The sequence below is a fragment of the Lissotriton vulgaris genome, chromosome 6 (genome assembly GCF_964263255.1).
Source record: "Lissotriton vulgaris chromosome 6, aLisVul1.2, whole genome shotgun sequence".
Classification (NCBI taxonomy): domain Eukaryota; kingdom Metazoa; phylum Chordata; class Amphibia; order Caudata; family Salamandridae; genus Lissotriton; species Lissotriton vulgaris.
In genome coordinates, this window is record NC_141694.1 from 138,909,619 (window position 1) to 139,053,797 (window position 144,179).

At 47.3% G+C, this 144,179-nt stretch overlaps 1 long non-coding RNA gene across 1 annotated transcript; it reads left to right on the plus strand.

The window, feature by feature from the left end:
* The first annotated feature begins 714 nt into the window (after positions 1 to 714).
* Positions 715 to 82,606, plus strand: LOC147706917 (uncharacterized). The gene is made up of 3 exons (XR_015296602.1): positions 715 to 835; positions 79,245 to 79,296; positions 82,499 to 82,606. It is a non-coding gene; the product is annotated as an uncharacterized LOC147706917 (long non-coding RNA).
* Positions 82,607 to 144,179: the final 61,573 nt, after the last annotated feature.

A 144,179-nucleotide genomic window follows, 5' to 3' on the forward strand; every position in this document is an offset into this window, starting at 1 on the left:
AAATTGAGGCCTTAACATAGGTACTGTCTCAGAGGCACAAATCCTTTGTGTTACAGAGACAAGCAGGCCCTTTCACAGAGACAGGCAGGCCCTTTGACCTAGTGAAGTAGTGTGGCTCACTGGTTAGAGGCGGCAGACCCGAGAGCAGAGGACGGCCCGGGACCAGGGTTCGATTCCCGGCGCGGCAGGTTTCTGGACCAGGGTCAGCGGACTCGATAATTCTCTCGCCTCGGTGCCCACTCTGATCAGCGATCACACTCGGCAACTCTGGGCATTAGCTTGCCTCATCTTCACTAACGGCCCCACCGGACCACCGGGGATGCCTGGTCTCACCCTGGAGATACCCATTAAGGGACCATCTCTCAGGGAAGCCAGGAAGGGTTTCGCAGCGGTCGAAGCGCCTTGGGACCCTCCGGGTAAGTAGTGCGCTATATAAATGCCTATACATACATACATACAGATTAGCCCTCATTTCACAATAACGAGCAACAGAGAGGCTGTCCCCTTATCTGATCACTGTGTGCTCTGTGCACAGAAGACGGTCCATCCTAAATACGTAATCTCCATGTCCAACAGTGACTAACCTACGTCACAACAAATTCTTGGAAACAGACCAAGAACACATCTTCCTCTGACCAACATTACGTCAATCCAAGACACCTATCCAGTATAAGTATACCTCCCTTTGCCCAAGTAAACCAGAGGAGACAGAGACTTCCAGGCCGTATCTCTGCCCGAGGCGCTGCAACCTGCGTCATGCCACAGCTCCAGCTGGCAGAGGTCCATCACCCATCTGTGGGTGTCCAGCTCAAGATCAGGATGAAGTCCCACTAAGGTAAAGGGGTTAGACTAACTCCTAGGGGGATTCTTGGCTCTCTAAAGACCTGCACACATGCTAGGTGCACTTAGGTACATCTAGTTAGGCATCATAGGAGTATAGGATTTATCTTAACGCATTCTGTATTTCATGTATTTGTTCATTACTATTGCAAAATGGTATAACTATACAAAGCCTTTTTATTTAACTGCACTGCTGGCCATAATTCTCTGCTACTGTCCAACAGTTGTCGCAGCACATATAACCAGTACTAGAAGAACAATTGTGCAATAAATTTTATTGTAAACACACCCGACTGTTTCTTCTATGTACTTCTCTGAGATGAGTGACTGAATGAAAAGTAGTATATTGTTTCCATGATCCTGTGGGATGTGGGTTTTATATTATGTGGTTGCCAGAAGCTATTCCCTTCTTGTCTTCAAGAAGTTTCTAGTGGCCTCTGAGCTAGCTGGTACACAGTAATTAAGTTTACTATACATGATAGGGGCATACAGACCTCAGTCCTATGCCAAGCCTATCGTGTATATTATTCCAATGCGCAGAACCTATAAGGGATATAGGAACTACACTACAATTGGAATGTCCTGCTGGCTTCTACCAGCCCATAGAAGCCCAGAGCACTCCATTGCGTGCAATGGAGTGCTCAATATGAACAATTGTTACTTACCTGTAAACAGGTGGTTCTCCAGTGTTGGTGTCTTTCATAGATTCACATGCTTGAATATTCCCCGTCGTCGAAGTGGGAGTCCCACGGTACATAAAAATAGCAATAAATGCTAAAATATACATATATGTGAGAACATAACATAAGAAAACTAGAAGTAAATACATAGCTGAACCTCTAAAACAATTCCTCCATAGGAATGCATGGTAGAGAAAGAAAACACTTGTAACATATCATTGTGATTATGTTAGTCCAAACTTCAGCCAATCAGGCGCCAGCACCCTCTAGAACCTTCTCCTCAGAAGCTCAAGCCCTCAGATTTTCGTAGCACCAAGTGACCCATAGTGCATGAGGAGAAGAGAGCCTCTGAGGGGAGGAGGGCGGGTCGCATGTGAATCTATGAAAGACACCAACACTGGAGAACCACATGTTTACAGGTAAGTAACAATTGTTCTTCTCCAGTATTAAGGGTGTCTTTCTTAGATTCACATGCTTGAATAGAATATAGAGCAGTTACCTCCAATAAGATTGCTAAACAGAGCATGGAAATGCAGGAAGACAGTAGTAATACAGTCATGGAAGCTGAAAAAAGCAATCTTTGAAAAATATATATAAAGGAGAAGGGAACAGAGGCTCACCTTATTTGAAAAGATGACAAAGTTCTGCCTGTACCACTGCGGTACCCGCCTCCTTGATGGCGTCCAAGCAGTAATGCTTGGTGAAGGTGTGCCTGCTGGACCATGTCCCTGCACGGCAGATCTGATGTAGTGGCACACCAGCAAACAGGGCGGTGGATGAAGACATAGCTCTCGTAGAATGAGCCCTCACCGAAGACTGCAAAGGCTTGCCAGCCTGTTGATGGCAGAAAGCAATGGCCAAAGAAATCCAACGGGCAATCGTTGGTTTGGTAACTGGGTGCCCCTGACGCAGTCGTCCATAAGCGATGAACAGTTGGTCGGACCTACGGAAGGAGGCAGTTCTGCTAATGTAAAATTTAAGGCATCATTTGATGTCCAAGGAATGTAATCGCTGCTCCGCCGGAGACTTCGGCTCAGCGAAGAAAGTTTTCAAGAACACAGGTTTGTTTAAACGAAAGTCTGTAGGCACCTTGGGTAGGAAAGATGGGTTGGTGCGAAGCACCACACCGTCAGGTTTGAATTAAAGATAAGGCGGTTTGATAGTAAAGGCGTGGAGGTCACTCACACGACGAGATGAGTTCAGAGCAAGAAGAAGAGCAACCTTCCAGGTGAGGAACTTAATGTACGCCCTATGGATGGGCTCAAATGGTGAGTTCATAAGTTGCGACAGAACAACATTGAGATGTCACGGTGGAGGAGGGCACCGAATAGGCGGGAACTTCCACAAACGCCCTTTGAAAAACTGGCGGATAATTCTGGACGAGCAGAGGGAGGAGGAGCCATCCTGCCCGAAGTGAGATATTGCAGCTAGGAAAACTCTCAAGGTAGCATGCGAGAGTCCCGATTGAGCGAGACTCAAGAAGAACGGAAGAAGCTGCTCCGGAGTAGAGTGGATTGGATGGATACTTGCTGCCATGCACCAATGACAAAACCTTTTCCACTTGAGTTTGTAAGTTTTGATGGTAGACGGAGCCCTAGCATGAGCAAGGATCTCTCTGCAGTGAGATATCTAAGTTGGCGAACTCAAGGTGCTCAGGTTCAATGCCGACAATTATAGAGTGGATGGATCCTGATGGCAAACCTGGCCCATGTCCATCGTCAGGAGGTCTGGACGAGGACGAAGAGGAATGGGCTCGCACTGGGACAGAAGGAGCAACTCCGAGAACCACGCCTGTCTGGGCCATCGAGGGACGATCAATAGAATGTGGCAGGGCTGCCTCCGCATCTTCCACAGCACCCGTGGTACTAATGGGATCGGCGGAAAGGCGTAAGCGAATAGATCTCACCAGTCGATCAAAAGGGCATTCCTGCACGATCCGGGGTGGGGATGCCAACTTGCGTAAGACGGGCATTTCCGATTCTCTGGTGTCGCAAAGAGGTCTAGAGGTGGGCGACCCCATCGATGAAACACAAGATCTAGAGTTGGCTGATGCAGCTCCCATTAGTGTGTCGACGATGTGGACCCGCTGAGGGAGTCTGCCAGGATGTTTGAAACGCCCGGCAGGTGTACTGCCGTCAAGGTGATCTGATGACGTAGAGCCCAATCCCAAATCGACTGAGCCAGTCAAGACAAGCGTTGAGACTTGGTCCCTCCCTGCTTGTTCACATAGTGCATGCTGGTGGTATTGTCCGTTTGGATAAGCACTGACTCCCCTTGGATTACAGGAAGGAACGACTTGAGTCCCAGAAAGATCGCCATCAACTCTAGCCTGTTGATATGCCAAGAGCGTTGGGGTGTAGACCATTTGCCCTTGATGGAAAGACCTTGAAGATGAGCACCCCAGCCGCCCAGAGAGGCGTCCGTTTTGAGCGTGAGTTCTGGCGCGTTGACGAGGAAGGATGTTCCAGTCGCCAGGTTGATCGACTGTGCCCACCAGCACAGGCCCTTTCTCATGCGAGCTGTAACAGCCACTTGGTCGTTGAAAGATCCAGAGACCTGACGCCACTGTAGGTCCAGTTTCTCTTGAATGGGACGGGTCCGCAGTCTGCAATGTGGGATCAGTGCAATACAAGATGATGCCATCCCCAGAAATGACTTTAACGTCCGGACAGAAACGGACTGCCTTGATCGAAGGAGAGACACTAGGCGGAGGATTTTCTGTTGTCGTTCGTGGGAAACGAACGCCTTTGAAAGCATAGTGTCCAAGATCGCTCCCAAGAAAGTCCTGGTTTGCGCTGGTGCCAACTGTGACTTGTCGACATTGATGGCCAAGCCGAGGGATTGAAACACTTCCTGACAAAGACGAGTGTCTTGGCTCAGTTGATTACGTGATTGAGACTTGAGGAGGCAATCGTCCAAGTATGGAAAAATTTGGACGCCTCTGAGGCGTAGGTGAGCCACCACAGGGGCCAACACCTTCGTGAACACACGAGGGGCGGAGCGGAGTCCGAAAGGCAATACCTTGAACTGATAATGTGTCTGCCCCACCTTGAAGCGCAGGTACCTGCGATGCTGTCGGAGAATTGGGACATGAAAATATGCATCTTGAAGGTCTATGGTGGTCATAAAATCCCCGCTGGCCAGAAGACGCAGGATCTCCAGTATTGTCAGATTAGCCTGACAGAACCCCTCCTGAAGCGGAAGCCGGGAGGATCGCTTGATATTTTAAAACGTAAATTGAGACAAATTACTGTTTTTATCTTTGCCTTCACATTCTCCTGTGCACTCCCCCTCCTTTCTCACCTGATCAGACTCACCCCGCCAGCCGATCTTAACGCTGCCACGGGACAGAGCGCTCAATCGCCGATAATTCTGCTGGAAAGCCAGGCCACGCCCACCGCCCTGAGGCAACGCCCTTTCAATTGCTACATAAGTCGTGCTCCAGCCCAAAGCTCGCATTAGCCTGACCGAACCCCTCCTGAGGCGGAAGCCGGGAGGATCCCTTGATATTTTAAAACATAAATTGAGACAAATTACTGTTTTTATCTTTGTCTTCACATTCTCCTGTGCACTCCCCCTCCTTTCTCACCTGATCAGACTCACCCCGCCAGCCGATCTTAACGCTGCCACAGGACAGAGCACTCAATCGCCGATAATTTTTGCTGGAAAGCCAGGCCATGCCCACCGCCCTGAGGCAACGTTCCTCCCCTTCCCCATAAAACAATGTGCCTCGGCCGGACGCACAGCGGGGGCGCCGCCTGCGCGCCGAAGGCGCGCCAAAGGTAAGCCCGTCTGCGCCCGTCCGCGCCAGACCGGCGACCGGGGCCAGACATGCTGCCGGTGGACTACCAAAAACATTCTATACCAGAGAAGAGTTACTTAGTTATAACCTGCAGGCAAAAAACCTTCCTCTCTTGACTTTTGGAGGGCCAAAAGAACCCTCCCAAACATGTAACAAGAGCAAAACGACTGAGACCACGGACTCTGATCATGGGAGTAATCCCACAAAACAACTTAAATCCAAGACCTGTCAAAATCACATAGCATGTGGCCTGATAAATGTCAGGTCCCTTGCTAAACACGCGACGCATGTATATGACCTGCTCGTTGACAACTTCTTTGACTGTTTCTTTATTACGGAAACATGGCTTTCCGAAAGTTCCAACCCGGATTTAGCACAAGCACTCCCCCTGGGATACACTATATCCAGATTAGACAGAACAGGAAAAGTAGGAGGGGGAATTGCGATCATCTATAAAGAACATCTAAAATGTACCACGTCACTCACCCCTTAACTAAAGGACGCAGAAAGCCTCTGTTTCAATATTAAAATAAACAATCACACCACCTTTGCAGGAGTACTGGTGTACAGACCCCCTGGCCCCATGGGCCATTTTTTAGACACTCTTGGTGACTCTCTAAGCCCCATGGTGATACGTTATGCCAACTTTACAGTTCTAGGTGACTTCAATCTACACCTAGAAATGGAGAACAGCCCAAATACTAGAAAGTTCAGGGAAATTACTAACTCCCTCGGGCTAAAAATTCATAATAAAGGCCCTACCCACCAAGCCGGGCATACCCTAGACGGGATATGTTCTAATGCTTCCAACATAGTAACATATCCCTGACCCCCCCCCCCCCACACTCTTGTCTGGACTGACCACAAACTGGTGCCCTTTAATATATGCTATGAAAATGGTCCCACAAAAGGGCATGATATCACCACCCCCCTTGTCCGCAACTGGAAAAATCTGCTAGCCAGCCCCAATCTGTTACATTTAGCAGAATCCACTAAACCCACCCTCACAAATGATCCAGATACGGACAATAATCTGTTTAATAAATGGATACTATCAATAGCTAACACGCTAGCACCATGGAAGAAGGGCAAGAACGCAAAACGTAAGTCAGCTCCCTGGTTCACACCCCAATTAAAAACCATGAAAGATAAGTGCAGGAACCTAGAGAAAATATGGAGAAAGTACTACAAAAGAGAAGACCTGAAATCCTTTAGACTAGGATTAAATTCCTACCACCTACAAATAAGGGTGGAAAAAAAGAAGCACCTTATTGAAAGGGCAGATGACAACCAAAAATCTATTTTTACTATAGTCAAATCTTTTACTCACCCAGCTAACCTAGACTCGGAAATACCCCTTCACAAGAACTGTGTGACGACATCGAAGAGTACTTTGAAAACAAAATCAATGAGCTGAAAAACAATTTTTCTGACTGTATAGCCCAAGACCCCCCAGCCCAAAACCCATGTCCAAGAGTAGAACTCAAATGTTTCAAAGAAATTAGCTTAGACGATTCTAAGAAGGCTATCCTTTCATGTAAATCAGGGTCCCCTTTCGATCCTTGCCCGCCAAAGATCCTTCACGCATTAATTGAGATTGTGAACCCGGTCATAAATCAAATTATTAATTGTACTTTTGAAACAGCAAAAATCCCTGATCTTTGGAAAACAGCTGCGGTCAAACCTCTCCAAAAAAGTAAAATAGCGGAAAAATTGGTGAACACTCAGCTAAACGAGTTCTTGGAAAGCTCCAATTGCCTTCACCCCAAGCAATCAGGTTTCAGAGCGGGCATTCAACAGAATCAGCACTGCTCCGCACTGCTCCACACCACAGACACCCTGAAATGGGCTCTAGATCAAGGTAAAGAGGCGGTGCTGATTCTGTTGGATCTCTCCGTGGCCTTTGATACGGTCTCCCACAACATTCTGATAAACAGACTGAAACAAATAGGAATAAACGAGAAGGCCCACGAATGGCTAACCGCATTCCTTAGAAACAGGAACCAGGTTGTCACTCTGGGTAGGTATAAATCCACAGGGAAACAACTGTCCTCAGGGGTCCCACAGGGATCCTCCCTGAGTCCGACCCTTTTTAACGTATACATGTCCCCACTGCTCACTCTGATTGACTCCTTTGACATGGAAGCAATCAGCTATGCAGACGACACCCAATTGATTCTGACCCTGGATAAAAACTCCACCGCGGCAGAAGAAAAATGTCATCACTGCCTCACCTCAGTCATGAAATGGATGGAGTCAAACCATCTCAGGTGTAACAGCTCCAAGACAGAGATTATGTTGTCTGGAAAAGCTAACAACTTTAACCCTACCCTGTGGTGGCCCAGTAATTCAGACCCACCGCCCGCCACAGTGGACACAGCCAAAAACGTAGGTTTTTAATTCAACCCCACGCTTTCCTTTCACAAACAGGCACTCACAGTTGCAGGTACTTGTTTCCAAATCATAAGAATGTTGAGAAAATTCTTTGATCTGCTGCCCCTGCACACTCGAAAAACGGTTGCAGTGGACCTGATTTTATCTCGCCTTGATTATGGCAATGGTCTATATGCAGGAACAAAAAAAATGGTGATAAAACGACTACAGGTGATCCAAAATGCCGCCGCCAGGCTGGTCCTGGGATTCCCTAAACGGTCATCCTTGACTGATGCCCTAAAACCCTCTACTGGCTACCAATTCATAAAAGGATCTTTTTAAGATCCTAACTGTAGGAAGGTGACTACCTGACTATGGTTACCCCAGATTTTTTGCCTTGTGTTTAGCTGGTTTTCGACTTAGTTGGCCTGGTTCCCTGCTAATCAGGGCCCCAGGCTATCTGCTCTCTCTGTAAAATGGATTCCATGTACCCTAGGTGCATAACTAGATTGGCTTGGGTCACCTTATCAGCCCCTGTACAGTGCACTATAGGTGCCCAGAGCATAGGTGCATCCAAGGCCTACCAGGGGCTGAAGCATAGCTTTTGCCACCCCTGGCTGGTTCTTAAATTGACACAACTGGCTGATCCCTCAGCTGGGGCAAGTGGGTGTAATCACCCCTTGCTTAGATATAGTGTACCTATATCTAAACCTATATCTGGACACATATAAACCTGTGAGTCACTCCTATGGAAGGCCTTATCAATCCTGGAGGCAGAGTGCGTGGTTTAATGTGAGATGGAGCTCTGGCATGAGCTGAGCCTGTCTGCAGCTGTCGGGAACAACTCCCTTAGCTGATCCGGAATAATGCCATACCATATACTATTAAGTGCCTTATAATCCTCGCGGTTATATAGCAACTTTGGTTTGGCTTTATCAAAACATGTCGTGTAAGGTGTCATACGAATTGGAATACTACCCCCTCGCCAGTTCTGGCGACGGGGGTAGCATTCCACCCTTCTAGAGGGAGAAGACATGTTACTTTACTGAAACGCAGTTGATTTTAAAAGAGCCTCAGATCCACAAAATGGATGCCACAGACACGGGTCTGGCCTCCTGCTGCTGACCGAAACTCAGCAGATGGTGGCCTGGACAAAGGGTTTCCTGTCGCAGGGCAGTGTTACACCACCCCAGACAGGAGATAGTGGATTGTAGCAGGGAGGTTTGAAAGAAACCAGACACTGCCTGGGGAGCACAAGGCTGCCCCTTGCATAATCCGGCCAAACCGGTTCTGGGGCACACCAGCCCCAGTCCCAGCGCGGCCTGGATCAAAGGAAAGGGGTGTATCCACCCCCTTCCTGGGTCCCACCCATAGGAGGGGACCTAGCAGGTAATCCAGCCCACCAGATTCGAATAAGAGTGGGAGCAGTGCCAATGCAACTCAGATTATCCTGAAGAAACATAAGAAACGAAACTCTGGACCCTTCGACATCCTACTCAACGTAGAAGACTGAAGAATCTCCCTTGTGGTCAAGGAGTGACCACCCTGTGCAAACAGGCACCATCCAGCACCTCGACCCTTGCTTTGTTGCAGTTCCCGCCGGAACTCGAGCAACAGAGATCGATGAGATCAAGCTTTCCTGCCTTCCTCCAGCCCGATCCACAGTCCCTGCAGAGCTGAGACCCGTGGAGGCGACCGGAAGCGTGGGGCACACCATCTTGAAAAGGCCACGAGACGCTGACCGTGCAGTCCACGAGTGACCCTCGAAGCTGTACACCGGGGTTTGAGAAGCCCCAACCCTGAGCTACTGGAGAAGTGTGGCTCACTGGTTAGAGCAGGCAGACCCTGAAGCAGAGGTCAGACCCGGGACCAGGGTTCAATTCCCGACGCGGCAGGGTCTTGAGCTCAAATGTCCACGGACTCGATAATTCTCTCTTCGGTGCCTGACCTTATCATGGGTTCACACTCTGCAACTCTGGGCATTAAGCTTGCTTAATCTCCACAAAGGCCCCCGCGGCGGGATGCCTGGCTTTCACCTTGGGGATGCCCTGTAGGGGCTATCTCACAGGGAAAAGCCAGGATGGGTTCCCAAGGCAAGTGCTTAGAGACACAAAATAAATGTGGGGAGGGTCAAAAAGGGCATATTTAACGACCCAGACCACTCGCGCACTTATTATAACTGTCAACACACGAGGAAGTAGCCTGGTCAGAAGACTGTTAGTGTGCCGCAACTGAACTAGAACCCCAAAACCATTAGTAACACTAGAAGTGATAACCTAGGTCTGGTAAAGAAATTCCCATCAGCCCACCCATTTGGTGGAGTGTCGTCATGTGGGAGATGTCATCAATCCAAATCTCAGACAGTGCACCTAGTCATAGTGCAGAGATGGATTATCATGATGTAAATCCAGACCACTGGGCTTCACTGGTGATGCTAATGGGGTGCAGTGCAAGTGAAAAAATTAAAGTGAAAAAGGTGAAAATAAAATTGACTCCAAGAACCAAAATTAAGTTTAATCAGTATGGTACTAGGGTCAATATTAAAAATGCCAAAATAGTTCGAAATAATAACTATATGTAGGCAAAGTGAGTGGAGGTCGACATGTTTCAGCTAAACTGACTGTTGGTCTAAGCTTTCTTCAGGACCATTGAGAAACTGCGACTGCAAATCAAAACAAAAACTTTGTGACTATTCACGCTATGTATGTTGGATAAATCCTACCAGTTCCTCTGAGCCCAGATGAATACTGGAGGGAATCCAGAACTTTCAGTATCTCCTAAAAAAGAGAGGCATAAGCGTGAATCAGAAGATGTAGTGTATAACAGAGTTAGGGAAACAAGAACAATTACCTAAGCACACAAACAGTGCGGTGGAGACAGTCTCTCCCCGCTGACAGAACAAATGATCAGATCCTGTCTATATTAACGCGTGTATACAATCACGCACATGAGAAAACGCGTAATAACTTACCCAGCATTATGTGGGAGTACGCCTCACCTCAACCGGCACCCACTCGGGAAGAAGGAGGCCCGCTCTAGTTAGGATGGAAATGTGAAAAAAGAACCTCAGAAAAATAGCAGAGGGACTTAAACCCAAATTGTTTACATTCCCAATAGTCTCCTAACAAAACCTAGCTATATAAAGAAAAAAAGACTCAACCTATTGTAAAGCAAATGGCCAAAATTATTCAGGAAAAGGGTTAAACAGAGTCTCTGAATAAAGCCACTACTCAAAGAACTCTTCATGGCGTTAAGATGACTGAAAAGGGACTACCCAGCATCCTGGTCCTTGGTGGCCACCGGGTCCATGGAGTTTTCAACCACACCCGCCATTCACGCCACAAATGAATCCATACACTTCTTTTCCTCAGTGTTTCCCTAACCAGCCTTTTTTAGGGCGTGGCCGGGGCCAGAACAGGGGAAGAAGAAAAGGACCACAAACTGTCCATTGGGAAGCCGATCAGACGTTCCCCAACACCCGGAGCAGGAAAGCAGCTCAAGAGAGCAACAGCTCAGAGGCGACAGGAGTTTAGTTGTCAATCTTAGCTCCCGAATCCTTACTTCAGTTGAACAGTCAGTCTTGGAGAGAGGTCTAGGCCCTTTAATGGTTTTGGGGTTCTAGTTCAGTTGCGGCACACTAACAGTCTTCTGACCAGGCTACTTCCTCGTGTGTTGACAAGTGCTTAGGGACCCCTGGGTGATAAGCGCTATATAAATCCAATATACAATATACAATACAATACTCTTGCACCGAAGCTCACCCCTCCACACTCGACGAGTGCTGCGTGGGGCCCTTCTGCTTGTGTTGGCTCGACGCGTTGGCCCGGTCACTTGCCAGCTGGCTTGTGGCCCCTGTGCCGACGAAAACCTTAAACCGACTTGCTTTTCTGGTTGCTCCAGATTTGCACCAGCTCCTGTGAAAAGGAGCCCCCGCTCTGACCCTCCTGGTCCGAGTGAGAAGCAATCTCCCAGTTCCGCGTGGATTGCTTTTGCCAAGTGTTGTTTGCTCCAATCGTGAAGCCGGCGGCGCTGACGGCGAGAGCCTGCCTGGGACAGATCGTGACCTACTCCTGGACGTCGCAGATGCCCCAGAGCCCACGTGACAGCGGAGAGAAGCTCCTCGACAACCATCTGATTGCGCCCGACATTGCCTGGTTCCGTCCTGGTTCCACCCTGGTCACTGCTGAGTGACCCAGACTCTGTCCCCTCTGCTTTCAGATACTTCTCGACTTCGATCCACCCTTGGATCACACCGGACACTTCTGCTTCCCATCGCCTGCAGCATCTTCAGCTCCAAGCACCAAGAGCCTGCGTGTCAAAACCCGACGCCACTTCGACCCTATCACCCGCTTCCTGTGGGTGAGGTAACATTGCAACGCCGGTGTTCCCACACTGGTCCACACCTCTAGGGTCCGAGTCTTAAGTTTTGTTCCTCTAGTTTCAGCGGAAGTATCTTTAAATTTTCTTTGTGTAACTTTTACGCACCATTGACATTGCATTGGTGCAAGCCGCGACTTTACGTGCTGCACCCGAATCCCGCTGGCTTTTCCCGACTTCAGCATTGCTAGTCCAGACTGCTCCCAGCGATTCCCTAGGCCCTAGGCCTAACCACTGTTCAATTGGTATCTCTTATACCACTTTTTTAATATATGGTTTGAGTGGCCACCCGCCCTCATCCATAAATGTGCAACTTTGTATGTTATACTGTGCTTTTGATTTAATGCTTGTGCCCCTTTGCTCATAAAGAGTACTGGGGATTATTTTAGAAATAAACACATATATTTTTATAATATATACTTGTGTGGTGTCCTTTCATTTGATATTACAGGATTGTATGTGGTAAAACAGCTCGCTTAACACGACCTCTTAAGTTAAGCCTTTAAGGCTGCTTAGTCCATGCTACCCCTAGGATAGCTTGTCTAACAAGGTCGACTTACAACCAGACACCATAAGGGATTGTTTGGACTGATACAAGGTGGTTCCAGAATTGGAAACACCACATATCAGGCCAACTTCTCACATTGGTGCGCAGCGGTGCGGATTTGAGCTTGCTGTTGTTTTACCATTGCAATCTTTTTATCAAATTGAAAGATCACATCAAGTACCTTAGGTACATATAAATCAAAAGCTTAGCATATTAAATTCTACTGAACTTAGTAGTTGTAGATTAAAGGGATTAGCACACCCTGACTACAACTCACTAGAAGGTACAGTAGGAAAACACTTAGTGTAGGTAAGTGCACCACTTACACCTTACTAGCAGCCATGTCTGACACAGGAGGAGCTTCAGGCTCTGCCCCTGTGATAGTTGACCCCATCAAGGCAACTTCCAGATATGACAACCTTAGCCACAAAGACTTGAGTGCCTTGTGCACTGCAAGAGGGCTAAAGAAGGGCAGAGGCCCTACCATTCCTTCCCTGATAGCCATCCTGGAAAAGGATGACTTAGATAAGGTGAGTCAGGCTCCCTTAGAGACAGGAGAGGGAGGGAACTCCCCTGAGAATGAGATTTCTCCAGAAGAAGAAGAAGAGGAGGAGGAAGAAGGCTCAGAGATAGAGGAGCCTGAGAATCAGGATCAGAGGGTGGCCCAGGTACAGGTTGGCAGGCTTAACCAGACCAACTTGGACCTACATGGGGGTGGAGAGGGCCAGCACCTCCCCAGATCCCATAACTTAATTCTCCCAGGCAACAGAAGGAGGAGATCTTCATCAGGAGACTCTCATGTTTCTAGTGTCTCAAGAGAATCTCAAAGGGGAATGACTTCCCCCCAGAGGAAAGAGCATAGGGCCAGGATGAGGGCTGTCCAACTCCAGATAGAGAGGGAAGAGATAGCCTTGGCTCAAACTAAACTTGCTTTAGCAAGAGGAAGAAAATTGTGTGGATTAGATTCCACTGGTGGCAGCAATATTCCTAAAGAGAAACCCAGGTCCCATGATAGTAGAAACCTGACAAAGATTGTGCCCCCCTACAAGGAAGGGGATGACATCCACAAGTGGATAACTAATCTTGAGAGAGCCTGCATGGTACAGCAGGTTCCTGAGGAACACTGGGCTGCAATCGTATGGTTCTCCTTTTCAGAGAAAGGGAGAGATAGGCTCCTCACTGTCAGACATGAGGATGCCAACAATTACAAAGTCCCGAAGAGTGTTCTAATAGATGGGTTTGGCTTAACCACTGAACAATACAGGTTAAAGTTCAGAGACACCCAGAAGACACAGACTCAGGACTGGACTGATTTCGTTGATTGTGCAACTAAGGCTCTGGAGGGTTGGCTAAATGGCAGCAAAGTACATGACTTCACAGGATTGTATAATTTGATTATGAGGGAGCAGATCCTAAGTAATTGTCAGAACCAGCTCTTACACCAGCACCTGGTGGACTCAGATTTGACCTCTCCCCAAGAATTGGGAAAGAGGGCAGATAAATGGGTCAGAACCAGGATTAGGCCTAAGAATCAGGACAGTAACCAGAAGAAGGAGTCTACCAAGCCTCAAGATAAGGGTGGGGATAAAAGTAAGGAAAATACTTCCCCAGGGCCCCAAAACTCCAAGAATGGGGGTGGGTCCCAAGAAACTTCATCATCTCAGAAGAAACCTTATTGTCATACCTGTAAACAGGTTGGGCATTACAAAACAGACAGCTGTTGTCGCAAGAATGGCAATAAAGAGAATATACCTCCAAAGCCAGCTCCAACACCTCCTGTTACTGTCAGCAGTAATCCCCCAGGAAGTGGGAGCACACCCAGGAATCTGGGTGGGTTTACCTTTGGAGCCCAGGTGGACCCTGGCCTATCCAGGTCCCCATCCCCAACTGATCTTGTTTATGAGACTGGCATGGGGGTTGCCAACTTCTCTGATTGCCCAAATACCTTGAGCAAATATAGACAAGAACCCATCATCAATGGTTTGAAAGTTGAAGCCTTTAGAGACACAGGGGCTAGCATCACCATGGTGGCTGACTGTATAGTCTCCTCTAAGCAACTTTTACCAGGTGCCACATACCAGGTAACAAACATTGATGGCATCCAGACAAATCATCCCATGGCAGTAGTAAGTCTCAGCTGGGGAGGTGTCATTGGCCCAAAGAGAGTGGCAGTGTCAGCAAACTTGCCTGTAGACTGTCTACTGGGTAATGATTTAGAAATCTCAGCCTGGGCTGAGGTTGAACAGGAAATCCATTCTAGAATGGTAAACTCCAATGGAAAGGTTAGTGGGGCTGTAATAGCTACAGCCCCAACCCAAGATGTCCTTCCTGAAAAGGTTGGTAGGCTGAGCAACTCTCTGCCCCATCTTTAACAGACGCTCTTCCAAAGCAGAATAGCAAAGCTGTTATGATAACAGCAGAAACCCAAACTGAGTCTCCTCCTGAAAAGGTTGGTGGGGCTGTGATGGCCACAGCCCAAACTCAAACTGATATGTGTGTTGTGAAGCCTGAAATGATGGATCACTCCACCCAAACTGAGAGCATGGAGGAGGAAGAGAAATCTCCCCCTCACCAGACATTAGGACAGGATCAGCCTCCTCAGGGAACTGATCTTACCCCTGATGAGGGAACTGCCCCAGAGGTTGTTAGGCCTGGCCTGACAGAGCCTCTGAGGGCAGTGGACCCTTGTCAGGTGGGTCCCAGTCTGGAGCAGGTAACCTGCCCCTCTCTACCTTGCCTTAGTCAGCCCAGGGCTGCAGAGGACAAGAAGGACAGTGAGACCCAGAGGGCCCCCTGTCAAATAAAGCACCCCCATCAACAGATTAGGGGCACCAAAACTAGTAGCCCTAGTAAGGTGAAAACTTTAAAAACTCCAGAGGGAGCCCCCTTAAAAACAGTTAGGGACCTCCCACAGATGGATTCTGTTGGGCACAGCCAAACCTGGGACCCAAAGGGCCAAAACCTGAACTGTCCCTCCAGCAAGCCAAACAGAGGGACCCAGCCTCCGGCTTTAGGTAGCCAGAGGCTGACCCTGAGAGCACAGTGCAACTCAGTTGAAGAAAGAAAGGCACACATGGTGGAAGATAATTGGAGGAAGCTGAGCCCTAAAGTAGTCGAGCCTCACTTCAATACTCCATATCCAAACCAGCCTTTAACTTTGCATAAACACACCCAAGGTAGTGATTCCCTATGGTGGAGACCCTCTAATACCCCAAGGGTGAGGGACTGCTTAGTGGACCATGAGACAGGGGGTACCCATGCTAGTGCAGGTACTTCCTTATATGGCCACTCAGGCAGTATAGGCTTACCTGGCCAAGGATAGCCTTATCTTCTTTCGTTTGGGGGAGCGGGTCAGAAGAGGTGGGAGAAGGAATTAGGACGAATACTTTCCGACAAAGAGTGGCAGGACATATATTACCGGGCTCACCACACTGCTAGAAACACAGCCAGCAAAGAATCGGCGGTGAAGGTGGCCTATTACTGGCATCTGACATCAGAACGCCTACACCAAGGTAACCCACAGCGAGACCCAACATGTTGGAGGGGGTGCGAACAAAAGGGGACCATGATACACATACTATGGGAATGCGCGGAAGTGCAGGAATACTGGGAGGGAGTACTCAAGGACGTAGATACACATTTCGAGACGGAACTTCCCCGCTTCCCGGCATACACGATCCTCGGCCTTCCCAACAAACTCATGTTCCCACTCAAATCCATCAGGGGGAAACAGATGGGACTGGCACTGGGAGCTGCAACACAACACATCCTCTCTTTATGGGGTACGTCGAGGAAACCCACACACACGGGGTGGCTGCACCGACTATGGTACATAATGGGGATGGAAAGGATTCAAGCATCACTCACACAAACATCTGACACATTCAAGGACATATGGCATCCACTACTCACCCTGCTTACCCAAGAATTCACGGAGCTCACATGCCCTAAATACCTAAGGGTTCTCAGACTCTCGGACGAATTCCACAACAGGACGAGCGAGGAGACACATAAGGCCTAGCCGAGGCCCCCTCAGACTTTGGCTAGATTTGAAACCACCGAGGGGAGGGGGGAGGGGGTGGCTGGGACCGGGAGGGAAGGGTCAGTTGGGGTTAGGGCGGGCCAGGGGAAGGACAAGGATAAAGAGGTTCTAGCTCGCAATGATTATTCGGGTTCCCCGTACACACGCTTACATGGACGCACGACGGCCGTCCCCGGGGCCCGGGACTCTGGGGTATTCGAGCCGCTACAAGAGGGGGATGTAATGTAAGGTCTTATTGAATTGCATACTGTATTGCATTGCTTGGTTGAACCCAATAAAAACAAATTTGATCCAAAAAAGAGAAAGGTACTGAGGCATTAATTGGAAATGCCACAAACGTTCTAAGGCTAAATCATCTGCTTTACACAACAAAGTAGTAAAATAACAAGCATACCTGTATACTGTTAGAAGATGTCTGCCCTTTCCCTTGGAAGAGATCTTATCTCATAGTTTAACAGTCTCTGAAATCTGGACAGTGAATGGGGCTTAGATAGTGTAAACAACTTTGTGTATGATAAGTATCGTAAATGTTTGCAGCCAGGGGAAGAGAAGTATCTGGAAACAGTACATGCTGTGCAGCCTTAATGTAAGAAAAAAAGTTCCACCCACTAAAGCTGATTGGGATGTGTAATTTGGCCTTGGGAACAGATGATAGGAGCCCCTTTAAGATATATTAAAAACAATAGATTTCACAAGCACAGCTCAAGTGCTGTGCAGGCAAAACCAAAAAATATATCATTTTTTTTTTACTTAATATTATTTGGTGGTATAAAACCAGACGCTTAGCATGCTGATCTTTCTTCTAATTCTTTGATCAGTGCACTGGATGTCTAACACTAGATTTATGTAGTTTTAACCATTGGCTTGGCTTTGATTTAATGGCAATCATCCTTCTGTTTCCGCAACTCAGTTGCATGCATTCTAGTTGCAAGTATGTCTTCTGTTTCTTTGGCTATGATTGTGAATGCAGGCTATGCTTGTCCTATTTTAGCAGCTGATGGAGTAGGGGTGCCCACGTAAATATGGTGAGAGTTATAAAGGTTTTTGTACTGGTGTAGTGGCTCGGCATTTGTTTTTTAATCTTTTAAGTTTTTTTGATGTTGAGTTCCATGACTGAATCTGTTGTTGAAGTGATACATATTTGGGTTTGCGAAAGCTGTGTGTAGCTTTGTCTAAACCGTGCACCTTATGGATATATATTCTATTCCGAGGTATAGATATGGAAATGGCCGCGTGAGGGTCTGTAGACCCTTTCTGGCACATTTTGGCTATCCTTGCTTTTTCAATAGTCCTAAATCTGACCTGGGATCAATGAATAAGAAGCAAGGCAATTTTCAGTGAGATGGTTGAAAGCTTTGTCGTCTCTAGAGACTTAATAATAGGTGGTTCTGGGAGCCAAAAGCCCAATTTAAAATAAGGCACACCACTTCACTCTGGTAAAAGGACTGTGAAACTGGATGGTCACTAACAAGCAGATGAGCCAACAAGAGTATCTGTCATTGTGGTAAAATCTTAGTACATGAACATGCATGTAGGTACAGTACAATAGGCCCCAATGGGAATCTTTTTTTAGTGCAGTCAGTTGTATCTTTTAGTACCCAGATACACCCAGTCTGGTCCGCGCCTCCCCAAAACCCAAACGAGAAACTGACATTGCAGATAGTAATTTGTGGTAAAAGTCATTTATTACAAGTGGATGAAGCACACAAAATAAAATTAACATTGGCAATTGCCAAAACACTCACAAGATAACAAAATACAGCAAGCGATCAAGTACATCTATCAAAAAAAGTGATAAACGTGAATGAATCATAACAGACCTAAGATCTAAGGGCTAGAATACAGTTTACATAAAAGATGTCTCCACCATGATGAGGAAATATGAATTTATGATCAATTGTGTCCCCTATCTTAGACCCCAACGGCTCCATGTACGTGCTACAAGTACATGTATGTTCCCTCCACTTCCAGCTATGAAGACGCAAATACATTTGCGTCCAACGTTAACATGTCCTCTTTCAGATCCACCATGAATGGGTCGAATATTCCGTTCCTAAGTATGCCTTGCCACCGTCTTTATATGGTGTACCTTTCACGTTTTTCAGCTCTGGCGAGTTAGGCCCTGAATTCTGCCATCGAGCCTTTTCCTGCCTTCTGCCTCTGAATGCTCCAGCCTGGACCTGCATCTGTATCCATGACCTTTTGTCTTACTCCCTGCACGGCTAACGGTGCCTGGCTCGGCCTGTTGCCTGCCAAGACTGTATTTTGCCTTCAAGTTATCTGCTCCGCTCCTCGAAAAATACATTCCTGTCTGGTAGTTTAGGTAAACATCCTTCCAGCTGCAGAGCAAAGGGCCCGGCCTTTCTGTCTCCGTGCAAGTAATTCATAGCTCCTGTTACCATGGTAGGCCCATGCCCCCTCGCATCTCATGTAGACACGTAGACACTTATACACACACTAGCAGTCAGTATAGAATAGCCTCTGCCCGAGAGACCTTTTCATTCCAGATAATACAGTTCCTTAAACACAAGATATTAGATACGATTTGGGATTAGGTTGTTCTGACATCCCAGACTTCTGTCTCCTCATGTAAGGCTAAATGTCAAGTCTCCTTTACCCTCCAGTTACACGTCAGTTACACGTCATGCTGCTGCGCGCGCATCTCTGCCATGTATTTCTGCTGACACTGCAGGATTCTCCTATGGATCCACCCACCTGTGACATCTCATAATGACGTTTCTAGTACACGCCCTTATGCACGCCTATTGTAACGCCTTTTTCATTACGTATGTGTATTCTTATCTCTCCTCTCAGCTGTTACGCCTTCTGCATCTATTGCTACTGTAATGCATTGTCTATATATATGATAACCTGTCAATAAAGTATTGTCTATCCCTTCCTGAACCTTCGTGGTGACGGAACCCGATTGCCTGGTTCGAACCAATTCCTTTTTAAGGAATAAAACCCCTTTTAAAACCTCAAATACCACGGATTCTGTCTCTTATTTTTGACTGAGTTATTCTTATTGAACTTTACCGCATAAATTAAGTATAGGTAATTTACATTTACCACATAATTGGCGCCGGAATAGGGACCCCTCCCCCACCCCACGCGCCGGAGGTGCGTTGCAGGCCCGGTCCCCTGCCACAGCCGTGACGGACACTAACGCGTACCCGCAGGATTTCCTGTACCTCCCTCAGGCCAACGGAGGTGACTGAGGCTGCGATCGACACCCAGACGAGGCGGTGAGGAGTGCGGAGGATCCCGACCAGAGCCTAGCTGAGAGAGCAAGATCCGAGGTATACAGAGGCCCACCAGGTTCCGAAGTTCCGAAGTACCTATGTCACGAGTCGAGTCGAGTCCAGTCCGGTCCAGTCCAGTCCAGAGTTTCCGAGGTCTTCTGTTCCGTGCTTCCCGGTGAGTACCATTGCTGGGGAAGCATCTAGACGAGCGCATTAATTTGTGCCGGTCAAGACGGGTTTGGGTACACAGACCCGGTCTGCACTGTTTTAGCGGTGTATCTGTACTGTTTAGCAGTATATCCGGTCTGCACTGTTTAGCGGTGTATCTGTACTGTTTAGCAGTATATCCAGTATTATGCAGTTAGCTAGTTTTATTCTAATTATTGTTGTTCGTTTTAAAATGTTTTAATGTGTTTTAAATGTCGTGGTATGAGTGATTGTTCGATTTTCATTACTGTGTTTATTGTATTAACTGTGTTCAAGTCCGAGTAAGAATCAAGTAGCAAGGTTTAAGATGCCGTTATTCTCTAAATTAAGACAGATAAAAACTAGAAAAGGGATACTCGAAGAAGCCGTTCCCATCCCACCTAGGGACACTCCCGGATATTTTATGTACCATAAACATGGCCTAGATGCCGTATTATACCTTGACTTATGGACAGACTACACCAAGGATTTAGAAGAGAATCTGAGATGGCCCGCTACGGGGACATGGGATGCAGATTGCATCATGAGAGTAGAAGAAGGACTATGGAAAAAGAAAGCAAGACAGTCACAGAAAGATGCCATTGAATTATGGCGTAAAGAATCGCATAGACGCACAGAGAAAGCACTCAGAAAAGCAGAGAAAAGTAGAGAGGATTCAGACAAAGCCCGAGAAAATGTATTAGTTGAGGAAGGTATCCGAGTAAAAGCAGAACAAGTAAACAGACAACGAAACACTCTTATGAATGGTATGTATCCTCTCCTGGCCGAGGGTTTACCTAAGGCCACCCCGGAAGTACCAAAAGATCTGCCACCTCCATTACTTCCGACTAAATTGCACCACAAGACCGCAAAGGACATTCTCCTTTCTTCCTATTTAGACGATGTAGCCCCCGAATATGTTAATGTTCCGCCGCCACGCACACCACCTGCTGACGGCGCTCGACCCCGAGATAATCTGCCCCCACCTCTGCAGCAACATACTCCTCCTCCCGTTCCACACCTTCCGCCCGTTCCTCCACTCCTTCCTGCACCTATTCTCCCTACTTTACACCCAACAAATCCTTTTGGACCTGGCACCTCAGGCGGTGCGACAGGGGGTTTTCATACGCCACCACCAGCACATCGAGTGACCTATAGGGATTTAGCGCAACAACGTACACCTCAATCAGCGAATTACAACATACTCAATGAGCCTCTTACAGACTGTAGATACGATCCAGTACCCGGTAAAGACGACAGAATGATGCTCGCATCAGTACGATTAAGACGAGTCGCAAACTATTTAATGATACTCCCAGAGATGATTGATCATCTAGACAGAATATACCACTTTGTCCAAACAGGGAAAGGTCCTGAAAGTATTGGCAACGCCATGGCATACCAGAAAGTCGACACTCAAAAGATGATACTACGCTTTTTCATAAATTGTTTGATTAGAAACCAAGATAGGCCTGGTGTAGACCCGGAAGAAATGAAAGCACTTAACAAATGGGGTCAGAATATAGCAGACGGAAAACATGATAAACAGAGTAGTATAGAAAATATGTACCGAAGGATCCGAAAAGCAGTAGAACAAATACATGAAAGAAGACAGCCTGAAAGAGAAATAGATTCAGACAAGCTTGAATCCTCAGGGGATGAGGATCAACCAGAAACGACAGTAGACTCATTGCAGTTACCAGCTAGAGAAATGATAGCTTATGTAGGTAAGGGTAGCTCCTTTAATAATTGAATGCGTCTGGTACGTCCAGAAAGTAAGAGAATTTTTCAAGCAGCCATGTCAAATCCAAAGACCCCTGAACACTTATTTCAGGCCACTGATAAAATACTTCAAGAACGAATGGGGTACCATGTACTCGATTCTATGGACGAACAAGAATTAGCCAGGTCAGCGGTACAATGGGCTGACAGTTCTGATAAATATAGTGATGACGCGCTAGCGCACACGTTTTTGAATCTTTCACCAGACGAACAGCGTTTAGCTGGTATGTACATGATACAACACCTCCTTATATTGTATAAAAGCCAACACTCCGATCCAGGTCCCCTACCTGATATATTGATAGAACTACTCATGAAGAAATGGAGAGGTCTAGGTACCAATCTAATTAAAGTAATTCTAGAACATCGGCACAGATATAGTGCCTTCCTGTGTCCACAGCTTGATCCAGCTCCCTCCATGGAAAGAAAAATGTATTACATAGACAGACAGAATCCATTACGAGAAGTGCGCCCAGTCAAGAATGATGATTATACTTTTAGACGCGTGTTTGTGTACACGCCCATAACTAAAATAGAACTATTGGAAATGAAGAAATTAGTGCCCAGCCATGACAAAGATCCAGCAGGTTTTCACCGTGAAATAAAAGAGGCAGTTCTGAAACACAATATCTCTACGGGTAAAACCAAAGAGAGACCGCGTCCACCTAGACAGGATCAGATCCAACAACAAGTACCCCAGAATGTACAGCCTATGCAAGCTTCACAACAGACCGTAGCAGTACCACAGCCACAGCCCATTGCCGCAACACAAAACACGACACAACAGATGTACCAGTATGCACAAAATGACTATCCCGATTATCAGCGATACACATGAAACAGCCTAGAGAGGGAGGTTGGCTTGCCTCTTATTGAGTTTCCTGTAGATCAAGAGGGTCCTTATGTACATAGTCAAGTATTAGGGAAAGACAGAAAGTTTTTAATTGATACAGGGGCAAGCAGAACAACTATAAGTCACGACGAGGTTCCAGGGGCACCCCTCTCAGGCTCACAGAATGTTTCCCTTGGATTTTCAGGAAAGCCTATTGTTAACGAAGTATCGCAACCTCTTCCTCTTGCAATTGGTCCATTGACACGGACTACAGATTTATTACTTACAAAATCATGCCCAGAAAACTTGTTAGGTATAAAGACACTGAAAGCTCTAGGAGCTGTAATATGCTGTTCTCCGGAAGGAGTACGACTATTTTTACGAGACTTTAAAGGTCACTATGTATTGAGAGACATGGATCACCGGTTACAGAATGTCCCTGCACATTTATGGGCACAAGGCCCCACTGATGTAGGTTGTATGCACATTACACCATATCGAGTCACACTCAAGGCAGGAGTGGTATTACCACGAATTCGACAATACAAGTTACCCCCAGATGCTGTAGTGGCTTTACTGCAAATCATTGACGAGCTCATTGCACAAGGAGTGGTCGTGGAAACCGACTCCAATGTATGTAATTCCCCTATCATTCCAATTCTTAAACGTACTGATCCAAATGCACCCCCAGTTTATCGATTAGTTGTTGATCTGCGCGAATTGAATAAATGCATTGTACCACAGTATCCCGTGGTTCCAGATATCTCCTCATTATTGACAGCTATTGATTCAGAAGCAATGTTCTTTACTGTAATTGACCTCAAGAACGCCTTCTTTAGCGTCCCAATCGATCTGGAAAGCCAATATTTGTTCGGATTCTGTTTAAATGGACGAAGCTTCAAATTTGCACGCGCACCTCAAGGATTCACAGAAAGCCCCAGCATCTATAGCCAAGCACTGAAAAGACAACTTGACAGTATCCACATGCCTGTTAACACTGCCCTGCTCCAGTATGTCGATGATCTGCTGATCACCGCCCGAAGCGAACCTGAATGTGAACAAGCATCACTGACGGTTTTGCATTTTCTGGCCGACAAGGGGCACAAGGTGTCCCCTTCGAAGCTGCAATTCTGTGTTCAGCAAGTTGTGTACCTCGGGCACTTGCTGTCCAAAGGGGGGAGACAGCTCACACTTGACCGCATCCAGTTAATTGTAAACATGTCACCACCCAAGACACAAAAGGAGGTGCGGGCCTTCATAGGCCTCACTTCGTACTGCAGACAATGGATTCCCCAATATGCATTTCTAGCAAAGCCACTCATTCAGTTGACAACCCAGGAGGTAGCGACATCGACTGTCCTCCCTTGGACTCAGGAACATACACAAGCTTTTGAAGACTTAAAGAAAGCCTTATGTCAAGCACCTGTTTTAGCAACACCATGTTACAGTAAGCCTTTTACACTTTTTGTCACAGAACGCGAAGGTACTGCCTTGTTAGTACTCACTCAGGAACAAGCAGGTTCACACAAACCGTGTGCTTACTTTTCTAGCACATTAGATCCAGTAGCCCAGGCTCTGCCTGCGTGCTTGAAATCAGTTGCAGCGACGGCTTTAGCAATCAGACAAAGCGATTCCATAGTATTAGGACATCAATTGACAGTGCAAGTTCCACATTCCGTGGAAGTTCTTTTAAACCGAACACAGACCCAGCACTTGACTATAGAACGACTGACAGGTTATGAATTGACATTGTTTCAGCCACACATAGAAATCAGACGCTGTAGTACATTAAATCCTGCCACACTTTTGCCATTAAGTGGAACAGACCCATTGGCACATGATTGTATTGAAGTCATTACTATTACGACGAAACCCAGACAAGACTTGACAGACATTCCATTACCAGATCCAGACCTGACACTTTATGTGGATGGTTCATGCATGAGAACAAGTACAGGAGAGTTAGTGGCCGCCTACGCAGTCACGACAGACACCGAAGTTATTGAAACAAATTGTATCGACACCTTGTCAGCTCAAGCAGCAGAGCTCATCGCTCTGACACAAGCCTGTATTCAAGCCAAAAATAAGAGAGTTAACATATACACAGATTCACGTTATGCATTCGGAGTCGTACACGACTTCGGAGTCCTCTGGCGAGAGAGAGGTTATATAACTTCTCACGGTGCTGTCATGACACTGTGATTCCCAAGTCCATGATAAGCTCAGAACACCCTTTCAGGAAACCCACCCCTGTCCCGTGCATCCAGCACTCCTGTACCTGGAAAGGAAAGAAGGGATTAGTAAAGTCAAAGAAACTGTGAAATTAACAATGGTTGTTTAATCTAACTAAGGATCTCATGTGTATAATCGGTTCTGAAACTGTTGTGTGCTTCTTATGTTTGGTGATCGGTTAGAACTGTCTAAATGGTATTCTGTGTAGGCGAAAAGACGCGCTTTTAAATCTGCACGCATCCTTTTGGTGCAAAGGAAAAAAGACGCGCTTTGAAAATCAGCACGCATCTTTTTGGTGCGCAGTAATGATTATGCATGCTCCGTTCTCGGAGCGCTCGCCGGATTTGGGTGTGGCACGCAACTGACATCCGACGTCCTAGGGTGTGGCTAGGTTATAAAAGCCGCGCCCAGATTTCCAGAAGGCGCTTGGTCTTCGGAGCATCCTGGAAGCAGCACCTTCATTGAAGAGCTCGCGTACTTCGCCAAGGCCCACGGACTGAGTCAGCCATCTGTTATCTGTCATCGGATTGCATCGGACAACTCAAAGCTAAGTACATTTCTCATTTCTCGTCAAGGCGCCCATCGCTAGCATCTTCAGGACTTTTTCTTGGACATTTGGTTAAAAGACACTCGATGGGAATTTCTGGTTAACCCTTGTGTACCCTTGTAGAACCAATTCAAAGACTAATTCAGACATGAGTGATTTTTAATGTTTTGAATTGTATAGAAATATTTTACTTTGATGTATAGAAAGTGTTTAAGTCTTCACAGAATTTTCTAAGGTTTCAGCCGGGAAAGCAAAGCTTTAGTAGTGAACTGAAACTGCTAAATCTTACAGGAGAAGTCGTGATTTAATCTACAAGCTGGAAAAGAAGTGAGTAGGATTAATTCAAGGTTATTTTACAGGGAAAGAGTTTTTAAAGAAAAGTGCAAATAAGAGTGTTGTTCCCTCCTTAGAATCTTGAAAACCAGTCTGGGGGCGGACAAGTCAACCACCTTCAACTGCGCAAAACATCCAACCCTTGAACACACATCACGACGACGACTTCCTGGACGCGAAGACCTATCGAGTAGTTCGCAGGTAGGAGACTGCTCACGAAAAGCCTAGAAAGTGAGTTAGAGAAGTGGGATAAGAGGTTAGAAGAAATAGAACATCTGTTAAAGACAACCTTTTGGTATATTTTCAGGTCGACTACTAATCAACAAGTAGCGTCAGATCCGGCCTCTCTCCCTGACTGCTACCCAACATCCTAGTGTATTGATAACAGTCACTGGCTGAAAAGGTAGGGTTTTGGGGGATTGGTTCATAGCGTCTCTGCAAAACCGACCAAGCACCTTACAGGTAAGGCTGGAGCTCGGCTCAGGTAAGAGTGCTTGATCATATCTGACAGAAGACCAAGCCCACGGAGAAGTTTTGCCCAGACGCTATGGATGAATCCCACCAATTCACGTTGCAGGATTTAGCTGCTGTTCTATTAGAAATGAGGACAGAAAACGCAGAATTAAGGAAAGATTTAACAGCAGTTCAGAATAGGTTACAGGCACCGAGTCCTCAGACCTGGACTTTTACTTCAGACAAAAAATCTTTTTTAAAACCACCAACCTTTCAGCCCACTATGCATACGCTGTATAGTGGAGATACTACTTCTGCCACGTCAGGTGGTTCTCAAATTCAGGTGGTTACCCCTGTGTCAGTACCTTTAGCTCCACCCGAGAGGTTTTATGGGGATAGCAACAAATTCACTATCTTTTTAAATCAGTGTCAATTGCATTTTGTAGCTAAACCCACAGCATTTCCCGATGACTCTTCTAAAGTGGCATTTGTCTTGTCATATCTGGGTGGAGATGCAGCCTTATGGTCTGTACCCTATGTAGAAAGGAATGATCCAATGTTAACCGATTTTAGGAGATTCAAAAGGGCAATGAAGAAATTGTTTGCCAAACATGTTTTTGTGCAATCCGCGGATCATGAGTTGCTAAACTTGAGGCAAGGGTCTTCAGACTTACTGCATTATATCTCAATCTTTAACCGGCTGGTTATAGAAGCAGAGTGGCCAGAGGAGAAAAGAGTATCACTATTTTATCGTGGTTTGCGCGATGATTTAAAAGATATGGTAACACAAATTTTAGATCCACCTACAGATTGTGAGGAGTTCATAGATCTGGTTGTAAAATTAAATCACAGAATTTCAGAAAGAAAGGGTGAGAGGGGGAAATCAGATTTCAGGATGATGGTCTTCAAAGAAAAAGGGAATGTAAGAACCGAATCTTCTCCCTCTAAACTCGATCCAGTAGAGCCAATGCAGATAGGCACGATTAGAGGACCTCTCACTAAAGATGAGAGAGAGAAGCGCCGAAAACTGAACCAATGTATGTACTGTGGAAAAACCGGGCATTTTATAAAAGATTGTCCAACACGTCCGGTAAGGCCTAAAACCAAAAATTCTGAGGTTGCTACCATACAACAGTCGGAAAACTAGCTCTCTCGGTAGATACAGAGGTCGATCTATCGAGTTCACCCATCACCTTGGCCTCCTTAACTCCAACTGCTTCTCATTGCCATCTCAGTATGCGTATTCTTCTGCAGTCCCAACTGAATAAAGAACGATCCTGGTCCATAGACGCCTTAATTGATTCCGGGGCGACTGGAAATTTTATTGACACAAAATTGTTTCAGAAGTTAGGCCTAGAACAAATAGTCAAGGACTCACCAGAAATAGTCAGGGCAGTGGACGGAAAGGAACTCACTTCAGGGCTCATACAGTACCATACCGAGATTTTAAAAATGACTTGTGCAGAGAAACACATAGAAGAAATAACTTTCGACATAATTGATGCTCCTCAATTTGGGTTGATTTTGGGGATACCCTGGTTAGTTTTACACAACCCATATATAGATTGGACAAACCGGAGCATTTTATTTAAATCTGATTACTGTCATGCTAAGTGTTTCAAACAATTCCCAGGTTCAGAGTTGTTAATCCAAGGATATGACTTTCCTAAAAAATCCAAAAGTGTTCTAGTACTTGCGGGGGTCCCAGAACAATATCAGGATTTAGTGGATGTTTTTGACAAAAAAAAGGCAGAAACCTTACCTCCGCACAGGGACTTTGATTGTCAGATAGATTTAGTCCCCGGGGCTTCCTTGCCCTGTAGTCGGATTTACGCTTTAACAGAAAAAGAAAATGAACATCTACGCAATTATCTGGATGAATACTTGGCAAATGGGTTTATCCGACATTCTAAGTCTCCAGTCTCTTCTCCTCTCTTCTTTATCCCGAAGAAGGGAGGAGAATTGCGAACCTGCATCGACTATCGTGCCATTAACAATGTTACAGTTAAGAATCGATATCCTTTACCCTTGATTCCGACTTTACTCGATCAAATCAAAGATGCCACCATTTATACTAAACTGGATCTACGAGGAGCATACCATTTGGTGCGAGTTCGAGAGGGCGACGAATGGAAAACGGCCTTTAGAACTAAATTCGGTTTATATGAATACCAGGTGATGCCCTTCGGACTCTGCAATGCTCCAGCAGCATTCCAGTTTTTTATAAATGAAGTCTTGAGAGATTTCTTGGATATTTGTTGTATTGTATACATTGATGACATCCTAATTTACTCAAAAAATCATTCTGAGCATGTAAAGCAAGTACGAGCCATTCTTCAACAGCTTTTACAAAATTCCTTGTTTGTCAAACTTGAAAAAAGTTTGTTCCATGTGACCACAGTAGACTTCTTGGGTTACATTCTTAGTCCGGCTGGAATAGAAATGGACCCAAAAAAGGTTACGGCAATAATCGAATGGCCTAGCCCCTCTTCTGTAAAGCAAATACAGAGTTTTCTAGGTTTTGCGAATTTTTATAGGCGTTTTATTAAGGACTTTTCCCTAAAGGTTACGCCTATCACAAAATTGCTACGCAAGAATACGAAATTTGAATGGACTTCAGAAAGTGAACAAGCTTTTCAGGATTTGAAAGAACAGTTTGTGACAGCCCCAGTTCTAAAACATCCTGACCCTTCTCAGCCATTTATAGTAGAAGCTGATGCTTCACAATTTGCAATTGGAGGGATCCTGTCTCAGAGAAGTACAAAGACTGGGCAGTTACACCCCATTGCTTACTATTCCAGAAAACTAACCCCTCCTGAACAGAACTATGCAATTGCAGACCGAGAACTATTGGCCATAAAAGCTGTATTCAAAGAATGGCGACACTACTTGCTAGGGGCTCGACATCCGGTAACCATATACACAGATCACAGGAACCTACAGACACTTAGATCCGCTAAAGCCTTGACTCCTCGCCAGCTACGTTGGACATTGTTTTTTAATGATTATGATTTCATCATAACTTATCGACCAGGTAAAGAGAATAACAAGGCTGATGCCTTGTCTAGAATAGGTGTAAGTGATGATCTAAACATACAAAAAGAAAAGCTACATCCAATAATTTCTGAGGATAAATTTCTGATTGGTCTTGTCAACTCTGATGTTCTGCCTGACATTGAGAAAGCTTTACAAAGTCACACTAAAGAAGATTGGAATAAGCTTTACCCTTTGTTGCAATGGAAAAATAATATGCTATTTATGAATGACCAAGTGTTTGTTCCCAATGAAATATTACAGGAAAAAGTAATGCAGAATTATCATGATTCAATGTTAACGATTCACCCAGGGGTTACTAAGATGTATCAGCTCATAAAAAGATACTTTTGGTGGCAGAACATGTTAGTGGACATTCAGGGATATGTGCAAACATGCGCAGTTTGTAGCAGGAACAAAGCGGTTCATAAATCCCCATCTGGATTGCTTATGCCTTTGCCAGTTCCTCCCCAGCCTTGGCATACTGTGTCGTTAGATTTCATTGTAGAATTGCCTCGCACCACTTCTGGGTTTACCACCATTCTCACAGTAGTAGATCACTTCTCTAGATATGCTCATTTTATCCCATTAAAGAAACTTCCTACTGCTTGGGAATTAGCACACATTTTTGTTACACATATTGTAAGGTTACATGGAATTCCATCTGTGGTGTTATCTGATAGAGGTTCACAGTTTGTGTCACATTTTTGGCAAGGCCTGGGGAAATCTCTGAAAATGGAAATACGCATGTCATCCAGTTACCATCCGCAAACTGATGGTCTAACTGAACGCACAAATCAGACAGTGGAACAGTTCCTGCGGTGTTTACTAACCACTCATGATCAGGAATGGTCAGATATCATTTGGGCCGCCGAATTCGCTTATAACAATGCAAACCATTCTTCAACCGGTATGTCACCCTTTTTCTGCGCTCATGGTTTCCACCCAAAAGATATGCTAGGCATAGATAGAAAGATCTCTGATACACCAGCAGTCATAGATTTTGTAGATAATCTGGTTTCTATCCAACAAGAAGCTCAACAGCATTTAGTGCATGCAAAAGAAGTTCAAAAGAAATTTGCTGATAAGCATAGGACCAAACAGCCTGAATATTCAGTGGGTGACAGTGTTTGGTTAGCCACAAAGAACCTAAGACTAAAAGATCATAAGACATTCCGTCCTCGATTCATTGGTCCTTTCCAAATAGAAAGAATTGTCAATCCAGTTAGTATGAAGCTGAAACTACCTAGTTCATATCGTATCCATCCAGTCTTTCATGTTTCTTTACTGAAACCTTGTGATCCTGACACTCGAAATCTTGTCCATCCTCCTGCAATTGAGGTAGAGGGTGATTTGGAGTACGAGGTAAAAGCAGTTTTAGACTCCAAAAGGAAAAAAGGCAAATTGTATTACTTGGTGGACTGGAAGGGCTACGGTCCTGAAGAGCGCTCTTGGGAGCCCTTAGAAAACTTAAAAAACTCTCCCAAAATCTTGAAAACATTTCATAATCGATTCCCAAACAAACCAAAGCCAATTCCAATGGTTTTAGGGGGGATTCTACGGGGAGGGTACTGTCATGACACTGTGATTCCCAAGTCCATGATAAGCTCAGAACACCCTTTCAGGAAACCCACCCCTGTCCCGTGCATCCAGCACTCCTGTACCTGGAAAGGAAAGAAGGGATTAGTAAAGTCAAAGAAACTGTGAAATTAACAATGGTTGTTTAATCTAACTAAGGATCTCATGTGTATAATCGGTTCTGAAACTGTTGTGTGCTTCTTATGTTTGGTGATCGGTTAGAACTGTCTAAATGGTATTCTGTGTAGGCGAAAAGACGCGCTTTTAAATCTGCACGCATCCTTTTGGTGCAAAGGAAAAAAGACGCGCTTTGAAAATCAGCACGCATCTTTTTGGTGCGCAGTAATGATTATGCATGCTCCGTTCTCGGAGCGCTCGCCGGATTTGGGTGTGGCACGCAACTGACATCCGACGTCCTAGGGTGTGGCTAGGTTATAAAAGCCGCGCCCAGATTTCCAGAAGGCGCTTGGTCTTCGGAGCATCCTGGAAGCAGCACCTTCATTGAAGAGCTCGCGTACTTCGCCAAGGCCCACGGACTGAGTCAGCCATCTGTTATCTGTCATCGGATTGCATCGGACAACTCAAAGCTAAGTACATTTCTCATTTCTCGTCAAGGCGCCCATCGCTAGCATCTTCAGGACTTTTTCTTGGACATTTGGTTAAAAGACACTCGATGGGAATTTCTGGTTAACCCTTGTGTACCCTTGTAGAACCAATTCAAAGACTAATTCAGACATGAGTGATTTTTAATGTTTTGAATTGTATAGAAATATTTTACTTTGATGTATAGAAAGTGTTTAAGTCTTCACAGAATTTTCTAAGGTTTCAGCCGGGAAAGCAAAGCTTTAGTAGTGAACTGAAACTGCTAAATCTTACAGGAGAAGTCGTGATTTAATCTACAAGCTGGAAAAGAAGTGAGTAGGATTAATTCAAGGTTATTTTACAGGGAAAGAGTTTTTAAAGAAAAGTGCAAATAAGAGTGTTGTTCCCTCCTTAGAATCTTGAAAACCAGTCTGGGGGCGGACAAGTCAACCACCTTCAACTGCGCAAAACATCCAACCCTTGAACACACATCACGACGACGACTTCCTGGACGCGAAGACCTATCGAGTAGTTCGCAGGTAGGAGACTGCTCACGAAAAGCCTAGAAAGTGAGTTAGAGAAGTGGGATAAGAGGTTAGAAGAAATAGAACATCTGTTAAAGACAACCTTTTGGTATATTTTCAGGTCGACTACTAATCAACAAGTAGCGTCAGATCCGGCCTCTCTCCCTGACTGCTACCCAACATCCTAGTGTATTGATAACAGTCACTGGCTGAAAAGGTAGGGTTTTGGGGGATTGGTTCATAGCGTCTCTGCAAAACCGACCAAGCACCTTACAGGTAAGGCTGGAGCTCGGCTCAGGTAAGAGTGCTTGATCATATCTGACAGGTGCCAACATTCAACACGGTCCCCTCATTCAAGCTCTGTTAGATGCAATACATCTGCCTACTGCGATATCCATCATGAAGTGTAAGGCACATACAAAAGTCACCGATATCATTTCCCAGGGTAACGACCTGGCAGACCGAACAGCTAAGCAAACAGCTCAGAATCGGACTCATGCAACTGACTTGACAAAGACAATAGTCCCGACATCGACACACTGCATGACAGTTAGGGATCCCGCCCATGATGTAATTGACATACAGACACATGCTACACCAGATGAAATCAAGAAATGGACTGAACTAGGAGGGATCCAAACAGATCAGGGATGGATGACGAAGGGGAAATCTACATGGTTTCTCCCCGACTCTATGGTTCAAGTCATCATTAACACAATACATAGTCCAGCGCATTTAGGAGAGAAAGCTATGCTAGACAGTATTCAAAACATTTGGTTCAATAAACACTTACGAGCAGCAGCCAAACAAAAAGTGCGTACTTGCATGATTTGTTGTCAGTTCAACCCAGGTAAAAGCATTCCCGTAGAGCAAGGTGGATTTCAACCTCCCGATCACCCTTTTGAAGTCCTCCAGATGGATTATATCCAGATGGAACGTTGTCGAGGATTCAAATATGTCCTCATAGTTGTATGTGCACTTTCCCGATGGACAGAAGCATATCCAGTCCCAGATTACACTGCTCCGACCACTGCCAAGCAGCTGGTTCGTGAATTCTTCCCACGGTATGGTTTGCCCCGTATCGTATACTCAGATAACGGTCAACCGTTCTCATCCGAGCTTGTGAAACACATTACACTCCTGTTAGGCTATCAGTGGAAATTCCACTATGTCCGGCATCCCGAGGCAGCAGGTCTCGTGGAGCGTCATAATCAGACTCTGAAAATTCGACTTTCTAAAATCTGCAGAGAGAAAGGCGTCGACTGGATAGTAGCTTTACCAGTTGCGCTCTTTTACATGAGAATGATAGCGCATTCTCGAACAGGGCTATCCCCGTACGAGGTGGTCTTCGGTAGGCCACCAAATATGTGGGGGACGCCTTTGCCTCGTAAAATCACTGATGTTGATTGTAATATGCTGACAGATTACCTTGCCTCCTTGATGTCTGCACTACAATCTTGTCGTTCACAGGTAGCTGCAGCCTTTCCCGACAACACCGAGGTGAAGCCCCATGAAGTGGTTCCCGGCGATTACGTGTTCATCAGGAATTTCGACCGAAGAAGTCCGCTGGAGCCCCGTTGGCAGACACCAAAATTAGTACTTTTAACAACAAGGACAGCAGTGAAAGTCGAGGGCCGCAAGGGCTGGCTTCACTCAAGTCACATTAAGAAATTTCACGGACTGCCTTCTGATTTGAACTCTCAGCCCTGCCCTCCTCCACAGACTGACTCAAAACTCCCCCTGGTCGAGAAAACTGCTTCCCAGGAATACAAACTAAAGCTAAGGTCTAGCAAGTCAGACAGTTTAATTGTTTAAGTCCTTCCCTAGGTGAATCGGTTAAATTAGTTTCTGACATGTATCCCCTAGACCGAAATAGAGAGAGAGATAGACAGAAACAGCTCAAGAAACGTGCATATTGTAAATCACTTCGTAGTCACTGCATAGTGACATTATTGATTATGTTTTTTCTAAGTCTTCTGATTATTGCTGCAAGTATACTGTTGCACATATATTACCCTATTTTCAAGCGTGCACGTTCTGCTTTCAATGTTACTGCCGAACACTCTTTTAGCGAATTACCTCCGCATGAGTTGTCCTACAGACTTGCGCTGCGCAACAATACATTCATTAGTATGTTACATCACTCCCATCAGACCAACAACGCTACAAATTGTTGGATATGTGGCCGACTCCCTCCCTACCAGAAATACAAGGGAGTTCTGCCCCTCTTTCCGTACCCGTTCACACACAATGGTTCCTGTGGTGCATGGTTTAGTTTGATTAATTCTTTAGATTCAGATACCGTAGTTTACCAGGGCAACTGGGTTTGGGGAAACCTGAACTTAGTTTTGCTTAAAGCCTGCTACCCTAACAAGGAGGGACTTCCCAAAAGGACAGGAACTGATCTAGAAAATGAAGTATATGGATTAGGTAACTTTACACTTAACCTCATGATTCTGAATGTTGAATCCGAAGCTGTACCAGTCTTGCCTGCTATGTCAGTATTACCAGTCAAAGGTGAATTATGTGTTAGAAAGAATGGTTCAGTACATCTGGGTCATAGTAAATGTACTACTGTGATCGAATTCAGTGATCAAGGCAAGTCTACGTTTAGAGCTTCCCGTCATTCCTACTTCATTTGTGGTCATACCGCATATATACGTTTACCTCTAGATTGGGATGGTACCTGTTACATTGCATTCCTTCTGCCACCTGTTTTCCTAGCCCCTCCTGATTATCATAGGAATACCCATCTAGTACACAATAGACCTCAGAGAGATCTCCCGATTGTCGACTACACTGAAACGGCATGGGAGCAATACACAGACTTCAATAAAGGTTTCTTTCCCTACATAGGTGCTGTCTTTAATAGTAAACTGATACGTAAATTAACCAGAACCCTCGAAGCGGTAGTGAATGAAACTACTTCTGCCCTAGGCAACTTAACGGAGGAGCAGTCTGCGATGCGGATTGTTGTTCTCCAAAATCGTCTTGTCATTGACGTCATCCTGGCCGATAGGGGCGGAGCCTGTAGAGTCATCGGATCGAGCTGCTGTGTTTTCATTCCAGAAAACGCGCCATCAGTATATAAAGCCATAACCCGTCTTCATAAGATTGCAAGTCAGATACACCAGAATCCAGGCACCTGGACTTGGTCCGGTTGGTTCTGGAGCGTGTTGTCAGCCTGGGGATGGAAGGTCCTATCCTTCCTAGGTATTGCCCTTCTCATAGTATTCAGTTGCTGCCTATGTCTGCAATGTGGGCCAGCGATTTGCGGCCTGTGTGCCACATCATGTATTCCACATTCAAGTTCTCATTCAAAATCCCGTAAGAAGAAAGAAGAGCAAATGATGTTACGTGAACAGATCGATAGATTCATGAGGATCGATATATCATGAAGGGTCCGTAGGGGACAAGGAGGGAATGAGGAAATATGAATTTATGATCAATTGTGTCCCCTATCTTAGACCCCAACGGCTCCATGTACGTGCTACAAGTACATGTATGTTCCCTCCACTTCCAGCTATGAAGACGCAAATACATTTGCGTCCAACGTTAACATGTCCTCTTTCAGATCCACCATGAATGGGTCGAATATTCCGTTCCTAAGTATGCCTTGCCACCGTCTTTATATGGTGTACCTTTCACGTTTTTCAGCTCTGGCGAGTTAGGCCCTGAATTCTGCCATCGAGCCTTTTCCTGCCTTCTGCCTCTGAATGCTCCAGCCTGGACCTGCATCTGTATCCATGACCTTTTGTCTTACTCCCTGCGCGGCTAACGGTGCCTGGCTCGGCCTGTTGCCTGCCAAGACTGTATTTTGCCTTCAAGTTATCTGCTCCGCTCCTCGAAAAATACATGCCTGTCTGGTAGTTTAGGTAAACATCCTTCCAGCTGCAGAGCAAAGGGCCCGGCCTTTCTGTCTCCGTGCAAGTAATTCATAGCTCCTGTTACCATGGTAGGCCCATGCCCCCTCGCATCTCATGTAGACACGTAGACACTTATACACACACTAGCAGTCAGTATAGAATAGCCTCTGCCTGAGAGACCTTTTCCTTCCAGATAATACAGTTCCTTAAACACAAGATATTAGATACGATTTGGGATTAGGCTGTTCTGACATCCCAGACTTCTGTCTCCTCATGTAAGGCTAAATGTCAAGTCTCCTTTACCCTCCAGTTACACGTCAGTTACACGTCATGCTGCTGCGCGCGCATCTCTGCCATGTATTTCTGCTGACACTGCAGGATTCTCATATGGATCCACCCACCTGTGACATCTCATAATGACGTTTCTAGTACACACCCTTATGCACGCCTATTGTAACGCCTTTTTCATTACGTATGTGTATTCTTATCTCTCCTCTCAGCTGTTACGCCTTCTGCATCTATTGCTACTGTAATGCATTGACTATATATATGATAACCTGTCAATAAAGTATTGTCTATCCCTTCCTGAACCTTCGTGGTGACGGAACCCGATTGCCTGGTTCGAACCAATTCCTTTTTAAGGAATAAAACCCCTTTTAAAACCTCCAATACCACGGATTCTGTCTCTTATTTTTGACTGAGTTATTCTTATTGAACTTTACTGCATAAATTAAGTATAGGTAATTTACATTTACCACAATGAACATGGATACAGCAGGTGTTTTGGCAATCCTTCATACCCATTGACCACACAGGTGGCACCGCCTGCATACGTGAGGGGCAGTCCTGACTCACTGTTCCCTTGTCCACATCCCAGGGTGCCATGGGTGAAAAAGCCGTTTGGGGTGTCTCCAAGCCACCTCCTTCACCTCGCTGAAAAGGCGGAGGCCAGTGGCAGGTCAAATATATACCCTGGCCATCGCAACGGTGGATAGCGGATGTGACGCGCAACCCTTTACTTCCTGTCGCCCCTCACCATATCTCGTGATGCGAGGCAACAGGAAGCAAACGGCGCTGAGGAGGGGGCACCCTACACTGTGATTGGCCGATGCATTGAGAAAGCCAGAAGCGGTCCGACCCACAGTGGTCCCGGATCCTAAGCCCTGCGCCCCTTCAAGGGCTTTGCACTCTGTTTAATCTTTTTGAATAGGCCTCTACGAGAGGAAGTACAGACGTTCATAAAAGTTTCTACGTTTCCTGGGGTTACTTGTAAAAATGACAGGCTTATGAGATAGCTATTGATTCTGATGAGAAATGTAACTTTTTAAGACTTAGGTTCAGTAGTGAAATAAACCCCACCCAGGTGGTAGCCGGGCATGATCGATAGCTGACTAGAGGTGGCTGAGCCACTTAAGGCTTGTACCAGGGCCTGGCTCTGGCTCAGCTCTAGGTCCTCTTGGACACTCAAGCCCAAAACAAGCCGAGCTTTAATATGTCTTCTGGGTGCCACTTGTGCTCTTCTATTATGTGCCAAGAATTAAAAACAAAGCATATACGTTTGGTATTAAAAGGAGAGAAAGAGGTAGCCCTCTAGTGGGTGCATTGCATAATGTGAAACCAGAAAACCTGGGGCCCATCCGGCTTCCCAACCTGACCACATTGTGTGGTCCTTGGCAAATATTTTATTTTACAGACCCTCATTTTTTGTTATCAGATATAAAAGCAACTACAAATGCATAAGTTCAGGGTTTGCACCGTACACAAATATTCTGATGAATTAAGGTGAAACACGAATGATTTTGCATGATGTCTGTTGCATGGTTTGGATGCCGACTATTTTTAGGATTCGGTTCATGCACAGACTTTTAGGGCCTGATTACGACTTTAGTGGCCTGGGAGGGGGCGCCACATCAATACCCTGCTCACACACCACCAAAGTTGACTGTCGCCCGCCCACCAGATTAAATTTAATTTAAAACAGCATTTAGGTGTTCTAGTGCAGATTTGGCTAATTGGTCTCACATAGTAGCCTTATGCCCCAGAATTGTGGCCTTCTGGGAGGGCATCTTTTCTTTGCTTTCACTTCATTTGCACTGCACGATTGTTAATTATGAAAGACTGATTATATTTGGTATTGATCCAGAGCTTAATCTGGCTGAGCCGCTGGCAAAACTGATATATATTATAATAGCGGTTGGTAGATCACTGATTCTCAAGTATTGGAAATCAGATGTTTTACCATCTTTGGATGAATGGTATGAGAAAGGAAGAGAGTAAGGAAATGTGAATTTATATATGCACAAAGGATTGGGGGATTGCGTAAATTTGCAAAAATATGGGGGACGTTTTTTGATTAAATATCTGTGTTTATTTTTGGAGGGGTGGAAAAGAGAAAGGAGAAGGGGAGAAGAGCGAGATGATGCAATATTTCATTATTTGTTCTTCAGCATATCATTGTGTATTTGCTCTGATTTCTTTTTTTGTTGATTAATTGAATTGTCAAGATCTGAATAAAACCATTAAAAAAAAAAGCATTTATTGAGCGCTTAGCTACCCTGAGGCATCCCAGCGCTAGCAGTAAGACCGGGAAGAACTAGATGGTTTATAGTGAGGCATTTTGAAACAACCATGTTTTGAGGAGCTTTCGAAAAGTGAGATGTCCAGACTCTGAACGAAGATGTAAAGGAAGAGTGTTCCAGAGTCTAGCTACAATGTACGTAAAGGACTGGCCTCCACATCTCACCCTTTTAATTTTTAGGGATTACAGCTAAATTTAAATTAGCCGAACTGAAACATTTTGTGGGGTGATAGATAGTGATGAGAGAACCATTGATTATGGGGCCCTTCCCCCATAAGGTCTTGTGAGCTATACACAAAGATTTAAAATGTATTCTTTCCGAGATTGGAAGCCAATGTAAAATCTTCAAGGCTGGATTAGCCGACTGAGTTTTAGGTATGCCAAGCAGCAACCGAGCAGCACAAATCTGAACAGCTTGGAGTTTCCTTATCGTAGAATTAGGGGCTCCCAAATAAACAGAGTTCCCATATTCCAGACGAGGCCTGGACCAAGATTCTTCTTGCCCTCATGGGAAGGAGGGGTAAGACTTTCCGCAGCAGTCTGAGAATGCCATAGCAGGCTCCTGCCACAATCACTGCTTGGTGGTCAAATTTGAAGGACTTGTCCAACCAAACACCTAGGCTTTTGATTTTAGTATTGAGAGTCGGGGCAAGGCCAAGACAAATTGCCAAGCATGATTAAGATCCATATTCAGTGAGCTACCTGAGAGAATTAACTCTGTTTTTCCTCCATTAAGTCTAAGACAGGAGTGATCCATCCATGATGCCACTTTCTCTAAGCACTTTATTATCGAAGGGGCGACCCAATTAAAGTTAAGTGTTACAGACAAAAATGGTCCTGGACGTTGATTCGAAATACAAATTGTTTGTATGAAATGGAAAAGTATTGGTTATTTATACTTTTAATCCTCATGCGATTGAATCCTGCAATGGAAAATTTAAATAATAAACAATAGCCCAAAACATTTGTTGATCCAACAGACCACAAGTGAACCGAAGGTGTGTCTCAAAAAAGAGAGACTCTGGTATTTAATAATCATTTAAAAAAGAAACATCATGGTTCTTCAAAGTACAAATTATACTTCTGAGACAAGGGGTTACTATCAAGTAACGTGCAGTCTATGGATACAGAGCCAAGATGACGGCTCGCGCTTTATGATACTGGAGATACACCATTGACTTTATTGAAAAATTCACCGGAGTTCTCTCCCACCATTACATACTGCGTGGTTTTGAGAAGCACGTTGTGACGGCTTTTTTCAGAAAATTGAGGTGCGGTGCAAATTGAGTTTGCATCAGTGGCACACCAATAAAGGGTGTCCACCCATACTGTTGGGGTTACTTGTTCTTCTGTGTATCTGAGTCTCCCCTCCACCTTCCCGTCCTGATGAAGACCCGTCCATGAGGATACCAGTCACCCTGTTTAATTTTGGGTCAAAACGTCAACAATTATCTCCCCCCGAGCTTGCACCTTGATTTTCCTGACGCCTCCCCTCTGCCCTGAAAACAAGATCACGGATGACTCTTCCACCGTGGCATAGCAAGAAAGAATACAATTTTTTGCGAATGATATACTAAGGGCAGGCTCATTATTTTTGCTAAGGATTCTTCAGACCTTAGTCCTACTAAAGCAAAAGACTTTACTGTGTTCCTATATTCCCCTTCTCAGACCTTGGTCGCCTTACTCACAACAGCACTTACTTTCTCTAAGCAGGCTTCCAGGTCGGATGGAGTATTCTGATGGTGGTTAAGAGCGACCACCAACTGTGAATTGTCAGCGTACGTGACGATTTTGATCCCGTATGGTAAAATAATATCCAAGAGCGGTCTCATGTACACATTAAATAGCGTGGGGCTCAAAGACGAGACCTGGGGCACTCCACAGCTGAGCGATAGGCTCTTGGATACGGAGTCTCCTGCAAATACCTGGAACGTTCTACCATCTAAATAGGACCTGAGCCAGGTTATATCACCACCAAAAACTCTGAAAATACTAAGTCTATTTGAAAGAATATCAAAATTGACAGTATCAAATGCAGAACTTAGATCGAGGAGGATGATAGCTACTGCTCCTACCTGATCCAGAATTCTCTTAGATTCTTCAACTATGGCCCGAAGAGCAGTTTCTGTTCCATGTTGAGGGAGAAAACCAGTCTGTAAGTAGTGCAGGAGGCTGTGAGTTTCTAAAAATTCAGAAAGGATCGTATTACCGTACTTCTCTAAGATCTTGCAGATGCCAGGAAGCAGGGAGATGGGACGGTAATTACCCGGGGCATCAGTATTTAGGCTTAGCTTTTTAAGTAAAGCCTTCACCCTGGCATGCTTCCAAGGGGCTGGAACCAGACCGGAAGAAATAGAGAAGTTTATCACCTTGAATATGACTGGGAACACTACTTCTTTAACTTTGTTTAGGAAATGTGGGGATGCTGGGTCGAGAGGAGAGACAGATTTTATTTGGGAGAAAATGTCAGATAAAGTATCCAAATTCATGGCAGGAAATTCCTATAGTTAATGTTCAATGGGAGGAAGGGACTTATCCATTAATAGAAGATCAATAGGGCATGGGGAACCAGGAAAAGCATTGTAAATATCTTGAATTTTTCCACCGAAGAATTCTGCAAGTTCATTGCAGCAAGCTGACGAGAAAACTTGTTTTGTGTTTGAGGATGGAAGCTCTAGGAGATTCTTCGCTATACGGAATATTTCCCGGGGAGTGTTAGCTGCTGAATTAATTTTTCCTTCATAATAATATGTTTGCGCTTTTTTTAATTCAGTTTGGTAAAGTTGTATAGATGCTATATTTTTGTTTACTCAATTCATTGTAATCTTTCCTCCATTTCCTCTCCAGTCTTTTAAAATTTGTTTTAGTGATCAAAGTTTAGGCAAATACCATGGTGACATTCTCTCTGTCACTTTTTTGTGGCTAAATATAACAGGTCTAAATATAACAGGCTAAATATAACTGTGTCGAGTGAGGACTCTACGTAAGATTGAAACCTCTGGACTGACCTATCTAATTTCAACAAGTTGGTATAACTCAAACCATTTTCTTACAAGGACACATCAAAACTAGGCATATATCAATATATGCGACAGACAGTGTATAGGCTTTGTTTATCATTTATTTACTTTAGTTTGTAGTTCATTTAAAAAATCATTGACTCCAGCCAGCTGGTCCGAAGACGCCGTCAGTGGAAGCAAGCCCTATCTGCATGAGGTTTTGACTGACTTTCGGAATTGTTAAGACTTATAAAAAATAAAAAACACCTCTTTGATATCTAGCAAGAGTTTCTTCTACCTCAAGTGACAGTTCAAACCTACCAGAATTCCTTTAAATTAAATGTATAGAAGAAGAAAATAGATGTGCCTGATATTCCGAAGATACAGGTACCTGTTACAAGGAATTAAAAGCTGCAATTTGGAGTATAGCAGTTAAAAATATTTATCTGGCTTGGACACCTAAATACGAACAGGTGACATAAATATTTACGAACCTTTAATGTAACCTGTAACATTTTAGTTACTTCAGGATAAATAGACTGAAGATACCCCTACCAACGAGAACGATGTATATTTATTGGCCCTGATGAAGGTGGCATAGTTTTATGTTTGCACCGAAATGTACGTTGGCCACTTACAGACAATGGAAAATCCAACTGAGAAGGATCCTCAAAAGAAGGATCACAAATGATATATTAAAAAAAATGTTGGGCCTGATATTTATGTATAACATCTAAATAATATCCCCTGTGGGGACTCGTGTAAATTCAGTTGATTGTCTGATTTTTTATGATCTTTTTGTGTGTTGTATACAAGAAACAGCATGTATGAACGGTATGATTGGTGAGATTGTTTTGGATGAATGAATTAAGCAGCTCTTTTTTAGCTTTACTTGTTTTATATTAGAATGTTTAGGTGGGGGCACTAATTGAAATTTTGTATTGTGTATTGATTGTAAAATTTTCCTTCCTTTTTTTCTAAAATATAGGAATGATTATATTTATGTATTCTGATTTGTGTTAAAAGAAAATCCTTTTAGGAAAAAAAAATGGCTTTTTGAAATGAACTACAAACTAAACGAAATAAATGATAAACAAAGCCTATACACTGTCTGTCGCATATATTGATATAGTTTTGCTGTGTTCTTGTAAGAAAATGGTTTGAGTTATGCCAACTTGTTGAAATTAGATAGGTCAGTCCAGAGGTTTCAATCTTACGTATTTTTCAGGCTTGTTTCCCCCTTCTCTAGACCTAAAAGAAATTAATATTGGGGGTACCCTTAGCTATTATAATCGAGTGAGAACTCTATCCAGTGAGTAATATTTTTCGTGGCTAAGGCAGGGCAGGGGTCTAACTTTGGCTTAGAATTTTCAAGAGCTGTGCTCCAAGCTTCTAAAGAAAGTTTGGACCATGGATGTTAATGGGATCAGTAGGGGTGGGTTGAGGTAGAGACTTCAGGGAGATGGGGATCACAAAATTATCAGACCAAGGCAGAGGATCATCCACCGACAGCTCATTGGTGTTGGAAAAAACAAGGTCTAAAGTATGGCCTTTTTTATGTGTAGGGCCTTTCACCTTTAGTGACAGCTGAATGACTAATAGGTCTTGGGAAAGATTCAAGGCATCTGTATTTTTTGGATCATCAAAATGCAGATTGAAGTCCCCCAAAAGAGTGATATTAGGGGAATAGCTTGCCAAGGTAGCCGTTATTTCAGGAAGAGAATTAAGAAATTGTCCGTAGATACCGGGGCACCGATAGATTAAAACCCCTGAGAAACTATGAGTGTCAGAAAGTAGGACAGAGAAGGATAGACGTTCACAATCAGGAATACGATTAGGCTCAACACGACAACTGAATGAGTTTTTGAAAATGATAGCCATACCTCCACCTTTCCTATTTTCACGGTCTTTCCGCTGGATATTAGATCCGGGGGGAGGGTTTGCACCAGATCAGGTTCAGACTCCTTATGGAGCCAAGTTTCAGTTAAAAATAATACATCCGGTTGTTTGTCCTCTAAACATATGTTAAGTTCAGAGGAGTGTATTGGTAGCGATCTACTGTTCAATAAAAACATTTTATAGGTATACGGTGACTGTGGGTTTGGCAGTATTTTCAGAACAGAACACAGCCTGAAAGAACACTGGGTACACAGGGAGTCGCCATTCGATTGGCACATGGAGTGACGAGAATTATCTTTGCATGAATTTGTTGTAAATGGAAGTCTTTGAGCCAGGTGTATTATCGGGTTACTTTATTCAGGTTGGGTTGCATATCAAGGGCCAGATGTAGGTAATTCCTATTTACCGACTCTTAAATACCGAATTTTACTGATTCAGTATTTAAGAGTCTGTAAATAGGAAGGGGGCAGATGTAGGTAATTCTAATTTTAGAATTACCGAATCTGTATGATTCGGTATTTACCGATTCGGTAAATACCGAATCGGTATTGCCCATTGATTCCTATGGCCCATGAAGCCCATAGGAATCAATGGGAAATACCGATTCGGTATTTACCGAATCGGTAAATACCGAATCCTGCAAGGGTGCAGGGGGTGTCACTTTGACACCCTCTAGCACCCCAAGTACAGGCTTGTGTGACATGTGGCACACATACATGCCCTAAGGGCATGTCTGTGTGTCACATGGCACAGGTGTACATGCACAGATGTGCATGTACACCTGAAATCGGTATTTTACCACCCAATTGGATTGGGTGGTAAAATACCGAATTCTGAAGGCCTGTAGCACTGTAAACAGTGCTACCTACATCTGGGTTTTACCGAATCGGTAAAATTACCAATTCGGTATTTTACAGAATTGGTAAAATTACCGAATCGGTAAATTTACTGATTCTGTAAAATAAGGGCCCCTACATCTCAGAAACCAATTACCGGTCGGTAACGGCCGAAATCGGCTGTTTCCGACCGGTAATTGGGGACCTACATCTGGCCCCAAGTCATTAAGATGTAAATATGAGAAACCCCACCAGGAGTGACCTCCCTGGCACTCAGCCTGCCTGGTGCCAACTGCCAGTTGAGACACAGGCCAAGCCCCCAACATCCCATGATGTCACCAAGCAACATCAACATCAGTGTACACATCAACATCAATGTACACCATACTTTTGAAAATAAAGCATTTATATTGAAAAGAAAATATTAACATTAGATTCTCAGATAATTAGTCCCATCCCCTTCCCTTGGGAAACACAACACAGCACAACCACCTTGAAGACTAATTCTGTTTCTTCTTTGTCACCACACCTGTAACAGGATATGAACCACCCCGTGAACTAAAACCAGAGTACATTCTGCTCCGCCACCAAATATGTAACAGGGTACACACCACCCTGTGAACTAAAAATTGGAGAATTTCCTGCTCCGTCACCACACATGTAACAGGGTACACATCACCCTGTGAACTTAAATTGGAGCATATAGCATCCATCTCACAACCAAACATGTAACAGGGTACACATTACCCTGTGAACTAAAATTGGACCATATAGCTTCCATCTCACAACCAAACATGTAACGGGGTACACATCACCCTGTGAACTAAAATTGGAGCATTCTTCACTCCGTAACAGGGTACACATCACCCCGTGACCCATTACTGGGACACACATAGCCCACAACCAAACATGTAACAGGGTACATCACCCTGTGAACTAAATTGGAGTACCTTTGCTCCATCACCACACATGTAACAGGGTACACATCAACCGGTGAACTAATCTTGGAGCATTTAGCTTCCACACCACACTGCAAAAAAACAGAAAAAACACACCACCCCAGTAACTGAATTTGCGCACTTAGCTTCCATTACTACACACAATCTCATTATTTTAACTGTGGCACACAACTCTACACCAGATATCAACACCCTATAACCTTTGAGCATGAAACAACTCTTAGACTGCAAAAGGTCAGACACCACCACCCCAAAATAAACTGCAATAAGACACTAATAACTACTGATTCACCACTGACCCCCACTGAACCCACACAGACAACGAGACAAACATTACAATGACCAGCAAAAATAATGCAAGAGAAAGTCTCGTGCTCCGGTGATCGGTCTCTCACCCGAGGTTACCAAAGAAGTAGGAATCACTGTTCTCATCATGCCAGTAGGAGTATTATCCCAGGGAACAGTAAAGATGAAAGTGTCTTTTCTCAGTAAACCCCTTGGAATGTCCAATCGATATTTAAGCACAAGCGAACATCCTCCAATGTTCGCGACATCTACCAAAAAAACGGGTTTTTAAAGGGTTACTGTCTGCCAGTACCTTCTGCTGCAACATTACGATCATGTCCCAAAAGCCTTGTACTTCACTCGAAGGATCGTTTCCATGGTGACGATCCAAACAACGACTCCATGCATTAATCCAATGTAATGCGACGTCAGTGCTAAGATGGTGGCACGCATACCACGTCGCACCGGGTGGCTCTAAGCACGCCACTGCTTTAAAACGTGAGGATGCTGCATAGCTAAACACACCACCCCAGTAACTGAATTTGCGCACTTAGCTTCCATTACTACACACAATCTCATTATTTTAACTGTGGCACACAACTCCACACCAGATATCAACACCCTATAACCTTTGAGCATGAAACAACTCTTAGACTGCAAAAGGTCAGACACCACCACCCCAAAATAAACTGCAATAAGACACTAATAACTACTGATTCACCACTGACCCCCACTGAACCCACACAGACAACGAGACAAACATTACAATGACCAGCAAAAATAATGCAAGAGAAAGTCTCGTGCTCCGGTGATCGGTCTCTCACCCGAGGTTACCAAAGAAGTAGGAATCACTGTTCTCATCATGCCAGTAGGAGTATTATCCCAGGGAACAGTAAAGATGAAAGTGTCTTTTCTCAGTAAACCCCTTGGAATGTCCAATCGATATTTAAGCACAAGCGAACATCCTCCAATGTTCGCGACATCTACCAAAAAAACGGGTTTTTAAAGGGTTACTGTCTGCCAGTTCCTTCTGCTGCAACATTACGATCATGTCCCAAAAGCCTTGTACTTCACTCGAAGGATCGTTTCCATGGTGACGATCCAAACAACGACTCCATGCATTAATCCAATGTAATGCGACGTCAGTGCTAAGATGGTGGCACGCATACCACGTCGCACCGGGTGGCTCTAAGCACGCCACTGCTTTAAAACGTGAGGATGCTGCATAGCTAAACTCCCACGACGTCACAAAGGGCAGAGATCGGAAAGGTAGGATTCATGCGTTTCTCGCGCACTTCTTTTAAAAATAAAGACGATTGTTAAGCATTGCGCAGTTAAAATAAAAGTTGTTTCAGTAAACAATCAATAACAACGTATAACACATCACTTGCTCACCGCATGTTCTCGTAAATTAAATGAGCGCAGCTTCTGAAACAAAGGCACTATGGAACAGATTATTTAGGCTGGATGAGGACTCTCCGCATCTCTTCACATAGCCGCTAAGTACTACTAACGGTGCCTTGTTCAAATTAAACTCTCCCCTAGACGCTCGATCTTAACATGCGATTACAGTCTTGAACACCAGTCAAAAATGCTACACGAGCGCTAATTACTGACAGCTTGCTGAATTCACTTACTTGGAGGAAAAACGATGTAGCAATCCAGTAAGCCCTTCCTTTACTGCAGCGTAATTCTCATGCAGATATCCAACAAATCCAAACTGGTTGTGCACAACTGTTAAGTGTTCTTTCCCACAAAGATTGACACAATTCTTTCACATCCATCACTTCTCCAGACGTGTCCTCTTTGATTCTAGTGCACAATAAACTCTGCCAACTTTGCCATAATATTAGAATCAAACACTCCAACACCCTGGGTTTCTAGGCCGTCCGGATTACAAAGGACACTGGTGGGGCTTACCAGGGCGCTACTTTACTCTCTTTTATCTTTGTTGCTGTAGTTTCAATATTAATCTTCAGGTTCTTAAAATACACAGACTCTTCCTAGCGTAGGTTCCTTATTACCTTCTGTTTCCTGCACGCTGTAGGTTCTTTAATCCTTACTCCTTTTCTCTGCACGCTGTAGATTGTTTCCAAGTTGTCCAAACGTCGCCAAATATTTTGTAAATAGAAGTCATTTAGCCAGGTGTATTATCAGGTTACTTTATTCAGGTTGGGTTGCAGATCAAGTCATTAAGATGTCAATATGAGAAACCCCACCAGGAGTGACCTCCCTGTCACTCAGCCTGCCTGGTGCCAACTGCCAGTTGAGACACAGGCCAAGCCCCCAACATTCCATGATGTCACCAAGCATTCTGGCAGTGACACCATGTGAGCCACAGAGAAATCCCAGCCAGGAAAAAGAGACATAGATAAATATAACAGAATTCCTTAACTTTAATAGTTGAGAAGAGGAATAGGCAATTTTACCTGAGGATAAAAAAGCAGAGGTTGTGGCCCCTGGCCCCGGTTGGATGTAGACAGGCGCAGACAGGCTGGCCTTAGGCGCGCCTTTGGCGCACCAGCGGTCCGCTCACTGCGCTCCTCCTCTGCGCGCCAACACTGCCATGCGGCTTTAATGGAGGCCACCTGGATGTTGTGGCACTAAGCTCTGCCCCCTTCACCTGCTCCTCCACACAAATAGAAAAGTTGGTTGAGCCAGGGAGCTGGGTGGGCCAAGCAGCGTAACAGTGTTGTGCAAGTAAGTGTAAGCGCATTTGAAAAGCAACAATTAAAATACTAAAAATGCGAGCTCACGCTGCTTAACGTGGAGTTGTAGGTCTGCCTGTCAGATTATGAGTCATTCAGGGTTCTGGCGTGCGGGTGGCTTGGCAATGCACTTCAAAGGCTCATATGTGAGCCTTTGAACTGCACAGCCGAAGGAGCGCCAAAGCAAGTTCCTGCACTGCATGGGCTTTGCAGTCCATGCCGGGCAGGAACTGGTATGCATGTACACAGGGGGGGAACGCCATGTGCCCCCCTGCAAGGACCCGGGCATAGGGGCACCTAGGTGCCCTGTAGGGCCCTCTTGCTTTCCTGACTGCCACACTTTTCATGGCAGGCTCACACCCATGAAAAGTGTGGAGGGCAGGAAAGTTGTAATATGCTTGGCAGTGCTGCTCCAGCTCACGCACCATCGCCGAGGGATCGCGGATACCCGGTGGTTGTGGCGGTCCGACTGCCTAAGTTGTAATACGTGGTCAGACCACTGGTGTGGCGGTAGCTGCCACCCCACCACAGGTTTGTCGATCCTATGGACTACCAAACTCGTAATTAAGCTCTTAGTCTCCAGCCTTACTCCTGGCTCGTCCATGGCTTGGCTCTCCCTTTTAATTGGTTGGCTCACCCACCTCTATGGTTACATGCGTACTACTGCTAGGGGTGATCTCTTCGTGAAGGATGCTCGTGAGTGCGGAAATAAAATCAAAATAAATGTATAAAGGGGGGCATGGCCTAACTGGCACCTATGGCGGTCGTGCAGAGCGCGAGCTCCGACCAGCCACCGCTTATTCTGTCAAACCATCCTTGCCCTGAGCATCTCTAAGGGCGCTGCCTTCACCCGCGGGGTCGCCTGCTCTGGGGGCACTGTCCGGTGTCTGCGGCGGTGACACTGCGGGCTCCGAGCGACGAGCGGAGCCCTGGAAGAGGAGAGAGGCCTGCTTGGCCGCCGAGCCTAAACGCCTGGGCTTCAATTTTCACGAGGCCCGGGAAGAGTCACCAGCATCGGCGGCCGCCGCGGGACAGCGAGGCAGGCACGGGCGGGACGTGGCTCGCTCGACTGCACACGGAGCCGAGTGCGCCCAGGATCCTGGCTGGAGCGGGGGCAGCGGGACACCGGGAGGTGTGGATGGCGCAAGACGGCCCCTGGGAAAGAAGGAGGAGGCCCCAATTATGAGGCGGCCTAGTGAAGCGGCGGCCATTTTGAGGCACAGTGTCGGCCCCCGAGTGGCCTGGAGAGACTGCTGGGCCCGCGGCGCCCTTACTGACTGGGGCCCCTGGAGTGGGACATTGGCTGAGTGGCCCCCCGTGGATTAGCTGTGCTGGTGGTGGCTGCCGGCGGGATCAGAGACGACCTGCTGACTGGGGTGAGCGGTGGGGCCAGCAGCCCCTGCGGGGGTGTTGGCCATATTCCCCCCTCCTCTCCACTTCTCTCCTTGTTGGACTATAGTGCTGTCCCCCGGTGGCGGGGTTCGGGGTCCGGGCCTGGAGAGGGATCGCGAGGCCCCACGGCCGGTGGGGTCTGGCTTGAGTGAAATAAAAAATTGCACTTATATAGCGCATAACCACCCGGAGGCCTCGCAGCGCTTTAGACTGATTACTGTGTCGGGCTACCGGGTAACTTAGTACGCTTTTGTGAACAAGTAGGTTTTTAGATCTCTCCTAAATGACATTCGGTTGTTATTTTGTCTGAGGGTTAGAGGCAGGGAATTCCATAGCTTTGCCGCTGTGTGAGTGAACGAGCGGCCACCCCAGCGGGCTTTCTTGATTTTTGACGTGGTTGCCAAATGCAATGAAGCCGAGCGAAGGGCTCTGGATGGTGAGTAAGGTAACACTAGGGGGTACAAAACTGCCGGGCCAGTTCGATGGAAAGATTTGTGCAAAATGCACAAGGCCTTAAACTGTGTTCTGGCAGCCACTGGGAGCCAATGGAGTTCTTTTAAGGCATTCCTTGCTGATTGCCAGCGAGGGATGTTGAATAATAATCGGGCGGCACAGTTTTGGGTGACTTGGAGTCTTTTAGTCACTGCTGCCGGAGCTCCTAGATATAAAACGTTTCCATAGTCCAGGCGAGAGAGTATCAGGGCCTGTACCATGACCCTTCTCGCCTGGAATGGAAGTAGAGGGAGCACTTTGCAGAGCATTTTCATTAGCCCCACATATGTGGAGGCAGTTTTGGTGGCTTGGGCTGAGAAATCCAGCGCTCTATCAAGCCAGATTCCTAGACTCTTTATCTGCTCTTTAGGAGGAGGGGGGCACCGAGACATGAAGGCCAGCTAGACGCCAAGGAGGTTGGGGAAGGGTTACCTAGTAACATGATCTCGGTCTTCTCCCCGTTGAGTTTGAGGTGGGAGAATTGCATCCACTTAGCAACAGCCTCTAGACAAGGGCCCAAGGTGTTAGACGAACCCTCATTGTGGTCAAGAGAGACCACCAGTTGGGTATCGTCTGCGTAGGTGACAATCCGCACACCAAAAGGGAGGACTATCTTCTCCAGAGGCTGCATATAGACATTAAAAAGTGGGGGGCTCAAGGAGGAGCCCTGCGGGACCCCACAGCTAAGCAGATGCTTAGATGATGCCACCTCGCCCTCAAACACCTGAAAAAAGCGTTCCTCTAGGAAGGAAGTCAGCCAAGTCAAGGCCACGCCCGACACCCCCATGCCCTTCAAACGATGTAATAGTGTGGCATGGTTAACAGTGTCGAACGCGGCACTGAGATCAAGAAGTATAATGGCTGTTTTTCCTCCCTGGTCCATTATAGCTCTAGCTGCCTCTGTCACTGCCCGAAGGGCAGTTTCGGTACCATGCTGGGGACGAAACCCCGTCTGGGAGACCTGTAAAAGATTGTTGGACTCTAAATAGTCCACTAAGATTTTATTGATGTGTCTCTCCAACAATTTACTCATCCACGGAAACAGCGAGATAGGGCGGAAATTGGACAGATTGTTCTGATCCAAATTCGGCTTTTTCAGCAGGGCCCTTACCATCGCGCACTTCCATGTGGATGGGACAGAGTGATAGAGGTGTTGAGAGCCTCCAGAATGAACGGGCGGATAGTATCAATCACCTTAGCTAAGGTCTGTGGAGGGGCTGGATCGTTTGGAGATCCTGAGGTGACTTTATGGACCAATGTATCTAAAGTACTGGGATCCAGAAGTGGAAAGGTGACTAACGAGCAGGATACAGGCAGGTCAGAGTCCAAAGTAGAGGAGGAAGCCATATCTTCACTACCTGTCGAGAGTAGGGAACAAATGGCCTGAATCTTATGGAAGAAGAAGGTGGCCAGATTTTCACAGCGGGCCTGTGCACCCTCTGATGGCAAGAGCTCAGAAGGAGGAGAGATTAAAGATTTCGCAATTTTAAAAATTTCCCTAGGGAATTTAGCTGCCATATTAATTTTGGTTTCATAAAACTCAGCTTGAGCAAGTTTTATTTCATTCTTGTAGTGCCTTATTGCCACTCTATACTCTAATTTCTTCAGTTGGGAGCGATCTTTCCTCCAGGCTCTCTCTGCTTTACGGCAGACTTGTTTCAACGTCCTGAGGGCCGGAGAATACCAAGGTGCAACTTTAGATCTTTTTATTACTTGCAGAGAGCCCTTCGGGAGAACTTGATCTAGTGTACTGGAAATCCAATTACCAAAATTGAGAGCTGCCGTGTCAGGATTTCTAGTTTTTTGGGGTGGCTGTTCAGAGAGAGCCTGTTCCCACTTAGGAAGCGGAAGAGAGCTCCATTTCCTACCCCAGTGCCTGTCATGAGTTTGTGAGATAGAGGGAGTATTAGTGGACCATATCAGAGGAATTAAAAAATGGTCGGTCCAGGGCAGTGGTAACGGTACTTCCACCGATAAATTGTCTAAATTGCTATAGACATGATCTAAAAGATGACCCTTGTTGTGTGTCGCCTGGAAACCCTTTTGGGACAAGTCGATGGCCTGAAGATTTGAATGAAGATTGTTAGCGGCAACATCAAGGGGATCGTCTAAATGCAAATTTAAGTCACCTAGCAGAGTAAGTAAGTGGGGGCCCACTGGGTTTGCAGCAGGGGCCGGCGTGCCTTGCTCTCCTGACCGGGGGGGGCCCGGTGGCGTGGTCTGGGGCCCTTGTTGCTGGTCTGCCTCCAATCTGCGAATCTGATTCTGAATCTGCGACTCTGAGAATCTGTGCCCAGACGATCTGCGGGCGGTCAAGGTTGGCCTGCGGACTTACCTGTTGCCCTGCCTGACCGTGTACTTACAAGTTGAGACAGGTACTGGGGCGGAAAAGCTGATCACCGGTGTCGCCTGACGCAGCCGTGATGACACGAGACAGCACGGGCGGCGGTCACTCAAAGCAGGGGACCCTTGACAAATTCACGGAGGCGAGTCCGGCGACTGGCGCCATGGGTTCGCAAAATCCGACACCGGACAACGCGGCACTGTTAGCTGCGATAACGCAGTCCAGGGATATGCTGGACGCCAAGATCGGGGAGGTGGGAGCGGACATTATGCTGCTCCGCCAGGACCTGCGGAACGCGGTGGAGAGAATCACTGGTGCGGAGACCCGCATTTCCGAGGTGGAAGATGATGTGACCGCGCTTAAAAAGAAGGTCGCAGCCATGGAAAAAATACAGAAAGGCTTGGCCATGCGGGTGGAGGACGCAGAAGGACAGGCTCGGCGGAACAACCTATGCTTCGTGGGGTTTCGGGAGGGCTGTGAGGGGGACAACATGGAGCACTTTCTGGCCCAGTGGCTGGAGGGCTGGCTTCCCCCTGACACACTCTCTCGATGCTTCGTGGTGGAGCGGGCCCACAGGGCCCTGATGCAGAAGCCCCCTGCTGGAGCACGCCCGAGGCGGATCATCGCCAAGTTCTTGAACTACTCGGATCGGGACCTCATCCTGCGGCAGGCGAGGGTGAAGGCCCCTCTCATGCATGGCAATGCCACTATCCTCATCTTCCCGGACTACACAAGGTGGAGAATTGTGGCTCAATGGTTAGAGCGGCAGACCCTGATGCAGAGCTCTAACCCGGGACCAGGGTTCAATTCCCAGCCTCTGCAGGTGTTGGGCTCAAAATTCCATGGACCTGATAATTCCCGCCTCGGTGCCTATTCTAATCATAGATTAATCTCCACAACGGCCCCCACAACGCTAAGGATGCCTGGCCTTCACCCTGGGGGTGCCCAGGAGTGGACGCCTCACAGGGAAAGCCAGGACGGGTTCCACAGCGGTATTCGTACAAGCGCCTTGAGACACTTGCGGGTGAGTAGTGCACTATACAAGTATCAATTTACAATTTACAAGGTTGGTACAATCCTTCCTTGCAGCCAAGGCCCGCCTTCGGGGTCTCAAGCTTCAATATGCCTTGCTCTACCCAGCGTGGCTGCGAGTTATTTACAAGTCCCGCACGCTGTTCTTCGATTCCCCGGAGGAGGTGTTCCAATGGACGGATGAGACAGTGAAAATTCGAGTCAACGTGTCCCAGGGGGGAGAATCTGATTCCTCCTCGAGCAGAATGGCCCTTGAGGGACTCAGGGGTCAGAAATCTTGCCAAGAGCTTTAAACGATCACTCACCAGTGGCCCTCACGTTTAGCATAGGCCCAGCCAGACAGCCGTTCTGGTGGCGCATGTCGGGTGGCACCTGTCACAGGATGAATACAGGGAGCACATGACCAGAGAAATTGATTTTTACCTGACCTCTAACGACTCCCCGACTACCCTCTGGGAAGTATTAAAACCCACATTGCGGGGGTAGATATCTCCTGGTGTGCTGCGGCTCGTGTGAAGCGGTGGAGGGACTTGGTGTGGCGAGAGGCGGACCTGGAGGTGTTGGAGCGCAGGAGTCGGGAGGAGGGAGGTGGATCTGCTAGGCGACAGTTGGTCTTGGCCCAACAGCAGTATGCCGCGGTCCTGATGGAGGAGGCGCGACAGGCCTGGCTGGCTACTCGTAGTCGGGTGTACCAATGGGGGGGACAAATCTTACAAGATGTTGCACCGCCTGTGTCAGGGCACTCTGCACGCCCAGCCACTGCCCCAGTTATTGGACCCGGCGGGGACGCCTGTTCTAGAGCCCCCGGCAATTGCGGAGAGCTTTGCTGCATATTATGAAGGGCTGTATGCACCTCAGGAATGCTTAACGACCGATGTTGTCCAGCGATTCATAGATGTTCTCCCCCCGCGGTCTGTCTCGGACGAGGTGCTGGAACTCTTAGATAGGCCCCTCACTTACGAAGAGCTGGGCACAGCCCTGGGCGAGCTGAAGGCACCGGGCCCCAACGGCTTCCCTTGAGAATTTTTCCGGCGGTTTCATGTGCAGTTGGGTTCCCGCCTGCGTCCGGTGGTTGAGGAGGCGTGTGAAGGTGGCGTGCTCCCCCCGGATTGGAGACACGCCGAGATGGTGGTCTTTCTGAAGCCGGGTAGACCCCCGGAATGCCATGCGTCCTATGGTCCGATTTCGCTGCTCAATACAGAGGCCAAGGTCCCGGCTAAGGCTCTGGCCAACAGGCTTAAGCCTCACATTGCAGATCTGGTCCATTCGGACCAGGCGGGCTTTATGCCCCGGAGGGCGGAGAGCGACTCGACACAACATTAGGCGTGCCCAAGTAGCAATATCAGCCTGGAGGAGTCTGGGAGAGCAGGCAGCGTTATTTTTTTTTGCAGACATGGACCGTGCCTTTTATTCCCTGAGTTGGATGTATTTGTTTGCCTTGTTACGACGCCTTAATTTGCGCCCACGCCTCTTGGCCAATGTACAGCTGCTGTACACGGACCTCACGGCCTCCGTGCGTGTTGGGGGTGCGGTTTCTAGGTCCTTCTCGGTTCGGCAAGGAACGCGGCAGGGCTGTCCCCCCCTCCCCCTACCTGTTCGCGCTAGCGATGGAGCCCCTGGCGGCGTGGGTCTGCATAGATGCCCAGCTCAAAGGCTTTTGGTGGTCCTCCGGTCTCACTGTCAGGATAGCACTATACGCGGATGACGTGTTGTTTTTCCTTACCGACTTGGATCGGTCGGGCCGCGGCTGCTGCGCATTTTGCAGATATTTGGTGAGTCCTCGGGCCTTTATATGAACGGAGGTAAGTCAACGCTGTGGATACTCGGTGGACAGAGGCGGGTTGGAGATTGGGCGTCAGGCCTGCAGTTGCCGTCGGGTGGGATGAGGTACCTGGGGGTATATTTGTCGTCGGAGGAGGTTGTCTCCCGGGACCACAACATCACCCCGGTTTGGGATTGCATGCGCGAGGACATGAGGGCGTGGTCCCGCATGCTATTGACCATCTATGGGAGGTCAGCTATTTTTAAAATGGTTGCGCTCCCGTGTCTCGTGTATCAATTACAGAATCACCCGCACCCGATTCCGCCCTGCTGGTTTCAACAAGTTAACTCAGCACTAGGTGGGTTTTTATGGGACGGAGGGACGGTGCGGGTGGCGTTACGGATGTGCTTCTTATCTTCTTATACGGGGGTACTTGCCACATCAGATGTACTTTCTTATTATCAAGCGGCCCACCTATTGCTCTTAAATGATTGGTGGTATGGGGACAGGAGTGATCCAGCCTACGCGGTGGAGCGGCACTTTATGGGTTCGGCGTCCGTCCATACATTGTTATACTCGGCGCCGCTTCGGCGGGGTCTTCCATCTGCCACACAAGTGGTTTTCTCTGTTTGGAGGCTTGGTGGAATGTGCTTACTCAAGAAACCCCTCTTTGGCACAATGGTCGCCTGCCCCAATTAGATGCTTTGCTGGGCTTCAGGGGGTGGGATGCGCTAGGAATCTCCTCACTAGGAGACGTGATGTCGGGCTGATCTCTGAAGTCCTTTCAAAACCTACAGGACGAATTCAGGATGCCCCGTTCCCAGTTTTTTCAGTACCTCCACTTTCGACATGCACTGACGCCATATCTGACCGGCCTAGAGCAACTCCCAGAATTCAGTCCGCTGGAAGCCAAGCTGTTTATGGTGGAGTTGCCAGACAAAAAACTTTCCCGTATATATCAGACGCTGGTTCGGCATTGTTCTTCAGATTTGCAGAGACTTCGGGCTGCGTGGGTGGGGGATGTGGGGGACTTAGAAGAAGAAGACTGGGAGGAGGCCTTAGCGAGCCCTAGGGAGGCAGCAATTTCCACGCGCCTGCGACTGATACAATTTAAATACCTGCACCGCACCTATTTCACCAGGGAGCGTCTAAGGAGGGCGGGCATGATAGGCTCCCCTGACTGTCTTCAGTGCGGGTCAGAGGTGAGCACACTCTTACACACTACATGGGGGTGTTCAGCTCTAAATACATTCTGGACGGGGGTTTTCAGATGTTGGCTTGGGAGCTTTCCTGGGACCCGAAACTGGCCTTGCTGCATGTTATGGAGGGGGTAGGGGGTAATCGATATAAACGCCATCTGTTGTTACTTGGTCTGACATTGGCGAAACGAGACATTGCTAAAGCTTGGAAGGCCCCCCAGGCCCCGCCTTTGGCCGCCTGGAAGAACGGCATAGACTTTTGTATGTGATTAGAGCAACCCATTTTTCTGGCCAGGGGGTGCCCCCGCAAGCACTTTAAGATATGGAAGAGGTGGGCCTACTACCGGGGGCTGGACTTGGACCCCCCACCTGAGAGAGCCGCCTTCCCGACAATCTGACCGATGTACCTCTGGTTATGCTCGGGTGGCGATTTGATGGACTTAGCGTGTATTTATTTTAGATATTGTTTATTTTTTATTAATAGGTAATGGCAGCAGCGCAACTTGGGGGCATGGGGGGTGGGAGTTTGTATTTTATAAAAACATCTGACAATGCCATTATTGATTAAATACAGTGTACAGCAGACTCCGGGGTACGGAGCTATGCATTCTTTGTATGTGCAAATTTGTTTAAAATTTTTTTTTTATAAAGCACTTAAATACCAATTGGCGACAAGACGCTGTATACACTATTAATGAGCACAGAGGCTCCTGAAACCAAAATCGTACACTTGCCGTGTACCCATTATGTGGGTTTTTATTCAGTTATGAAAGTATCGATATTGTATAGCAAAGAGGCCTGGTGCAATTGTTTACCCCAATGACAAAGAACAGATATGCTTCATTATTTGTCAGATTTCTGAAATGCACTGTCGAAAGGGACAAATACTTTATAGTGTAAATGTAAATGTATGTATAGGCATTTATATAGCGCACTACTTACCCGGAGGGTCCCAAGGCGCTTCGACCGCTGCGAAACCCTTCCTGGCTTCCCTGAGAGATGGTCCCTTAATGGGTATCTCCAGGGTGAGACCAGGCATCCCCGGCGGTCTGGTGGGGCCGTTAGTGAAGATGAGGCAAGCTAATGCCCAGAGTTGCCGAGTGTGATCGCTGATCAGAGTGGGCACCGAGGCGAGAGAATTATCGAGTCCGCTGACCCTGGTCCAGAAACCTGCCGCGCCGGGAATCGAACCCTGGTCCCGGGCCGTCCTCTGCTCTCGGGTCTGCCGCCTCTAACCAGTGAGCCACACTACTTCATAGTGTCCTCACTGTGGTTGTACATTTAAGGCATAGGAAGTTAATCTCTCTTTATTTTGAGATCATCATTTTATAATTATTTTAATTTTGCTTATAGTTTAAAATCACTTTAAAAAAAAATCCATTTGAAGTGCCCTGGCATTTTTTTGTTTCTCAGAGAAAGTTTTTCTTTATGTGGAGACAACTTAGCTGTGTCCTTTTGTTTTAAGCGTGGCGAGGACTTCTGTGCTGTTAGGAAGAGGAGCTCAACTTTCCCGGAAAGTCTTTGCCACTTTGTGACATTATAGCAATTAGAAAACTGGTTCACCGTCTGGTGACGTCAGAGCAGTGAATTAATGGAATTTAAAATGTTTATAATGAACTGGCCAACATACCGATCTATCTACCTTTTCTCACTCGAATGATTGTGGTGTCTGATATTTAGAAGGGTGAACACATTGAAATAAACATGGAATAAACCATTTTTGGAGGGTACTGCAAATTTTCAATGAGGATGACCCAGTTGAAATGTATGGAGGCATCTTGATTTATTGGATGGGGAATGTCTTTCTAATTAATCGGGGGTCAGACCAGTTCGGGTGAGTTGACCGGGATGGGGTGAACAGAACTCCTTGTTCGAGTCTCAAGCACCATGTGAAATGTACCTTTGGGTTGAACAATATGTTGGACTCTTTAACTTTAAAATGATGTCATAGAGTAGTTGTGCCTTTGTCCAAACCCACTTCCAGCCAGGGGGGTGTGATTTTATGTAGTGGACTAAAAAAATCGAAACGCTTCTAGGAAAGATCAGTTTTGAAACTCTCACGGTGGATAAACGGAAACCTCTACCTTTCAAGGTTGCGCTGCTTTTGCTCGACATCCCTCTGAAGGGAGGGCCTGACAGGTATTGTATTGGTCATCTTAAGTGTCAGATGGGGGCTGTGACGGATGCCTTAAGAAGGGGTGTCTGAGAGTGATCCTGGTCGGTAGGGGGCAGCACACCCTTCCAGGCGCGTTTTGTGAGTTTGGTTTTAAATGTTGGGAACAGCAAGACATGACGGCATTCTCCCCACATCTCTGTAGTTGTACAGTCTGAACCTGGTAATAAACTCTCACCTTAATTAGTAATATGAAAATACATGCTGTACATACTGGCAGCCCCGTGGCCACGCGCTGTGTACAGGGCACTCACCTTCTAGGCGCTATTTTACAATAGTCGTTTTGGGAGGTTAAAAAATGATTTCATTTTCTTCACTCATGACATCCCCTCCTGGTCCAACAGTTTTTACTATTCCCTCAACGTCACCTCCTCCTCCTCTATCCCACATGGGAAAAACTAAAAATTTCCCCCTCTGCTTGCTTCAAAGGTAACCTCACTATCTCACTCTACAACAACGGTACTGTCCTGATCCAAGGCACAGACAACTGCCTCTCGCTCTTTGACTGCCTCTTCCCCTCCTTACTCCCCTCCACTGCAACCGGATTCCGCCATCACTCTCCTTCCAGCTCCACCCATTACTCCCTTTCTCCTCCGCAGACCCCACCTCACTCCAATTGGCGGCTCCCTCGAGGAGCACAGGTCGGCCCCCTTCCCTCCCCCCCCCCTTGTGACCTCCCCTCCTATTCCTCCCCCCTCACAGTATATCCCTTCACACATCATTTCAACCTTACCACAAGCCAATACGCTCCTCGTCCCATCTGCACCATCCCGTTTCTCCAATCTCTTCTCCTCCCCCATCTTCCTTCCCATTACCCCCTTTTTAGCCCACCTCTCCTCCGTCCCTCTCCCCAAGTGTACTTTCCTTATGCTCCCCTCACCCCTTCCATCCCTCCCCCTTACCCCCTCCTCCCCTCGTTATTCACCCCGTCCTCTCCTCAATCCCACCGCATCTCTCTCCTCCCTCCTACTCCGCCAGGAATGCTGCACTACTCCCCTTCCCCGCCCGGTAACCCCCTCCACTTCCCTCCCTCGGGCCCAGCAGAACCACTTCCTCTCTTCAACTCCCCTTTCTCCCAACACCCCTCACTCTGCCTGATGCCCGTTCCCTCGCAGCCACCTCTCCTAGCTGACAGGTCCTCCACAACCACCTCACCTCTTTTCCTCCCAAACCTCCTACATTCTCATGACGCCACACAGGCCTCCCCTCTCATTCTACCCAACCGCCGAGTTCCGCACACCTCTCCCCCTAAATTTGTCCTTAATTCCTCTCCCTCTTGTAACACCAACATAGACAACTCTCCCTTAACCTCCGTTTCACTAACTCCCGCTCTCACCCACTACCCTTCCCCACTTATGAACCCCACACCCAAAATTACCTCCTTTCCTGCCACCTCTCCCTGCCTGCCACCACCCACTCCACCCCCCCTTGTTTCAATAGAGCCACCCAACCTTCCCCAACCCAACCCTCCGTGCTCTGCCCCATTCTCACTGGAAAACACACTAGGCTCTCTTATCACCTCCATCTCCCAGCTTACAGCTGCCATTTCACTGTTATGCTCTAAGATTGTCACCCCTTCTTGCACCGCTACTCCTTCCCAACTTCCCACGAGATGCACCTCGCCCCCTCACCCCAGTACAGCCAAGCTTAACCTATCGTCGGGAAACTCTGTTAACTCACTCAAGCCCTTGAGCGCCACCCCTCCTCAACCGACATACCCTAGCAACCCCACTATCTACGCCATTCCGATCATCACCTCTGTCAGAACAAAGCATCCACCTAAACCCCCCCGAGCACCCCCTCATAAGTACAATATCCCGATCACCCTTCAGAGCCCTAGTGCCCCCGTCACCAAAACAGTCTTGACAGAGCTGCGCTGCATGCTTCACAACTGCAGATCTGCAGTAAAACACAAACTTGAAATCTCCGATACCATCACCCTTCATAATATTGACATGCTCTTCCTCACAGAGACCTGGTTCAAAGATACATCTCACTCTATATTTGATCTCCTATTACCCACAGGCTACTCTTTACTTCGGAATGACAGAACTGACAACACGGGGGAGGTGTTGCAGTCATCTTTAGAAACACCCTCCAACTCAAGGCCTCTCCTAACAGCTCCTCCAAAACCTTTGAATGCCTTTCTCTTGAGCTTCAATTGCAACACCGTTCACCCCTCAGATTCCATGTCATTTACCGCCCGCCTCGTAGTGGCCCTTCGTTTATGGATGAACTCACCGACTTCATCAGCGACCAATACTCGCGAAGTGACAATCAGACCTTCGTGGGTGACTTCAATCTCCACTGGGGAGTACCGTAAGACTCCTCTGCGAACTCACTGGCCACTTTCCTATCTACTAACGATCTTATCCAACACTGCACTGAATCAACCCATTCTAAGGGCGCAATCCTGGACCTTGTTATTTCTAAAGCAGGCATGCTTTCTACCACTACCCCAATTCATGTAGATTGGTCTGACCACCTCCTCATCCCATTCTCTCTTCAACTTTCACACTCTATAACTCATGGCCAACCCAAGAGGGCCATCTCATGGTTCCGGGATGCTAAAAATATTGATGTCGGTCCCCTCTGTGAATCAGCTTTGCTATCCCTTCCAAGGCTCGACCCGAACCTAGATGTTGACGAACTCACCTCTCAAAGCCTCACAGTTCTTGCAGCTGAAATTAATAAAGTCGCTCCACTCAAAAGCAAAAGGTTAAGGCCCACTCCCTCAGCACCTTGGTTCAACAAATCCCTTTATGAGGAAAGGAAGCAGCTAAGATCCCTGGAGAAACAATGGAGGCAAGTGCCCTCCTCCGACAATTTGGCCAAGCTTCGCTCAGCAAGATCAAAGTACCACAAGCACATCTTCCTTGGGAAAGCGACACACTTCAAAACCCTCCTTGACTCCGCCAAAAATAGACCCAAAAAACTATTTGATCTCATCAAAATGCCTAACTGCTCTCCCCCAACCTCCAAGGTGGATGATTCTACAAAGAGAGCAGCGAATTTTGCTATTTTCTTTGATGAAAAAGTGAAATCACTTGTGGATCAGGTCGCTCATCCTACCCCTCCAGAGGAGCGCAAATCCTTAGCCATTTGGCAGAGCTTTGACCCTATATCTGAAGATGCCCTTCTCAAGTGCATACGAGAAACGAAGCCATCCAACCATTCTCTTGACCCTATCCCCAGTGCCTTTGCCATTGACTTCTATACCCATTCCCTCTCCTATTGGACCACTCTGATCAACCTCTCCCTCTGGCAAGGCTCCCTTCCTGCCTCCTTCAAAACTGGGCAGGTCACCCCTCTTCTGAAAAAACCCACTGCTGATGCGAATGACCTCAACAACTTCCGCCCCATCACTAACCTTCCCTTTCTGGCGAAGATCACAGAAAGATGTGTAGCAAAACAACTCTCCTGTCATATCAAGGACAATGACCTTCTAGACCACTGTCAGTCCAGCTTCATCCAAAACTGCAGCACTGAAACAGCCCTACTGCAAGTGGTTGATGACGCGTTGAGGATTCTCGATTCAGGGGGGTCCTGTCTGCTAATTCTCCTTGACCTTTCCGCAGCCTTTGACACTGTCAATCACAACACCCTCCTCAATATTCTTCAACAGAGAATGGGCATGGAGGGCACTGTGCTTAAATGGTTTGCATCCTTCCTTTCTGGCAGATCCCAAATGATCAAAATAGCGAACAGTCTTTTACCTCCTGTGGCGGTAGGTCAAGGTGTTCCCCAAGGCTCGATACTTGCTCCCACACTGTTCAATCTCTATTTAGAACCACTGGGAAATCTCCTAAGTAAATCCGGGATTCACTATCATCTTTATGCTGACGACACTCAACTCTACCTCAAGATTGCCTCTACTCACGATCTTTCCATCCTAAGCTCCACTCTCGACTCCATTCAAAACTGGATGTCAACTCATCAACTGATTCTGAATCCCTCCAAAACAGAATTCCTCCTCTTCTCCTCCTCACTCTCTCCTCCCCCGGTTCAATCATGGATGGATCAGATGAATCTACTAAACAATAAACCCATCATTGTCGACAGCGCCAAATCCCTTGGTGTCATACTAGACAAAAAACTTAATCTAATTCCCCACATCAATTCCATTGCGAAATCAGCTCGATACCAACTGCGCCTTCTTTGGGGAATCCGTCGCTTCTTCGCGGAGCGGGACCTTATAACCCTGGTGCAAGCACTGGTCCTCTCCAGACTCGACTACTGCAATTCTCTTCTTACTGGCCTCCCCAAATCCCACGTGTCCCCACTTAAGTCTGTTTTCCACTCAGCAACTCGTTTCATTTATGGGGCCAAAAGAAGCGATCACATCACACCGATGTTATCTACCCTCCGCTGGCTTCCCTTTGAGGCTAGAGCTATCTACAAGACCGCTTGTATCACCCACAAAGCCCTGCACTCCTCTTCTCCTCGCTACCTGGCGAATAAACTGAAACTCTCTGGAGGTTCTAGACCTTCACGCAATGCGGAGAATCTACTGCTTGAACCTCCCACTTTCAAGAAGAAAAGAACGATGGCCCAATCATTTTCAGGCAACGCAGTGAGAATCTGGAACTCATTGCCGCCTCAGCTCCGGACCACAGCCTCCTCCCAGGCCTTTAAAAGGGACCTCAAAGCTCTCCTCCTCCAGAGACACCTCCAAAAGTAACTCTCTTCTGTCTGAAGGAAGATCTCCCACTACTGATAATTTCTACTTCTCATGTCCATGGAAGTGCCTTCCCAGTGTGTTCTTGCGGTTAGAGTGTTTGCCTTTTATTGCAGTATTATCCATGTACTTGTGTTTGGTACCCTCTTGCAACTTGCACTCACCACTTTGCCCCTGTAACACACGGTTTGCTTCCTCTCATAGGTTTATTACCTTTGATACTTGCACAAGTGCCACTTTTGCCTACGTAATCGTTTGTTCCTGTGCTTGAGTGTGTAACATTTATTGCAGTATTATACCACAAATTATACTCTATTTTCTCTTGTAGCCTGCACACTTGTCACTTTTCCCTCCTGAGCACTTTTTACTACCTCATGTATTTTTGGTAGCCCACATTTTTACTACCTCATGTATTTTGTTTGCTCACAAGTGTCACAATTACCTTGTCTACCTCATGTATTTTTGGTTTCTCACAATTTTTACTACCTCATGTATTCTTGGTTGCTCACAATTATCACTTTACCGTATGTAACGTAACGAATACCTCTGCAATCTGTTGCTCGTGTAACGTTCTCAGTTTGTATCTTTTCTGTTCCTATTGTGAAGCGCTCTGACACCTTCGGGTAAAGTCCGCGCTATATAAAATTGCATAAATAAAATAAATAAATAATAAATAAATAGGCGCTGAGCTGTAAATCGTCTTTAGTGGCTGACAGTGGTATTCAGTATCACGGTTACTGCTGTTCCCTCCCCATCATTTCCACACAGTGTCACTATCCTCTCGTGGCCGAGTCTCCGAGAGTGTCCCGGGCCCTAAGGCAAGCAAGGGAAACGCCCCCTTTTCTTTCCCCCCAAACGTCTTTCTCTTAATGAGCCCTGACCCCGGACTCTAAGGGCAGATTTACAAGCCCCTTGCGCCACTTTTGCGTCACTTTTAACAGTGGCGCAAGAGGCTTGTAAATCTGCCCCTAATTGCCTGCTCGCTGCTCTCTGTGGCCGTCAGTCTGAGTTTGCTCGTGCCTCTCTCTCTCTGTCCTTGAAAGTGGACTCTCTAGTCCTGGTGGACGTGTGAACACAGAGCCCCAGCGAGGCGGCATGAAGCCTGCTGAGGGGTGGGGGCAGCTCGTTAAATAAACTAGGGCTGGCGCAGAGCACGCGAGTCCCGTCCGAGGGCCCCGGGGCCCCGGCAGCGGCTGCACCACTGAGAGCTGCGCTCCTGCCTGGCACGGCGTCTCTGGGACTGACCTGCGGGGTGAGGCAATATGTTTCCCGGTGACACACTGCCATCTAGCCGTTATTGCTGCTCATGACAGCTTGGAGGACACTGAGGATCTGAAAGTACGAGTTTAATTATTTGTAATAAGCGTGAATATGTATAGAATTTTATAGATGGGTAACAGTAAATTATGGGGATGTTTTTTAAGCAAATGATTTTGAGTGACATCTAATAGATCTTGTTGTCCATGATGTGTCCCTGAGAATTTTTTACCCATCTATAAATGTACGTTATGTATGTAAATTGATACTTGTATAGCGCACTACTCACCCGCAAGGGTCTCAAGGCGCTTGTACGAATACCGCTGTGGAACCCATCCTGGCTTTCCCTGTGAGGCGTCCACTCCTGGGCACCCCCAGGGTGGGGGCCAGGCATCCTTAGCGTTGTGGGGGCCGTTGTGGAGATTAAGCAAGCTATTGCCCAGAGTTGCAGAGTGGAACCCATGATTAGAACAGGCACGAGGCGACAATTATCAGGTCAGTGGAATTTTGAGTCCAAGACCTGTCGAGGCGGGGAATTGAACCCTGGTCCCGGGCTAGATCTCTGCATCAGGGTCTGCCGCTCTAATAATTGAGCCACTGTTAGACGGGAAACCTGAGGGTCAGCCGAGCAAGGGGGAGAGGCCACCTGGCAAGGGTCCTCTCCTCAGATCGTACGGACGAGCAACCACCCCCTACAGATGGACGCCACACAAAGATAGGTTCCCGGAGGGGCGGCACTCGTGGAAGGTGGAAGGTGCCTCTCTTGGCCGGGGAACAGGGGTCGAGGTAGTCCGGGATCCGCCATGCGGGAGGAGTGGGGCCACGCCACGAGGCCAGGTCCAACACGCATCCCCCCCAGCTGAAGGCAGGGAGAGTCACCCATCTTCTTGGGTATTCTCCTCGCCGAGGCGGAAGAAGCGGGACAGGCCGTCTGCGTTGGCATGGTCGTTGCCGGGCCGATGCTCCACAGTGAAGTCCATCCCCTGCAGGGAGATGGACCAACGCAACAGCTTCGGTTGTACTCGGAAGTGGGTGCCGAAGAGGTAGTGCCGGAGCTTCTTGAGGGCCCACACTACGGCAAAGGCCTCCCGCTCAATGGTGCTCCAGCGCTGTTCTCAGGCCAGCAGACGTCGGCTAATGAAGGCTACTGGCTGGTCAATTCCCTCTGCATTGATTTGGGAGAGGACTGCTCCGACGCCGTGATTGGAGGCATCGGTCTGTACTATGAATTCCCGGCTGTAGTCAGGGGCTTGGAGCACGGGTGCTGTGCACATTGCTGTCTTGAGGGTCTCAAAGGCGGCCTGACACTCAGGGGTCCAGTGTACCTTCAGTGGGTGTTTCTTCGACATGAGTTCTGTGAGGGGCCCACAATGCTGCCGTAGTCTTTCACGAAGCGTCGGTAATATCCTGTGAGCCCCAGGAAGGATCGGACCTCTGTTTGGGTGACCGGGGGTTCCCAGGCCCGGATGGCGGCGATCTTGGGTTGGAGGGGGGCCACCTGGCCACTTCCCACCTGGTGCCCCAGGTAGGTCACGGACCCTTGGCCGATTTGGCACTTGCTGGCTTTTATTGTTAGTCCTGCCCGTCGGAGGGCGGCCAAGACTTCATGGAGGTGTTGGAGGTGTTTGGCCCAGTGGAGACTGTACACCGCAATATCGTCTAGATAGGCAGCGCTGAACTCCTCGAGCCCCGCCAGTACCTTGTTCACTAGTCTCTGGAACGTGGCGGGGGCGTTTTTCATCCCGAAGGGCATCACCTTGAAGTGGTAGTGGCCATCAGGGGTGGAGAAGGCGGATCGCTCCTGGGCGCCCGGGGTGAGGCCGATCAGCCAGTAGCCCGCAGTTAGGTCGAAGGTGCTCAGGTAGCGGGCGGCCCCCAGGCGGTCGATCAGCTCATCAGCCCGAGGGATGGGGTGAGCGTCTGTTCGGGTGACGGCGTTCAAGCCCCGGTAGTCCACACAAAATCTGAGTTTGGGGGCGACGCCAGGGGCGGCGGCCTTGGGGACCAGCACGACCGGGCTGGCCCATGGACTGTCGGAGGGCTCGATCACTCCCAGAGCCAGCATCTTGGATACTTCTGACTGGATGCAGGCGCGTACCCGATCGGGAACTCGGTAGGCCCGGTGCCGGATAGGTGGGCTATCCCCGGTGTCGACATCGTGGAGGCACCATGGGGTGACCCCGGGGGTGAGAGAGAATAGATCGGCAAATTGCTGTAATAAGTCTTGGCAGCCTTGGCGTTGTGCTGGGGTCAGGGTGGAAGAGAGGTTGACTCCTTCCACGGAGCCGTCTTTTTCGAGGGTCTTCAGGAGGTCGGGTAGGGGCTCGGAGTCCTCTTCAGCCCCACTGTCGGTCGCCATCAGGAGACTAAGTTCTGAGCGAACAAAGTGAGGCTTAAGTCGGTTGGCATGGAGGACCCGGAGGGTGTTCCTGGGGGACTCCATGTCCACCAGGTAGGTGACAGGACCCTTGCGCTCCACCACTTTGAAGGGCCCCGTCCATTTGTCCTGGAGGGCGCATGGTTCGACCGGGGACATGACCCAGACCTGTTGTCCCGGCTCAAACTCAATGGATGAGGAGTTTTGATCATATCATCGTTTCATGTCTTCTTGGCTGGCTTTGAGGTTGGTCTTGGCAAGTTCCCTGAACCGCCGAGTCTGGTTCCGGAGGGTCAGGAGGTACCGGTACACATCAGGAGGAGCATTCTGGGTGGTCACCTCCCACCCTTCTTTGACCAGACTTAGGGGACCCGGGACGGGGTGCCCATACAATAGTTCAAAGGGGCTGAATCCCAGGGACTTCTGTGGGACCTGCCGGTAGGCAAATAGGAAGCAGGGCAGCAACACATCCCATTGGCGTCGTAAGGGCTCCTCCAGGCCCATGATCACACCCTTGAGGGTGCGATTGAAGCGTTCTACCAGTTCGTTCCCTTGCGGGTGGTAGGGGGTCGTGAACTTGTATGTGACCCCGCACTGTTGCCAGAGGGACTTCAAGTATCGGGAGATGAAGTTTGTGCCCCGATCACTGACGACTTCTCGGGGGAAGCCCACCCGGGAGAAGATCCCCATCAGGGCTCGGCCCACCACGGGCGCTGTCACGGTCCGGAGAGGTATGGCCTCGGGATAGCGGGTGGCATGGTCCACCAGGACGAGTATGAACCGGTGACCTTGCGATGTCCGGGGCTCCAGGGGCCCCACAATGTCAATCCCTACCCGCTCAAAGGGAGTGTTGACGACCGGGAAGGGTTGAAGGGGGACTTTTATTTTTCTGCCGCTCTTCCCGCTGGCCTGGCAGGTGGGACAGGCTCGACAGTGGTTGATAACATCGTTCCTCATCTTGGGCCAGTAGAAGTGGGTCACTAGGCGGCTGTAAGTTTTGTCCTGCCCCAGGTGCCCGGCGAGAGGTACATCATGGGCCAGGTTCAGGAGGAAGTCTCTGAATCGGAGGGGGACTACCGGCACCCGGCTGGCTCCTAGCTCGGGAATCTTCTGCTCACTGTATAGAAGCTCATTGTCCCAATAGATCCAGTGAGCCCCCGAGGCATCCCCTGCGCTCTGGGCTGCGGCTTGCTGTCGGATCCCCTCGAGGGAGGGACACGTTTTTTGTTCTTGGCGGAACTGTTCTTGAGTGGGCCCACCTTCTTGGCGCCACTGGGCCAGCTCCGGGAGGTCGTGGAGTGGGTCAGGTTCTTCGTCGTTGGGCCCCGGTGGACCGGGTTCGGGGGTGGTGTCTTCAGTGACTACGGGCGGTGGAGGTTCGGGCCACTCGGGATCTTCAGTGGAGGGGATGGCGCGGGCGGCCATGGATCGGGTCATCGCACAGACCCATTCAGGGAGGCCCAACATCCCCAGGTGCTCCCTCCGCTCAACGGCAGCCCAGGGGGAGCTTTAGAGGTCGTTCCCGAGGAGGCAGTCTACCGGGGCATCGTCTCGGACAGTCACTTTCAGCATGCCCGACACTCCCCCCATTCAAAGGGGACGCGGGCTATCTGGCACAGGCTTTCGGAGTTGTCCGCAGACCTTACTGGGCATAGCACATTGGGCAGGATTTGATCCGGGGTCACCAGATGGCAACGGACGGCTGTTACGCTGGCTCCCGTGTCGCGGAGGGCTTCGGCCCGGTGTCCATTAATGGTGACCCACTGGCTGTACTTCTGCGTATTGGCCGGGATGGGGGCCCGTGGGATCATGTCTCTTTCGCCCAGACATACCAGGGACATGGCTGCGGGTTCCCACTCGGGCTGGTACTGTTCACAGTCTTCGACTTCTTCTTCGCCTTGTTCCTCCCCTAGGGAGACGGCGTTGATCTGGCGGTTTAGCGGACCCAGGGGGTTGGATGGTTGGTTTCTCGGACAGTTGGGGTCATTGGCGTAATGACCGGGCCGCTGGCATTTGTGGCAGGTAACGTTGGAGCGGAATCCCGGCCATGCTGGGGGGCTTCCTCTCCCGGCCAGGGACGGGGGAGTGCTGGTGAGAGGCACCGTGGCGGTGTCCCGGCCCTGGCCTCCTCCTCCTCCTCGCGGACGGTGGGACCCCTGGGAGCCTCGGCCTTGATCTCCCGCCCAGTTCCGGGGGACCCGGGTGCTCTCCCATCGATCTGCTTCAATGGCGAGTTTCCGGGGCTCGGTCAGCTTACTGTCGAGGAGATGCTGCCTTAGTTCGATGAAACAGTTATTGGAGAGGTGTTGCCATATGATGAGATCGAACAATTGTTCGTAGGTGGTGACCTGGCTGCCCTTGATCCACCCTTCTAGGGCTCTGCTAAAAAAGTTCACGTACTCTACCCAGGTAGTACCGGGGATCCTTTTACAGTCTCGGAATCGCTGCCGGTACATCTCAGGGGTGAGCCCATAGCGAGTGAGGAGGGCGGCTTTCATATGCTCGTAGGAGGTCATTTCAGCGTCGGGGAGCTGTAGCAGGGCATCTCTCCCTTCGTTGACGAATCTCCCCCACAACCCGGCCCCCCAGTCTTTTCGCGGAACCCGGTGGGAGGTCATGGCTACCTCGTAGGCCTTAAACCATTGCTGGATGTCGTCGTTCTTGTAGTACTCTCGGACGACATCTTTGGGGATGTGGACCTTGGTGTCCGTAGAGGGAGTGGAGCTCTGGTTCTCGGAGACGCCGAGGTCCTTGTTTTGTTTCTTAATTTCTAATTCCTTCAAACCGCATTCGTGTTCGTACGCGAGCTTCTTCTCCTCCAGCTCCCTCTGTTTTTTTTTCTCTTCCCGTTCTCCCTGTAATCGTAGGTGTTCAAGGGCTATCTTCTTTTCCGCTAGTTTCAGTTCCCCATCTAAGCGGAGTCTAGCCAGTTCCAACTCGTGGAGCCGGCTCCTCTCTCGTTCTCGGGCATCCTCGTGAGAGAGGCCCGTGTTCCTCTCTTCCTCGGGGGTTGCAAGGTTCTCAGTGATCGCAATGTTTTCGTTTTGGGGGGGCGACGCTCCCGTCTCCACCCAAGTTTGCAGGGCCTGCTTGAGGTCGTCTTTGGTGCTTAGTCCTGTGGTAGCGATACCCAAGTCTATGCAGAATTGCTTCAATTCCTTGTGACTGTAATCTTCCAGCCGTTCGATCTGGAATTTCACGGTTGTTCCTGTTTCTTTCGTCGTCATGGTCGCTGTGTGTTTTTCGTTTGTAGTGGGGCGAGCTACTCTCCGTACGATTTGCGTCGGTTCGAATCCCACTGCTGCCACCAATGTTAGACGGGAAACCTGAGGGACGGCCGAGCAAGGGGGAGAGGCCTCCTGGCGAGGGTCCTCTCCTCAGATCGTACGGACGAGCAACCACCCCCCTACAGATGGACGCCACACAAAGATAGGTTCCTAACACTTTTATCGGTATTCTTTGGCAGGTTATCGTAACAATACAGGAGGAACGGGATGCTGGGATCCCTCTAAACTTAGTCTCTGTGGGAAGGGGGTAGCCGGACAGTCTTGGTACCGGTCTGGTACAGGGATGCCTGACGTACAGCTCTCAATCCTCGAGCTGGAGGGTTTCTCTGGTATGGGCCGCGGCAGCGGCAGCAGGACTCCAAGGATGGTTCACGAAGATGAGCCGCGGCAGCGCCAGCAGGGCTCCAAGGATGGTTCACGAAGATGAGCCGCGGCAGCGCCAGCAGGACTCCAAGGATGGTTCACGAAGATGAGCCGCGGCAGCGCCAGCAGGACTCTAAGGATGGTTCACGAAGATGAGCCGCGGCAGCGCAGCAGGACTCCAAGGATGGTTCACGAAGATGAGCCGCGGCAGCGCCAGCAGGACTCCAAGGATGGTTCACGAAGATGAGTTTGTCTCGGTGTCTCTCGACTCCAGGATACAACTGCCTTCCTGCTCTGGAGCTGCCTCAGTTATAGGTCTGGTGCCCTTTGATGTCCGGAGGGTCGGGGGGTCCGGGATGTGCGAGTCCAGACACCCAGCAGGGGGGTGGAGCCAGCGCCCAGGGAGGCTGGGGGCGATCGAAACCAGGCGGATGGGGGTCCATCGAAACTCCTTCTCCCATTGACTCGTCAAGTGGTCTCTTTACCCCCTGGTTGGATCGTGGTGCCTCGATGTCGGGGCTTCGCTGGGTCTGAGGCTGGGGTCGGGCCGAGGCCACGAGGCCTGGCCGTGGAGGGTCCAAGATGGTGGCTGGGCCGGAGACGAGGATCCAGGAAAGGGTCCGGGCCAGCTGAGAGGGTTGGGGAGATGAGGTCCAGTTCCATCAGGGGAGAGCTGGGGGCGGCCCGGAGGGGCGGCACTCGTGGAAGGTGGAAGGTGCCGCTCTTGGCCGGGGAACAGGGGTCGAGGTAGTCCGGGACCCGCCATGCGGGAGGAGTGAATGAATGAATGAATAACTTTATTGTGTGGTTACTTAAAACCATTACATTAAGACCAGAATATAAAATTACAAAAGTTAAAACCAAAAATGTTTCTGCTGGCAAGCATTTATAAAAAGTTCTCAGAGTTCAACATGGCACATGCAATCAGGGACCTGTGAGTGCCACCCAGTGTCCCGCAACAATATTTCTATTCCTTTGCGCCCTTGGCTGCCATCAGCACGCACCGGGTCTGTTGTATGAACTTTCCGAACGCGGCCATCTGTTTTACTATGCTCAAGGAGTATAAATGTTGGATTGCCTCCTTGGCTGTGCGTGTCCCCGCGTCCCTAAGGATGGGCCTGAGGTAGAGGGTGCGGGGTGCACGTAAGGCAGGGCAGCAGAATAGTAAGTGGGCCAATGACTCACGTTTGTAGTTACAGAGTCTGCATTCCTGAGCTCCCGTGCCCGCATTTCCCGGATGGTATAGTTCTTTGAGCGGGAGGGGGTGCAGTCTGTAGGCTAGGATCTTTTGGAGAGCTGGGAGACCCACGGCCTGCATGAGATGGTTTCGGGGGTTGTGCGCAGTGTGTGGCAAGCATAGAGACTCATGGAAGGCTCTTTTTGCGAGAGACTCAAGGTCCAAGGCCCGGGAGCAGGCACGCACTTGCTTTTTTATCGCGTGTTTGATGGTCGTGTAGTTGACAAGGTCTGGATTCCACGACTCGATCGCCAGGTTAAGTTGGATTTTTGCCATTTCAATGGTATCTGACCAGGGGTTCCCGGGTGCCATGAAGATATGTTTCAAGACGGCCTTCAGTGTGTAGTCACGTGCCGCTGTTGTTAAGTAGTAATATTTGCTTAAGGCTGCCATCTCTTCTAGTTTTTGTTGGTTGAGTGAAAATTCCAGGCGAATTAGAGTGTTTCTTGTACATTTTGGTAGATGATACAATCTCTTGTATGCCCCGCAGTGAATTTTTTCCAGTTCCTTGTACAGTTTTCCTGGATATGCCTGTTGTGCGTAATTGAGGGCCGGCATTAACTTGGCCTTGAGGACTCTTTGGATGGCAGTTGATGAGGGGCTGTGTAAGGAGGCTTGTAATTTGCATAGGGCGAAGGTGATGGTCTTCCCTTTGCCCTGAATTTGCTTTAGGTGGGTGCCACACAACCCCGATTCGTGAAAGGAGACCCCCAGGTATGTATACTTCTGAGTGCTGTCCAAGGTCAGGTGGCCAAGGCTCCATTTTGCTCTTGTTTTTTTGGGGTAGTGTCCGAAGATAACTATTTTTGACTTGGTCGGGTTTGCTACCAACCTGTTTTTGTTATTGTATGTTGCCAGGGCGGTAAGTGCCTTTTGAAGCCCTATTTTTGTGTGATCCAGGATTACGAGGTCATCCGCGTATTGCATAAAGTGAATTTTGGTTACACCTATCTTTGGTGTTGCTAAGGCGGCCCCCGACAGGGCTGTCTCCATGTCTGCTGTATATAAATTAAACAGCAGGGGTGCCAACACGCACCCTTGTTTTAAGCCCCGGTTTGTTTCAATCTTGTCTGTTGCAGAGTCACTTGAAAGTTTGATTCTTACCCAGGAGTGGGGCCACGCCACGAGGCCAGGTCCAACAGCCACACTTCTCCACTATGTATGTATGACCTTCAAATTCGTCTGCCTCTGCTTCAGCTGCTTCTCGAAGCAGAGGAGTCATGGGAGAGCCATACATAACTTGGCCTCTTATACCTGACCAAAATGTAAAACATATACGATACCTACCATCCTTAACCATCACCCGGCACCTTCGCTACCTTCCTTCCCCCTCAGCAGCTGTGCTTTGTGTCAAAAGAGACCTGCAGGTTTGCTTTTCATGCTAATGTTATTTCTGAGGTATCGTACTTGTCTTTCTCTTTATTTCTGCTGTCATTCCCCAAGGAAGGAGGATGTGTAGTAAACGACTTCTCTATTATTCCTCACTGTACTGCCCTGTTGGAATGTTCATGACATTTAGAGTGTCAGTCGGTCATCTCAGGCTGAGCTGCTAGGAGCTCGCTCCTGGTGGGTCTGCGCTTCTATCATCTATCGTCTCCTCCTCTCCCATCCTGGAACCAAGTTACAATAAAGGATTACTTTACTATACAACTGGATTCTGTATCCTCCTTTTACCACATTTTGGCGACGATCTTCAGAACCTATGCGTGGAGTAAGTACTAAGGACAACTAAGGAAGGAAGACCCGTACCAAGCAACTAAGGAATCAAAGACTTTAAGGAATTTACTCAAAAGTTTCAAAGCGTCAATTGAAACTTGAAACCCAAAGGAAACGCCCTACTCAGCCCCACCAGTGTCCTGTACCTTTTGGACAGCCTGCAACCTGGGCATTGGTGGTTCCATCACCCAAGACTCTGCTGTCACCTGGAACATTTTCTAAGCAATCCAGCAACATACTTCAACACATGTGGGCTTTGTCCTGGCCCAACAGCAAGTCTTGTGGACAAAGTGTCTACCAGTGTGAACAGTTTTGTGTGTGGAAAGAGACCCCTCAACAGCCTCTGACGCTGCATGTTACTCTGCCTGTGTCTGCCCTGTGTGTGCAAACGGGAGCTTAGTCGAGAGGCATCACAAGTGTTACCGTGGAACCAAGATAGTTGTTTCTTTCCTCTGTAGTCTATCTCAGTTGGAGTACTTTGAGCAGGCTTGGTAATAGGACTTGGAGCCTGCGAGACTCTTTGGAAGAGCCGTTTGCCAGCCTATTCAGATTGTGGCTTTCCGCCTCTCTTATTGCCAGCCGTGGGGGATTTGAGTGGATTCTGTGGCTGGACAGCGTTAATAAGGTAACTTTGTTTTTTATGCATTGCAAGACCACACAGAGTCTCATCGCTGCAAAGCGGTTTGACTTTGGACCTCAGCGAGAGCTGCATTTTTGAAAATATCCCCACGTCTGCTATAGCACGCTTCCTTACCTCCGTCATGGATTCTTCGTGGCATCTCCAGTGATGCTCCGACGTCTACGTATGCTCCCAGCTGCTGACCGACACTCTACTGCACAAACGTGCCGTGAGCCACCCGGCGCGCCGTCTGGAAGCGTGCTGCCATTTTGTGTTATGCCCGGGTCCGCGCTATATGTTAGCCATGTTGCCAGCCATGCTGCCAGCCATGTTTGTTGCTCTTCTTTCACCCTGGCGATCACAGCAACAAAGCTTCTGCAAAGGTGTTACTGTCTGCCTCCCGGTCCGCCCCAGTTTGGCCTGCATGGTCAGTCCCACAGTTCCTTCAGGTGGTAAACGGCCTGAGCAACAAACGAAAGATGAGATACTTCGGTTCAAGAGGGAATGGAGCACCACAACTTTTGACTCTTTTTCAGATGTTGCATCCCATAGTCGGCATGACTCTTCACTTTTATGGTGAAATTCAGCGTCTGCACACTGCAAGTATTCGGCTCTTTTCGAACCTTCACTGCACCACATTTGATGCTTGCCACTGCGTTGAACTGTGTGTAGGGATCCCGGGTGAGAAACTGCTCACCGGTGCTTAACAAGTGCTTTGTGATTATAACGTCTGTACTCATTATGCATGTCCTGTATAGCATGGCGCTTTCATTTTGTGGGGTGCGCTCAGTGTTTAACGTAGTGTCTTGAGCGGACAGTTAGTTCCCCAGTTTTGTTATTTATCTAGTGTGTACCCTATTTAGGGGAGGTTCTGTTGTTTGTGGATAGTCAATGCCCCGTATCAGTTCCCTAGGTGAGCACCCTGCAGTGCACCCTTCTAGGTTTACCCTACTTAGGGGAGGTTGTGTTGTTTGCGGGTAGTCCATGCCCCATATCAATTCCCAGGGTGAGTACCCTGTGGCGTACCCTACTTAGTGGAGTTTGTATAGTTTGTGGGTAGTCAATGTCCCATATCAGTTCCCAGGGTGAGTACCCTGTGGTGTACCGTACTAAGGGGAGGTAGAGTAGTTTTCCATGGTGAGTATCCAGTGGTGGACCCTACTTAGGGGAGGTGGTGTAATTTTTCAGGGTGTGTACCCTGTAGTGTTGCCTACTTAGGGGTGGTTGTGTAGTTTTCCAGGGTGGTTACCCTGTAGTGTACCCTATTTAGGGGAGGTTGTGTTATTTTCCAGGGTGAGCACCCTGTGTTGTTCTCTTGTTTGGGGGAAGGAGGTTTGCCAGTTCCAAGGGTTACTACCTATGGAGTATCCTTCCATCTTGACATTATGCTCCGGTCGAAGTCCACCTGCATGGAACTCGTGGCCAAGGGTTTCACATTCGTAGGACTTCAGGTGAGAAGCTTCTCTCTAGTGTTTAGACCTCTTCCGTTACCCTTGACCGACCTCTATACTAAATGTCAGTGTCAGCATGCCTTCTACCCTAATCAGAGGAACTTTTGTTCTTTTCCAGAGCGCTTATTCTCTGGTGTACCCTTCTTGGGGAGGCTAAACTCCTTATCTTATCAAGAGTGACTTATACTCTTTGGGTCTTGTGGATGTTGATTTTTAGTGCAAAGGGTTTGCCCCTTTGTTCCAATACCCACCTTTGTTTGCCAGGGTCCCTACCCTGTGGTGTACCCACGTATGGAGAGGTGATGGGAGTGACCTCTCTTCTCTTACCTTGTTTTTCTATAGGGGAGGGGGATGGGGCGTGTAGTTATGATATTTGCAATTTTAATGTTTTCAATTATTTTGTATTTTTTTAATGCATTTATGTTTATGACAGTAGTATTTCTGATACCTCATGTACTACACCGTTTGATATTTGCATCTCTATGGTTTGCCTTTCATGCTAATGTTATTTCTGAGGTATCGTACTTGTCTTTCTCTTTATTTCTGCTGTCATTCCCCAAGGAAGGAGGATATGTGGTAAAGTACTCCTCTATTATTCCTCACTGTACTGCCCTGTTGGCATGTTCATGACGTCATGGAGTGCCTGAGTGCCTCTCTGTGTCTAGAGTGTCAGTCGGTCATCTCAGGCTGAGCTGCTGGGAGCTTGCTCCTGGTGGAGCTGCGCTTGTATCATCTATCTTCTCCTACTCTCCTGTCCTGGATCCAAGTTACAATACAGGATTACTTTACTATACAGCTGGACTCTGTATCCTCCTTTGCCACACAGAGCTGCGCTGACCGCCTCTCGGAGAGCCCGGTCACCTGGCCTCAAAGGCTTTTATGATAGAGCAACATTGGGTAACCGGGTTTGTTATCAACTGCTACACTGTCATAGCAGTGAGTGTCGGATTTAGAATCTGGAGTAATCGATAAAGGCTTCCTCTGGAATCCATGCGTAACAGTTCAGTAATTGACTGCAATGATGTGGCAACAGATTCTGTTACACCCTGTTGCTACGTCATAAAGAAATGTTTGGCTGCTCTGTGTGGGCTTCTGAGAGTATGACAGAGCAGTGCTGGAGGGGAGGGGAAGGAAGACTCAGAGGGGTGGGGTGGGTGGCAGGAGGCCAGGTTCTACACTTGTGATAGGGAGGAGAGGCCGTGCTATGTATGGCTCCCCCACTACTTCTTGAATCTTGCTCAGCAGTTGAAAGCAGGGGCTGATGCTTTGGCTGGGCCATACATAACATAAAAGTATAGATGGGTAAAGAGTGAGCACCTGGGATGTTGTTTACTTCCAGATTCCGAGAGACATCATACACCACCTAGTTCCTCTCTTCTCTACTTGATGTCACTCAGAACCCCTTCGGTAAAATTATCCCCTTTGTTCACCGTTACCCTTCTATAATTCTGTATCCTCACAGCCTTCTCCCAACTTTATTTTCCCAGTCTCCTCACCTTGTTCACAGTCCTTTGCGGACACCCGCCCCAACTTGGATTGAACTTCTGTGTTTTTTAAATTTATTATTACCTAGCATAATTCGTTCAGTGTAAGAGCTCCTCACTGGCCTGTCAGTGGCCTCTTCCTATTTTGATATGCACAGAAGTTATTCTTTAAGCAAGACCCGTGAGGAGGGTGTTCGCCTGTGTGATTGCAAGTGTTTTCTGTAATAGAAACGTGATATCCACAACATCATGTGGAGGTGCTTGCCCTACAGTATTGACTACCACAACCATTTGCAATTTAATGGAAGAGCGTGATCTATATATCCTTTGCATTACTGAAATATGGGTTCACCATGATTTTTTTCAGATATGTTAAAGGAAATAATTCCCCCCTAAGTGTTCTGTGTTATTTGCCCCCCAGCTTGAGAGACACATTGGAGGTTTGGCTTTTACTTATGAGAATCACATGAAATGTACTAAAGAGTACGTTAGATGTCATTCGGCCTTGGAGAACATGACCGTGTGAATTCAAACGCACAATTTGATTTTAGGTTTTGTCTCACACAGTACATGTGCTGTCGGCAAATTCTTTTGTAGAGAAAATAAAAGCTTATATCGGGCTTAGATCACGTCCATTACTTACCACTACCTTGTCGCTCTCATTTCCTTGCATCTTATTGGTAACCGCGTTCTGCTTCCTCCTGAGAATTCAGGTGTTGGTCCCTGCCATGAAGCATGGACCAAGTACTGCTTCCTGTCTGCGGGCAATGTCCTTCCACTGGCTGCACACTCCTGCTAGTACTTTTACCATGTCCCCCTTCCCTGTTGCTTGCCCCTGACCCTACTCCTGCTCTGTTGTGTTCCTGCTCCTTGCACCCTCCCTCGCACGTTCCTTATATTGCTTGTCTCCCGACTGCCTTACTTGACTAAGATGTTGGAGAGGCCAGTTTTTCATCAGTAATCGGTCTCATTTCCCGCTAGCCTTTCCAAGTCTTTCTAGCTGTTTTGTTTGCTGTGGCATAAATTAGTTCCCCAAACTGTTATTGTGCATTGAGCAGAAACATTTGTTTACATAGGGAAAAGACTAAATGTTTCTACTCTTTGAAATTTCCAGTGAATCAAGAAAAGCTAAGGCCTTCCACTGCTATAAAGGAAGTGTTTCGCCAGCGATCTACTAGTGAGAGCACTTCATCAGGAGCAAGCAGGATTAGCCCCGAGTTCATAGCAGGCATCTACTAGTTTGGAATAGGAGACAAATAAGTGTGTTAATTAAACCAGACACTGCCAGTCCTCCAATTAGTTACAAAGGGTGGGGAGAAGTTACTCTGCTGTAGCCTTCTTCAGGATGCAACCTCACCTTTTGCTTAGTGGTATTTTCCTTTAATGCTCAGAATTGGTTACGTATCTCGCTAATGGGAAGTGCACCACTGCTGGTGTTGACCCTAACTCGCTGGCAGAGACCAGCCCTCGATGCACAGTTGCAAACTTTTGCAAGTCACACATCTGGGTTTGATGACATGACTAATGCCAGGTTTTGCCGGAGAGTCCTCTGAAGCCCTTCCCGTTACAAGCTCTGCTGATACAGATTTAGTTACTTCATCACTAGGATTTAAGTTGTGGAAATGCACATGCATCATGTAGTGAAGGAGTGACACTTTCTTTACCTGTAATTATTAATTCAGGATGTATGTAATCATTGTAATTACATGTTCTTGTACAGTGCTTCATAATGCACTTCCTTTGTTTCAAAGAATTGTAAATAATAGTTGTTGTTATCACCCACATTAATGATGCTCGGGAGGATAGAAGGGTGAGTTGTCTTTGCCCAGTTTACCGCAGATGTTGCCAGTTATACATCATGGAGCCATCTTGCCGGCTTAGGCAGTTTACCACTCAGCCTTCCATACCTTAATTGAACCACATATAGTAACCACGCTTGCCTTAGGTCTCCTGTGTTCAATAGCTGAAGTTAAGCTTGGGGGATGGAACAGAGGTGGAATGTTGGGAGCATGGTAACAGGATTAGTACTTTTTATTCCTACTATACCTTTTATAATGGCATTAAAAGCAAAATTGTGACTTCTTCCTTGGATTCCTGCCTGGACAGGGGACTGTTTCAAAGAGTGATAAGTGATAATCTGCATCTACCAAATGGCTTAGGGGTCTGTTGTTGGTCCGTGTTCGCCCATGTTTGTGTGTCGGAGCATGTACAACATTTCAATTCAGAAAGCCTCCTTTAATAACGTGGTATGACTAGTACTTTTTAGATAATGATGCCTACAGTTTTGGAAGAACAACTATAGGAAATTTAAGTGAAGAGTAAGTCCATGCTGGCTCCTTTATCTATACAAATAATACAGTATTGCATTAGTGGTGCAAAGCGTCATGTGTTTGCGTGTTGCTGTTGCACATCTTATTCATACTGCTGCTTTAACTATACCCTTGATTCTCAGTTTTGCCATTTACTGACCAATTCTACTTTGCCTCAGATGCTATGTCTTTGAGCTTGCTTGCTTTTGACTGTGTTGCTTGATTATTGCCTTTGGTCCTGCCTCTTGATGTTGCTGGTCTTCCTGTTGAGGTATTTCAGCTTGCTTGCTTCTGACCCTGTTGCTTGATTATTACCTTTGGTCCTGCCTCTTGTTGTTGCTGGGCTTCCTGTTGAGTTCTTTGAGCTTGCTTGCTTTTTACCCTGTCACTTGAGTACTGGCTTTGGTGCTTCCTCTTCTTGTTGCTGGTCTTCCTGTTGAGTTATTTGAGCTTGCTTGCTTTTGACCCTGTCGCTTGAGTACTGACTTTGGTGCTTCCTCTTGTTGTTGCTGGGCTTCCTGTTGAGTTCTTTGAGCTTGCTTGCTTTTGACCCCGTCACTTGAGTACTGGCTTTGGTGCTTCCTCTTGTTGTTGCTGGGCTTCCTGTAGAGTTCTTTGAGCTTGCTTGCTTTTGACCCTGTCACTTGAGTACTGGCTTTGGTCCTGCCTCTTGTTGTTGCTGGGCTTCCTGTTGAGTTCTTTGAGCTTGCTTGCTTTTGACCCTGTCACTTGAGTACTGGCTTTGGTGATTCCTCTCCTTGTTGCTGGGCTTCCTGTAGAGTTCTTTGAGCTTGCTTGCTTTTTACCCTGTCACTTGAGTACTGGCTTTGGTGCTTCCTCTTCTTGTTGCTGGTCTTCCTGTTGAGTTCTTTGAGCTTGCTTGCTTTTGACCCTGTCACTTGAGTACTGGCTTTGGTGCTTCCTCTTCTTGTTGCTGTGCTTCCTGTTGAGTTATTTGAGCTTGCTTGCTTTTGACCCTGTCACTTGAGTACTGGCTTTGGTGCTTCCTCTTCTTGTTGCTGGTCTTCCTGTTGAGTTCTTTGAGCTTGCTTGCTTTTGACCCTGTCACTTGAGTACTGGCTTTGGTGCTTCCTCTTCTTGTTGCTGGTCTTCCTGTTGAGTTATTTGAGCTTGCTTGCTTTTGACCCTGTCGCTTGAGTACTGACTTTGGTGCTTCCTCTTGTTGTTGCTGGGCTTCCTGTTGAGTTCTTTGAGCTTGCTTGCTTTTGACCCTGTCACTTGAGTACTGGCTTTGGTCCTGCCTCTTGTTGTTGCTGGTCTTCCTGTTGAGTTCTTTGAGCGTGCTTGCTTTTGACCCTGTCACTTGAGTACTGGCTTTGGTGCTTTCCCTTGTTGTTTCTGGACTTTCTTTTCAGTTTGTCTCTTTTCCACCCCTTAAGTTTTATTTCTTGATATATGTAACCAGATTTTGGAACTATCTCTGAAACAACCAGCTGAGTGTGACCCTGATTTAATATTATTGACTAGGCAGGGCATCTCCAGAAGCATGTTGAACCAGGAGCAACATTGGCTTCGTGGGCTACTAAATTGTTATAAAAATGATATAATTTGAAAAAAAGCACAACCAGGCAAACCACTGAATGTAAAGAAAAGTTTCAGTAAAATATTTCCACCTAACAGCTGGTAATAGCTGGCTTTGGTGCTTCCTGTTCTTGTTGCTGGTCTTCCTGTTGAGTTATTTGAGCTTGCTTGCTTTTGACCCTGTCGCTTGAGTACTGACTTTGGTGCTTCCTCTTGTTGTTGCTGGGCTTCCTGTTGAGTTCTTTGAGCTTGCTTGCTTTTTACCCCGTCACTTGAGTACTGGCTTTGGTGCTTCCTCTTGTTGTTGCTGGGCTTCCTGTAGAGTTCTTTGAGCTTGCTTGCTTTTGACCCTGTCACTTGAGTACTGGCTTTGGTCCTGCCTCTTATTGTTGCTGGGCTTCCTGTTGAGTTCTTTGAGCTTGCTTGCTTTTGACCCTGTCACTTGAGTACTGGCTTTGGTGATTCCTCTCCTTGTTGCTGGGCTTCCTGTAGAGTTCTTTGAGCTTGCTTGCTTTTTACCCTGTCACTTGAGTACTGGCTTTGGCGCTTCCTCTTCTTGTTGCTGGTCTTCCTGTTGAGTTCTTTGAGCTTGCTTGCTTTTGATCCTGTCACTTGAGTACTGGCTTTGGTGATTCCTCTCCTTGTTGCTGGGCTTCCTGTAGAGTTCTTTGAGCTTGCTTGCTTTTGACCCTGTCGCTTGAGTACTGACTTTGGTGCTTCCTCTTCTTGTTGCTGGTCTTCCTGTTGAGTTCTTTGAGCTTGCTTGCTTTTGACCCTGTCACTTGAGTACTGGCTTTGGTGCTTCCTCTTCTTGTTGCTGGTCTTCCTGTTGAGTTCTTTGAGCTTGCTTGCTTTTGACCCTGTCGCTTGAGTACTGGCTTTGGTGCTTTCCCTTGTTGTTTCTGGACTTTCTTTTCAGTTTGTCTCTTTTCCACCCCTTAAGTTTTATTTCTTGATATATGTAACCAGATTTTGGAACTATCTCTGAAACAACCAGCTGAGTGTGACCCTGATTTAATATTATTGACTAGGCAGGGCATCTCCAGAAGCATGTTGAACCAGGAGCAACATTGGCTTCGTGGGCTACTAAATTGTTATAAAAATTATATAATTTGAAAAAAAGCACAACCAGGCAAACCACTGAATGTAAAGAAAAGTTTCAGTAAAATATTTCCACCTAACAGCTGGTAATAGCTGGGGGTCTTGTAGGTCAGTTCAAAAAAATCTCTTTATTACAGGTTTTTTCATTCATTTTCAGCTATAAAAATCTAGCAGGGATCCCTATTTTTGCTGTTAAGTGAACAACCACGTTATAAGAAGACATAGGGCCTGTCTTTTTATTGTCGAGAACTCACGGTTAAGTGTTTCACTGATGCACTTTCTGCTTCTAGTACTTTCAGATGTGATATAATCATTTTTATCTCGTTTTCCTTTCTCACTTTTCTACTGCTCTGTGGTTGCTGTAGTTTCATAAATTATTACCTGATGTTTGCTTAAATATTATTTGCATTTGATTTCACTGTCAAAAAATATGAAGATTTCGATTGGATTTTTCTCAGATTTCCATAAAATCTCGAGATTTTAAAGAATGGTTTGATTTTCTCAGATTTTAAAAATAAGTTTGTGAATTGAAACTGATTGAAATAACTTTTTTCTTTTCTTTTTACAGAAGCAACTTCCTTTGGCTGCACACTGTCATGGCCGTAGTCTACCTGCTTGTGACAGTGCTTTTTATGAGGCATCATACGTCCGCCATTAAGTACAAAGATGAAAATACTGTACGTTTAAGAGTAGGACAATACGAGCTGTGATAAATATTGTGTAATAATTCTTAGGCAAAAGTACTGTCACAAATTCTACCCAATGATCAACTTCAGTTGTCAGAACTCCTGAACCCTAAAGAGGCTTGCTTGTGCATTGCTGTTCTGCTTCTCAAAGATTTCCAGAACTTTATGGAAGAGTTTATTTTTATATATAAGAACACTGTGTTGTTAACCCTTTCGGTGCTGATGACGGCTCCCAGCCGTCATGAGTCACGGTGGGCATGTGCTGCTGACGGCTGGGAGTCGTCATGACCACGCCCGCGATCGGAATGTCCAGCACCGGCGCGGAATTCCAGTCGCGGCCAAGGTGTTAATATTTTTGGGAGAGATACAATAGTCTTGAAGTGAGCTGTGACCAATCTCCCACAAAAATCAAAAAATATCACCCACAAAAGTGGATTGGTTTCTGTGATGAATCACTGATTCTGCCTTGGTAGGCTGGCAGAAAGAGCAAGACATTCCTTAGGGAAAGTTTGTGTGATGTTGACACATCCAGCAACTAGACATACCAATAAAATACAAATAAGACATCAAATTGTTTAAATGTCCTGCAGTCGTAACTAAGTTACTTAAAAAGATAATGTAATATACCAACAAAGTAAAGAAAAGGGATGAAGGGCTCAAAAAGTATAGTAAAAAATGTGTTGCAGTTGACTGTTGGTAAAAACAGCTGTGCGCAACGTAATCAAATAGCCCGGGTGTCAACATGGCCACAGAGAGCCAACTGTGCAATTATTTTGGGCAGTGAAAGGAAGCAACAAGAACCCAGGAGCTCATTCAGGCGAAAAATAACTTTAGGACAGAAGATGCTGTTAAAAGGAATCCCCAGTGCTGAGTTCTCAGTTGCAAGATGTTTTTCACACCACCAGTTCAGGGCCACAGAGAAAGGTCTAGCACAATCAGTTCCACTAGCTGTCTGTCTGAGCAACTGCTTCCTCTGTCCACAGGATCCGTTGAACTCTGCAACCACCGAAGGGACATCCCACTGGGGCGAGTAGGAGTAATGTCCAGTTGTAACTGGTACACTGGTTTTCAACAGTTTGCTTTAGTGCTGGTCCTTCTGCACTCTTCAGATGCAGAAGGGAATTTCCACAAGGGCAAACAGGGTTTTTTGGAAGGGCCCTCACCCCCTTTAGCTCTGAGGGATTAGCACAGGACCGGAGCAGCGAGACCTGGACAAAATGAATGGGCATATGGAGTTGAACAAAGAGCGACCAACATTTCCATCTGTACATCCAGGATCTGTGACAACATGAGTTAAAGACTCACCTGTTGAAGAACAGTCCATCACAATGCACAAACCACCTACTTCTCCCACCATTCGTTGACTTTAGGCTACTTGGACTATATACAGCACTTCGCTAACTTTTGACTATGTATGCGCTACAGAAGTACGACATACATTGACATATACAGTTAAGTCATAGTAGTCAATGCCTTTCTTCTGTGTTTAGGAAACAAAAAGGGTCTTGGCTCCTGAACTCAGCAAGGCTGAGCCAATATAAACTTCTCAAAACAACACACTAGCCAGTGCTGAGGAATTAATTACAGAAACTCTTTAACTGGTGTGCACGACATTGACATGGACACATGCTTTACAAATTGCAACTTTTTTAATTGTTCTTTTTTGTATTGTATCTATTCAATTATGCATCTTTTTGCATGGGAATACAAAGCATTTTATGTACATATATTTACACACAACCATGAAATGAAAAAACAAATAACAAATAATACGATATATACAATGGGTTAACAACTTACATGCAACACATTCGTGGCCGTCCATTCATCCAAAAACATATAAACACACACACTGGTCCCAGTGTCAAAAATAAACTTTTTTTCAAATTAATGAATTTTCCGTTTTTGCTTTTTCTAGCTTTCGATGGTTCAGATTGTAAAAAAGCAAGACTGTATTTGCGCTAGTTCATCATAATTATTGTAACGCAATCAAGGGAATGACCCGGGACCTGGTCGACGCGTTTCGAACCCTGTAGTTGGTAGGGTTCTCTTCAGGACCAAATTACAACTACAAGAGAGAAAGGGAACAATCGTCACTACTCGAGTTTCTTGAGGGCTCAACACCTCCTCTACTCCCTCACCACTATTAGCCTACCTTCAACATTGGGTCATGGCTCCAAACTGTGATGGTATTCCCAACAGTGTCAAAACTTATTTAAAGTGGGTGGAACTAGAAAAAAGCGCAGGAAGAAACATACAATATGTGTGCTGTCCTCGCAAACAATCGTGCTCATTTGCTCAGTTTCACTCCTTCTTAAAGCCGATGCGTTTACCTGCGCTGGTGAAAGCTGGGGAAGTTCCGGGGGTGCCTGGGATGCTATTCTGTTTCTGCAGGAATGAAAGCGTATGTTAACGCTCCTGTCCGGCAATTGCTAACATCTTAAAGCGAACTCATATGCGGGTGGTGTGCTCCTTACCTTTAAGTGGAGCTACACGTCCGTAATTCAATTTCAAGCGTGTCTGCGCTGGCGGGGAAACATCCTCCGTGTGCGCGGTTATAAATCCAATTGCCTGTGTCTGCTGGCGTACGAAAAAAGAAGAAAGCGAGTGTCAGCGCTTCTTGCTCAACATGTCGTTCTGTGAAAAGAGTCCGCACCCAACACGTTCTTACCTTTGGTTGTGATCCGTATCAATCATCCATGTGGACCGTTTCTGGCACCGAGCGCTCCAGCCCTTTCGGTCTGTTGTGGGTAGGAGTGCGTGCTCTCTCTTCTTGTTTGTGGGAGTGGTTCCTGGTGAGAGGATTATGGGTGATGTAGTCCATACTGCAAAGTGTAACCAAAATTACATATTAGGTTTATACATTTCTGACATTTCATTAAGTCCAGATGTTGCGGTGTTAAACTTCATTATAAGCAAAGCTTCCCTTTGGTTTAGTCTTGCTTCAATATTGCCTCCTCGCGGGTCATTCTCAATTTTGGACAAGACCGTCCATTTCAGCTTTGTCTTATCATGTTTCTTGACTAGCCAATGATTGACTAGTGGTGCATTTTCCACTTCTCGTCGGAGTCTGGATTTGTGTTGGGTAATTCGCTGCCTAACTTCTTGGGTGGTTCTTCCTATGTATAACATAGGGCACGGGCATATTACGCCATACACGACATTTCTGGTCTTACAATTAGTGAAACTGTCATGTTTCCAGTTGATGTTGTTGAATGTGAAGACTGACTCTTCTATAGTTTCTTCGCAGCAGACGCATGTTCCGCATTTATGATGGCCAATCGTTGGGGGGAAGTCAAATAGGCTTCTTATACTTGGACTTTTCTCAATGGGCAAAGCGGCTCTTACCACATGGTTGGCCACACTTTTGTCCTTTTTGTGTGCGAACAAAGGGGGTGTTCTGAAGTCCTCGTGTAAGTCCTTTATTAAATGCCAATTTGATAGCATCAATTTTTTCAGTTGATTGGTGGCCGGACAAAATGTAGATACACAAACCAATTGTTTCTGTTCCACTTTATGCTTTTTTTCTAAGAGGGATTCCCGTGGTGTCCACCATGCCCTCTTGAGTGAGGCCTTTAGTATTTTATTGGGGTATCCTCGTTGGAGGAGTCTTTCTTTAAGCTGGTTAGCCTGCTCAAAATAGTCATCTTTTCGCGAACAATTCCTACGCACCCTGAGGAATTGTCCAAATGGTAAGTTCTATCTGAGGCTGCGTGGGTGGTTGCTCGAGTAAAGTAAAGCTTTATTCCTATCTGTCTTTTTCCTAAAGAGAGTGGTGGCTAGGCCTCCCTCGAAAGGTTCAATTTTGACATCCAAAAAAGTCATGGAAGTGCTGGATGATGTACAGCTGAACTTAATGTCATTACTTCGAGAATTCAGCCAGTCGACAAACTCATTTAGGGTTTCAGGGTTGCCAGTCCAAATGAGGAATACATCGTCGATGTATCTCATATAATGGGAAATCTGTTCTTTGTAAGGGTTATCATTGTGGACAAATTTTTGTTCATATAGTCCCATGAACATCACTGCCAATTCTGGGGCAAATGGGCACCCCATAGCTACTTCTTTTATCTGCAAAAAGAATTCTGAGTCGAACATAAAGAAGTTCTTTTGTAAAGCCAAAGTGGCCAGTTCTACTATAAATTCGGTGGGCACCTGGACAGGTCGATCACGTTTTTCCAAAAAATATTTCAATGTCTCCAGAGCTTGGTCTTGGGGGATCTGTGTATAAAGTGAGACAACGTCTAGTGTGACCAATAGTTGTTGGTTGTGGTCAAATTGTATTGTCTCAATCCTTTGTAGGAATGCAGTTGTATCCTTGAGATGAGCTGGAACCATTTCAATAAATGGTTTTAAAAAGAAGTCTATATATTTCGCTATTGGTTCAAAAAGGGATTCACAGCCTGACACTATTGGGCGACCGGGAGGGTTGTTGTCATCTTTATGAATTTTTGGCAGTATATAGAATACTGGGGTCCTTGGATGTTTGTTCTGCATAAATTCAAATTCCTTAGGGCCTACGAAGCCTTGTTCAAATCCTTTCTGAATTATTTGGAAAAGTTGATTTTGGAATTCGATTGTTGGATTTTTTGGGATACGCCTGTAGCAAGTACATCATTCAGCTGACGGAGAACTTCTGTTTTATATTTATTCACGTCCCAGACTACCACTGCTCCTCCCTTGTCAGCTTGTTTTATGACAACTGATTTGTCATTTTTTAATGCAAACAATGCTTCCTTTTCTGTTTTGGGTATGTTGTATTTGACATAGCTTCGTTTTTTCTCTAGGGATGAAATACCAGATAAAATGGTGCGTTCAAAAGTGATCACTTCTTTGGGGATCTTAGACCCTGCTGGACAAAAAATTGATTTTTTCTTTAGACCTGTTATTTCGAGATGGTGATCTTCAATGGTGTCCAAAAAGAATGTTTTCAGCCTAATTTTGCGGCAAAATTCTAAGGCTTCTAATTTCATTCTAACAAAATTTGTAGGCCGCGATGGTACAAATGCTAGTCCTTTTGTCAGAATTGATATTTCTGCTTCTGTCAGATTTTTGTCAGATAGATTAAATATAGGTGGAGGATTCAATTCTTGTAAAATCGGGACCGTGTCCTCATTTCCCATGGTTGTACTGGTCTCGTACGACCTCTCCCTTTCTGTTGGCCCTGCCCTAAAAAAGGAGACTGATTTTGTTGCAGCCTTTGTTGTTGGTCTTGTTGGTTACTTTGTCTATTTTGGTAAGGTCTATTTGTGTTTGACTCACTTCCAGAGGAAGATGTATCTGAAAAGGTGACGAACTTCCGGCGTGATCGCCCTTGGTTGTCCTGTAGGAATCTTCTAGAATCAGAGTTCGAGTAGAAATCCTTCCTAAGATATGGATAGACGGATTCCAGGGAGAAATTCTTCTTATCTAGTTCAAACTTGTTGTTCTTTTGGGCTACTGTAAAGTCCTTGAACTCTCCAATTTCTTTTTCTACCTTCTCCAGCAGTCCTTTAGAGTCAGTTATAAGTTGATTATCTTGAATCTCCTTTTCCAATGCTGCAATTTCCTCTAGTTCTTTAACAGAAATTCTATGAGCTGTCTCAATTGTAAGGACCATCAAATCCCTGCTGCATTTTGTTTCTACCCCGCTGAAACCCTTTTTATATATAGGATCATCCGTGAACACCACTGGTATATTGCGGATTTGAAGGCCGGAGGGAATGGTACCTGATCTTAAATGTTGGAGAAGAAAATGTCCGTGGAGGTCCGTCCTGATTTGTTTTTTCCGTAATCGAAGTAGTTTTTCTGACTCGTTTTGGGTGTTGGCCGTAAGGCTAAGAGTGGCCGATGCGAAAGGAGGCGGATCCCTCAAGAGATTTTTTATGTGTTCCTCGGTGAACGCTACTGTGTCTTGTTCAGACATACCACAGGCTGAACACACGTGCTCAAACAAAAATTAACAAGTGGAAATAACAGAAAAAGTGTTATTCCCGGTGGGGTTCCCGGTGGGGTTCCCGGTGAGACACGTAGGTTTCCTACCTTGCTAAAATCGGCGAAACTAGTACGTTTCCTAGCTGATTTAATCCACCCACTGCCCCCCGAAGCTTGAGAGACCCGCAGTAGGAGTCTTTCGTTTTCCTTTTCTTCTCGCCTATTCTAGGTTTGAGCTTGTGCCTATTGCGGATTTTTGCAATTAGGTTTTAGGAATCTAGGATTGGGTACACGTTAGTGTGTGTACACCGTCCATTTTCCTTTTTCTGGTCTTGATGAAAACCTGGGATTGACCTTTAATAGGTTGAAACATGTAGACCAATCACATAGATACTCACGGTCATAATCACCCACAGTATCTTTTCACTATTTTTAATACTGTCCAGTTGCTTACGAATAAAGTTTTTTCAATAAAGTTATACCAGGACAATTTTTAACATCACTTTCTTTTCTTTTTTTGCACCTTTTTTGCACCAATCACTCAAAAAACCAGCTCCACTGTAGTTCAGATTATGTTGTATCCTTTAGAAATGATTGACACTGGCTGACCCTCCCACCCATCTCACTTGGAAAACCAGATATATACGCACTTTCTGTGACTGCTGCCCAAAGGCCAAATCATTTCTCAATGCTGTGTGTCTCTTTAACTCACTCCTATATTCCGCACCCAGCGCTTTCCCCTCCGGTGCTGGCATCTGAGCTCCCCTTTAAAATAAGAGAATCTAATTTCCCTTCCTGTCAGACACGTATCTAGATGTCAATTGCATGCAGCCTACCGACTCTCATTAGCTTCTCATCGAACGGCCTCTATAGAGGGACGTGATCTAAACAATGTTATTTCCGCTTCAAGCTCCCGCCGCCCATTTCGAAAGACTAAAAGCATATTTACAGCCAACATGATAACTTTCCACAATTTCCCACTACTGATCTTAAGCACTCCCAATTGCAGAGGCACAGGCATGCTTTCAAGTCTCGTTTTTTTATTTGGTTCGGATCCTCATGTTTTATATTGTCACATGACTATTGCAATTCAGGAAAGTTGACATTTTCCAGCAAAATAGCATTCGTGGCATGCTTTGAGGGGGAGCAGGCAGTTACTACTTTTAACACATTTTTAAGCATTCTAAGACATACAAAACATTATTCTTTACATTTATGTTGCAGCTTCACAAAAAAATGGGAAGATGATCTAATTAATCTATAGGTGTCCACAGTCCGCTCCTGCGCAATTAAACCACTGGATATTTTCTCCAATAGAATACCTCCAGATCTGTTTCCCACATGAGCATATCTTGTTTTTTTATGTGTTCAGGCGCCACCCAAGATCCCCTCTCCGCACTGCTGCATCTGTAAATTCAAACCCCCCCATTCCCTGCCAGGTTCTTCTCCCCTTTCACTTCAGCCTTCTTTTAATTATTTATTTAGTTGCACACATTGCTTGTTTAGTGTAGCCAGGTTTTTAAAAAAAATTGTTTGTGTTTGAGCGGCATCCAAGAGCACCTCGCCGCACTGCTGCATCTGTAAATTTAAACCACCCTTCCCTGCCAGGTTCTCCTCCCCTCGTGCTTCCCGTGACTGCCCATAGTCCCCACAGCTATTAGCACTCCTACAATACGGCCACACAAGGCAAAACCTTCTTCAAACAAGCATTTACAATGCAATAGGTCTCACATTTACGCAAGTTTAAGCTATTGCCATTGTAAATGACAGTGCCTTTTATTTTTGTTTTACAAACAAAAACATAAATAAAAGGCATTGTCATTTACAATGCAATAGCTCAAACCTGCATAATTGCGAGACCTACTGCATTGCACCTCTCAACGCCACAGCACCACTCAACGCAACAGCATCCCTCAACGCCACAGCCTCCCTCAACGCAACAGCATCCCTCAATGCCACAGCATCCCTCAACGCCACAGCAATAGTCAATGCCACAGCATCAATCAATGCCACAGCATCACTCAATGCGACTCAACGTCACAGCACCACTCAACGCCACAGCACCACTCAACGCGACAGCACCACTCAACACCACAGAACCACTCAACTCCACAGCACCACTTAATGCCGCAGCACCACTCAATGCCGCAGCACCACTCAATGCTGCAGCACCACTCAGCGCCACAGCATCACTCAACTCAACAGCATCACTCAAGGCCACAGCATTACTCAAAGCCAAGCATCATTCAACGCCACAGCATCATTCAATGCCACAGCATCACTCAACGACACAGCATCACTCAGCACCACAGAACCACTCAACACCACAGCACCACTCAACACCACAGCACCAATCAACACCACAGCATCACTCAACGCCACAATCACTCAGTGCCACAGAATCACTCAGCATCACTGAATGGCACAGCACCCCTCTACGCCACAACACCACTCAATGACACAGCACCACTCAGCGCTCAGCATCCCTCAACGTCACAGCATTACTCAACGCCACAGCATTACTCAATGCCACAGCATCACTCAATGCCACAGCATCACTCAATGCCACAGCATCACTCAACGCCACAGTATCACTCAGCACCACTAAACGGCACAGCACCACTCAAGACCACAGTACCACTCAATGCCACAGCACCACTCAAGGCCACAGCACCACTCAACGTCACAGCACCACTCAACACCACAGCACCACTCAACACCACAGCATCACTCAATGCCACAGCATCACTCAGCGCCACAAAAACCCTAAGAAACACTGAATGCCACAGCACCCCACAACGCCACAGCACCACTCAATGCCACAGCACCACCCAACGCCACAGCACCACTCAACGCCAAAGTACCACTCAATGCCACAGCACCACTCAGCGCACAGCATCACTCAACGTCACAGCATCACTCAACATCACAGCATTACTCAGCGCCACAGCATCAATCAATGACACAGCATCACTCAACGCCACCACATAACTCAGCACCACTCAACGCCACAGCACCACTCAACGCAGCAGCATCACTCAGGACCACTGAATGCCACAGCATCACTCAGCACCACTGAATGCCACAGCATCACTCAGCACCACTGAACGGCACAGCATCACTCTGTGCAACCATTCAACAACAACTGGTTCTAATATGTTCTCTCAATGTTTCAAGCTTGATTACAAATGTCACAAAAAGATGTTAATATTTCACTTCTGTTATTGGATTTTCATCACAATAAAATACACTGAACATAATCTTCCCAAAAGTTATTTACAAAAGTTTAAGCTATTGCCATTATAAATTACAATAACTTTTATTTAAGTATTAGTTATTAAAAAAAATAAAAGCCATTGTTATTTGTAATATTAATACATCTAAGTCATGTAAATACAACATATATTGCATTACAAATGCTATAGGTGTCACGTTTACGAAAGTTAAAACTATTGGCATTGTAAATGACAAAGCTATTAATTTAGCTATTTTCAAAACCAACACATAAATAAAAAATTTGTCATTTACAATACCAATAGCTCAAACTTTCCTAATGCGAGACCTATTGCATTGCAAATGCTTGTTTAAATTGTATATGTTACACTTATACTGGTTACCGAATATATTTCATGGCACTGAGTTATGGCGGATCCCATCTCTTCCGAAGCCTGGTGCGTCACCAGTTACCAAAAGCTTCAACAGCTTTAAAGATGCCACAGTGCCCTCTGTGCGTGACCTACCTATGCTAAGGTTGGGTAACAGTCTGGCTTAGGTCTAACCAAATACCAGGCATGCACTTACACTTTCTGAAATCTAGGACATATCTTCCTAAATTTGTTGTCAGTGGTTGGGATTTTATTGTAATAAACAATACTCTTTTAATCTCTGAATAGTAGACACTAATAATTTTGTACTTTGGAAAGTGATGAAAAAGAGGAATGGAAGTAGAGAGAGCAACTCGGAAACAGTGCGTGCAACATCCCTGTACTGTAGTGGGGGCGAAGGGAAAGAGATCAACTAATGGCGAATCCCTCAAGAATGCTAAAATAATGCTGAACAGCCAGGGTATGAGAAGGATCACAGAGACAGGACAGATTATGCTATGATTGTGACATATTCAGAGGAGGGCAGATGAGAGGACGTGGGGAAACTGGATAAAGATGAAGAGGAGTTAAGATGTGTCTCATTAAGATTTGTGCCTCCATGAAACAGTGAACATGCTCTCCAGGGCTCCTTCTGGATCATCCTCCAGATCCGCCAGAGTGGCTTTCTGCTGGTCACAAAGTGAACACAGGAAATTGATTCTCAAGTAGTAAACACTGGCCATTGAATCTGATAGAGATGTCTAGCTGCAGATTCCTTAACTTAGAATATCCTCAGGCGTCAGACTGGATCCGGAAAACTTTCCGCAACAGCACCTCTGCGCGCCGGGGGGCGGCGCCGCACGGCTCTGCCCTGACGTCGTCCACGGACTTGACATCAGCAGAGCCATATATGCCCCTCCCGGCACGCTTATGTCTGTTTTCTTCTTTTTCCGTGTCCCAACGCGGATCCTGGAAAACCAGCGGTTCCTTGACCTGGTTTTTGGGTCTTTTCGGTGCCTTCGGCATCCCGGAACACTGTACGAAGCCTTCGGGCTTTAAGGTGTGTGAGACCTGTGCATGTCAGATGTCCGTGACGGACCCGCACCTCATCTGTTTGTGGTGCCTAGGGGTGCACCACCACTCCAAAGAGTGCGACGATGGTCAGGGGATGAAACCTAAGTCCTTACGGGAGCGTCTGATGAAATTGTTGGCCGCACGGCTATCCGGTCCTACTCCTTTGCGGCGCCGCTCTCCCTCATGGGATTGAGCCAACTCCCGAGGTCGTTCCCGCAGATGTCCTTCGGAGGGTAAACACAAACATAAGTCCAGGAGGTCTTCCTCCCCTACCCCTGATGCTGGTGCCTGCTCTTCTCGATCCCTGTCGGGGACGGGCGTCCGGCGGTCGTCTCCTCTGTACCCCACCTTTCCCGGTGGCGGAGCAATACAAGCCCAAATGGAGGCTTATTCTGAAGCACTCCGCTCCTATATTGGGTCACCCCCTCTCCCTGGTGCGCCTTTGGGTCCCATAGAGGTGGAAGGCCATCATGTCGGGTCTTCGCCAGCGGATTCGTCCTCGGCTCCGACAGTGTGCATCAACTCCGATTCCAGAGCTGATCCGTCAGTCTCCGCATAGCCCTAAGCGGCTCCCTGCGTCAATGTCGGAGGCGGCGCCGGGCTCGATGCCCTGTTCTTCACAGGTTGCAGTAGGGTCGACGTTGGACGGCACCCAGCCCGAGTCCCCGTTGGAGGTCGTTGACGTCCAGACGACTCCGGTACCGACGTCAGTCGACGCCGGTCCAACGCCATCGACGCTGGTGCCGGCGCCCAAGTCTCCTCTATTTCAGGAGGTTGATGTTCCCGACTCCTCAGATGTCTATGCGACTCCCACGCGGCACCTCCTCATATGCCACATGCTGACGCTCTTCTGGACTCTCCTGATCTACGGCCGTTTCGGCCCATGGTGCAGGTACCTTGTGTGGCGTGGACTCCGGATCAGCCTCCGGATCCTCCACTGTTGTTGTCTAGTGGACGGGTTTGTCTCCAGCCTTCCCCTACAGATGGGTTATTGTCACTTCCCCGGATGGTGACTGAGGCTAGTGCTGCATTCGCACGGACTATTCACAGGGCGTCTGCTATTCTTTGCTTTCAGTCCCCTGTGGTTCCTCTGCCTTCTGATCCTTTGTTGGATCTTCTCCATATGGAGCCGGTTAAGTAGAGTCTTTGCTGCCCCTTGGGGCATCCTTGTTTGATATCATGCTGGGCACATGGGCAAGGCCTTCCTTGGGTGACCCTGTTGATCGGGCCATAGCTCGTCAACTTTGTCCTGCCCGTAATGATCCGCTCTATCTGTCCCTTCATCTTAGGGCGTAGGGGCTAGTTGTTCAGGCAGCCTTCGGCTTAGTCTTCCTCCGCCCTGCCTCTGTTGCCTACCACCAGTGAGTCTAGATGGTTAGACGCATGTGTTTTCCAGCTTTTCGCCTCTGCCAGTGCTCCCATCCGCACCTTCAATACAGCTTGCGTGTTCGCACTTGCATCCTCTTCCCTTTGGGACTTGGTCGAGGCTCTTCTACCTTCAATTCCAGAAGGCCCATTGGGTTGAGTTAATATGCCTTCTGCATGATGGCAGGGGAATGGCGCAGTTCTCCCTCCGCTCGTCACTTGATGCCACTGATTCGGTGGGACGAGCTCTTGCTAGGTCCGTGGCTTTGCGCCGCCATGCTTGGCTGCGTGACGGTTGTTTCCTGGACAATGTGCGGGATGCTCTTAGGGATCTGCCTTTCAATGGCGTGGCCCTTTTTGATAGCCATGCAGATTCAGCGGTCTCCCACCTCATGTCTACCGTGACTTTTGCGGCACCCCTTTTTTTGCCTTATCCGTATTCTTTTATTCTGCGTAGGCGATGTTGCCTTGTTCGTCTCATTTCGTACATGTCCGGGTACTCTGCGAAGCATCCGGATAGTGTAGGCGGTGGTTCCGCCATCTCAGTATTCTTTACATTCAGCCGGACGGCTGGTTCTGTCTTCCCCTTCTGTCCTCTGAATGTGTGCTTTGCCCAAGAGGACTACCCCTTGCAGGGGTTGACATTTACCCTATGTGGGGTATTTATAGGCTATTCGGTGAATGCCTTAGCCTTGGTACACTCCTATGGAGTTTTTTGCCACAATCTTTCTGTGGGCTGTTCAGTTCTCACCACTGACGCCCCATCCACTTTTTGCTCCGAGATACAACCATTATGTGGTACGCTTCTTCGTGTTGATGCAACCTAGGAATGCACCCTGGTATGATTGTTATCATAGGGTGTTTGCGTTGATTCTTCCAATTCTGCGGCACTGCTTCTCCCCTCCCGTTTAAGGATTGGGGTGGACAAACTCACTTCTGTGGTGCTGGTCCTCCCCTCCGTTTAAGGACTGGGGTGAAGAATTTTTTTTTCGTACTTCAGTCCTTACTGAGCTTATATTTCCAGGCAGATGTTTCGTCATGTACCTTTCTACTGTACCTTGTCTTGTGCCCTCGTTTTCGGGGCACTTTCCCAATTACACATTTCCCTGCTGCTTTCGCACAGGTGTTTTACACACTTCGGCTTGGATTCCTGCTGTACCGTTCTCAAGGGGAGTGTTCTCTTTAGGATACTCGCTTCTTGAGTCCTTGGACCATTCCATTGGTCCTGACTGCTTCCAACTGTCGTGTCTAGCTCCGTATCTTCCTCTATCTTGCGGTGGACTGTTGCTCCTCCCGGGTAAAGGGCTGATGTGGCTTACTAGTCTGCACATTGGTCTATCCACTTCTGCTTCTTCATAACAGTTGGTACTTTAGCGTCCTCTGTGTTATGCTTCATTTCTAGGCATCTTTCTTTGCCTCTATATCTGCTGTGCTGTTACACAGCAAAATCGTGCTGTAAATGTTCCTTCATTCGGTGTCCGTGGTCAATGATCCGGTCTGCTTGCCTAAGTGCTCTTATATGGCTGTCCAGCTTGCTTGGTGCCTCTTTTTGCCGGTTGCCTTCTTGCGATAGCGTCTCCTGCATCTGGGCTACTCATACACCCCTAGAGGAGGGTTCTTCTTCTACTTCGTGTGGTTATACCGTCCGCACGGCATGCTTCTGTTTCGTCCAGTCTTCCCCTTGACTATCGTTCTTCCTGTAGTCCTGTTTTGGGTGCCTCTGATGGTTGCCGTCAGCCCTTTCACATGCCTCATGACAGAGTGACTCTCCAAGGGCACGTCTTCTGTTTCTGCTACTACAGGCCAATACTGTCCTACGTCTTTGGCTGGTACTGGATTTAACTGTTTTTTCCAGTGTTGTGCACACTGGACTGGTATGTGTTGACTCTATGATACCCGTTGTCTTCCCTCTGGGTTTTGTTAACGGTCAGCACGTCAAATGCTGCGGGTCCTTCAGCCCCTCGGTTTAGTTCCACTTCTTGCAAAGTCATGAACTTTCCCTTTCTCACAGACATATCTAGCGTATGCATAAGGGGGTTTTTATGCTGTTCTTTGACGGCTTGTAGTACCTTTGCCTCCCAATGATTTTCGCTCTTTCTGAGCTTCATGGTCTGGTGTGGCTGCACTGGTTGCGGTCCCCACCATGGGTCGTCACCTTGTTGAGGGCTCTGTTGCCTCAGCAACTTATTGGGTTTCAGTCGCAGACCCGCCTCCTCTATGGGTATGGCTTTGGTATCTATTCTAAGTTAAGGAATCTGCGGCTAGATGTCTCTATCAGATGAACGAGTTACTTACCTTCGGTAACGATGTATCTGGTAGAGACATAGTCTAGCCACAGATTCCTTAACGCCCACCTGTCCTCCCCGTTCTGCAAGGACCTTTTCAGGTTGGGTTTTCTATGCTCACCTCCCTTCGGGTGGCTTGTTCCTTCTGCAGGGTGATGTTTTCACTCCCCTCCCACACAGGATGCTGATACTTCATTCTGTTTTCATAGCTCTATTCCGCCCAGGCTCATACTTGTCCGGTATGCTCATGTGTCATGTATTCTTTCCAACCTTACGCTCTGGGTTGTACAGTGTGGGTTCTATTCCTGTTTCCTCCCCCCCGCTCTCCCCTTTTCTATCACCTTGGGGTCTCTTACCGCCCCTGTGCTTTATTGGTTTGAAGTCTATTGGCTCTGCTACAATTTATAGGTCTCTTCTTGGGGATACGAAGTCTCTTTCTGGTGATGTCTTCTGGTCGATTGTCCTGGCTCCTGTGTTCCGGACTTGTTGCCCTTCACAGTTATACATTAAGGTTACGGACTTTGTCGTCTGCCATGATGCGAGGTTGCTTCCCAGAGCGGTGCTCTGCTCTTTATGGTGCTGTTTTTCACCATTCCATGTCCTTTCATCATTTTCGTACACTGATCTCATATTCTAACAGTTTCTTGGTGGTGGCTCCGCGTTGTGGCGCGAAAAAGTTTCTCAGACGAAAACTGACGTCAGCACGATGGGAGGGCGATATATGGCTCCACTGACGTCACGTCCATGGATGACGTCAGGGTGGAGCTGTGTGGTGCCCCGAATGCCCCTCCCCCCACCGGCGCACAGAGGTCCTGCTGTGGAAAGTTTTCCGGATCCGGTCTGACGCCTGGGGATATTCTAAGTTAAGGAATCTGCGGCTAGACTATGCCTCTACCAGATACATCGTTACCGAAGGTAAGTAACTTGTTCATTAGAGAAGATTGTCACTGAGGATGAAAAGATGGACCCCAGTGAGAAGATGAGACTGCTGTACCACAAGACAGAAATTTAAAGGCTGGATCCTGAAGCAGGGGAAGCGCAGCGGATCCTGCTTCTTCTTGGACCAGCAAGCAAATGTCTTATTCTCCGAATATGAGATTTAAGGTTATATGTTAACTTGGGTGTATAGAATCTGCAGAATTTAAGGTTATATGTTAAATTGGGTTTAGGCCCCCATTTAATCTACAGCATGCATTTGGTTCTCGGTTGAAGAATGGCCTACTAGCAGCTGGGACACACCTATTTTAGAATGTAAAGCCTATGAAAGAGATCTGTTTATGCCTACGCAGATGTGCTAAGCATGCTTAAAGTGTTTCACAAGACTGTAAACAAATAGAAGAGGGAAATGTGGTTGGTTCCCAAAATAAATTCCTAAGAAACTGCGTTTCAGAACTGCTCTCGCTCCCACTACATCTTATGAAAAACCCTCAAACTACAGATCAAGCGAATAAATATGCAAGGACAAGAATCTACTGGCGACTCCAGTGACAATCGTATCACGGCCCCAAGGAGGGAACATCAGGCAACAACTACAAAAGAAATATCAGACTCCAAACTTAAAGTTGTAACATTAGGAGGAGCAGGATGCCGAGCCCCAGATAATTTCTAATCATGCAGGAGTTGGATTGACCAATGGACTGGCAAACCGCTGCCATTTACACATAAATCTGGATTACAACTGATACGAAACTGCCACACAAATGCCTCTAGGCAAAATCTACTAATATTTGGCAGGCAAAAAAAATACTCTGAGCCCCGCAGCTTGGAACGTGGTATTGTTGCTTTATCTCTTTTGAACGCTGAATGCTGTGATAAGAATGCATTCCAGGAAAAAAACCACAAACCTCATGGTGTCGGCAGGGTCAGACTGGGACAGAAAATAGACTTTAAAAAGTGGTACATGGTCCAGCGATGCCCCGTACACAAGTGGGTTTCGCTTAGAGACAGGCGGCACCAGCTGATTGATTTATGTTATCACACTTAAAGTCCTCAGAAAGTTTGGAATTGGCCGGAGGAGCCTGAAGACGGCCGGTATCTCTGCTAGTCATCTACAGACAGGGATAAGGGCCAGAGGACGATGGGCTGTAAGTTGGGATCCATTGGTGGGTGAGGAGTGGTACCTCCTGTTGGGGTCAGCCTGCTCTGCCCGCCGCGACAGATACTTCATGGTTATTGAGATATAGGGTGGGGGTTGGTTGGGTTGTTCAGGGGAGTTGTTGTTTTTAATCACACTATTCAATTACATGTCGGAGCCTTGCTGCGCTACCCATCTTGGGCCACCTGTGTTCTCCTTATTTACGAAGTCCTTACATGGCTGCCATTTTGGGTAGACCGCTGGATTCTTTGGGGTCCCAACGCGTGCTGAGCAGGAATGTCAGGGGGGCATTGGACAAGATTAAGCGTGGAGCAATCCTCAAGCAAGCGAACCGCGCTGGCGCTGATATTTTAATGTTGTTGTGGACGCACCTTATGGGAACGAAGGGACTGTGCTTCCAACGCTTTGGATACATGCAAGTGTTTCACATGGGCTTTGTGGGGGGGTCCCGTGGAGTCGCAGTTCTGATACACCGATGGGTCCCTTACACTCATAATAAGACGCCGGGCAACACGCCGGGCAGGTACCTTTCCCTCCAGGGCACGGTTGGAGGCGAGTCTGCAGTGGCGGTTTTACCGTGGGGGCGTTTGGGCGCCGCCCCCCCTGTTTTCTCGCCGTGCGAGAAGAAGGCAGAAACAAATGGTAGTTATTTATTTATAACTACCATTTGTTTCTGCCTGCCCTTCTCGCACGGCGAGAAAGCAGTCAGCAACAAACTTCCTGTAACTGTTCACTCGAGCCTCAGGGCAGGGGGGAGTGGCTTGGGGGAGTGGCTTGCCCACTGTTGTGAATACGGACTGTTTGGACAGCCTGAGAGGCTGTCCAAACAGACAGTATTAGCAACAGTGGGCAAGCCGCTCCCCCAAGCCTCCTCCCACTCTCCGTTCTGCAGCATGCAGAGTAGGAGACATGACGTATTTAGGGCAGCCGGCCGAACCAATCAGCGCCGGCTGCCATGGAGGGGAGGGAGGCTGCCTGCAGCCTTCAGTGACGAGGGAGGCATTCAAGCAAATCCAGGATGGCGCGCGGGAGTCTGCAGTATCGGCCCTCGGGACAGGACTCGAGTCGAGAGCCAGAGCGGGAAGCCAAGCCAAGGTAAGTTTTTTTACATTTATTTTTATTTTTATTATTATGAGGCAGTCAGTCCGATTTTACGCCCCGCCTATTTCAAATGTCACCAGCCGCGACTGCGAGTCTGTGATATTGGGTAGTGTCTATGCCCCACCGCTGTTATCCTGGGGGCTAGTGGAGAGACTTGTGACTGTGTGGGCAGACATCCCAGAGGGCTTGGCTGTGGTTTGTGGTGACTGGAATGATGTGGTGGATATTGCCCTTGACCGATGGAGGCCCAGCTGAGCCCCGGTGGCTTGCCACCCCACCAAGCTCCACTCCCTGGTGGTGGGCCAGGATTGGGTTGACCCGTGGCCCATTCTGCATGGCAGGACCAAGGGGGACACTTATATTTCAGCTCTCCATGACTCCTTTTCCTGCATTGACTGCATTTTTGTCTCCCAGGGGGTTGCTGGCAGGGTGATTGAGGCGGATATTCTCCCCTGTGGGCTCTCGGATCATTCTCCGGTGGCCATTACTCTGCACGCTGGATTGGCACGTGGGCCCTTCCGGTAGCGCCTCTCCACATGGAATCTTCAGAATGACATAATGTAGGATCGGTGCCAGTGGTGAAACCTCTTTGGGAAGCAATGAAGCCCACTCTTAGCGGGGTGGACATCTCCTTCTGTGCTGCGGCCTTCAGGGAGTCTCTTATTCGGGCGGAAGCCACAATTTTGGATCTGGAAGAGCGTAGTAGGGGTGAGGGGGGTGGCTGATCTGCCGCCAACTGATGCGCGCGCAACAATGCTCTCATCCCTCTTGCTTGACGAAGCCCGCCAGGCTTGGTTGGCAACACGGAGTAGGATATATCAGTGGGGGTACAAGTCGAGTAAGCTATTACATAGATTGTGTCAAGGGGCGTCGGGCTCCCTGGTTCTCCCGGCATTATTGGACCAGATGGGGCACCAATATTGTACTCGTTGGCCATATACAAAAGTGTTGCAGCATATTATGCGGACCTATATACTACTAGGGAATGTCTGCCAGCAGAGACGATAGGCCAATTTTTGGTTGTTCTCCTGCCCAGAGCCCTGTCAGACGAGGTCAGTGCGGAGCTGGACTGTCCACTCACGGAGGATGAACTGGGTTCCACCCTCCGGGAATTGCACCATGGGAGGGGCCCGAGTCCCGATGGTTTCCCGAATCAATTTTTTAAACGGTACTTCCTACAACTTGGCCCTCACTACCGCAACGTGGCGGAGAAAACCAGGGAGCATGGTCGTCTGCCCAGTGATTGACGGTATGCAGAGGTGGTGGTCTTTCATAAACCCGGTAGGCCTCCTGAGCACCACTCGTCTTATTGTCCTATCTCCCTCCTTAACGCAGAGGCCAAGGTCCTGGCCAAGGCATTAGGCAACCGTCTTCGGCCCCATATCTTTTCCATAGTTCATCCGGACTAAGCCGGGTTTATGCCCCAGCGGGCGTCCCGCCATAATATCCGCAGAGCACACACAGCTATTGCGGCAGTCATGGTACTGAGGGTGCGAGCGGCGCTATTGCTCATGGATATGGATCGTGCTTTTGACTCATTGAGTTGTAAGTATTTATTTGCACTTCTGCGCAGATTGAATTTAGAGCCTCGCTTCTTGTCCTATCTGACCCTGCTCTATACTGACATAACGCTGTCGGTACACGTGGCCGTTTCTATCTCGTCGGTCTTTTCCATTGGTTGAGGCACCAGGCAAGGGTGTCCATTATCTCCATATCTGTTTGCCTTAGCTATGGAGCCCCTAGCTGCCTGGGTGCGCATTGATGCGCAAGTGGCCGGTCTCGAATGGGCTATAAGCGACGACGTGTTGTTTTTTTCTCACTAATCTTGACAGGACTGGCCCGCGGCTGCTGCGCATCATGCAGGTGTTCGGAGAGACCTTTGGCTCTATATGAACGAGCAAAAATCCACCCTTTGGGTCTTGGGCTGAAGGGGTGATCTTGGTGCCTGGGCCTCTACGGTGCGGGTGGTACACGTGCGGATGAAATATGTCAGTCTGTTCCTTTCTGATTCGCAACTGACTGCATGGGACAGAAACTTAGGGCCGGTGTGGAATAGAGTGCGCGAGGATATTAAAACTTGGTCCCACATGCCCTTATCTATATATGTTTAAACCAAAGGGGTTTCGTCCGTTCTGGGAGCCTGGCAGGACGTCTAATACATTTTTTCAAACAAGGGGTACCAGGCCACCAATTTCAGTACTGCTAATTAATACTGCAGATTCGAAAAACAACGCAAATAATCATTGTACTTTACTTTCTTATTTGTATTGATTCAACTTCATTTCAAACAACTGTTTATTACTCTTGATGCATAGGAGGAATACACATTTCATTCAGTATATTGTGCGAATCAAAATTGTATGAAAAACATTTTACAAACACATATTATAATCAAAAACAAAGACAAAACACTGTTGTGTTTGCATCAATTAATTACACCAGTCAATTCAATAGAGACTTTATTTCGGTTATGTTTCAAACCATAAAAGTACACATATAAAATACATTGAACATTTCATTTTAAAAATCATAATTACAAAAAAGACACCAGTCCAAAATTTCAACATTTGCCTGCCAAAATTCAAATTCTATGTGGCACTATGACAGGGAGGCTGCGAGGAAAATTATTTTTTATAAAAGTTCGCTCTCGGGGTATGTTTCAATTATGACACCCTCACTAGAGTCCCATTCAATGTTGGTCCCTCGCAGACGATTAAAGAAGTGCCGAAGCGTTTCCAATCCCCTTGTGCTTTGGGGGATTATCATCAGGGCTTTAGACCACGGTGTAATCCTTATAGCTTTTGATGGGGTTCTTTTAAAGGTCCATCTTTTGTCCTGCAGTCTTCGTACATCTATTTCGATGACTCCCCACTTATGTTCGTGTTTCCAGACAAGGTCAACTTAGGACGTTTTGAATTCACCTTGTATGAAAGGTTCCTCATCTACCAGATGAATTGTATCCACATCTAAATTTGGGGCAGCATCATTTCTTTGCAGCTGTGTTCTTTTGGCATAGATTCAGTCTTCTCTCATGTGGATACACGTTTGGTGAGAGAAGACTCACCTAAGCTGGTTTTCCTACATGTCATGGACGATAATGGGGGCAACGTCTACAAACAACACCTTATGCTCCTGGGTTTTACCCTTGCCAAACCCGACATTGCTAGAGCCTGGAAGGCGACAGCTGCTCCCTCTGTCTGGGTTTGGAAGACAATTCTAGATTTCTGCATGGGCTTGGAGGCTCCCATCTTTGTAGCGAGGGTTGCTCTTGTAAACACTACAAAATTTGGAAGCGCTGGGCAGACTATCGGGGACTGGAATTGGAGCATGTTCCAGCACAGGGCTCAGACCGGTTCTAATCTTCTCCCCCCCGCCCCCTTACTGTTTTTTTAAATTTTATATACACTGGGTGGTATAGAGCCTGCTTAGAAATGTACTGTAGTGAGCGCTGGACTGTTGCTTTGACTGTATATACCGATCTTGCTTGGTTGACAGTGCGATGGGTAAGGGTTTTGTATGTTCTGTGTTTATTGTTGTTTTGCTTTAATTGCAAGTCATCTCAATATTCTTTGCATATGTGAGAAAAGTGTCAAAGTCTTGATAATGTATATTGATGCTACGGAAGCCTCTGGGTTACAGAGCTCCGCTGTATGTGCTTTTGACAAATAAAATATGTTTTTAAAAAAAGTGGTCCATATTTATAAATTGGGGCAGTTGTGAACTGGTATATAACCTATGTAAGTGCTTTGCAAGGTATGGAAGTCTGCATGGATTGAGCTTCCTGCAGGCAATTTATGTTTAAACATCAGGGAAATGAACAGTACCAAGCATTGTCCGGGCAAATCGTTTTTGCCTATGCGAGATCTACTGGCTTTGTCAATATGTATTTTTTGTGTGCATATTACACACATATTACACACATGGGCGTAAAAACATAAAAAACTCTATGACACGGTTAATGCTGGCTGCATCTTAGCACTTTTTTTTTTTACATTTTAAGATGCCTAATTGCACAAGAGCACACAGTACGCTCACCACTTACACAATTACATAAATGGGAGAGCAGGGGAGAGTGGAGGCACATACTGAAAAGAAACAAATAGAGCAGGAGGGTGTATAGGAGAAGAAACTGATGGGGGCGTGTGGGTGGTGGAAAAGCGCCAGACGGGGCGGTGGGTTATGGGGAGAAAAAAAGTTATTGGGAGAAAAAACTGACTGTCGGATCATAACAAGCAATAATGGACAGTTGGAGGCAACTATGGGGCAGGCAAACAACGAAGGAAAAACAAGCATTTGCAATGCAATAGGTCTACCATTAGAAAAGTTTGAGCTATTGGTATTGTAAATGACAATGTATTTATTTATGTGTTGGTTTTGAAAATAGCAAAATTAATAGCTTTGTCATTTACAATGCCAATACTTTTAACTTTCGCAAATGTGACACCTATAGCATTTGTAATGCAATATGTGCTGTATTTACGTGACTTAGATGTTTTGATATTACAAATAAAAATTGCTTTTAATTTTTTTAAATAATTAATACTTAAATAAAAGTTATTGTAATTTATAATGTCAATAGCTTAAACTTTTGTAAATAACTTTTGTGAAGATTATGTTCAGTGTATTTTATTGTGACGAAAATCCAAGAACAGAAATTAAATATTAACATCTTTTTGTGACATTTGTAATAAAGTTTGAAACATTGAGAGAACATATTTGAAACAGTTGTTGTTGAATGGTTGCACAGATTGATGCTGTGGTGGCGACGAGTGATGCTGAGGTGTTCAGTGATGCTGTGGTAGCGCATAGTGATGTTGTGGTGCCCCTGAGTGATGCTGTGGTGATACGATAGATAGAGTGTAATTATGTGGTGTGTAACTATGTGGCACAGAGTGGTAGTTGGAGTGTATGTTGCATTGAGTGCAGTGTAACTATGTGGTGTGTAATTATGTGGCACTGAGTGGTATTTGGAGTGTATGTTGCGTTGAGCGCAGTGTAAATATGTAGCATATACTTATGTGGCACTGAGTGGTATTTGGAGTGTATGTTGCGTTGAGCGCAGTGTAAATATGTGGCGGGTAATTATGTGGCACTGAGTGATATTTGGAGTGTATGTTGCATTGAGTGCAGTGTAAATATGTGGCGTGTAATTATATGGCACTGAGTGGTATTTGGAGTGTATGTCGCATTGAGTGCAGTGTAATTATGTGGCGTGTAATTATGTGGCATTGAGTGGTATTTGGAGTGTATGTTGCGTTGAGCGCAGTGTAAATATGTAGCATATAATTATGTGTAACTGAGTGGTATTGTCTGGAGTGTATGTTGTATTCAGTAGAGTGTAATTATGTGGCATGTAATTATGTGGCACTGAGTGGTATTGTTTGGAGTGTATGTTGCATTGAGTGCAGTGTAATTATGTGGCATGTAATTATGAGGCACTGAGTGGTATTTGGAGTGTATGTAGCATTGAGTGCAGTGTAATTATGTGGTGTCTAATTATGTGGCACTGAGAGGTATTTGGAGTGTATGTTGCATTGAGCACAGTGTAAATATGTAGCATATAATTATGTGGAACTTAGTGGTATTGTCTGGAGTGTATGTTGTATTGAGTGCAGTGTAATTATGTAGCACATAATTATGTGGCACTGAGTGGTATTGTGTGGAGTGTGTGTTGCATTCAGTAGAGTGTAATTATGTGTGTATTAAAAGCTTACTTTTTTCCAGTGCAGACTCGATTCTTTTTTACAATCTGAACATGCCGGGTCGCTGCACTTTTCAAAAGTAGAGGACATGATTGTCTCTTCTACAGAGTGACTGCTGTGTGAGCCTACAATTTGCCACTAAAATGGTGTGATACCATTTTTTTGTGGCATTGTCGCCTCAAGTTTCTGAACAAGCATTGGCTAAGCGAATAGTTCTGGTGGTGGTCGCCTGCCTTTTGGTTTGGTCAGTGCTAATTTTGTCATGGTTTTTGCAAAACCGTGTTGGAGAAGCTGCTGAGCCCTCAACAATTAAAAAAAATGTATGTATTCTTGTGTAACGTAAATGGTGTTCATATAAAGCGTTCCAATACCTTTGGGTCGAGTTTGCGCTATATAAAACTGCAACAAAAAAAACATGTGAAGGTAAATCCTTATTAATTCACTAATTTTTATAACTCTCTCCAGGTCAGGTTTGCTGTAGGGGAACAGGGAATGCATCAGATGCGGATCACGTGCATGCAAACTACTGCGATATTTGCAAAACTATAAATATGCATGCACATGCAGCACGTTTTGCACAATTTAAGATTAATATTGTTAATTAGTGCATAGACAAAATGCATGTTTAGCCAAACATGCAATATTGCAAAGCGAGGAACATATTTGTGAATCACTCTCATTGACTTAGCTAGGGAATGAACATATATGCAATTGAAGATCCGAATATATGAAATAAATTACCAAAGTCGCAGTAAAGAATACCTCTTAAGTCTACAAAGCCCGCACCATATGAAAACATAAAAAAGAGGACAATGGAATATGACAACCAAGGCAACTCATGAATGAAGGAAAAAGTGCGTACAAAGTCCGTAGACAAATCACTTATAAACCCACTGATTGATTTTACTGTACATCAATAACCATATTAAACTTGAAAAAAAATCAAAATACATAAAATATTTCATATATAATTCTTTTAAAAGCCATTACTAGCCTAATACTGGAATTAAATATGTAGCTACCTTTCTAATGATCAGACCAAGATCTGATAATTAATGCAAAAGTCAACATCCACTTTTTTCATAGTCCGCAGGTTAAAACCACCAAAGACATGATGTGGAGCGCCCTAGATAAACACCTAGTCTCTTTCAAACACCCGTGAATAACATACACCGTTACATGATAAAGCCCTGGCACGGGGCAAACAAAACTAAAGCACCTGTCCTTCCCCCTCCCCTACCTCTTTTCTCTCTTTCTTACTATTCTTGCAACTTCTTCTACCTGAGGGTAGTACTGAAACTTGCCAGAGCTAGCCCAATCAGAACATCGCGCAGGTGCGCATACACAGACCATTACCATGATCCTACAACACGCCTAATGTAACCCCAACAGCGCCGATTGCACAGCTGTATTACCCTCATTGTATAGATACTGTACTGTATGTATAAAAATATCTCAATAAAATTGGTTGAAATAAAAAATAAAAAACAAAAACACCAAAGACATGGTCTGGTAAAGTGGCTAGCGGCACTGACGAGCGTAATTTATACACAATCTTTTGTTTCATAAAGTAAGGAAGGGAGTGCTCAATTTGTAAAAATAAAAGTACCTGGTCTCTCGTCAGGAGGCCACAGCAGCTTGAACAACACATTGCCCCTGGCACGCTGCCAATGATCGTAACAACACAAATACTAACCATTGCACTGCTACAATTTTGTAATTTACAAGGCCCACTTCATTTAATTAGCAGTTGTCCAAGCCGGGAGCTGTGAATAATGCACATTATTTATGATTACAAATTGAAGAGGGAGAGTGTCAGGCAGGGACGGAAGAATAGAGAAACTCGGGGGACGCATAGGCAGGCGGCCCAGGTTTTACTGCTTACAGGAGAGGAGTGCTCTTTCATAAAATGACCACCTCGTTTTTACCTCTGCATGTGCATACCATGGGGGGTGGGGGGGAATAATGACTGTACGAGGCGTTTAGATGTAAGACGAGGTTCCCAGGAAAGCCAGGGCTGACGCCAGTCCTCCTATGTCATATGGGGATATATGATGTCAGCCAAAAACAAAGTGAAACTAAGGGGAACACCACTGACACGCCAAGAGCGACAGACCATATTAACGCGAAAGGGCCCGTGACTACTACCATGGCCGATTTCCACCATCTGTGACTGCTAGGCAGCGGGGTATTTTTGTAACATACCAGTAGCGAAGGAACAAGGGGGTGTGACGGGCAGCCTCTTTAGAAGAGGATTTGTACCAATTGTTTGACCACATTTATTACAACAATAATAATAAAGCGCTGTGCTGCGTTGATGAAGCAACAAAGGTTTAATGAAAACAAAACAAAAAAAAAACAAATCCCATGAAGCTCCCACCCTCAAGTTTCCCCAACAGAACCTTAAAAGAAACAAGCCAATCCCTCCTAATCTACCAGAAACTCTTGCTGATTTCAGAGGCAGATAACCGAGTTCTACCCCTTTGGCATTGTTGGTGATAGTTTTGCAGTCCGCAACCCGAAAGCGAACCTTTGAAGAAGACGGAACCTGAGGCAGAGTTAAAGAGAAGTGATACCTACATTACTGTCCAGTGCACTCCAGTTCTACAAGTAAAACTACACTCTCTTTTAAACTAAACGTACATACACAAGTCAAATGTGCACTTTTCTGTCTATGTTGCAGAGAAGAGGGGAGACACGGCACCGACACTGGGCCCCCGCAGCAGTAGGAATAGGCTGCGCCTCCTGCACATGCTTACTAAGTAGAAAAAAGTAATTAAAGGATCATGCGCGGTCCTAGACTGTGTAAAATAAAAGTTATGTTAAATGTTTTCAGCCCGTGTGAAATAAAAGTCATTGTCAGCATCGAAGAAGCCCGGTTCCACCAACGGAACGATGGCGGCGTGTTACTAACTTTCCTGTCCCGTGTTGCAGAGAACAGGAGAGTCACGGCACCAAAAGAGACCCCGCAGCAGTAGGAAAAGGCTGCGCCTCCTGCGCACGTATGCTATGACGACAAAACAAGCAATAGCTGCAGCAATAGCGGCCGTGAAACAAAAATCGGCCGCGAAAGGAGCAGGGGAGTGAGCGAGTGGGAGGGAAGAGCTGGCGACAGGGGGCTGGGGAGGGGATCCCTTTGAAATCAAATGCCAAGGCTCGAGCATATGGGGTGTAAAATTTAAAAAAAGTATTCGAAGTGGCATTGCGCAGAGGGGGGCGGGGGAGAGCATTCCTTTGAAGTGTGAAGCTCTCTGCATTGCTGTGGCGGGTCTGATGTGATAATGGAGGCGGCTCGGGGAGCAAACGGCAAGTGCGTGCATGGGCACATGCACTCTGTGTAATCCGCCAGGTTCAGCTTTCCTGTTTCCACCTCTATATGTCTCGACATCTGCAATGCGCAAGCGCATTGGCAGAGGTCGAGACCTAATCAGTGGCTGGGTAGGAGGAGAGGTGATTTATGAGCTATCTGGAGCTTCACACCTAGATGCAAATGCAGTGGAGGCTAATCAAAGGCACACAACTTGTTAGCACTTCAGAGGTACTTAAGAGAGTCCTGCTTTTGACAATGTTCCGTCCCTGTATATAAGAGATATGCATTCACTCAAGCTTGCCAGATGTGTGTGTCTGTCCCAGTATTTACACAAAATAGCAATTTTAATACCATTATGCTTAATTTATTTTTATAGCGCTAATTATCCCACTTGCAGGGTGTCAGAGCTCTTAACATCACACATACATTTTACATTGACAATAAATCATACAAGGGTAACAAGGTGTAGGAGTCACATAATATCCTTAATAGCTGTGCTATGTTAGAAGCAGCAGAGTGCAAGTAAAAAAAGAATCTCTGTGTTAAAAGCTGAAACCCATTTACCTATCAACGTGAAAAAAATCTGTCATCTGCATGTGACATGATGTGCTTTGCAGGAGACACATTAACCCTCTATGCTACTTTGAGTCGAAACTGGCTAGACAAAACACAGATCTTTCCATCAAATGCATTAACCTCCAGAGTTATCTTGCCATCATCATCATTATTATTATTCCCTTTGATTTACTGGGAACACAAAGACCTCTGCGGCAGGTGCCTTAATGCCATAATTTTTTTTATTCAACTTTTGCAACCAAATAAGCTGAACAGATTTGCTGCAACGTTTCTCCTTGTCAATTTCTTTGTGGCAGAGTTTAAATAAACATAAATATATGAGTTAAGGCCCAGATTTTGCATCTGGATTGCTTCACTTTTCTGACACAAACCTGATGCACAACCATTTTGGGATTTACAGTGCCACGCACATTTAGTTTGCGTGGCTTTGTAAAAATAAAAAACGAACACAAGGCAGCACATTGCCATACCATGCATAACTTGCGTATGGTAGGCGTTATATGGCTGTTGCTCGGGCGTTTATGTGCTTCTACCCATGTATTTTGAAACAAACCCATAATTACAAATACTTGTAAACATAGGTTTGCACCTAACTAGTTAGTCAAGTTCAAGTTGAAGTTTATTTCACGTTTATTTGGATCGTTGGTCCACAAACAATACATATCGATAAAAAGTTCATCCAAAGAGTTAAATAAAACATTTCATTAACACACATAAACACCCTAAAACATATTTTAAAAATACAAATTATTAAAACTCGTTTAAAAGATATAAAACTGCCTTCACTTTTTGCATATATTTCCCCATTGCCACAGCAATATCTAAGTGGGACATTTCTGTCATCACTGTCACAGCCTGGGTCCTAGTTTTAATCTCATATTTCATAAGAATCGGTTTTAAAAATTTGATACGCAAGTCCAAAAACTTCAGACAATCAAATAAGATATGCAGCATATCACATTTGAACCCAAAAGAGCAAGTACAGCTTCCCTCCTCATTGATCATGGCCCGCTTTACAGAGTTGTTCATATAACAAGGGTTAACCCCAATTCTAACCCTCAGAACCTCATTTCGTAATTGACGGTCCGGTAACTTATCTATGTAGGGGAAGCAATAAACATTATTCCATGCATCAATCATAAAACTGGTCGAAGTTTTACTTGCAAGATAGATTTTGTCCTGTGCATGCGATATTTCCTTCCCCGCCGACCTGAGTAACTTTTTATCAATATTAGCCACGGAGACAGTAGGGCACACATTAACTCTCATCTTCAAGCATAGCTTTGTTACTTTCCCCCTGGTCTCTCTTGCCCATTTTAGTTCGCTGTCCTGTATTTAATTTTTGCCCCATTGAGATATTTTGGTAATTGCTCATATTTCTAGGCGTTGCCAAAAGCGCAAAAGGGCCATACCAACTTGAATACCCCATGAAGTTAGGCCTAGTTCCAGTCTTACTGCCTGAACCATTGCTGACCGGGGGAACGTAAATAACTTTTTTAGGTTTTTACCTTCTTCCACATCCCAGTTTTCCTTACCACTAAGAAACAACAGATCAGCGCCATACAAGTATTGCGGGGGTACAATAGCAGCATAGGCTTTTAGCACTGGTTTGTCGGTCATAGCACCATAGGCTTTATTAAACAATATCAGACCGCTAATCGATGCAGAGGTTCTTACTTTAGATGCCTCTATGTGGGTATTCCATTTCAAATTCTGCTGGAACCATAACCCCAAGTATCTATACTCTGGTACTGATTCCACTTTTTCTGACGCAATCCACCATGAGAACTCAGTTTTCCTCCGGCCAAAGCTCAATGTTTTGGTCTTATCCATATTTATCACAAGTTTTTTTCTTAAGCAGTAGTCATTGAAAGCATTTAATTTTCTTTGCAAGCCAACCTTGGTCTGGTCCATAATCACCACATCGCGGCATAGAGTAGGCATGCTATCTGCTTGCCATTTAGTTTCGGGATTGCTAGTTAGTCTATTTGAGGCTGGTGTACATCTTTATTTCTCCTTGTTATTTCCATTTTGCATGTATGTTACATTCTACAGCACACACATAAAGAGGAAGTAGGCCCTTAGGATAGTTTTTGTGTGGCTTTGTTATAAAAACAAAAAACGAACGCGTGACAGCGCATTGCACATCCTTAAATTACCGTGTGCCAGGTAGGGATGACATGGGTGATGCATGGGCGATCCCTTGCATCCACCCATGTATTTTGTGTACAGATAATATACACAATCTTCTTAAGGCAGGCACACTACCTTTCCCTGGGTTCAGCTCTTGAGTCCCACTTCCTTGTCAAAGGATCGTGTTTATTCCCCATTTATGTGAGGCGACATTCCAGCTAGGCCCTGCTATGGAGTTCGTCATAGAAGTGCCATGCTGGCTTTGAGAAAGTCAAGGTGCCTCCGCGCTGTAACGTGCCGGTCAGAGCAAGCTGCTCTCAAGGCCTGGCAGTCCAGTAGTCAGTCTTACTCACTCTCGCGTGGAGGCATGGAGTGCTGTGCTGTGGCATGCATTTGCAGCCTGGTGGTTAGCAGAAGCTTCAATGCTACAGTAGCGATGGCTGGTATCCACGTGCTTCTACGAATTCGGCAGCAGGTCTTGGGTCCTCCTGGATTGTTGGATAGTTAAACTGTTGCTCATCCTCTGCAGGTAATGGCTTGCTTCTTCTTCACAGCTGCATGCTGCTCCATGGCGACAGTTCTCTCACTTCACCACGGCCCCCTCCTGGTCACAGTTCTCTTCTCGTTAGAACAATGTACCTGGGTTACAGCCCTCAATTAAAACTGTGGCCCCCACCTGGCATGCAAAGGTCATGGGCAGCACACTGGTTTTCTTCATTCACTTTGTTCAGTTCAGCCACTAAATGGACATCTCTTTATTTCTTCCATTTCACAGCAGCAGCTAATGTTCTGATTTTAATTCTTGATGCATGAGGTTAGTGTGTGGCTGGCCGGCAGAAGCCATCTGAAGGTCAAGTGTAAAGTGCATCCTATATGTGGCCTAGATTCTTATTATATATGGTTCAACATTGCAGTCTAGTAAATCAAACACAAGAGAGAGATTTGCCAAGGATCACACAGTTTGGTTAAGCTGGGAAGCTGGGATTGAAACCAGAGTTTCTGCATTCACATTTTACATTTCAGCCATTAGATGGATATCTCTTTGTTTCTCCTATTTTACATCAAAAGTTATTTGGTTTTAATTTTTGGCACATGAGATTGGAGTGTGGGTAGCAGGCAGTTGTCACAACTTTGCATTTATCAATTCAAATAAGGACTGCTTTTTAGCTTTCGCCTGGCGTCCGCTGCGCAGCAGCGTTCGCGCAGGCAAAATCTTTTGAGAAGCAGTCTGGGGCTTTGTCCCGCCTCTCTGTTCCATTGGCTAGCTCCATAAATGGAGGCTAGCCATTGGAACAGAGATGCGTCAGTCATTGCCCGAGCAGATTCGTGGGCGTTCCGGTGATTTTTTCGCTCTCCGCCCCTTTGTGAACGTCATTGCGGCGGTGGGCGGGTGTTTTTTTTTTCTCTGCATGTTTTGCCCATTTTGAACGTGTGTTTTGCAGGAGTAGGCTGCGCGATTTTACTGGTCCTGCCCCACGCTGCAGAGCCCTTCGTGGTGCACATGTTTTGTCACATGAATCGGCCGTGTGGTTGTATGAGGGGGCTCTTACTGAGATCGTCTCCGAGTGGTGGATGGGGGAGTGTGTACCTCGGTGAAAGGCCGGATTTCTCTTCTTTCATTGAAGTCGCGAGAGACCAGTCTCTTAAGTGCTCACCTCCCCCCCGCACCACCTGGTCCTCGCAGATGGTCTGACCCCTGTCACCTCCCCGGCCTTGTTTTGTTAGCCTGTGTGTGTCGTGGGGCCTCCGGGTAGTGTCATTCAGCCTGCTCCAGCCTTGCAACCCTCTAAGGGGGTGTTGACTTCAAATCCGAGAACTAACGGGGCGCTGCTTTTTTCTCCGTTGCTAAGATTCATGATTCAACTTGGGTAAAAGTGTTGTGGCTCTCCATGAGAGAGACATTCCGTCTCATGTTACTGCGTGGTTTGCCTGGGACGTCATTGACTACTTGGGAGTGCAAGGGTCGTAAGCTAGGACCCGAGGCACCTCTGGGGTCAGTATGGAGATCCGAAGACAGCATCATAGAATTGCAGACCATGTGGGTCGATGGACTAGGTTGGTGGGGCTCGAAAATAAACTTGGACCAGTGATGTAACAAACGTGAAATGGGCCCTTTTGTAAAGGAGGAACCGCCCACAGGCATGGTCGGTCGTAAAATAAAAACAATAAATCAGACTTCAACAGGCGACAGGGCCACGATGCCACTGCACTTGCTACACAATTTCTTGCTACTCCTCCGTCGAGAACTTCTGTGTGGGGGGGCACACATCGGTTTCTGGATATGGATGCATCCGCAGAGTTAACATCTCTGGCTGTTGAATACATTGCAATGTTGGGGGTGCAGGTATCGAATACCTGTGGTCGTGAGCAGTGACTGTGGTTTCAGATCTGTGTTCGTTTCTGCTGAGGAAACGGAGGTACCAGTTGTGTGTATGCTGATGTGTCAGCTTGTAGTCCATTGCTGAGCAACACCTCCCCACCCACCAAAACCTCACTACTGTCAGCCAAGAGGAATATGCCTGTCACGTGTGCCTGTTATGAGCAGAGGCTGCTGCGTGATTGTTTAATTCGATGCAGTTTGTTAAACCTCCTTTCTCCCGATAACACTTTTACGTAGTCACATTTACACAGCATCCATCCGTCAATTACTTCACTTCCGCCCTGGCTGCCCTCCACTGTCATCTTGTATAGCTCCCCCTCTTCTTGTACCCTTCTGTCTTTCTGTGCTCCTCGGTGTTCATTCGTCTTCACGGGGCCCATTCTGTAGCAACCTCCGCCCTCTCTAGCGTACATTCTCCCAAGCAGCGTAACCCAAAATGGGGGGAGGGGTAGATTGTGACGAGGGTGCCTGGGTCTCCCACATTTCACATATATTTAATGACATTCGGCTGAATGGGAGGGGGGGCATGCCCTGCAGAAGCTTGGCTGCGTCCCTGATGCTCCATCAGCCACGCATCCCCGGACTCTGCCCTCCATCCGCAGGCTCGCCTCCTCTCTCCGCCTGTAATCTCGCCTGCCCTCCTATCATTATCCACTTATTCTCAGTGGTCATCTCTCGGCCCCCCAAGTGCCACCTCCTCTCCAGCCTCCGTCATGGGCAAGTTACGGCTGAGCCCTCTCCCCCCAGGCTCCACGCTGCCCTCCAATGCGCCTGAAAGCTCGCCCCACCTCCAGATGCACCAGATGACTCCCCGCGCTCCCAGGGCACCAGCTGTGCTCTTGTATTCCCCGAGACTGTCTCCGCCCTCCGACCACATCTCTCACCGGGCAGCATCCTGTAAATCTGTATATTGACGTTTAGTGTCATCAAAGCAGAGTGCTCCTGCCTGGGCCCCCGGCCGCCTTCCTCTGTACATCACGTTTTCGAAAGGTTGATCGGGCTCTCTACCCACGCCCTCCCCTCTGTTCTTGACCCATTCACAGATTATGCTCACTTTGGGGTGGGGTGTCCACCGTTCCTAGCTACCCCTATGCAATATTTGAGCCGCGCGTTCTGCCTATTTGATGCTGTTATCCATAGGCTCCTGGTCCCGCAGCAGCGCTACACGACTGAGACTCCAGCCAGACGCTGCCTGTTGCAGCCTTGGCGGGTCCAGGTTAGGGGGCTGCTCAGCGAGGAAGCGTACCCCCCCCCTCATGACTGTGCCATGAGGCAAGATATTCCTGAACGCTGTACGCAGCCCCGAGTACATTCTGAATCCTACAATTAATGGTACTCGATGCACCGACTTCGGAAGAATGGAATGCTGATCAGGCCCTGCCAGGATTCGAGCTCTTGAAGTGCCAGTCACAGTAGATATTAGCGCATTGCAAGTCGGCAAAACATGAGTTAACTGAATACTAGTTCAACCTCCCGCCACCTTCTACGTGTGATTCACACTGTGGGGAGTGTGTGTGAGGGTGCGACGTTTGTCTTCTGTGCCACACGTGACATTCCCCATTCGTGAGGGGGTGAGGGGTTGTTCAGTGCCTCTTCCATGCCCGGCGCCTCCAGACGGTGCGGTAGTGCGGTTGGTTGTGGTTCCGCAGCACAGGACCGCGGAGGTACGCGACGTCTGTCAGCGAAGCTCCGTTCTCGGGTGCTGTCCCCGTGCCCCCCCACCAATTCAGGAGAGAACAGAGTGAGATCGGCAGACGCACAAGGCTGGGCCTTCTCGGCCGCCTTAATTAGCGCCATTAATTATTTAATGTAATTGTGTGTCCCTGTTTATTGTTCTGTGACCGGGGCATGCGAGGATCTGGAGGATCTCACGTATCCATCCCCTCGCACCCCCCTGCTGTGCCCCTTACCCTCCGTTTGGCCTGTCCCACTTTTCTACTGCCTGACTCTGATCTGCACCACCTTACCCGTCGATTTCCTTCCCGTATCACTGCCCCCTCCTGCCTGTCCAATCCCCCCACACCGCATTGCTTCGTGTCCTCCCAACACCTCTACTACTCCTTGTACCAGCCTCACTCTTATTTATACACCCCTCCTTCTCCATATCACCCCTCCTTCTGTTTATTTATCTGTTTTCAAAACCAACACATAAATAAAAAATTGGTCATTTACAATGCCGATAGCTCTAACTTTTGCAAAGGAGAGACCGTTGCATTGTAAATGCTTGCTCCTCCATGACCCAAGTATTCAGTGCTGTGCAGAACTATATAAAGCCGTCGCACCACAACATAAAATGATTTCTAAAGATTTGAAATTGTGTGCTATATTTATCAGCCCCAATCACTAAATGTTGAAGATCTGTTTTCCTTGAAAGAAAGACAAGTTGCTTTTTTGTAGCTCTGGAAATTTGAGAGCGCTGGATATGGTGGTAGTGTTAACTTTTGCCAAATTGTTACTCTGCTGGGGTATGTGTGGTCTTGTTTTTTTACCTTCTCACACCTACCTACTGTAGCAATGCTGCAAAGTTTGCATTGTACTGTATTGTAACACAATAACCCAGGGTAGCTTTGTTGTTATAATTCTCTTAGGTCTGGGAGACTATTGTAAATAATAGTTATGCTATGTATGAAATGAAAGATAATGTGTGTTTACTTAGGGCTGGCTCTTTCAGGATGAGGATACAGTGGATAGGCAAGCCCACAGGTCAGTGTTACTGTAAACAAGTATGCTGTCTCGAGGGCACCATTTTCGTAGTTCTTGTTAGCAAGAGTAGTCTAGTGCAGATTCTGATTACTGGCCATAGTTTATGGTGTATCTCGCTATTCCTACATCTCCCCAATTGGGTTTTTCTATACAAACTAGCAATCTGTCCTTCTAAATGTCAATATTGTCTTTAAAGTACTAGATGGGACTGGAATTGCATGTGCCTTTTTTCTTGTGAGTTAACCTTTATCACCATTTCCTTCTCGTCCTTGGATACTGGGTAACTTACACTTATTTTGATATGGAGTTCTGTGGGCATTCTGGCGGTACTGATTCCAGGATGAGCTATCAGGTTGCGCTGGGCAAATGTTAAAGTGGTTTAGATATAGTTATGCCATCAAAAGGAACATGAGCGACGTCTGCTGGTATATGTGAAGTTGACATTTTGGAGGGGGCAGTGTGGGATTTGTCAAAACATAAATGCAGAGCCTCAAACTTTTTCTTAGGGTCGTATTGCTGAATTCCAGGATTACCATAACCTTTTTCTTTTACAGCTCTACACTTATTCTTGCAGGTTCTTTTTTCATCCCCTTTTCTGGCTTCATCGCTGTTTTCCTTGCTCTCTTTTGCCTTTTCCCCCTTTCTGTCTCTCTCTCTCTCTCTTGCTTTGGGTCATCATCTGTTGGTGAAAAATGAGACTCAATCTCCTACAATGAGTACAGGTCCCCATCCAGGGGCATTCTTGTTCAGGGACGAGCCATTACTATTTCTAATTTCAGGTTTTAAATGTCTGTCTATGCAGTGATATAATCAGATGTGCTAAGGTAAAACACGTCCACATGTTAAAGAAATGTACGGTATCATATTTTTACATTATGTGGGTTTCGTGATATACATGGCAGATGTTTTAATGACTTGGCTCATAGATGATTCTTAGATCCAAGCCACATCCTTATTTCAGGCCTGACCTGCTAGCCTTACTAATTTGCTTGTGCGCGCACCTCGATTTGCAATTTAGTCTTAGTACTTGGAGCGTCAGTCACGTGAGAAAATTATTTATATAAGACTAGGACTGGAAACATAGAGCGCTGCCTACATGCACCGAGCAATGAAATGGTGCATCAATAGAAAATTTAGTACAACTAAACCACATTAATAAACACATTTCTAAATGATTCAAATCTAATAGACACTTCCAGCTACAGATTCCTTAGAATTATCCTGAGGTATCAGACTGGTTCTGGAAATTTTTCATAAGCAGTACCCATTGCGCCCTGGTAGGTGGCGTCATTCGGCTCTGCTTAGCATTGTTGGTGTTGTCCGAGCTGGAAGTGACATTCGCGGTGCCTCTATAGGCCCATCCAGGCATGCTGACATCAGCTCTTTTTTTCTGCAACAGTAAGCATAGATACGGTAAGAGCTACCCCTTATTCACTTATTGACTAACATTTTTGGACGTTTTGTCAAAGTCTTTTGAGATCTATCGCCTGGTGTTGCACGTATGTATGTCATCGGAAAAGGTCCAGCTGCAAGCCCTGTGGCGCCTGTCACCGACAGATGTAGGTGGCGGACCTGCATCTTGTTTGCCTCTGGTGTCTCCAACGGGGCCATGACCGGAAGGCCTATCCCGACTACTGAGCCATGAACCTGTAGGCCTTTTTGGGAGCACTCCCTCAAGCTTCTAGCAGCTCGACTCATGACGGCGCGACCATCGAGGTCCTGGTGAAGAAGGTCCTTGGAGCAGTCGCAGAGTCTGAGGTCGTCGTTAAAATCTAAATCATTGAGCCACTCAGGTAAGTGCACTCGCACAAAAAGAAAAAGAAGTCAAAGCATGCTTCAACTTCTCCTCTTCTGTCAGCCAATGAGATGAAAGAGTGTCGCCTCTCAAGGCCTGGCTCGGTAGTTGAGCCAGCACCTGAGCTGACTCTGAGCCTCCCTGCATTTCTGGGAGCCAGAACGATGCCGCCCAATTAAAAGACATTTATGAGACCATGCACCTCATATTTGTATGACCCATTCCCCCTAGCATACTTTTAAACCTCACAGGTTTCAGAGGGGCCCTACTGGATCCACAGATAGATCTGGATCGGTGCCAGTTGTACCACCTCGAACTTCCACGAGGATGACGCTCCCATCGCTACCGGCAGCACCAGTCCCATCCTCATACCCGACACAAAGCCGTTTGGGCGGCGTCCGACTCTGGTGCCGACTAGAGCCATGCTTTCTAGGCCAGAGCCTGAGCCCTTTTTTATGGGCCAGGACTCTGGGAGGAATGGGAGGGGTTCCTGGACCCTGAAGAATAACAGCATTATGAAAAACAAATGACTGTTGTGAGGATCTGGATGAAGCCAGTCGACTGGATTCTTCCCCAGATACCGCCATGTTTCTTCCCCCTACCGTGGCTATGGAGGAGGGAGCTTCCTTCAAAATGGTGGTGCCCCCTGAAAACCGTACCTACAATCCACGTCTGAGAGGCTGCCTAGGCTTCCACACAGCAGATATGTTGCTGGACCCCTGGGTGGAGAGCCCCCCGCTTTCCTGGGTCTGCAACAATGCACATCCTGGGCGAGGTGCTAGGTCTCCTCCCCCAGAATGGGCAGGGGGAAGCTTCAAAGGCCTGCCGCCTTTGTGAGCTTCTCCAGGCCACTTGCTGTACTCAGCAACTGGCCTCCACCAGTTCTGACCCCCACTCTGGCAGGAAGACTGGTGGGAAACCCTACATCAAGAAGAAGGGTTTGCCAGCCTGTGCCAACCCCACCGCTCAGGGGGGAGAGGCGAGGTGAAGCACGACCCCGGGCTCCGGCCATCTTGAAGATGGGGAGCCCTGCCCAATCACAGCTAGGCCCTTGCCCCCCTCCCACAGGAGAGGAGCAGACTAGGGGGTGTACCCACCCCAGGACAGGGACCTATTGGTCCCTGCCCTTGCCCTACCTGTAACGCCCCTAAATTCAGTATTTAGGGACACCCTGAACCTTTCTTCAGCAGATCCCGAAAAGAAAACAAGAAAGAAGATCAAGAAGAAGAAGACACGCCGTGCAGCTGCTAACAACAGGACGACATCAACTGACTTGGCTCCAGCCCTACCGGCCTGTCGATCCTGGAACCTGCTCCCGCTAAATCCCGGCGACTCCTGCGGACAGCAACCTCGGAAAACCCAGAGGACCTGCCTGCCTTGACCATCTAAAAAGACTGGGACTCCAATGAGCAGAGGCTCTGCCCCAACAGCAATACCCCTGGTGCCAGCCAGGAACCGCGAATCCAGACCACTCTGCACCCGCCGAGCCCGGCCTGTGCCTGAATGATCCAAGACCACGAGGATGTCCCCCAGGCGACTGGGACCCAAAGTCCAGTGACCCTCCTCGACGACCCAGACAACGCCTGCGGCCTCAGAACCAGGAACCCTTCCAACCGCGACCAGCTGAGGGTAAGATTTCCCAACGCCAAAAGACACCCCTGCACCCGGCGCCCTGCGGCTCAATGTGCCTTCCTTTGGGGTACCTACCTCTTCTCCAAGATCCCAACATACCTCTCGAAGTGGTGGTCGCACCTGAAGAATCTTCGTCCTTGAGCCTGCAGCCTTTGTCCATTTCTTAACTTTCCCATTGGATAACGTTGAGCGCCCAATGGCTCAAAAGCACCCTGCACTACTACCCTACTCTACTTCCCCACTTGCCCTGAGGAAGTGACCAGGATCTCAGCTCCCACAGCCGCGTGGCCTGCTTGCTTGCAGCCACCAACCAACGCCCCCCCCTCCATTGGATTGCATTGGGCCTACTCTCTCTGCACCCGGCTGCCCCTGTGCCGCTGAGGGTGTAACAACTGTACCTTTCCTACCCCGGGGGACCCCTGAGTCTATGCCCAGAACCTTAACTCCACCAGTCGAGTACTCACCTGAAAGCCGATAACTCACTTTCCTTCCATAGGCTAACATTGACTGGTTTTCACTGAAACTTCTTAAAAGTGTGGAGTTTTAAAACTCTAAAATATTCATCTAAAATCAGCCGAGTAACGAATCCTGAAATACTCACCTGTGATCAGGAGAGAAGCCATTACTGCACCTTCTGGCCCAGTACTGAACCGCAAAAGTAATCCTAACTGTAGTTACCAGTAACTTGAATTTTTTTCCATTGGAAACCATTGTCTGTTTTGCTCTGAAATTTCTTCTACGTGTCAATTTTTGCAAACTAGAAATATTCCTTAAAAATCGTACCAAACACTAAAACGTAATTACTTACCTGTCTTAGGTAGAGGACCCAGTGCTGAACCTAGGGGTCCAGCACTGGATTGCAAAAGTAACAAGAACCTACTTTACCTGTGACTTGAATTTCCTTCCATAGGATAACATTGCTAGTTTTTCACTGGTGTCAACTTTGAAAATACATTTATATTCTTTAAAAATCACAACTGTAACCAATACGCTTTTACTTAACTGTTTACAGCTTAGGTCCCAGTGCTGAATCCAGGATCAGCACTGGGACCTACCAGACATCACTTGCACTCCTGAGGCGGAAGCCGGGAGGGAATCTTTTTAATTTTGAAAGTCACTAAAAATTTCTGTGTATTTTAAACCTTACCTCACTTGCTTTGCTGCCTAAACAGGACACAGCTTGGTCCTAATTCACCCGCGCAGCTGACTGAACGCTGCTGCGGACTCGAGGGAAACAGAAGCTTTTCCAGGACGCCATCACAGGCGACCCGCGAAGCCCCGCTCCCTCTGAGGCCACGCCCCCCGCTCGCGCCATATATAGACGCTGACTGCTAGCGCCTACCAGACATCACTTGCACTCCTGAGGCGGAAGCCGGGAGGGAATCTTTTTAATTTTGAAAGTCACTAAAAATTTCTGTGTATTTTAAACCTTACCTCACTTGCTTTGCTGCCTAAACAGGACACAGCTTGGTCCTAATTCACCCGCGCAGCTGACTGAACGCTGCTGCGGACTCGAGGGAAACAGAAGCTTTTCCAGGACGCCATCACAGGCGACCCGCGAAGCCCCGCTCCCTCTGAGGCCACGCCCCCCGCTCGCGCCATATATAGACGCTGACTGCTAGCGCCTACCAGACATCACTTGCACTCCTGAGGCGGAAGCCGGGAGGGAATCTTTTTAATTTTGAAAGTCACTAAAAATTTCTGTGTATTTTAAACCTTACCTCACTTGCTTGGCTGCCTAAACAGGACACAGCTTGGTCCTAATTCACCCGCGCAGCTGACTGAACGCTGCCGCGGACTCGAGGGAAACAGAAGCTTTTCCGGACGCCATCACTGGCGACCAGCGAAGCCACGCCCCCTCTGAGGCCACGCCCATCCCTCCTCCCTCCCCTATAAAAACATGTGCAATCACCGGAGGCGCAGCGGGCGCGCCTAAGGCAAGCCCGTCTTCGCCCGTCATCGCCAAGTCATCGCCTCTCGCCAGTCCCCCTGGTCGGTCTTCACCAGCACCCCTTCACTACGATAGGGAACAACTACTTGCCTGGAATTCTGGACGGACTTGTGTCCACGCAGCAGGTACGCTTGGTCACACGTGCCTTCAATGTTAAAGAAATGTACGGTATCACATTTTTACATTATGTGGGTTTCGTGATTTACATGGCAGATGTTTTAATGACTTGGCTCATAGATGATTCTTAGATCCAAGCCACATCCTTATTTCAGGCCTGACCTGCTAGCCTTACTAATTTGCTTGTGCGCGCACCTCGATTTGCAATTTAGTCTTAGTACTTGGAGCGTCAGTCACGTGAGAAAATTATTTATATAAGACTAGGACTGGAAACATAGAGCGCTGCCTACATGCACCGAGCAATGAAATGGTGCATCAATAGAAAATTTAGTACAACTAAAACACATTAATAAACACATTTCTAAATGATTAAAATCTAATAGACACTTCCAGCTACAGATTCCTTAGAATTATCCTGAGGTATCAGACTGGTTCTGGAAATTTTTCATAAGCAGTACCCATTGCGCCCTGGTAGGTGGCGTCATTCGGCTCTGCTTAGCATTGTTGGTGTTGTCCGAGCTGGAAGTGACATTCGCGGTGCCTCTATAGGCCCATCCAGGCATGCTGACATCAGCTCTTTTTTTCTGCAACAGTAAGCATAGATACGGTAAGAGCTACCCCTTAGTCACTTATTGACTAACATTTTTGGACGTTTTGTCAAAGTCTTTTGAGATCTATCGCCTGGTGTTGCACGTATGTATGTCATCGGAAAAGGTCCAGCTGCAAGCCCTGTGGCGCCTGTCACCGACAGATGTAGGTGGCGGACCTGCATCTTGTTTGCCTCTGGTGTCTCCAACGGGGCCATGACCGGAAGGCCTATCCCGACTACTGAGCCATGAACCTGTAGGCCTTTTTGGGAGCAGTCCCTCAAGCTTCTAGCAGCTCGACTCATGACGGCGCGACCATCAAGGTCCTGGTGAAGAAGGTCCTTGGAGCAGTCGCAGAGTCTGAGGTCGTCGTTGCAATCCAAATCATTGATCCACTCAGGTAATTGCACTCGCACAAAAAGAAAAAGAAGTCAAAGCATGCTTCAACTTCTCCTCTTCTGTCAGCCAATGAGATGAAAGAGTGTCGCCTCTCAAGGCCTGGCTCGGTAGTTGAGCCAGCACCTGAGCTGACTCTGAGCCTCCCTGCATTTCTGGGAGCCAGAACGATGCCGCCCAATTAAAAGACATTTATGAGACCATGCACCTCATATTTGTATGACCCATTCCCCCTAGCATACTTTTAAACCTCACAGGTTTCAGAGGGGCCCTACTGGATCCACAGATAGATCTGGATCGGTGCCAGTTGTACCACCTCGAACTTCCACGAGGATGACGCTCCCATCGCTACCGGCAGCACCAGTCCCATCCTCATCCCCGACACAAAGCCGTTTGGGCGGCGTCCGACTCTGGTGCTGACTAGAGCCATGCTTTCTAGGCCAGAGCCTGAGCCCTTTTTTATGGACCAGGACTCTGGGAGGAATGGGAGGGGTTCCTGGACCCTGAAGAATAACAGCATTATGAAAAACAAATGACTGTTGTGAGGATCTGGATGAAGCCAGTCGACTGGATTCTTCCCCAGATACCGCCATGTTTCTTCCCCCTACCGTGGCTATGGAGGAGGGAGCTTCCTTCAAAATGGTGGTGCCCCCTGAAAACCGTACCTACAATCCACGTCTGAGAGGCTGCCTAGGCTTCCACACAGCAGATATGTTGCTGGACCCCTGGGTGGAGAGCCCCCCGCTTTCCTGGGTCTGCAACAATGCACATCCTGGGCGAGGTGCTAGGTCTCCTCCCCCAGAATGGGCAGGGGGAAGCTTCAAAGGCCTGCCGCCTTTGTGAGCTTCTCCAGGCCACTTGCTGTACTCAGCAACTGGCCTCCACCAGTTCTGACCCCCACTCTGGCAGGAAGACTGGTGGGAAACCCTACATCAAGAAGAAGGGTTTGCCAGCCTGTGCCAACCCCACCGCTCAGGGGGGAGAGGCGAGGTGAAGAACGACCCCGGGCTCCGGCCATCTTGAAGATGGGGAGCCCTGCCCAATCACAGCTAGGCCCTTGCCCCCCTCCCACAGGAGAGGAGCAGACTAGGGGTGTACCCACCCCAGGACAGGGACCTATTGGTCCCTGCCCTTGCCCTACCTGTAACGCCCCTAAATTCAGTATTTAGGGACACCCTGAACCTTTCTTCAGCAGATCCCGAAAAGAAAACAAGAAAGAAGATCAAGAAGAAGAAGACACGCCGTGCAGCTGCTAACAACAGGACGACATCAACTGACTTGGCTCCAGCCCTACCGGCCTGTCGATCCTGGAACCTGCTCCCGCTAAATCCCGGCGACTCCTGCGGACAGCAACCTCGGAAAACCCAGAGGACCTGCCTGCCTTGACCATCTAAAAAGACTGGGACTCCAATGAGCAGAGGCTCTGCCCCAACAGCAATACCCCTGGTGCCAGCCAGGAACCGCGAATCCAGACCACTCTGCACCCGCCGAGCCCGGCCTGTGCCTGAATGATCCAAGACCACGAGGATGTCCCCCAGGCGACTGGGACCCAAAGTCCAGTGACCCTCCTCGACGACCCAGACAACGCCTGCGGCCTCAGAACCAGGAACCCTTCCAACCGCGACCAGCTGAGGGTAAGATTTCCCAACGCCAAAAGACACCCCTGCACCCGGCGCCCTGCGGCTCAATGTGCCTTCCTTTGGGGTACCTACCTCTTCTCCAAGATCCCAACATACCTCTCGAAGTGGTGGTCGCACCTGAAGAATCTTCGTCCTTGAGCCTGCAGCCTTTGTCCATTTCTTAACTTTCCCATTGGATAACGTTGAGCGCCCAATGGCTCAAAAGCACCCTGCACTACTACCCTACTCTACTTCCCCACTTGCCCTGAGGAAGTGACCAGGATCTCAGCTCCCACAGCCGCGTGGCCTGCTTGCTTGCAGCCACCAACCAACGCCCCCCCCTCCATTGGATTGCATTGGGCCTACTCTCTCTGCACCCGGCTGCCCCTGTGCCGCTGAGGGTGTAACAACTGTACCTTTCCTACCCCGGGGGACCCCTGAGTCTATGCCCAGAACCTTAACTCCACCAGTCGAGTACTCACCTGAAAGCCGATAACTCACTTTCCTTCCATAGGCTAACATTGACTGGTTTTCACTGAAACTTCTTAAAAGTGTGGAGTTTTAAAACTCTAAAATATTCATCTAAAATCAGCCGAGTAACGAATCCTGAAATACTCACCTGTGATCAGGAGAGAAGCCATTACTGCACCTTCTGGCCCAGTACTGAACCGCAAAAGTAATCCTAACTGTAGTTACCAGTAACTTGAATTTTTTTCCATTGGAAACCATTGTCTGTTTTGCTCTGAAATTTCTTCTACGTGTCAATTTTTGCAAACTAGAAATATTCCTTAAAAATCGTACCAAACACTAAAACGTAATTACTTACCTGTCTTAGGTAGAGGACCCAGTGCTGAACCTAGGGGTCCAGCACTGGATTGCAAAAGTAACAAGAACCTACTTTACCTGTGACTTGAATTTCCTTCCATAGGATAACATTGCTAGTTTTTCACTGGTGTCAACTTTGAAAATACATTTATATTCTTTAAAAATCACAACTGTAACCAATACGCTTTTACTTAACTGTTTACAGCTTAGGTCCCAGTGCTGAATCCAGGATCAGCACTGGGACCTACCAGACATCACTTGCACTCCTGAGGCGGAAGCCGGGAGGGAATCTTTTTAATTTTGAAAGTCACTACAAATTTCTGTGTATTTTAAACCTTACCTCACTTGCTTTGCTGCCTAAACAGGACACAGCTTGGTCCTAATTCACCCGCGCAGCTGACTGAACGCTGCTGCGGACTCGAGGGAAACAGAAGCTTTTCCAGGACGCCATCACAGGCGACCCGCGAAGCCCCGCTCCCTCTGAGGCCACGCCCCCCGCTCGCGCCATATATAGACGCTGACTGCTAGCGCCTACCAGACATCACTTGCACTCCTGAGGCGGAAGCCGGGAGGGAATCTTTCTAATTTTGAAAGTCACTAAAAATTTCTGTGTATTTTAAACCTTACCTCACTTGCTTTGCTGCCTAAACAGGACACAGCTTGGTCCTAATTCACCCGCGCAGCTGACTGAACGCTGCCGCGGACTCGAGGGAAACAGAAGCTTTTCCGGACGCCATCACCGGCGACCAGCGAGCCACGCCCCCTCTGAGGCCACGCCCATCCCTCCTCCCTCCCCTATAAAAACATGTGCAATCACCGGAGGCGCAGCGGGCGCGCCTAAGGCAAGCCCGTCTTCGCCCGTCATCGCCAAGTCATCGCCTCTCGCCAGTCCCCCTGGTCGGTCTTCACCAGCACCCCTTCACTACGATAGGGAACAACTACTTGCCTGGAATTCTGGACGGACTTGTGTCCACGCAGCAGGTACGCTTGGTCACACGTGCCTTCAATGTAAAATCTGTCATTTTACTACAGCCAATCCCCACCACAGTCGACAATTACAGGACTTACCCAAAACCACCCCCATTACGATCCTCCATCTCAATGTCAGGTCACTCGTCAAACATCACCTTGAGGTTAACACCCTCATACTGGATGAAAACCCTAACATCCTCTTCCTCTGTGAAACCTGGCTACGGGATGGCATTTCAGTCATACCTAACCTCACGCTCCCAGACGACTACCTTATGTCGACCCTAAACAGAGATGGGAGAGGCGGAGGCATTGCTGTAATCTACAAAAAACTATTTTCATGCTTATTCACCAAGGAAGACCTTCCCGATTGTGAATGTGCTCACTTCAAAATTACTATAAACCCTAACTTCACCATGTCGGGCCTCTACATCTATCGCCCACCTGGACCTGCCTCAAAATTCATTGAAGCTCTTCTTGAGACAGCAAACTCTCTAGCAACTAAAACTGCAACCTTCACCATACTAGGTGACCTCAATCTTCACTTTGACCTGCTTAACGATTCTACCATCAAAAATCTTCTTGCTGACTTCTCCGCCCTGCAACTTAACTCCCTTATTCAAACCTCAACGCATCTAGCTGGCCATACCCTAGACCCAGTATTTACAAACATCGAGGAGGTTAAAACAGAGGTGCCCCTACCGATGGGAAGGACAGACCACTACCTCATTAAACTGACTATTTTAGTCAATAAAACAGCGCACGAAATCGCACCAACCCGTCGTCTAAAAAGACCATGGCACAAACTATCCATCAGTGATCTCCATACCGCCCTTGGGGAATTCCATCATGAGACCAACTTAGACATCAACATAACCTACAGCACGTTCCATGATTGGATTACGGGAGGACTAGACGCTCTTATCCCAGCGAAATGGACGAAAGGGCGCAACTCACCGTCCAACCCGTGGTACAACGACACCCTCAAAGCCATGCGCAAAAACTGTAAAAGAGCTGAGCGTCTCTGGAGAAGGGAATACAATAATGAAGATAAAAATAATTATCTATTGCAACAAAAAATGTACCACAAAGCCATCCGCGCCACACGAACTGCCTTCTATGCAGATAAAATCAACTCGAGCCCTACCCCTGCCAAAGAAGTTTTTAAGCTTGTTCAAGAACTACAGAGCTGCAAATCTTCCTCCCCCAGCATCTCCTCTGCGCAACAATGCGAGGATCTTGCCACGTTCTTTGTCGACAAAGTACAAAAGATCTACAGATCCTACCCTCAGCACTCCCCCAGCCTTACTAAAGTCACTAACCCCCCCCCTAACTGTAGTATCTTGACCTACATCCCAGAAATTTCTTTAGACAGTCTCACCAAATTGTGCCGAAAAGTCAAAACTGGCTCCCCGTCAGACCCCATGCGCCCGGCTCAATTTTTTGAGTCACTTAACTTTTTTCTACCTTCCCTGGCCTCTATTCTGAATCTTTCCTTCTCCTCAGCTAGTGTACCATCTGCCTGGAAGCAAGCGTGGGTTTCACCCATCATCAAGAAACCCACCCTAGATCCATCTAAACCGGAAAATTTCCGACCGATCTCTCTGCTTCCATGGCTGTCCAAACTCGCAGAGGCCCATGCTAACAGCGTCCTGTCCCAACACATGGTTCAAAATAACATCCTGGACCCATCTCAAAATGGGTTCAGACCGGTCATAGCACGGAGTCTGCTCTCCTGGCCACAACCGAGTACCTCCGGACGATCTTAGATGCCGGTCAGAGTTCTGCGCTGATTCTTCTCGATCTCAGCGCGGCCTTTAGATACGGTATCCCATGACATCCTTCTTAATCGTCTGGAGACATTCGGAGTATCTGGCCTTGCTTTAAAGTGGTTCCGTTTTTTCCTCAAGGACAGATCCTTCCGGGTCTCAGCACCCCCTTTCCTATCTAAACCACATCCCATTGCACAGGGAGTTCCTCAGGGCTCTGCGTTGAGCCCATCCCTCTTTAATCTTTACGTGCAACCTCTTGCGACAGTGGCCAAAGAATGGGGCCTGACACTGGTGTCGTACGCCGACGACACACAGCTGGCCATCACTCTTACGGAAGGCCCTTCCATCCTGGCTTCCAGATTTAAAGACGGTCTTTCCGCAGTAGCCCAATGGATGACGGACAACTGTTTACAGCTCAACGCTGGAAAAACAGAAGTGCTACTCCTTGGTAAAAAAAACAGCTATTGGAATGAGCACTGGTGGCCGTCTTCCTTAGGCACCATTCCACCTCCCAAATCTCTAGTTAAAAATCTAGGAGTGTGGATGGATGCCTCACTCAACTACCAGACCCATACCAAAAAAGTCGCCTGCACCTGTGTCGGCTTGCTGAGGAGTCTCAGCCACATACTTGGCTTCTTTGACGCTAAGGTCTGCCAGCTTATCATTCAAGCAACTATCCTCTCGCGCTTGGACTACGCCAATGTACTCCTCCTAGGCGCCAACAAAGGAGATATAGCACGACTGCAATGCGTGCAAAACTCTGCGGCCAGAGCCTTAGTCGGTCTTCCTCGCAGATGTTCGGCCAGAGCTACAATTCGCAAACTACACTGGCTACCCGTTGACTCCAGAATTAAATTCAAAACCCTCATCATGACCTTTAAAATTCTCAAACTCGGAAGGCCTACACTGCTACGACCTCTTCTCACTCGTTATGCTCCGTCACGCAACCTGCGATCCTCTAACCAGCACATTCTGTGCGTTCCTCGTATAAAACTTTGCCGCATGGGCGGCCGCTCCTTTAGAGTTTTGGGAGCTAAGCTCTGGAACGCTCTACCACAAAATATCCGCTCCATAGAAAGCCTACCTGCCTTCCGAAAAGCCATTAAGACGCACCTTTTCCCCTCCCCCTAATTCTCCTCTTCACCTTCCACTCTCAGGGTAGGGTCTGTGGTTTCTTTAGCGCTGGGACGCCTCTTCGCTGGGGCAGCTGTTTTGCGCTTTACCAAAACTATAGAATAGAATAGAATAGGATCCAACCCTGTGGTTAGAAAAGTAATCCTTAAAGTAATCAACTGCATTTATGTAGAAAAACACATTGAGCTCAATACTAAATTGTGTTTAGAATTGTGTTGCCTATAGCAACCCCTGTAGCTATTGTACTTACCAAGTCTATTGCTTTCCTGCAAAGAATTTACATAAAAGTCACTCATATTTAGAAAAGTATATTTTGATATCTGATGGTTCTAAAAATAAAACACCTATATTTTTTTAAATAAAAACAATTGGCCTAGAGTTCAGTTCTTGAGTGTGTGAAACTTTTTGCTGACTGACTGTGTACAACAAATGCTTTACACTGTCCAGTGTTCAGTCAATATGATCAACTGAGAAACAAAGATGCAAGGTAGTAAACATGCAAGATAAGGAGAATACTTTGCTCCAGTTCTGAAGTCCACAGTATAGCCAGAAGCTGCACTGCCCACCACTCTCTGGTTACTCATACCAGTCAAATGCAAAGCTTCATGAAAGGGTCTTTCAATGCTTTTGTATTTGACTCATGAGGGACATCTAGTAACGACTAGTGGAACTGCAGCTTGATGTGAGAATAATTTCAATGACTTTGCATTTGACTCGTGAGGGACATCTAGTAACGACTAGTTGAACTGCAGCTGTTAATAGAATTATTTTGATATTGGATACTATAATATTCACTGCCCACTGCTAATCTTGTCCCATAATGCTTTGCAGAGCCTTTGGTTGGGATTTTTTTGCCAATAACTGTGCTTGGGGTGGTCCTAAGAGGATGGGACCACCACCGAAATTCAACAAGATGTGCTTTTTGTTTATGCTCTTTGTGTTCAAGGCATCTGATTGGTCCTCCCCCTAGGTTAGGGGGGACCCCAAAATCATCACCTCTCTCATTGCCTAACAATTTCATTCTGAAAGTTCACTTTTGTGGATTGGTTATATGCTTTTAAGCATGGAAAATTGCTTTATCAAAGCATATGAGGATGTTGTTGATTTACCTGCTAGGAGTGCAAATTTGTACAAACACCTGGAATACTTGAGTTGTAACTACTGATAAATCTGCTTAGGGTGCTCATAGTGTACTGTAGTCACTAATTTACAGTTCTACAATTTGCTAGTAGCTCAGGAAGGCTTTCCTTGAGCAGAAGTAACTCACACTACAGAATAGGTTGGAGACCCTGATTCAGCACATTCCAGAGCAGTTCATAAAATTGAGACCAGTCAAAGTGAGACAAATGCATAGAAAAGGTTTAATTTAGTAAAATAAGGAAAGATCATTTGATTGGTGTTTCTAGCAACTTTACTGTGAGTTATGCAAAAAGTAATTTGTTTCCCATATTCTGCTGACCATAGATGGATGAAAGCAACGGTGGACTCACTAAAATCAGAGCTTTACATAAATGGAGACCATGACAGGAAGGAGGGTAGGCGTGCCAGACCCTTATGGTATGCCCATTTTGCTGCTTACTCTAAAATAGTCAATTGAATCCTTTCTCATTTAGGTCTAGATGACATTATGGTACAAGACATCCTCATTTCTATGGCTAGAGGACCAGCCTTCCCGCTAAGCAGGAACAATTACTTCCCATCTGTAATTGGATGGCTCATGGGAAAGGTTAAATGTTTGTACATAGGGCCTGCAGATCAAACTAAAATCTCAGGATTTGTGTTGTGAACAGCTTTTGGACTGAAAATTAACAGCGTATATGACTGATTGATCCTAATATTTGTGCAGTGCAGAACTGCAAATTAATCTGCCAATAAGTGTTTTAAATGAGCTGCCTTGAGCAAGAGGTGAGGTGAAGAGAGGGCTATTGACCTAGGGACCTGAGAGGTCCGATGAGACATGTTTTTTTTTATAAATCTTTTTATTATTTTAAACAAGAAAAAAGGAACTCGCTCCTGTCCCTTGGGCTGAGTGGTCGCTCCCCAGTGTCTTCCTGCATCAGTCGGTATCGTTGCTTGGCTGCTTATCTGCTTATTTGCCTCATTATTGCTGCCTGCTGTGTGCCTGGTTGCCGCTCTGAACATTTTGCATTTGTGTATTTTAAAAGCGCCGCTTTTTCAGCATTTGCGCATTTCCGCTGGGCTCCCCCCTCCGCCTCCATTTTGCCTGTGTTGTTGTTGTGCTGATCTTTAGCCCGCCCCGCCTCCCAGCTGAGACGCCCTCCCACTGACCAGAACAGCGCTCCACCACCGGAAAGCGCCGTGACTCGCTCCTGTCCCTTGGGCTGAGTGGTCGCTCCCCAGTGTCTTCCTGCATCAGTCGGTATCGTTGCTTGGCTGCTTATTTGCTTATTTGCCTCATTATTGCTGCCTGCTGTGTGCCTTGTTGCCGCTCTGAACATTTTGCATTTGTGTATTTTAAAAGCGCCGCTTTTTCAGCATTTTCGCATTTCCGCTGGGCTCCCCCCTCCGCCTCCATTTTGCCTGTGTTGTTGTTGTGCTGATCTTTAGCCCGCCCCGCCTCCCAGCTGAGACGCCCTCGCCCCTCCCCCACACCATCCATATATGACAGGAGTTCCCACGCGCAGCGTTTACGCGCAGCGACCGCGCCCAATCCGCGCCGAAGGTGCGCCAAAGGTAAGCCCGTCTACGCCCGTCCGCGCCTGGACCGCGCCCAGCGCCAGACCCCCTGCCCCTCGCACTGCCCAGCCCTCCCGCATTACCTACGATGCCGCCACCCTCCTAGCCCTTAACCCCGGTCGCGCCCCCAACTGCGTCCAAGCCGCTCCTGGACACACCCATGGACCTTTCTCCTGCTACTCCTGCAAATTCAGCGGCACCAACTGCATCTCCGATACGACCACACCACAGATTCACGACCCCAACCACCTACAATGCATCCTTCTCAACACCCGCTCGGTCCACAGACACGCCATTGACCTATGGAATCTTCTAGACACCATCTCTCCAGACGTCGCCTTCCTAACAGAAACATGGATGAACGCTTCCTCCACCCCAGACATCACCATTGCCATCCCTGAAGACTATAAGATCACACGCAAGGACCGTACCGGCCACACAGGAGGAGGAATCGCTATCGTACATAAGAAATCTATCCGCATCTCAACCAGCTCTGACGCCAACCTCGCCAACTCCGAACACCTTCACTTCCAAATACACATCGACCCCAAGACCACACTCAGAGGCACCCTCCTCTACAGACCACCAGGACCCCGCGCAAAATTCAGTGAAGACATCACGGACTTCGTCACTCCACACGCGCTCCCCTCCAAAGACTACATCCTTCTGGGAGACCTCAACTTTCACCTTGAAAAGATCAACGACCGCAACACCTCCACCCTCTTGGACAACCTCGCCAACCTCGGACTTAAACAACTAGTCACTTCCCCCACCCACATCGCAGGTCACACACTTGACCCCATCTTCACCTCCAGCAATCATGTCTCCTTCAGCCACACTACGAACCTCCTCTGGACTGACCACAGCTGCGTTCACTTCACCTACAACAAGCCAAAACCCACCAACCACCTCCAACCAACTCTGCAAAGAAACTGGAACAAAATCACCACCGACCAGATCTCCGCATCGCTCCTTCTAAACACCCCAGCCCACTCTTCTAACCCAAACCAAGCCGCCGCTAACCTCACCCTATGGTTATCCAACACCGCCGACACCTTAGCACCACTGAAAAAACGTCAAAGCAAACCTGGCAACAAGAAGGCCTCATGGTTCAACGATGATCTTAAGAAGTCCAAGAAACTCTGCCGCTCCCTTGAAAAGGCCTGGAAAAAAGACCCAACCTCTAGCACCAAGGACGCCTTCAAAAACGCCACCCGCACTCACCACCAACTAATCCGAAAGGCCAAGAAAACAGCATTCAAGGATCGACTTGACAACAACGCCCACAACAGCAAGGAACTTTTCAACATCGTCAAGGAATTTTCCAACCCCTCGGCCAACTCCAACGACATCACCCCCTCCCAAGCCCTCTGCGACTCCCTAGCCTCATTTTTCCACAACAAGATTGCAGACATCCACAACAGCTTCGACAACCAACCCGGACACCAACCCACCCAACCATCTGCTGAACACTCTCCCCCCGTAAACACCCTTAACAACTGGAACCCAATCTCCACTGAGGACACCATCCGCCTGATGAACTCCATCCACTCAGGATCCCCCACAGATCCATGTCCTCACCACATCTTCAACAAAGCAGACTCCGTCATAGCACCGCACCTCCGAGACATCATCAACTGCTCCTTCAACTCCGCCACCTTCCCGGAAGACTGGAAACACGCTGAACTCACCGCCCTTCTGAAAAAACCCACAGCGGACCCCACCGAACTCAAAAATTACCGCCCCATTTCGCTCCTTCCATTCCCGGCCAAAGTCATCGAGAAAGCCGTCAACAACCAGCTCGCCGCTTTCCTCGAAGCCAACAAATCCCTCGACTCCTCACAATCTGGCTTCCGAGCAAAACACAGCACTGAGACCGCCCTCATCGCAGCAACAGACGACATTCGAACTCTACTGGACAATGGAGACACAGTCGCCCTCATCCTCCTCGACCTCTCTGCAGCATTCGACACAGTCTGCCACAGCACCCTGTTACAACGCCTCAATAACATCGGAATACAAGGAAAAGCACTTGAATGGATCACCTCGTTCCTCACCGGAAGAACCCAGAGAGTCCGCCTCCCACCATTCAAGTCCGAGGCCACTGAAGTCATCTGTGGCGTACCACAAGGATCCTCACTCAGCCCCACCCTCTTCAACGTATACATGAGCCCCCTCGCGACCCTCGCCCGCCAACACAACCTCAACATCATCTCTTACGCGGATGACACTCAACTAATCCTTTCTCTCACCAATGACCCCAGCACCGCCAAAACTAACCTACACGAAGGAATGAAAGAAGTTGCCGAATGGATGAAACAAAGCCGTTTGAAACTGAACTCAGACAAAACAGAAGTCCTCATATTAGGTACATCCCCCTCTGCATGGGACGACTCTTGGTGGCCGGAAGCCCTTGGAAAAGCACCCATCCCGACAGACCACGCACGGAACCTAGGCGTGATCCTGGATTCTTCACTTTCAATGAACAGACAAGTCAGCGCCGTATCCTCATCCTGCTTCAACATTCTTTGCATGCTCAGGAAAACATTTCGCTGGATCCCCACCGAAACAAGGAAAACAGTCACCCATGCTCTAGTCACGAGCCGACTGGACTACGGAAACACCCTCTACGCAGGTACTACCGCTAAACTCCAGAAGAAACTCCAACGAATCCAAAACGCCTCAGCCAGGATCATATTAGACATCCCGCGCAACGAACACATCTCTGGTCACCTGAAAGACCTCCTCTGGCTACCCGTCAATAAGAGAATCACTTTCCGACTGCTAACCCACGCACACAAATCACTCTACGACATCGGACCAGAATGCCTCAACTCACGACTGTCCTTCTACACCCCCTCCCGCCAACTACGTTCTTCCAGCCAAGCCCTCGCCACTGTACCTCGCATCAACAAGACCACCATGGGTGGCAGATCCTTCTCTTACCTGGCTGCTAAAACATGGAACTCACTCCCCGCGTACCTTCGCCTCACCCAGAACCACCTAGCATTCAGAAAGCAACTTAAAACATGGATATTTGACAAGTAATCCTCCTCCCCTTTCTAAGCGCCTTGAGACCCTCTGGGTAGGTAGTGCGCTATATAAATTCTCTGACTTGACTTGACTTGACATATCCGGTGCCATACATACATATGTTGATAATAGGGTGAACAGGATTGACAGCAGGATAAACATGGAGCAACAGAAGAATCCCTGAGAGGCCAACAGTTATGAATACGGAATAGGACTTACAACCTTACAATCAGTAGACAATTTAAATGAGGACCCTCAGGACCCTCCCACCCATAAAATCGAAACAGCAAAAGAATCATGGCAACCAGACACTGGAATTCGAAAAACAGAATCAGGATATTTCGACAATATTGCTAGTATAGGAAAAACTTAAAAAGAGATTGAAAAAAAGGGAAACCATATTAGCGATAACAGAAAGAAAACAAAAAACCCAACCCCCCACCCTGCACCCCTGCAACGGCTATCGCCTAACCCCCACTAGCAGTGTGCCTGTCGCCCCAACTAACAAAATTCTAAAAGTAGAAAAGAGAAACTGTGGGGGAGGGCATTTCCATATAAGCTCCCGGTCTCCTTTCCCCCTGCCAGAGACAAGCACCCCCTATGATGAAAAATCAATAATATCTATAATCAACAAAAGAGAAATTAGGGGGAGCCATGATGCACCGCCCAACCTCCCGCGAGACCAACAGCCACGAAATCTACGTCCATTAAGGCCGTAATACCAACTACAGTCGATCACTCTCAGCCCTGGCCCTTCCGAACCATTATGTGAACCCCTCCCATTACTTCAGCAGGAGAACAAAAGTGAAAAAGAGTCTGAATAAATGCAATGCAATACAATTCAAAGTCAGTAGGTTGCCAAGAACTTCAGCAGCACAAGAACACTCCTTCATGGACGGATAGTCTCAATGTAGTTTTCTCCAAGATCGGAAAGTCACCAAAGAGGGAAAGGATGGAACAGAAGTCCAAGGACAATCACCCACAAGATTCTCCGGGAAGGGAACGCCAATCGAGTCTCCCAAAGTCAGCGATGATGGTAGGTATGCCAATATGTTCAAAACACTGGGTTCAGGATTTTCCAGGAGACCAACCAAGGGCTGCTGCTCCTCTTGTCGCACAGGGTTCTCGTTCAGATTCAAGATGGTCGTAGCTGAAATCATAGCTTGCGGTAATAATTGAGATGTAACCGGGTTCGGTTCCACGCACTCCATCACCAATAAGCCCATCATCATTTTGTGAATCAGGGCATCCACATGAGAATTAAATGCCCGATGGCTGCCAATATCGTCTTTAGCGACGGCTCACTCTCCGTCCGGTCCATTTCTCCATGCTCAGCAACGATCATGTTCACTTCCCCCGGGGAGCTGGCTTCTTCGGGGGGGAACGACAGGAGCGGAACGGACGACGACAGAGGGGACTGGTCAGTTTCTGCGGCGACAATATGTATCTCGCTTCGAGAGCGAAGACCCCGACCCACCAAACACCGCCCGGGCCACACCGGGACCGCGGGTCAGGGACCTCCACCCCCGACCACTGTATGTTGTATCCCCATATGCCAATGACATACTGCTCTGCCTGGCTGACCCAGACCGCTCCATGCCTCTAATCCTCCAGATTCTGGCATTTTTCAAGTCGTACTTGGGACTCTGTGTTAAATGGTGCAAATCGTTAGTCTACCTGCTCTCACAGGTGGGGCAGAAAGGAATCTAGAGGTATTCCCCCAGGTGGGACCAGTTGGATTTAAATACCTGGGCATCTTTGTGACCACAGACAAGGAGTTACTTATCTTGGAAAGTCTCACCAGGGTCATGGATAACAATAAAGGATGGATGTTGGTCGCTGGCAAAGACTCCAGTTTTTTCTGCTGGGCAGGGCCGAACTTTATAAGAGGATTTACCTGCCAAAATGTCTTTACGTCATAAAAAACACTCCATTCAATGTTCTGGAGGGCTTTTCACAGCAGTGGACGATGTGATCAGACCTTATTTGGGGCGCTAGGGTTACTTGAGGATAGCCCTGACCACACTGATCAGGAAACCCCTGGACGGGGGGAATTGCCCTTCTTAAGCCGCATCTCTACTTGTGGTTGTTCCAGCTTCGGGTAGTTAATGATTGGGCTTTCTCATCCAAACAAGTACAGTGGCGTAGTTAGCCCTCTGGTTGTCCCTGCGTTTGCTGCCCCGCGGGGGTTGAGAGGCTGCTGACGATATTGCTCAGTTTCGTTTGCCATCCCTTGGCGACCAATTGAAGAGCAGGGAAGGGCATTGCTGCCCTGAGATGGCAGGAAAGAGCGGTGGGAGGCCACCGCCGCCAAAACTCGAGCCCCCCTCTTGCTACGTCACTGAACAACAGCCCTGGAGTGGAATACTAAAGTGACACTACAAACCCTGCTTGAGAGGCAGATGTACTAGAGAGGGTGCGTGCAATAGAAGGGTTTAAAAAATGGGACCTGCTGGGCATGTCCAAAGTAGGAGATGTCTGGCACAACAGTAACATCATACAATTTGCTGAGCTGCTAAAACAATATGAGCTAGCAAGCAGTGGCGGCTGGTCCATAGGGGCGCTGGGCGTGGCGCCCCACTAGGCAGAATCAACAACAGAAAAACTGCTCACGGGCAACAAGAAATGTAAGCAGATGGCAATGCGTCTGTTTACATTTCCGGCCTGTGCTTCACAGCCTCAAGTCAAGTGCACATGAGTCATGGTGAAACGCACAGTGCTGGCACGCAGGCGAGAGCAGCAGGAGTCCAGCAGACTCCGACTGCGCATCTGTGAGCTGAGGGCGCTTTTCATTTCTGCACAACCACTCCATTGACATTACATTAGGTATGCTGCGCATGCCTAGTGTAATGCAGGAGTCTAAAGATAGGATCCTGTCGGGGGGTGACGTGCATTCGCCCGATGCCCTGTCAAATGGCAGGATCTAGCCGTGTAGCTGCCCCCAGTGGCATCCTGTCTTATGATTTGCAATATGCGATGTGTCTGCTGTATACGGAGGTGTAGCTTCGGGTGGGCGCGGGTGTTTGAGGCGTAACACCCAAATAATTGCTTTATTAAACACAGTGCAGTGCGACAATCATGTTACGCCCCACTACATTCAAATGTCACCAGCCGCCTGCACAACTGCTGTGTTATTTCAGTGGTAAGCAGCAGTGCACCTGCTGGAGCTTGGGGTGCCACAGCAATGGGTTTTGGGGGAGATGAACAGCAGCAGGTCTGGCTTCTGGGGCAATGGGAACAAAGACTGCACCTCCATTGCCGTTCCTGTGGGAATGCAGGTACCTTTTCGGGGAAGAGTCCCAGATCAATGGGGTGAGGAAGCTCCAATTGTGACAAAAGGAGTCTTTTACCTCCACTGTCGAAGGGCCACCTGACTATTGGACCCATACTGAGCATCAAATACACCCCTTTTGACCCTAACTGCAGCAAGGCAAAGTGACCAAGAGCTTACTCAGTGGTTTGGGTTGAAACGCAGAACTCTGGAAAAGCACACAATAACACTTAAGAGATCAATATCCAATGAATGCTTTTAGTTTTAAAAAACACTCACTTTAATTTCTCCACTACTAAATACTAGACGTAACATTACAAATTAAGATTGTACACAATGAAACCCATTCCACCCTGCTCCCTCCTAAACTAGAAAGCACTAGAAGCACCTCCCCGTTCACAAAGTAAACCCCCTTCCGGTTGCATTAGTCGTAGAATACAATGTAAAACTCCTTCCAATTTAATTTGTCGCATTTTACATCATACAAATCCTTTCTATTTTGTTTGTCTGAGAGTTCACAACATCAAACCCCTTCCTGTTGTACTTGCAAACAGTTCGCAACCAGTGGTGGCTCGTACTGAATAAGGGTGGCGAAGCGGGGTGGGTGGGGTTTAAAAAAATAAATCTCACTTGCCTTTGTAAGGCCGCCGACTCTCCTCCGACGTCGTCTCTCGTCTGCTTCTCTTCCGGTCCAGAGTCAGGAAGCACCCTGGCTCCCCTAAGCCAATCAGGTCACAATATAAAACCCATTCCTGTTAGGGACTTGCTGGATGCAAAGCCCCTTCCTACTCTGTTTGACACATTAACCATGGAGCCAACTACTCCTTTAGGCTGGCTAACACAACTGATGCCAAAAGAAAATGAGCAAAGTCCTGGGACCACCTTATGATTGGACCCAAACTGAACACCAAGTCCTCTCCTTTTATTCTACACCCTCAGTGTAGTGCTGCAGAGCAGTCCAAAGTATACTGAGGGTGGTGGTGTGAGTTGACAACTCAGAACTCTACGAAGGACGCAATAATACCGAGGATGTAAAATGTAATACGCCATTCTGTTTGTATTAACAATTGTGATTTAATTTTAGCACAATAAAGCCTGGCGTTATTGCACATTTGTGCGTATTTCAAATCCACTGCCATTTTGTTATTTGATGTTGTACAATGTGCATTTAGCCTCATAGCTCTAGTAAGTTAGCCTCATTCTAAAGTTTGCACAACTAAGCGAGAACTGGAGAAGTGAGTGGTTAGATGTTTTAACCATGCTCATGTCAACGTCTGCTGAACTAGAGATCTAAGTAAGAATGTCTCTCACTATTAAAACATGTGAAGCGCCTTCCTATGGTGCTTGTCACAGAGTTCACAATGTAAAACGTTTATTTGTCAGTTTAAACCACTTCCTATTGCATTTGGCGCAGGGTCTGTGTTATGTCCTTCTATTGATGATGCCATCCCTGTTTGGAATGTTGATGTAATCGAATATATAATGTGTTTGGGTATTGACTAGAAGAACTGGAGAAGAGACTGGAATCTATATCTCTGTTGGGACCTTCATTAAAAATGTACTTTTTATCCTGAAAAGAACAGACCTTCTTTTATATGGAATTCTGGACTTCTTCACTGGTGACAAGTTTGAGTCAAGCACTCCTGTGAGAAGACTCCATGTTTGTTGTTTATATGGTATTATTGTTAAGAACAACATATGGAGCTATAATATTTATGAGGATCTGACTGTATCCCACAAAGATCAAGGCAAGTGGCTAAGTTGTGCCTAGCTCATCGTCATTTCATCATTTGCAACATTTCCAACGGTGTGCTCTGTGCGAGCTCTTGTTAAAGGGAGAAAGGTACAAGCTTCACTGTGAGCTTTCATCATGCTAAGGGAGAGTGTGTTAATTCTGGTGTGGAGTGCCATTGCAAGCCAGCCTTCGGGTATGGTCGAGCAAGAGATTCAGAAAGAGCACTGAAAAGCGCTGATGGTAGTGGAGAGGGCATGTAAATCTGTATTCAAAGAGATGCACTAGAAATATTCAAATGGAGGAATAAAAAAAAGTGTGGGAATCTAGGCCACATTGCCCAATTTTACCTTTAGTGTAAAGAAGAAGAAACAATGGAAATTGGGATTACTAAGAAAGTCTTATGTGTAGGAAAAGAGGAACAATCTCAGTTGATGGTCATCCTGTGCAGGCCCTACTGGATACAGGCTGCGGGCAGTCTGTACTGGCTTCTCACGTTAAAGAGATAAGCTCCAATCCAGTGGAAGTTGCCATTAAGATACGATGAGTACATGGGGAGCAGAGAAAGTAGTCTTTAGATAAGGCGGACACTCAAGATAAAGAAGATAAAACTACACCTTTGAAGGTTGGGGTAGGACCATAGCTACCAGAGTCTCTCTTTAGAGGAGCTGCTTATCCACAGTTTCAGTCCCTTCTGCAGGAAAATCTAGGGAAGGAATTGTGGTTAACAGACACTTCTTTTTCCTCGGAAGACTGGGAAGTTACACCTGTTAAAGGAAAGAAAAATAGAAAGGAGAAAATGGAGGGACAAGTATCACCCCCCCCCCATTTCAGCTCTAATGAGAAAAGAGGTCTGGGAAAGTGATCAAGACTTCCAGACAACCCATAGGAAGGACCTCCTATTACAAGAAACCTGGAGAGGTGTAAGGAAGAAGAAGAAGATGAGAGAGGTAAGCCACCATTTTTTGAAGAGGAATGGTTTATTTTAAAGGAAAGGGGGGAGAGTTCAACATAGCCAGCTATTTAGGGGACACGTCCTATTCTTAGCTCATAGTTACTTACTTGCTGGTCATATTGGTAACAGAATAAACAATACTAAAACACTTATATTGGCCAGAGTATTTGCGCAAGTTAAACAGTATGGCAGGGGTGTGAAATCTGCTAAAAGCATAGTCGAACACCCCCCTCCCCACAAATCCCCCAGCAAGAGCTCTATTATATCCTCTACCTATAATTGATGAACCACTTAAAAGAACGGGTACGGATATAATAGGACATCTTATTCTATCTTAAAGAGGTCACTGATTTTTCCTTGCCATGGTTGATTATGCAACCATAGGCAGATCCCCTAAAAAAGCTAACACAACTCAGATCTCTAACTCTTTGAACTGCTCTTTGGGAGAAAGCCGAGAACCTTGGTTGACTTGGTAAGAGAAGTCTTGGAGCGTGAAGCTGACACTACTAAGCCCTTATTAGGTCTCACCTAGCGTATTGCGTAAGTAATCGATATGCGAGAAATATAGAGAGCTGCTCCAGGAAAGCTTACCAAGAGAGCTTTTAAATGCGGATTATGGACAGTGCATGTGCTTCGTGCGGGCGATCGCCATTTGCTCCCCAGCCCCCCCCCATCCGACTTGAAATGAAGTCGCTCGCACACCAACATTCCACCATTTGTCTGTGCCTCGCATCACTTCACAGGCTCCCACCCCATCAGACTTCAAAGGAATGCGCTTCCCCGCCCCACCCCCGCCCCCCGCCACAGTAATGCCGATAGCTTGTTTACTTTTGCATTTCGCTTGAGGCAATGTTACAGCTCCCACGCCGTATGGATCGCTCGCGGGCACCCTTACAGCGCATGCACTTATCAAATCATATTTAGTTATTCACTCCTGCACGGCTTCTCTCGCTTCTAGTCTGCAAGCTCGCCGGTACACGATCTGCCATTGTGGGGCATCTGCTGCAAGATTTCACCAGCAGACTCCTCGACTTCCGGAGTCTGGGCACTGCTGAAGTCTTAGACGGAAGGAACTTGGTGTGTTTGAAAAACCCAGAGGTACAGTTTGAGCACTAATACAATAGCCTCTTACACCACAAAGTCACCTCACAGACTGCACGAAATCCAGACCGCAATTCGTTGCTGTCTTCATTACCAGGGGGGTGGGGGCGCACGCCACCTAGTGGTTACTCTAAAATGGAGTGAACACAGTTTATCTTTTCCATGGTTTTGGGAAACGCTCCGTTTAAATGATCACTTTGAGCCCTTTGATCTAGTCCCACGAGGGCTCCGGCGATATTGTTATTACAGGTGGCATAATAAAGGACATCCTATTTACCTCCACATTGGGCCTGTACGTCCATAATGCACTCTGTGCCCATCGCTTCGTGCTGGTATCTGTTTCTGTCAGCCTACGCGCATTTCTGGATCTTTCCTGCTCGTGTGGCTAACTAACACAGTTCCGCAACCACGAAAGGAAATATTTCTGCTCATGGCAACATACAAGTTGAGCCTGAATAAATCTGGAATCCAAAATACTATTTTATATTTTTCTCTCCAAAAAAGTTATCTTTACAGGTGCGATGGATGCCTTTGCTGCTCTCGCGCGGTAATGCTGATAGAATTCCTCCTCCAATAGTGCCAATGCTGGAGACCTTTTTTTTTCTCGCTGGTGGGATTGATGCAAAAATGCTCTCTGCAGGTGCTTATCGCCGGGTTGGATTGCACTGTGGCAAGGTCCAGCCAATCACCAGAGCAGACCGCCGCTGGGATCCCTTCCCCTCCCGTTTCTTAGTAATCCCTTCAAAAGTCTTATGCTGATACCGCAATAGTTTCACAAGCTATTCTGCTAATTGTCATGCTGCCTTTTGGCAAATACCATAAACACATGCATATAAACATTTGTTTTTTAGGTCTCGCCTGTCGATGCGCATGCGCATCGAGCAAGCGAGACTATGGTGGCTTATCCACTCTTTATCCAACTTGCAAGGAATCGTGGCGATTCCTTGCAGTGCACGAGAAATTTAAGCTCAATGCGCATGCGCATTGAGCTTAAAAGCGCGTGCACATGCCCCCAGCCGCCTGCCTTGCCTACTCTCCCAGCTGGTGCCGCTCCACCCCCTGCGGCATCAAAGGCTTTCACGGCCGGCCGGCCATGCTTTCAGTTTCACGACCGGCCGGCCGTGTGAAGTGCATTTCAAAGCCCGCTCTCCCTGCTCCGCCCCCTGCTCCGGCCGAGACGCATTTCTCCTCCCTCCTCCCCCCTCCTGGGTCAGGTTACCCTGCTTTCTCTTTCTTCTTTCTTTGGTAGTTTGTTTATTTTACCCAAGTGACTTTGCGCTATTGCAAACACGAAGCATGGTTGAGCTTGCAAACACGAAGCATGGTTGAGCATGTACTTTTATTTGTTTTACGGGTTGATCGTTCGAACATTATTCATTGTTTATTTTTACTAGTAACACCTATGAAAAACTCTGCGGCTTTTGAGATCAACACTTGAACCTCAAAGACACAGGAACTGGAAACGCTCTGTGCACATGGCTTGTGTCCTGCCCATCTCTTGGCGTGTCCCTCCGCTGCCTCCGTCGCCGCCTCCCCGGGCACCGCCTGAATGGAATGGGTGGGCGCAGGTTGTGCATCGCCCTGAGAAGTGGGCAGCTGTGCTGGCGATTCCTCGAGCTATGCCAGCGAGGAGCAGTGCCGACACAGGTCCGACATTGCTGGAAATGTGACCATAAACTTCCTTAACCGTGACCTTGTAAGTAGAGGGTGGTGTCAAATGTTGCTTCAATACCCTACATTAAAGTTAGCCCCGGGT